The sequence below is a fragment of the Lagenorhynchus albirostris genome, chromosome 3 (assembly GCF_949774975.1).
Source record: "Lagenorhynchus albirostris chromosome 3, mLagAlb1.1, whole genome shotgun sequence".
Taxonomy (NCBI): domain Eukaryota; kingdom Metazoa; phylum Chordata; class Mammalia; order Artiodactyla; family Delphinidae; genus Lagenorhynchus; species Lagenorhynchus albirostris.
In genome coordinates this window covers 119,959,760-120,103,938 of record NC_083097.1, presented here as the reverse complement: position 1 = coordinate 120,103,938, position 144,179 = coordinate 119,959,760, and positions in this window count along the sequence as shown.

Sequence of the window (144,179 nt, the reverse complement as noted above, 5' to 3'; positions counted from 1 at the left end):
CGGGTGTGTCATGAAGCATATGCTAATATTCACGATGAGCGTATAATGAGGCTGATGGAAGTCAAATCATCTGCCGTCTTGGGCCTAGTAGGTTCTACTATTTTTTCAGTATCCTGTTTTTCTCAATGATGATGTCATTCTTTTAATGGTTGTGCCCTGCCTCCTTCCTTCCTGTCTCAAGAGAAGCCACTTTATCAGTGAATACACTTAAATATTTCTTCATAAAACATTTTTTTAATTATAGAATTTATCTGCTCTAGAAAATACATCTTCTCTAGTTATCTTTAATTTAGTGACACACCAAAAATAGGCAATTCTTCATGTTGTTTATTATTGAAACCTAATCTAGCAAATGGCATACATCAAGACATTTAGAAATATCTGTACTTTGATCTTAGCTGTAGGATAAAACTCCTGTCATGTATCATCTGTTCTAGAAGTTATTTCTTCCAATCTTCAGCAGTATATTCTACGTATATTCCAAAAGCGTTTTGCTACTGTGGTGTAATAAAAACATAATACTTGCTCTTTGGCCCTGGTTTCTGGCACAGAGCTCCTAAAACCCTTGGCGTTTCCTAAGTGGTAGAAGTCTTTTGTTATTCATAACAACCCCCTTTCTGACCATACCTGAATTTATGCTAATGAGGTGACTAAAGGCAGGACCCCTAAATAACTTCAAGTTAGGAGCTGGTCAGCAGAAAGACCAAGCTTGTGATTAAAGGACTGGAACATTCAACCCCACACCTTGACCTCTGGGAAGGAGTGGGGGCTAGAGATTGAGTTCAGTCACCAGTGGCTAATGATTTAATCAGTCTTGCCTATATAAAGAAACTTTGACAAAACTCTTGAATGAAAGGGTTGGTGAGCTTCTAGGTTGGTGAACACATCGACATGCCAGGAGAGGGCATGGAAGCTCTGCACTTGGGCCTCCTCTGTTCCATTTGGGTGATCCTGAGCTGCATCCTCCCTCCCCATATCTTGCCCTATGCATCTCTTCCATTTGGCTGTTTCTGAGCTGTATCCTTTGAAAGCTAAGAGGAGATAGTGTATTCAAAAGGACAGACTGTTACGCTGAATCCTGCCTAAAGAGCCACTAAGATGAGGACATTGCATTGGCAAAATGGAAGTTACTGGGAACCTTGACAAGAGCAGTTTCAGTGGAGTAACTGGGAAGAAGCCAGCTTGTGAATAAATAAGAGTGAGTTGAAGGTTAGAAAGCGGATTCCACATATGTAAACAACTCTTTTGACAAGTTTCATATAAAAGGCAACAGAGAAATGGGGCTGTGTCTAGAAGAATATGTGGGGTTAAGGGAAAGTTTGGTTTTGTGATTTGTTGATTTTATGATGAGAGATCTTGGAGCATGTTTGTTTGCTGAGAAAAGTGAAACAGTACAAAGGAAAGAGAGAAACAAATGGAAGGGAAGGGGATGAAATCTGGAGCACAGAGGAGGAGCTGGCTTTGAGAGGAAGAAGGTCTTGATTTCAATGTGGTTAGAGAGAAGTAGGAGAGAATTCAAGATTGTAAGTATAGATTGGTTTGGCCCTTTGTTTGTCGAAAGATGAGGAAGTTTTCCCTGGTGACTTCTAATTTCTTGATGCAGCATGAGGGGAGCTCATCATTAGTGGAGGAAAGAATGTGGGAAATACGAGGAAATAGGAGGAGGCATGAAATAGTCTTCTGAGAAAATAGGGAATCCAACCTACTGGAGAAACAGTAGGATTACTGGAGTGCATTGAGTACCTCATGGAGGTATAACAGGAATTAAAGTGAAAATAACTCTGTTTGTGAATTTATCTCATACCATTCATGTGCTCAGCTGTAATCTTAAAGAAGGCAGATGATGTTCATGTGGGCTGAGGTTTTTCCAGCAGAGGCTGGAGAAGGGAATGATGGACAGTCAAGCTAAGTGGATTTGTAAGGGAGTTATTATAATGATGGATGATGGAATCAAGACTAAGTAAGATGGTAAACGAAGCCAGAAGGGGCTTTGGGCAGGGGGTGGGGAAAGGAGCAACATGTTATGTCCTATACATTCTCTCAGATATGAAGGGACTGACATTAATCAGTTGACAAGCCAAAAGCTTGGATCACAAAATGGTAGGTTTGCCTGCTCAGTGTCGTGCACCTGGTTTGGATTTTTCTTTTCTCTACAGTGACTGGCTTGAACAGTTACTTCTCTTCTTACTTAATCCTATGAGTACTTGTTTAACTAAAAATTTGGCACTGGTTTTCCCCAGTCACCTCGACGTGAAGCCTTCATTTTCATTATATTAGTAATGCCTCCGAAGTAAGATTCCTTTCTTTGCTTTCTTACAAAAAGCATTTAACTCAAGATCATTTCAAGGTCAGTCATTTTCACCTTTTCCACTTAGTGTTTAATGTGCAGAACCAACAGACCAGCCATGTTGCTCTTACACAGCCTCAGTATCATTTAAGATATCTACCTCATTAGTCCATTTACAGTCTCTGTCAGCACATAAAGTGCTTGAGACATGACAATGAAAACACACCTGTGATTAGCATCTAAATTAAATCATCCAATGTCCTATGATTTGCTTCTTAGCATAAATCATGTCTAACCACTAGTATGCTTTCAAGGTCAGCAAGTTTAGACTCTGGTTGTTCTACAGAAGCAGTTGAAAATAAAAATACCTTGGTGATCAATTACTTCTTGAAACTTCTGCTTTTACAATGTCCAAGACTTGAACTTGGACCTCATTCCAAAAAACGGGAGGCCCAACATTTATGGAAATGTATAAATATCTTTTGAGTATGGTCCTGCACCATCACTTTAAGGTACAAGACCCACTCTTGCACAGTGCTTCCATGATCACAAAAGAGTCATCCTCAAATATCCACATTGACCATGGTCTTCATTCTGACCTGACCCAGCTTGTGCTTTGCTTCCTATATGTCCTCGCTTCTCACTTCTCTCTTTTACATAACATCTGGCGCTGTTGACCCGGCTTCATCTTTTTGCTTTTTCCTTCAGCCTCAATGAGACTCTCCCCTGACTATGTCATGTTTTGGACATGCTGTATAATAAGCATCCTCTCTGGCTTGGAGTGGCCTCTGGAAGCTCAGACATTGACATTGGTATTCAGAAACACCACACTCCCTGGGTTTGCCTCGACCGCAGTGTAGACAATATGCGCCTCATCAGTATTGTATTCAAGTGCTGAAAGTCTTACATGTCTGCCAAGAGTCAGTCTTCTATGCATAGGCCCGTCTGTCCTGAAGAAGCTCCAAGGATAGTGTTTGCCACACAGATGCCGTTTAATGCACATTTGAATGCATAATAATAATAGGTAATACATGGGCTGTTTACTATATGGCAATATTACCAAGCGTTGTGTGATTTATATAATTTAACCTTCAAAATAGCCGCATGAGGAAGGTACTGTTATACCTTCAATCATTCTGTTAATACAGTACAGGGGAAGATTTTAACTCAACTTCCTCCTTCACCCCCATTTCTGGTCAGTGAGGAGACTGAGTTTTTGGACAGTTCTAAGTCTCGTGACTATAATCATAGCATCCACTGCAGCGCTCCCATTCCTAGCCTTAAGCAGTGGAGCAAGCACTAGACCCTGAAGTCAGGCTAAGTGTCAGTGAACCTAAGACCTAACATGGATAACTAGTGTGCATTGAGCATTTTCTACAAGCCAGGCCTTGTGTATTATCCCATTAAATCTTCACTGCCTCCTCTAGGTATTGTGCTTCTTCCAGTTTTAACATGTCAAGAAGGCTCCAAGAGGTAAGTGATTCATCCAGAGTTACCCAGCTAGTAAAGTGGTGGAGCTAGAAACAAACCCAGTTCAGTCTGGCTCTGAAGCCAGTAGTATTCTTAGCCACTGTACTCTACTAAAGGAGTGAAACTTTATGTTGTAAAGTCATGTTTCAAGACTGCTTCATCTTGAACTTTTACAAAAACTCAGTTGACCAAATGTTTACCTAAGGTGCTGCCTTATGAAGTCTTACAGTTGGATCAAAGTTGAAGTATTGATTTAGAAATTGCCTCACCAGTTAATAGTTCCCTTTCCTCTCCCAAATATAGTCAATACTAAGAAAAAGGAGGAACAGAGTTTTTCACACACAAGGGAAACCTTCTCTGGAGTGGAAATGGGGCCATTGTTTGACCCTACTCATTGATTTGTGTGAACTTTTCTTCCACTCTTAATGTGAGTTATAGCTGGGAATTGAGATAACTGAAGCAAATTCTGAAACTTTGGGTTTTTTCCCAGCTATCATTCCTTTTGTTTTTATTGAAGTATAGTTATTTACAATGTTGTGTTAGTTTCAGGTGTATGGCAGAGTGATTCAGTTATTAAATATATATTCTTTTTCAGATTCTTTTCCCTTATAGGTTATTATAAAATATTGAGTATAGTTCCCTGTTCTATGCAGTAGGTCCTTGTTGGTTATCTATTTTATATATGGTAGTGTGTATATGTTAATCCTGAACTCCTAATTTATCCCTCCTCCTCTTGCCCCTTTGGTAACCATAAGTTTGTTTTCTAGGTCTGTGGGTCTATTTCTGTTTTGAAAATAAGTTCATTTGTATCATTTTTTTTAGATTCCATATATAAGTGATATCATATGATATTTATCTTTCTCTGTCTGGCTTACTTCACTTAGGATGATAATATCTAGGTCCATCCATGTTGCTACAAATGGCATTATTTCATTCTTTTTTATGGCTGAGTACTATTCCATTGTATATGTATACCACGTCTTCTTTATCCTTTCATCTGTTGATGGACATTTAGGTTGCTTCCATGTCTTGGCTATTTATTGTAAGTAGAGCTGCAATGAACATTGGGGCACATGTATCTTTTCAAATTATGGTTTTCTCCAGATATATGCCCAAGAGTGGACACTTTGTTAGTAAAAGAAAAACAAAGCTGTCAATTGAGGTCTTGAGTTAGGCATAAGGGTTTCCTCTGGAATGAGTGGGCTGCCTGACTCCTGTCTCAGTGGATCAGGCTCCTCTGCTGGGGTTTCATGGCCATCAGAACTTGTCTCCTGCCAATCTGTCCAATTCCAGTCCTCATACTTTTTGACGATCCAACAGGCCAGTCCCCACTTCTATACCTGCACTCATGTTGTTGCCTTTTTGTCTCTGTCCTGCTCACTCATTCAAATTTGCCTGCTACTTCGTCTAACACCAACCGTGATCTCACCTTCTGCACAAATTCTTACCTGTTTTGTGTACTAAGGGTACAGACTTTGGCGTTCAGAAGACCTGAGTTCAAATCTCAAAGCCTCTACTTACTGTATGCCATTGAGTAAATTGTTGAACTTCTCTAATATTGTGACTGATCAGACCTTCCTCAGGAGTTGTAAGAATTAGATTAAATCACACATGTAGAACACTTAGCTCAGGGTCTGGCATGTAGCAAGCGATTATTAAATGTTATTTACCTCTTATGATTTCCAGTAAGAGCCCTTTATTCTAAGCTGTACTCTCAAGGGAAAGGGAAAGACTCATAATATTTATTCGGGCTGATAAGGCGGGAATGGTCTTAGGAGGCAGTCTATGGTAACTTGTCTCCAAGAGGGCCGCCATCAATCCTTTTCTATATTCCTATATTTTTATGCCGCTGTACCATCTAAATGTAAAATCTATTCGTCTCCCAACCCTCTGAACTTAGCTAGCCCTTAGTGATTTATTTGACCCAAAAAATGTAGCAGAAGTGACATTTTCTTACAAGAAGAGGTTCTGTGAAGACTTGCAGCTTCCTCCAGGTCTCCTGAAACAATCCCTCTAGGAGAAGTTGACACCAGGTAATAAATTCATCTATTCCAAAATTAACTGTTGTGAGAGACCCAGGTCACAGGGAGAACCCCAGGAAAATAAGAAACAAAATGAAACATGTGAAGAGAGGCAGAGACATCAAGGAGCATGGTGACTCCACTCATGTGAGTAAAGACCCATCTTGGAAGTGGCTCCTCCATACCCAGCTACCCTAACTGATAATCTGTAAGACTTGAGACCTTGAAATTCCTGGGAGGAAACAAGGGAAAGTCTCCTTGACATTGGATTTGGCAATGATTTTTTGGATATGACACGAAAAGCACAGACAACAAAAGCAAAAGTAAACAAGTGGGACTACATCAAACTAAACATTTTCTGTGCAGCAAAAGAAACAACAGAATGACATAGCAACCTATGGAGAAAATATTTGCAGACCATATATCTGATAAGGGGTTAATATCCAAAACATATAAGGAACTCATACAGCTCAACACCAAAAAAAAAAAAAAAAAAATTTAAAAATGGGCAAAGGATCTGAATAGATTTTTTTTCCCAAAGAAGACATACAGTTGGCCAACAGATGTATGAAAAGGTGTTCAAAATCACTAATCATCAGGGAAATGCCAATCAAAACCACAATGAGGTATCGCCTCACACCATTAGGATGGCTGTCATCAAAAAGACAAGAGATAAAAAGTGTTGGTGAGGATGTGGAGAGAAGGGAACCCTTGTACACTCTTGTGGGAAAGTAAATTGGTGCGGCCACTATGGAAAACAGTATGAAGGTTCCTTAAAAATATAAGTACCAGGGCTTCCCCAGTGGCGCGGTGGTTGAGAGTCCGCCTGCCGATGCAGGGGACACGGGTTCGTGCCCCGGTCCGGGAAGATCCCTCATGCCACGGAGCAGCTGGGCCCGTGAGCTGTGGCCGCTGAGCCTGCGCGTCCGGAGCCTGTGCTCCGCAATGGGAGAGGCCACAACAGTGGGAGGCCCGCGTACCGCAAAAAAAAAAAAGAAAAAAAAATATATATATAAGTACCATATGATCCAGCAATACCACTTCTGGGTTTATATCCAAAAGAAATGAAATCAGTACTTCGAAGAGATATCTGCACTACCATATTCACTGCAGCATTATTCACAATAGCCAAGATATGGAGACAACCTAAATGTCTGTCAGTAAATAAATGGATAAAGAAAATTGTGTGTGTGCATATGTATACATACATGCACACACACACCCAAACTCACACATACACAATGGAATATTATGCAGTCATAATAGGGAAATGCTACCATTTGTGACGACTTGAATCAACTTGGAAGACATTATGCTTCCAGGTGACATAAGCCAGACACAGAAAGACAAATACCATTTGATATCACTTATACGTGGTATCTAAAATAGTCGAACTCACAGAAACAGTGCATAGATTTGTGGTTGCCAGCAGCTGGGGGAAATGGGGAGATGTTGGTCAAAGGATACAAAGTTATAAGTTGAATAAGTCCTGGGTATCTAATGTACAGTACAGTGATCATAGTTAATGATACTGTATTGTATGTTTGAAGTTGCTTAAGAGAATAAATTTTAAGTGACCTCATTACACAAGAAAAAATACTAACAATGTGAGATAACAGAGGTGTTAGCTTGATTGTGGTAATCATTTCACAATGTATACATATATCAAATCATCATGTTTTACTCTTTAAATATATACAATTTTTATTTGTCAATTATACCTCAATAAAGCTGGGGGGAAAATTAAAAATGTATTTAGAAAATAAAAACTTTTTTTAATTCTAAAAAAGAAAGAAACCACCCAAACAAATTCTTCCCAAATTCCTGATCCACAAAGCTATTAGCAAAATAAATTGGTTGTTTTAAGCCACTGTGTTTGGGGGGTAGTTTATTATGTAGTAACAGATGATAGAGCACGGTCTTAGCCTCTTGAGGTTGACATAATGGAGGATGGACAAGGCAAGTGTTGCAATGACATCTCCCTTGATAGCTGGTGTGGGAAACAAAACAGGATTAGGTACCCCCTTGAGACTGTCCCTTTTCTCCTGTTCCTAAAACTGGCCTGGGAGTTATCTCTGTTATAAAGAGATTTTAATATACTGTGTGGTAGAATGTAAAATAGTTAAGAACAAAGCTTTGGCGTCCTAAAAATGTAGGTTTACAATGTGACTTTGCCACTTATTAGCTATGTGACCTTAGACAAAGTGCCTAACATTTCAGAGCTTCTATTCCCGCATTTGTAAAATAGGATAATTCTTACCTCTCAGGGTTTTATACAACTTAAGTGAGAGAGCGAGCATAAAGCACCCAGCAGAGATCCAGGCACAGAGTAAATGTTCAATAGATACTAACCACGACTATTAATATGCATGTACTGTATTCACTTTGGTGATTCACCTTCTCTCCGTGGTTCCACAGCAAAAAATTTTGAACTTAATACCATATCTTTAGAAAATCTAATTTGTACCACAACATCCAGCCAATATTTACTTATATTGACAATATTAGTTCTCATGGACAATGATTTTCCCAATCTGAACAAGGGGAGCTGAGTCACTGGTAGATAATCCAATTGCTAATGGCTTGAAATCAGAATATTCACTTTATCGAGGTCAAGCTGTCATTTTAAGGGGAATATTGAAATAAGAAGTTTCCACTTGTTATTCACACTTCCTACCAGATTTGGACTGCCTTTATTTGCACTCACATAGTAGATTCCTGTGATTATTACATCACAGTGTTAGCCAGTGATCACAAGAATCAAAGGATACACAGTGCTACATGGGAGTTCTTCGACTCTTACTACTTGTTGTACCCTGCAAGCACTAGTCTGCAGCACTTTCCAATAGTTTGCTGCATTCCCCAAAGTCCACAGCCAGGGCCCAAGAGCCCCACAGGCCAGACGGTTCCCCAGTTCACTCACATTATAGGGCCATTATATGTTCATTTTGGCTTGTAGGTCCTACAAGGTTAAGAAGAAACCTCGTAGGGAGGAAGAAACCTGCTTTTCAAAGACTGAAACAGGGTTATTTCTTAGAACATGGAGAATATACGTCCCAGAGGTGGTATTTATTCATTCTACAAACATTTGCTAAGGCTCAACTAAGTGCCAGGCATGATGCTAGGTGCTGAGGACATAGCAGTGAAGAAGCTCGAGTGTGCACAAACAACCACAAATAATTTTTAAGTAAGACAGACACTTCAAAAGATCACTCAGATAACCTTTAAATAAGTGCTATGAAGGGGAGGTAGAAGGTGCTCTCCATTAACCAGGGAATTAAGACTGAGTGTCCAGGAATGCCTCTCTAGGAAAAGAACATCTAAGTGGTAGCTTAAAGATTGAGTAGGAATTAGCCAAGAGAGGGGAGTAAAGAGCATGTGCTAAGACCAGGCCTGCCCGTTGGCTGGCTCTAGGACAAGAGTGCAAATGGAGGGTCCAGGTCCAAAGTCCACCCTCTTCCTTTCTGCCTCCATTCTGTACTGTGAGGGGATTTATGCTTATATGTGGATGCCCATCCTAAACATGCAGGCTCTTAACCCATCACAAGGCAAACAGCCACCCAGAGTTATGCACTCTGTGATGTGGTGTGCCTTGAAGGTGGCAGACTCTGGGGAGAGGCCTCTAACATGCTCTAAAAGTTGGGTCCCCAGAGAGTGGCCTAGAAATGGATACACGACCTGGGCTCCAGGCAAGCACATCATCTTGCTCTGTGGACTCCTTATCCCATTGTGGAAATAAAGCCAGAAAAGAGCCAGAGTGGGTATTTATAAAGTACAGGCCTGGCAGGGCCCTCATTGTCAGGCCTTTGGACAATACAAGACCAAGCCCTAGGCAGGAACTCTTCTGCAGACTCTGTGACTTAGAAGTCTGGACATGCATCAGTGAGTTCTCCTGGAACCTGGTGCAAAACTGTGTCTGAGCCTACACATGTATGCATGTTTCTGGGAGGTGTTTCACAGTTTCCTTCAGCCTCATGAAGAAATCCCTAACACCCCAAGTGTTAACAATCACTAGAGCTGCTAGACGTTGTCCAGGTGACTCTGAGATCTCTTGGAACTCATAGCTTCTGTGATTCCCAGACAACCTCTACTCACAAAGCTGGCTCTCTCACCCGAGCCTGGCTGTAAAGAATCCAGGAGAAAGGGGCTGGATAAGGAAATATTTGAACATTAATTGAAATTCCTTTCAATTGTATGTCCTTCATACTCACATAAGACTTCTAAACATTTTGGAAAAGCCATACGGCCATCCGTTGGAGAACGTAACTAACCTTCTTCCAAAGCACTAAATTTCTCAGCAGCTAGGAAAGGCTATCACCAAAATTTTATTACTTCTCCCACAGTCTAGAAAGAATGCATTTTCTAGACTGAAAAAAAGAGTGTTGGCAGGGACACATGAAAATGTGGAATCTAATACCCAGGCATCTATTTCACTTAATTATTTTGCTGACAGAAAAAGTTTTAAAGTATCTCTTTTGAGTTTCTTTTGCTGGTGGTAAAGAGTGTTTACCCCATTCCTTCATTCTTTTACCTAGAGGGACCACTTGGAGTTGTTTTCCTCAGTTTTGTCTAAAAGTAAGAGTTAAACTTATTGCACAAAATTATGAGATTGTTCCAAAGAGCTCAAGTGGCTTTGGGGTTTTAGAATTGGATTATCCTACATAGATGATAATACAGTGCAGTCATATCTAAGGATAGTGGGAGAAGTGTTCTCTGACAGTAGCTTTTTCAGCCCAAAGAGAATTCGTTCTCATAACCATGTCTTTGCCCACCACCACTGTTTAGGAAGCAGGATCTCAGGACAGAGTTAATGTTTATTTAGTGTTTATTATGTGTCAACTCTCTATTAAGCCCTTTACACATGTTAACTCTCTATTTCACCGATGAGAAAAACAAAGTTCAAAGAAGTTCGGTAACCTAGATGGTAAGGGGTAGAGTGAGTATTTGAAGCCAGATCTAGTTGACTCCAAAGTCATTGCTCTCCACCTCCATGAGGATATAAGGAAGAAAGAGGCCCTCTTTTAAAAAGGCAGACTCATGCGAGGAACACTATGTGAGCGTAAATTCATACAGTGCTTGTAGTGTACATGAGCACTCAAGAGACAGGAAATGGGCTGATTAGTACCAGATGGGGCTCGTAAGACAAGTTTCATGTGCAGTCCTGCAGGGAGTGGACGGCAGAGTTTCTGCCTGAATGCACACCCTTGCTTCTTACTGCTCTGCTCTGTTCTGCACTGAGTCTCCTTTGGGAAACATTTGTCCAGAGCAGTTTTTCAGGTAAGGATGGGGTTGGTGTGGTTTTTTTTTTGCTCAGGCATAACAGGAAGCAATGGCTTATTGTGTTCTCATGAATACACTATGATCTCCAGATGGACCTGACAGACGATCATTCTCAAGAAAGATGAACTGGAAAATATCGGGTTGCAAGAATCCTATTACAATAACATTCAACAACCTTTGACTTCATCAGTCTCAAGAGAAAGGTGGCTTTGGGGTAGTAGCTCATGATTACAATAATAATGATGACTGACATTTGTTGACGATGTCAAGCCTTATGTGCATCCACTCAGAGAATCTGCAAAACAATCCCAGGAGGTGGCTCCTGGCATCCCCGTTTTAGAGATTAGGACACTGAAGCTAAGGAGGTTAGGTGGCTACCAGCCTAAGGTCGGTCAAACACTAGGAAGTGGCAAGGCTAAGATTGGAAACCAAAGCATGCTAATTTGTAGAGCCGCAGGCTTGAGCACAAGCTGCCTTATAATGCCTGGACCCTGACTATTGTGAAATTAATCATTTATCTTTCCTGATGAAATCACAAGGTGAGGTGATCACTTTGGAAAATGGAAGCATGGGACCACAAGGTGATGCTTATCACTAAGTTTCACCCATTTCCTTTTTAAAGTATTGCCCCCAATATACAGAGAAAATAAATAAGTCCCTAAAAATCTATGTTGTTATCTATGGAGGATGATGCTTGAGGGAATTATTGAATGGAATTGGGAAAATCACAGATATTAAAATGGGCCACTAGGTCTCTTGTTTTACATGTTCATAACGTTAAGGGCTATCATTGATGCTAAAGCCACAGTCTAACACCAGCATCCTATGGTCATCCCTCACAGAAGAAAAGAAAGAACCCCAGAAGTGAGGATCTCTCCACCCACCCTTCCCCCACCCTCTGTCATGTCTTTCCACTGGCATTCCTCCAGTATATTTGGAAGAGAAATCTATGGAAATCTATGAAAATTCTCAACCCAGAATCTTGGTATATTCAATATGTCAGTCCATCACTGAAGAAGTATTTCTGTACTGAGCACTTGGCAAGGCACTTTGGGCACACACAAAATAGTATTTACCTACTTTTCATGCTTTTCCCACTTAATACAATTCAATCCTCACTATAGTCTTTTGAGTTACTATTGTGTGACCACCCCCTTTTCCAGAGGAGGAAACTGAGCCTCAGAGAACCTAATTAATGAGTTTAGGGTGACAACCTAGTAAGCAGCAGACCTGAGAATAGAAACTTGGTCTGGGTACCTTCAGCTATCTGCATGCCTACCAACTGTACTTTGTGGCTTACTATGTACCCGTCACATACCTGAATGCATTTAGATATCACTACTCCCTAAGATGTGACTCAATGATAAGGAAAATGAGACTCAGAGAGGTCACCCAGAGACTGGACCCTAACCCCAGATGGGTCTGACCTCAAAGCTTTTCTCATTATGAATGTCTCTGTCTTGGACATTCGTGGGTATCTCTGAGCTGTGCCCTTTGCTATAGCCAACCAGTTTAGGTTTCTCCAGAAAATGTGGAGGGTCCTCAGTCTGCACAGTGGTTCTCACCTGAAGAGTGTTTGAACAGGAATGGTTCAAATTTAATTTGACTTTAAATCTGAAGATAAATGTGTTCATTCATTCCTACTGCAACTCTAACAGCTACCAAGCTGGGTAGTGGCTTCATCTCAGTTTTATACATGGCAAAAATATCAACCATGTTCAACACTTCAAGTAAACAACTAACCAAAGGCAAACATATTTACTTGAAATTTTGCAACACAGAATCAAAAAAGCATTTGGAAAACTCCAGGGTTGACAGTATAGCATCACTCTCAAGCTCTTTGAGGCAGAACTCACAACATTTTATTAGATGCTCCCAAACAGGAACCATGCCTGGCTTCCGTCATGTGCAAGATCTGACATAGTGTTTGTAACCAAACGCTATTTATTATCATCACTATTTTGTGTTTCGCTTGACATCAATGTAATTATGTTTATTCTGAAGGCCTCCAACATCATCTAGAGCTGACTCCAAAGAGACTTGACAAAAGTTGTTACAAAGATACTCTTCAGTATATCTCAGTGAAAACAAAATTTCTGAGACTAAATGAAAGGACCCAAACTTTCCCCCTTCTTTTTGACAATAGGAATTGAATAATGTGCTACAAGAGACATTGAATAAGGGCTACTGGAAAGGGTTGGACTGGATGCCCTCTAAAATTTCTTCCAACTCCTAGGGCCTCTGCTTTGTTTTCCATTTCACCTAAAATTTGTCTTCTGTTCATTGTGTCCCACAATGACAGTGCTTTGTTGAAATGCCCCATGAACTGATTCCATTTGAGATCTCAACTTTAAAAATTGGATTTAACGGGCTTCCCTGGTGGTGCAGTGGTTGAGAGTCCGCCTGCCGATGCAGGGGACACGGGTTCGTGCCCCAGTCCGGGAAGATCCCACATGCCGCGGAGCGACTGGGCCCGTGAGCCATGGCCGCTGAGCCTGTGCGTCCGGAGCCTGTGCTCCACAACGGGAGAGGCCACAACAGTGAGAGGCCCTCGTAACGCAAAAAAAAAAAAAAAAAAAAAAAAAAGAAAAAAAATTGGATTTAAAAGTGCGAGTTGCTTATAGCAAATACTGTAATTTTTATATAATTGGAGTTAATTGGAGAAATGATTGAGTTAGTGTGACATGGTATCAGCCTGACAGTGTACTCCAAATCCTAGAAAATACATTAGAAAACTGACCCAATTCTCTTGAGTCCAGCAAAAGCATGTAGATCTACCTAAGTAGATCCCAAATGTTTCTCATTAATATTTCCTAAATATCCATTCTTAAGTTAGGTGATATTTGCATCCTTTTTGTCTAGCAATTATAAGCTCCACTTCTACCATAAGTTAAGCATTGGAGACCAGTGAATGAGATTTTAAAAACAAAATAAAAAGAAATATTCATACTACCCATTTGAAATACTCAGGGCTCATGGGTGAAACATTTGCTTCTAAGGCATGACTATAATATGTGTACTATTGCACCTATTATACTATGTTGTAATAAGTGCTTAGAGAGCAAGTGTTCTGTTTCACTGGTCCCAGACAGGATTTGCTGTATTAACCGTTCCACATCGCACATTCACAGGCAATTAACCAGATTCTTACAATGTCCGCCTATTCTCCAGGAAGCAGGAAAGGACCAAGCACAGTACTAAGCAGGGAGTAAACATTCCACAAATACTCTCAGTTTGGTTGCTTAATTGGACTGGAATCTGTTTCCATTCTTTCTGGAAATGAGGGTGCCAACTAGCACAATGGGCCGGTGAATTACTAAATATTACTGATGCCGAAATTCACTTTATATCAATACAAACTTCCATGAGGGCTTACCTACCTGCTAGAGATGAGCTTAGGCAAAACACAATCTGCTTTAGTCAGTATTAAATTCTAAGTCCTTCGAGTACAGGTTTGGGTGTATTCTTGTTTCTCTGTGTGTGTGTCATCAGCACAGTGTCTAATTTTGTGACTTAGAGTCCAGCACACCCAGAAGGATTGTGAGGAACCAAGAATGAGGAAGGCGAGAAGAGCTTAGTCGGCTGAATTTGAGAATGTTTGACTCATTTCTAATTCTGAGTCTCTGTATGTACTGCCCATCTGTCCCCACTCTCTTGCCCTTCCTTTGCCAATCTGTACACATTAAAATTGCTAAGATCCACATGAAAACCTTTCACCGCAAGAAGATCTAACATCTACTTAGTGCTTCCTGTGTACCAGGCTTTACGTATATTATTCTGTTTGGTCTTCCAAACAACCCTCAGTGGATGTGTACCAGCATCTGTATTATTGATGGGGACATGTGACATAGAGGTGAAGGTGACAGAGGTGGGTGGTAGGGCAGCATTTGAACCCAGATGATTCCAAAGCCTGTACCCCTTGTTGTTGATTGTAAAGCTGCAGAACTTTTCAGGACCTGCCCTGTCCCACCCAACCACACCTTATACTGCATCCCTTTAGAACTACTTTTAAACTACAAACCACAGTTCTGCACACATGACTCTGAAAATACCTTCTATTTGTCTTGTGTTAGTAAATGTTGGCTTCCCAGATCAATGTTAAGGTCTTCTAGAACAGGAACTTGGCGTTCCGCCTTCTCCAGAATACAGTTTGTGTGGTGGGCTGTAGAACAGCTCAAGTTCAAACCTAGATCCACCGCTCACTAGTAGTGTGACCTTGGGCAACTTACTGTGCTGTGTTTCCTCACCTGCAAAATGGGTATCAAAAATATACCTACCTTAAAGTTAGGCTTTTCTCTAGGGTAATGTAAAGAAGATAAATGTCTACAAAACTGGTAGTATTATCCTATAGATCTTCATTAAATATTAGCACCATGCTGCCAAGATTGCTGTGCTCCCAAAAAACTTCCCAAAACACATAATGTCTTTTCAAATTATCTGAATTATGTGAAGTATAACATCCATGATAATGGCAAATTTTATTGGATATGCTGATCCTGAAGATGATGAGAGAAGCCAAATGTTTTGATTTGGTTCACAGGAATGATGTAGATCAGTCAGCTTCCTATGTTTATTGTGAGGTTAGAGGATCAGAGGAATAGTCCACAGGGAAGATTTTATCACTGTAAACAGAATTAGTTACATCTTAGAGGCGGCTATTCAGAAAAAAACTGTTTGTCTTAGTCTTTGCAGGAAATTGGTTTCTAAGACCATAGTTGCCCATGTGTAAGGAGTTGGCTTTGCTGGGAAACTGTTTATTTTCAACAGCCAATAGTTTCTTAATTGTTTTGCTGTTAATTAGCTAAGGATGCGGTTTAACTGAGATCAAAGTATTCAAGATGCAAAGCGTATTTAATAGAGGAAAATGTCTAATTAGCTTCCTCTAGTACATAACTCCATTGCTTCCTAGCCAACGGGGACAACACAAGACAGAAATCAGATGTGCTTACTTGTTGCCTAATTCAATCCGAAGGAGGGGCCTGAAGAGCCTCTTTGGGTTATCAAATGACAGTTACAGAAGCTGAGGAACGTATATGTGCAAGCAAGGATGCAGGTAGGGAAGAGTTTGTTTGATGCAGAATGAGAAAGGATTTTTCAATAAGGGGACCTCCTTAAGCTACCTGAAGTTGGACCGGAAAATAATTTTCCCCAGATGGTAAGAGAATCACGGAATATTCTTTTTTTTCTTCCAGTTTTGGTTGAGAGTTAAAGACAATGATAAAAATCATAATCATTAATTACATTAAGGAAGTATGGTTGGTAGGGATGCGTGTGTGTGAGAGAGAGGGAGAATTACTGAATCACTCTGCATATTATATTGAAGTGGGAGGAAATAAAACAGCAGTCACATACTGGAGCTGAAAAAACTCTGAAGGCTACTGTTTCTCCTTGGTCCCCTCAACAGGTCTTCCAGAATTAGCCCTTTCCTCTTTCGTATTTCCCACACACCTGGAGATCACAAGCTAATTGAAAATGAGCACAGATCTACCTTGTCAGAATCCAGACAGGGTTTCTTTTAAAAAATGGATAAAGGTGAGTTTTACTTCTAAAGCAAATGCATAACCCATGTGGAGTAAGGTCTTCACAGTGCCTTAGGTTTGGACACATGGAGTAAGTGGTTTGAATGCTTATTCGAATAATTTACTCTTGCAGGCAGGGTCATGTCTTCACTGCTCTCTGCTGTGTCTCCAGCTCCTAGCAAAATGCATGGCTTGCAGTACAAAGGCTACAGATCCTGTCAAATGGTTGAGTGTTTTATGGATGAATGAATAAAATAATTTGAAGTTCAAGTAAACTATTCAAATCTATTTTTTAATGATTAAAAATAGTAGTTAAGCCTACCATTTGCTGAACATGGGCCATGTTTTGTGTTCTGTGCTAAGAGCTTTACCTGTATCATCTCCCTGGTGAGCCTGTTAAGCTCTTGGCCTTATTCAACCTGGAACTCCTTGGTAGTAAGAGTATAAGCCCCATAGGACAGAGCGAACTGATGACAGGGGAAAATCGTAGTTACTAAGATTCATTTTTCAGTTCATTTGACAAAAGAATTGATTCACTGCTTGCCATATACCAGTCCTGGTACTAGGGATTCAGTAGTAAACCAGGACTCAGCTTCTGCGTATATGCCTGTCCTTGCACAGCTTCTAGTCTGTAGGGGAGATTCACAAACAAAATAACGTTCGTAAATTGTTCAGTAACAGTGAAACCACCACGGTAATCAAGATAGTGTAGTATTAGTAAAGGGACAGGCACATAGATCAATGGAACAGAAAGGAGAGTCCAGAAACAGGCCCACACAAATACAGCCAATTGATTTTTTAAAATAAACTTTTTATTTTGGAATAATTTTAGATTTATAGAAAAGTTGCTAAGATAATACAGAATTCCCATATACCCCTCTTCCAGTTTCCCTTAATGTTAACAGCTTACATTTCCATGGTACATTTTACAAAACTAAGAAATTGACATTGGTACAATACCATTAACTAAACTCTAGACTGTATTTGATTTCACAAACGTTTTTCTATTAAGATCCTTTTGGTGTCCCAGGATCTAATCCAGGATACAACATTCAAATGGCCAGTTTATTTTTGCCAAAAGTGCAAAAGCACTTAAATGGAAAGAGAATAGTCTTTTCAACAAATGGTGCTTAAACAATTTGCATTTACATATATAAAAGAATAAACCTTACACTGTATATGAATGAATGAATCATAGCTCCACTTACGTAGATCTACATGTGAAATGTGAAATGTAGACACACAACACTTTTAGAAGAGAACTTTTGAGAAAATCCTCATGAACTGGCATTAGGCCAAAAGATATTAGAAATAACACCAAAAACAGTATCTATAAAAGGAAACATTCGGAGTTCATCAAAATTAGAAATTTTTAGTTGCAAAAGAAACTGTCAAGAGAATGAAAAGACGACGCAGACTGGGAAAAATATTTCCAAATAATATATTCAGAAAGGACTTATGTCCAGAATATGTAAAGAAATTTCAAAATTTAACAGTAAGAAAACAATCTACCCAATTAAAGACTGAACAAAAGACTTGATCAGACACTTCAGCAAAGATAATATAGGGATGGCCAATAAGCACAAGAAAAGATGTTGAACATCATTAGCCGTTAGGGAAATGCAAATTAGTGCTGCTATGAAATACCACTGAGTGAGTACCCATCAGAATGGCTAAAGTTAAAGACGCTGACAATCCCAAGTGCTGACAAGGTTGTGGAACAACTAGAACTCTTATACATGCTGATGGTAACGCAAAATAGTACAGCCACTCTGAAACAACAGTGGTGGCATCTTATCACAAAGTTAAAAGTATACCTATAATATGACCCAGGAATCCCACTCCTGGTTATTTATAATAGAGCATGGATTGGCATATTGTGACGAGCATGAAGTCCAGTACTCTGCTTATTTCTGTAAATAAGGTTTTACTGGAATGCAGCCATCCTTATTCCTTTATGTATTGTCTATGGCTGCTTTTACGCTAGTTGCAACAGAGACTACATGGCCCACAAAGTTAAAGTATTTACTGTCTGGCCTTATACAGAAAAAGGAGACCATCCCCTGCTCTAGAGAAATGAAAACATATGTCCACCCAAAAACCTGTATACAGTGTTTTTACAGCAGCTCTATTCATAATCACCCAAAACTTGAAACAACCCAAATGCCCTTCAACAGATAGATGGCTAAACAAATTGTGTTATGACCATACAATGGGAATATTTGGAAGGAATTATATTTAAAAGAAGCAAGCTACTAACATAGGCAACAACTTGGAGACTCTCAAAGGCATTATGCTGACTGAAATAAACTAGTTTCAAAATGCTACTTAATGTCTGATTCATTTATATGACTTTTGAAAAGACAAACTTCTAGTAATGGAGAACAGCTCAGTGGTCACCATGGATTATGGATGGTGGAAGGATATGATTACAAAGGGAAAACTTGTAGAAGTTTATGGGGTGATAGAATTGTTCTACATCTTAATTGCAGTGTTGGCTTCATAAATCTATACACGTGTCAAAATTTGTAGAACTGTACCCCCCAAAATGTCAATTTCACTGTATATTAATTTTAAATAATTTAAAATAAAAAATTAAAGGTGAAGCTGCCTGTCCGAGGCCACACAACTAGCCAGAAGTAGACTTTAAACCCAAGGTACCCAGAAGGGCTAAGTCATTTGCTTGGTATCACATTCTGAACGTTTCATCATGGCTGTGTTGAAACTTAGATGACCCTGTTCCTTTGGGCTTGGGCTTGGGTACTTACTAAGCATTACACCTGTAGCCAAAGCCCCTTGCCTGTTCTCCACTGTTATGAGGTATCTGGCTCCTTCAACCCATTCCTTTATGTGGTTTTGGGCAGAGACGTGAGTATCCATATCTCTAGATGCCCAGCCAGCTGCCAGGCCATTATCAACATCATCATCCCACTCATCGGATCCTACATTTTTCAGTCCTTTATAGTTTTCAAACAACTTTCTTTTTTACTTGAACTTCACAATTACCAAGTGGAGAAACAGGTCAGGCAAGAATCATTTATCCACATTTTATAATCAAAAAAAAAAAAAAACCCCAGAGGCTTAGCCACATCCAAGAATTTCCCCAAAGTTACAAGGTAACGTGAGGCAGAGGCGTGTTTAGACTCCAAGAAATCTGACTCCCTGCGCACGCTGCTTTTCCACGACTTAGCCTTTTATACAGATCATTCCTGACCTTGCTGAAACCTCTTCTGAATCAGATTGTTGAACTGTGGGATTAAGGCATTCACAAAGCTATCGTGTGAACTCTAGCTTAGTATGAAACCTTGTTGATACATGGGTGTTTTTTGAGTCTATCGACCCATCGACCTGTTCTCTGAGATCTGCTGAGAGCTTTACCCATCAACTGAAGTCATTCTAGAGTTTTGACATCTGAAACTGAACCTCCCCTTACGTCTTGGATTCTTCCCTTCAGCAAACACAGACTACAGCAAATAAACTTTCTATGACCAGTCACTCTTGAAGAGGAAAAGCTGGGTCAACCAGATAAATGTCTCTGGCCTACTTGATGTGTCTTTTGATAAAAACCTTCTTTCAAATTCTGAATTAGACTTAGCATGTTAGATCATGGGATTACTAACCTTGACTTTTCATTGTCACTGGTGTCCCTTCCCAAATGTATCTTTGAAACAGGTTTTCCTAAAGCATTCAAATCTTGAATTAGAAAGCATGTATTTCTCATTAGGAGGTTGGGATTAACATATACACACTACTATATATAAAATAGATAACCAACAAGGATCTACTGTATAGCACAGGGAACTATAGTCAATATTCTGTAATAATCTCTAAGGGAAAAGAACCTGAAAAAGAAAATATATATATATATTCAGTTGTGTGTGTGTGTGTGTATATATATATATATATATATATAACTGAATCACTGTGCTGTATACCTGAAATTAACATGATATTGTAAATCAACTATAATTTTAGAAACTTAAAAAAAGAAAGCATGTATTCCTCACATATTGAATAGCAGACATTTAAATGAAAATGTAAAAGGGCTTCCCTGGTGGCACAGTGGTTGAACATCCGCCTGCCGATGCAGGGGACACGGGTTCGTGCCCCGGTCCGGGAAGATCCCACATGCCGCGGAGCGGCTGGGCCCGTGAGCCATGGCCGCTGAGCCTGCGCGTCCGGAGCCTGTGCTCCGCAACAGGAGAGACCACAACAGTGAGAGGCCCGCGTACCGCAAAAAAAAAGAAAAAAAGAAAGGGTAAAAATTATTTGGAGGCAAAAAAAAAAAAGAGTATTTGACCATCACCTAAGCCAAAATAAATGCTTTTTTACTCTAAATAGAAGATAAGACCCAGGAAGTAAAACCCTGGTGTCATTAGTGGGCTAACGAGGTGGATGAGATAAACAAGTCTAGGAGACTGTCATTAATTCCATTCCTCCCCCTCTCAACTTACCTTCTTTTCACTTCGCATATACTGTAGAGAAGCATGTACAGATCCGAGGGAAATGGTGCAGGGAGAGTAAATTGCGGTCTGCATTTGAGAAAGCAGTTTGCTCTGAAGAGAGGAGGGCACAGTCAAGTGGTGTGTGCTTAGTGAGCCAGACTAATTCTGTTATCTCGCTGCTGTCTGTGAAAGTGCTAAATGTCTGCAGCTTCCCGCCCCCCCCGCAGGTGATTCAGCACCTTTTACACTGAGGACCAGATCTGACTGAAATATCCCTCTTGTGTAACCGTATTATTCTTGCTGACTCAAAAGGAGACATGACGCTGTGTGTACGTATCAATGTGCTTCTGCATATTTCTTTACTGGGATGTTTATGTTTTTAACATGGGCATACTTTCCTACCCAGTCTTCTTTCTTTGGTGGCACATGCTATAGTGTCTAAAGACACACTGGCTCATTATTTCTGACTCTTATGACTTTTATTCATATTACTCACCCTTAAGGTCCTGTTTCTTCCAGTCATTGCTGTAGGTGGAACCAGAGAAGGAAAACACACGCAAAATGATTTCTGGTTTTAATTTTAATGGCAACTACAGTCTCTTTCCCCATTCAGTTATTTTTCTTGGATATAATTCCTGGATGCCTAGTTTCAGGGAGAAACAATCACCAAATAAACATAATATCAAGTTTGTATTAATGTACTGGGATGGCATTTAGTGTAACATCTTGTTACTGTGACTTACAGTGAAGAATAAGAGAAGGAATACAAATTCACTATCGTAAATTACAGGGAGGCAGAAATGTCATTTGTGTAAATATATAAAATTTGGTCTGTGCATGTATAAACACGCACACAAGGCATGCTATGGAGGAAATGAGATCCCTTCTATGTGTTCATTCACTCAGTCAACCAACGTAAGAGCACAGTCTGATTAAGATGGTTTCGAAAAAAAAAGAAAAAAAGAAAAAAAAAAGATGGTTTCGTGTTGTTGGACGTGGCGGGGGGAGCAGCTGCAAGTGGTGGAAGGTTAGCCAGTTCCACAAGATCTACGGGGCTGTTTCTCCTCACAACAAGCACCTTTTGGAGCATCTATGATGTACCAGACATTGAGAATACAGCAGCGGGAACAGCAGCGGGAAGGGGAGACCTCTTCTCAAGGATAGTCATTAAGCAAAGAAAGAACATAATTACAAGTGATTACTGCTGTGAAGGAAATTAATAGGGAAACATGATCAAGCATAATGAGAGTGTGGTGAGGAGAGAGGCTACTTCAGGTCGGCTGGTTATTGCAGGCCTCTCTAAGAGATGAAGGAAGAGGCAGAATCAGTCATAAGAAGAGAAAGAATATTCCACAAAGAGAGAACAGCAAGTACAAAGGCACAGGCTAGCCTTGTTGACGGCAGAGAAGAGGGGTCATGTTGGTTGGAAGGTGGACAGCTGAGAAGGAACAGGTATGTGATGAGATTGGAGTCACATAGGGACGTGTAGAACGTGGTGGAGGGTTGGTTTTTTCAAATGCAATGAGACGGGTTTTTTGTTTTGTTTAACATCTTTACTGGAGTATAATTGCTTTACAATGGTGTGTTAGTTTCTGCTGTATAACAAAGTAAATCAGCTATATGTATGCATATATCCCCATATCTCCTCCCTCTTGCCTCTCCCTCCCTCCCACCCTCCCTATCCCACCCCCCTAGGTGGTCACAAAGCACCAAGCTGATCTCCCTGTGCTATGCGGCTGCTTCCCACTAGCTATTTGTTTTGCGTTTGGTAGTGTATATATGTCCATGCTACTTTCAGGACTGATCTGTGATCTGATAGCAGCTCATTCCAGCTGCTAGGAGGAGGGAGAGTTGTGAAAGAGATAGGAGGAGAGAGAAAGCAGAGGGAGTCATGAGGAGAACACTGTAGTCATCCAAACAAAAGAAATAGTGAATGGTGTTACTTAGTAGCAGATGAGGTGGTGTCCAGTGAGCAGATACATGACATGTGAAACACAGAGTCTGCCTGTTTATTGGATGTGAAGCATGAGGGAAAGGGAAGAAATAAAGATGGCTCCTGGGTCTACTATGGTCATTTAGATTAATTTCAGCTGAGACAATGCTGAAGGACATTCTATTTTATGCTGAGCACCTTGACTTTTCCTTACAGAAGGAAAGTGGTCTGCAGGTGGGCTGTCATTCAGGACCTGAGGCCAGAGTCATCGTTTAGCAGTGTGTGTGATCTTAGGCTAGACACTGCCCCTCTCAGAGCCTCTGAACCACTTCCACTGAGTTCCAAGACCCTATAACTCTTGAAGATACTGACTTTTTCATTGGTGTAGACTGCACATCCTCATAGTAACCTGAGTAGAGATGGGAATATGGCATTAAGAGGAACTGAGGCAAATAGAACAGTTGGTGCAGTGCACCCCTCGTCACCACCCTGTAATCTTCAGGGAGTCTCCTTATTGGTGCTCTTTCTATAGTTTATCTTTGGACCTTTCTGTCAGCACAGCACTGAGAAAAGTCCAAAGGCAGGGAAGGGGCAGCCTGAAATACCACCACCAGAGGGCAGCATGGAGCTGTTCACACCCAGAACAGCCCCTGAGGTCATCAGCACCTCCCCTCCCCTCTGCCAGAGCGTGCAGACCAAACTCATCCTAGGAAAGAGTGGTGCTGGGGTGGAATCACTACTGCTAAAGCAAAACAGGAAAGGAAATGTTCCTTTCAACCAAGGTACCAAGAAGAGCATGAGAGTATCATTGCTGGAAAAAATGACAAACCCTAACTGCAACTGCATCTCACAGAGTCTAAACAACAGATAAAAAATCATTATTATCTTTAGCTACCATGCATGGAATGCTATATAGCCGGCACTAATAAATGGTTATATACACTATCTCATTTAAGTTTTATATAAACCCTGGGATCCACATCCTGGGTTTTGCCCCTGTTTTGCTGATACAGAAACTGATACGAAGACATGAAAATCAGTGGAAAAAGCAGTTTTGTGTAACTACAAAAGTCTGTTTAACTGTAAAACCTCCCCTCAAGGCTGCATGCATCTCCGTACTATGTCCTAGCACTGGGCTGGGTGCTCTAGGGATAGAAATGAAGTGTTATATAGGATTTGGTGGCCTCAAAGAGCATACACTTTCAGAGTAGAAAGAATGAATTAAGCAACTAAGGAATGATACAAATACATCTATAATACAGAGTTTGATAGCTTGCTAAAACTATGACTACACAACTCTCAAATGTTTTTCTCTCATACCACATGACTTCTATAAGCAGTCACCTTCAGATATAAAAGGATGAATGAGAGAGTGAGGTACACTCAGTAACCCTAACCCTAACCCTTCAATCATTCATTTATTCTCCAAATAGTCAGTAAGTATCTCTGATTATGATAGACACTAGATATCACACTGAAACATACCTGGTCCTTGCCTTTGAGGGGATTGTAATCTAGCTGGGGTGGTAAAAAAAAAAAAAAATAGACGATAGCAAATAAACCAACCAAAAAATGTGGACTTGCAGTTATATGTATGTACCATAAATAGGGTCCAGTGGCGAGCTATTATCCCTGGTGACCTCAGTGTTCTGTCCAACAATTTCTTGACCTTGATTCTTGTGACCTTCTTCACTCCAGCCACCTGGAGCAGGTCTTCTCTGCTGTGATCCTGTTTCCAAATCCTTCTGTGATGGTAGTGTCACGAGCACGTGTCTCTCTAGTCAGTCTTTGCTGTGCTCTCAGGCTGTATCCCCTTTCTGACGTCTCTTGACCAATCTGGACTCCATGGAAGGTCAGTTTAGCGATGGCCTTGTTCCTGCTCTAAAATCCTCCTGACCTTCCTCAGAATCTTTCTCTATCTGTGCCCATTTGTCTTTTGCTCTCTAGGCAGAACAGAGAGTCTCTTGCCCCTGTATGCATTCCATGATGAGGGTGAATGGTACTTGAGATGAATTTTGTTAATATCATTCATTCATTCATACCTGCCTGCGTGCTCTACTTTATTCCGCGGCTGTGTATTGACCACTTGCTATTTTTCCAGCATTGCAATTGGCACAGAGACACCGCAAAGCAGTCTCGGATCAGGAAGGAGCAGCTCAGGTGCACTGAAGCATTATGAGAGAGGCGGGGTGTCTTGCTATTAAGATGAAGGCGGCTGGGCTTCTACCCTGCAGGACCTCGAGGTCATGTTAACATTTTGAACTTAGAGAGAGAGCGAGACAAAGGAAAGATACTGGGAAGAAGTGTAACATGATTTGATTTGCAGTCTCCAAAAGGCCACACTGACTGCTGTGTGGGGAGCGGATTAGAGAGCGCCAGAGTGGGAATGGAAAGAACGGTTGAAAGCTGGTGCAGTAACCTGGGTGAGAGGTGACAGCTTCCTGTGGATAAAAGCTCTTCTAGATGAACACTAAGTTCTCTTCAACCTCTGCGGCCCTTGGACTGTGTGATTCTTCACAAGTGCCTCGAGGCTCTGGTCCCAGTCTCCCTCCCCTAATTTATGTCATGCAGAGAGTCTTGTCCCCCATCCTGTGCACTATGCTGTAGAAGAAATGAGCCACTCTGTTTTCTGAACATTCTGCCACATTCCCCCCTCCAGGCCTTTACTCAAGCTCTTCTCTCAGCCTGAATACCACCCACCCTGCACCTCGGGTCTGTTCTAGTGATCTGTTCTGATCACCGCACAGAGAATGATGATACTCTTCACAATTGGGGTTTATAACTCTGTTATATCACTAGTGTAATATGAATTGCATTTCCCTTACTTCACTCCTGCTCTCTCCTGAGTTGTGAATCTGTGCATGTTTTATTAGTGTTTTTATTTTCCTCTTCAAATCCATACTACCTTGCTCAGTGCAGTATGTTTATGGATATTAAATGTTTGTCATAGCAAATCAAAAAGAACACAATTCAGCCTAATCCAATCCAATTCAGTTCGATTCAATTCAGTTCAATCCAATGCTTGTGTATTAGATATTTCCTTTATAAGGTGTAGGCCCTTTAAGCTCAGACATTTGTATTGTGCTTCTTTGTATGTCCTACTTAACTCATACAGTAGGTAATTAATAAATATTTATTGACTGGTTCACTTAAATTTAAAGACACTCATTTCTGTCTATCTTATAGATACTGATAACTGTTTCTTGTGTCAAATATGACATGTGTAAGCTTGAAAGGTATAATTCCATACAGTTAAATGGTCAGGAAGTGTAATATGGACTGCTAAAGAATTCCAGCGCAGGTCTAATAAGATAAAATGAGTTTAGGCAGCTGTGTACGAAGGTGTAACATATTACAGTATTATTGGCAGGCTCAGGTTTAGGAGAAAAAACAGTCATTACTGAAGTGGGGAAGGGGATTGTGGTTATGGTGATATACGTAAGAGATATCATGAAGAACCTGCCCCTAAATATCTACTTTACCAAAGGGAACCCTCCTGTGATGCCAACAGCTGAAGGTGACTTTTATCTCATCCTAATTGCTCAAGGATACGCAATCTGTAACTCCAGGGACCCCATCCAATTCACTGGCATCACATTACTTTACAAGTAGGTCCAGGCTCACTTACCTGAGCTTACCTGAGAACAGGTGGCTCATCTTCAAGGCCACCCACTGCCTATTTCTTATGTAATGGAGGTGTTCCTGTGAAGGACACCATATTTTTTTATTCTGGTAAATACATAACATAAAATTTACCATTTCAACCATTTTTAAGTGTCCAGTTCAGTGGCATTCGCACGTTCACATTGTCATGCAACCACCACCACCAATCATCTCCAGAACTCTTTGATCATCGTAAACTGAAATTCTATACCCTATCATATTTATTTTTTAATTATAAAGTAATGTCTTCTAATAGTAGGAAATTCAATGATATCAATGTATAGAGTGAAAAGTGTAAGTTCTTTTACCATCCATTACAGGCCCATTTCTTGCTGTTAACAGTTTGTTGTGTACCCTTTGGATCTTTGTGTGTGTGTGTGTGTGTGTGTGTGTGTGCATTACATACACACACATGGTCATAGAAATATACTGTTTTATCAAAATTAAATCATAATATATGTGCTCTTTTGCTTTCTTCATTTAACCTAGTATTATGGACATTTTCCTATTCCTAATATATGGCTGTATGGTATTCCTTTTGCTGGCCACTTAGTATTCCATCATGTGGACATACCATAATTTATTTAACTCTTGTCCCAATTATGGGCACTTAACTTTATTTTTAAGTATTTTTCCTTTTAAAAACAGTGTCACAATAAAAACTCTGATATACTCAAGCAAACATTCCTTAGGACACATTTCTAAAGGTTGTATTCCTGAAAATAAAGGTTGGCACAGGAGAGAAAAAAAGGTGATGTATACTGACTGTCGCATCACTCTACACAAACGCTTTAACTGCTTGTTTCCCAGTAATATGTTAGGAAGAAGGGCTCTGTGCTTACCAACCGTTAGTAACCCCGGCATAGTGTGGATTTGCTTGAAGTCACTGCCCTTTTTGATAGGATTCTAGATGCTCTCAGAGGAGGAGTTAACAGAAAGGAAAGGAAGCTGCTAGTCCATAGAGCACAGTGGGTTGATCCAGTTTGTAAAAATGAGAGACACACAAGCTCATACGTGGACTTTTCTACAGAGCAAAGGCGATGGGCATGTTTCCTGCTTCCTTGATTTAACCCCTCTTCACAATCAGCTCATCACCCTCGTGCATCCACATGAAAATTCTAGGCTTCCAGCTAGACCGCACTAGTGTCAACATTCATAAGTGGGGGAAGACCTGTGCCATAGATACACATAATTTTCAATTTAATCAGTTCAGAGGTATCTAAACATGAAGAGAGACTATGGAAAGAATGGGCCACTTGAGAATTGAGCTTCAAACTTCTGAGTAGTATTTTCTGCTTATTATTAGCAAAACCCCAAAGCAGAGCTGACATCATCTGGGGTAAAGGAGACTTGTGTTAAGGGTTTTTTGGGTTTTGTTTTTGTTTTATACGGTGATAAACTGGGGCCATACTTGGAGCAATGCATGACTCTTCTGTATTTGCATAGCATAAACTTACATCCATTAGAAAAGCATGTTGTTCATTTAATTTTCCACTAAAATCAGTGGTTTTAATTAAGGAGAAAATGATGAAATCTAAAACTTGAAGAGGCCATTGGCTTTGCCAATAACAGACCATGCTAAGTCCTACCAAAAATTTTTTTTCTATAATTAGCTCACCTGTAATTCATTCGTTAGAAAGGCAGCTATGTATACAAGCAGAAAACCAGACTGCTGAGCTGGGGAGTTTCTAATAACTGGATACTGGGAATAACTATTGAATAGCAGAAAAACATGAAGCCAATATTTGTCCTGACATAGTATATTTCATGGCAGCTTTCCATAGCAACTGCATGAAAGGGGCCTTTTATTTTAGAGCCAAGCCTATCTAAAATGAGATGATTCTTTTAAGAGCAGTTTTTCCATAAGTCCAGGTTTTAAGAGCAAGAATATCCAATCCCACCCTCCTCATGACTAAGTGAAGGAAAGAGATTTGAGAAAATCTGTTCTGTGGTCATGACTCTGGGTATTTAAAAAATCAACACGGAGCTTTGGAAATAGACAAAATCTAAATTCTTAATGTACCCACACTGATACATAGGGTATTGCCATTGTGGCAGTACCTCTCTAAACTATATGTTAAGCTGGAAAATTTCAAACACGATGGGGACTCCTCTCAGGTTATCTACCAACAAGTTGCCGGCACATTGTAGTAGATTTTCACGTTGTCTCTGCTCAGCTTACAGGGACCCGCATAACTGTTCTTTTAAGCTTGAATGGTGAGTGCCTGGAAACTAATTTATATTGTGTGTCTCTCCTGGCCCTCTCTGCCACTGGCCAGCCAGCTTCTCTTTCCAAGGAAGTTTGGCATTTAGACTAAAAAATATGATTGAGTCTGGGCTGGTAAATGGGAGAAATCTGTTATGAATTGTGAAATTCCCATCTTCTATTACCACGTATATAGAGGAGAGAGACAGACAGACAGACAGAGAAGCAGATGAAGAGAGGCGAGCAGAGAAAAGAGATAGGAGAGAGGTCTTTATCGTTTCTGGTTCTGGTGATTTCCTGAAGCCCGGCTGAGTTCTTGACTTTGGGTCTTCATGATAATCCTCTCTATCCTTATAACAGATACCCCACTTTTACTTACGTTAAGCTGAATAGAATTCCGTTACTTGAAACAAAAGTTCTAACTAATGCTCATGTTAGAGTATATATTTAAGGAGAGATCAGCTAGGTATAGAGGACAGAAGAGGAAAGAAGAAAGAAAAAAATTTATTGAGATCCCTCCATGTGTCAGGCAATTTGCTAGATACCTTAAAAATTATCTTATTACTCTTCGAAGTAACTCTAAAAACATGGATGTTATTTTCCCTCATGTTTTCAGGTAAAGGATCTGCATTTCAGACCTTCATTCTTGAGTTACATGGCTAGTTGGTGGCAGATATGGGATGTGTATTCAGATTTGGGTGGCTTGGGCTGGGCTCTGGTCTAACTTTGATAAATAACAGTTATCTTGATATTTGTGCGATTTTGAGCAAGACACTTTACCCCATTTGTGTCTTTGTTTTCCTTTTTGAACGTGGGGAGCTTGGGTTAATATAATATTCTCTAAGGTCCTTTCCAAATCTTAGCATAGTATCATTTGAATGATTTATTTAGAACCATGCTTCTCGATCCTAGTGGTTGGTGGGGGTTGGAGGCAAGGGTGAGTGATATCCAAGCCTCCTTGAGTGCCCTTTTAAATTATACACATCTTTCATCCCTTTCCCCTCCCCAGAAGCTCTGCTGAGTGTGGGAAAGTTGTAGGTAACAGAGTTGGGATTTGAACCCAGATCTATCTTGTCATTTCATTATGCTGCTGCCCTCTCTTCTACTATACCTATTAGAACATAGAAGAAGCTCAATATTTTTTTCAACTGAATTGCATTAATATTGACCATAAATGACTAATGTGTTCTATTTTGAGTGCTTTGCACATTTTAGAATTAGCTTGCCAATTTCTAATAAAAGTCTCGCTAGTATTTTTATTGGAATCGCATTGAATCTATAGATCAGTTTGAGGATATTGCTATCTTAAAAATACTGAGTCTTCTAATCCATAAACATAATATACTTCTCCATTTTTTCAAAGGTCTTCCTGAATTTCTCTTAGCACTGTTTCATAGTTATCAGTGTAGAATTTTTGTATGTCACTTATTAATATATTTCTGAGTATTTGATGTTCCTAGATGCTATTGCAAATAATATTATGTTAAGTTCATTTTCCAATTGTGTGTTACTAGTATACAGAAATATGATTGATTTTTATGTATTAACTTTTTTTTCCTGTGACCTTATTATACTAGAAATTTGTTGATTAATGACATGAGAGACTTTGGACGTGAAAAATCCCACTTTGGGGTTCAATTGGCAAAGTATACTTGGTAGGCAGAATAACTCCACTCCCTCAAATATGTCCATGTCATCCTCAGAACCTGTGACTATGTTAGGTTACATGGCAAAGGATGATTAAGGTTGCAGATGGAATTAAGATTGCTAATCCACTGACTTTAACAGAAGGGGATTATTTTGAACTATTTGGGCAGGTCTAATGTAATCAGGAGTCCTTTAAGTGGACTAGGAGAGCTAGAGGGATACATAACCACAGAAGAAAGATTAGGGAGATGAAGTGTTGTTGGCTTTAAAGATGAAGGATGGGGCTACGAGCCAAGAAATGCACGAAACGTCTAGAAGCTGAAAAAGGTGAGGAAATGGAGTCTTCTCGAGGCTGTCCAGGAAGAAGAAATGTGGTCCTGCCAACACCTTGGTTTGGGCTCAGTAAGGCCCCTGTTGAACTTTGAACCTCCAGAACTGTAAGATGATAGTGTTGGCTCTAACCTTTAAGTTTGTGCTAATTTGTGATATCAGCCATAGAAAACTAATGCAGTATAGTTCAGAGTCACCCTCTGTTCACGGAACCCGCCCCATCCTGGCATCCTGCAAGTTGCCAGCTTTGGGTCAGGAGGAAACAGTAACAACATTCACGTTTTTGCCACCATCTGTGCTGCAAAGCTGAGTGAGCTTCAGGAAGGTTTGAAAGCAGATAACAGACATCAACAACATGGGAGCTAGATCAGGAGAAGAAAACTTGGTAGATGCCACGTGGTAATAGCACTAGCCAGAGGGATTTGTAGGAATAGACGAAGCACCACTTGAGAGGATTTCTTTTAGTGAGGGCAGATCCTATTTTGAGAAAGTAAGAGTCTGAAAGACATTGTAAGTTTTATGTATGTGACCCTCTATGTAGCCTCCTGTAGATGAGACCAAATGACTTGGGTTATACTAATGATAATAGTTAATTACACTAATGTTTGTTAAATGTTTTAAGTGTTCAGATGTAATTAGGGAAGATTGAAAGTTGCCCCTATAATGAGATCATCCTTGCATATTTGTATTCCAATATCTTGAGCAGGGAAAAAGGGGGTAGAATGTGAGGGGTTGGGCTGGGAATTACACTCAGCCCTCAGCCTGCCTGTAAGTCTGAGTGAGCTCCCACCGTGGGGGATTCCTTGGCAGGTGTGGTGATTATAGATTATTGTCATGGGTCTAAGTTGTGATTTCAGTATGCTTACCGCCATTTCCTTTTTGGTCCATGTCTATATTTTTAGTAAATAACAAGGCAAGGATAGATGAGGAAAATATAGTTATTTTTGTCTTCAGTGCATGTCAGTGAGAATGATACTGTCCATGAAGTTTCAGTTAACAATAAAACAGGAGCTACACAGACCAAATCAGAAGTAAAATGAATTTGCAATAATGTTACTCATAGTAACATGTAAAAATGTGTCAGTATCACGTGTCATATGACATTTGCCTCTAAAATGAGTGGTATCTGTACATATTCTTCAATATTATAATTGGTCATCTTATTTCTATTGCCTATGGAGCAAAAGTCTGAAATTAAAAAGTTTAAAATGAAAAAGAATACACGTATGTATGTGTATATATATGTATATACACATATTTATACACATACATATATACACACACACATATATACATATATATGTGTATATATATACATATACTTATATTTTTTCTTACAAAATGGCAATTTGGAAATAACAAATGGTCAGTTTTATAACTCACATCCTTATAAAATACTTTCATTAGTTATTCTACCAAAAGAATCCCATATGCTCTTTAACCTTTCACCATTAGAAAAAATATGGATGTGCTTATGGGAATGAGCGCATATGAGTTTCTGAGTTAAGGAAGCATAGTTGGAAACAGCTGATTTATAATGGCCTCAACAAATTCCATTTCCATTTTTTGCTTTTCAGTTTAGTTAAAATGTATTGACTGCTTCCACTATGCCAGGCACTGTGCTAGGTGCCAAGTATACAGAAATGATTAAAACACAGTTCCTTTCCTCAAGAAGTCCAGACTGTGAAGAAGGAGGCAAACAAGTGCCTCAAACCAAAATGCAAGACTGTGCGGGCGCCAAGGAGGGAGTGATTTATCTTGCCTGGAGAGAAATTAAACCTTCTTAGAAAGGGCGACATTTGAAAGGACCTTGAAGGAAAAGGAGAAGGTCAATAATTATACATTTTAAACAATGAAACAGCATAAAAACTCTAAAAGAAGGTTCAGTTTGTATCTTGTAAGCTGCCTGTATCACTGGAACTCAACATTCATCCAGGGTGGGGGTGGCTGTAGGACCAGACAGACGGTTGGAGGAACGTAGTTTCATCTGGCCCCATCAGCCCTGTCTTCCCAGGCCAAGCGTCCTCCATTTGTGGAAAGAGAGAAAGCACAAACACCTCTTGCAAAGTCTGTCCAACACTTCGTGTTTCCTTAAGAAAAAAAAAAAGATGGCAGGGCCTTTCTGCCACTTCCTGGCTCTGAGATGGCATCATACAAGTTACTTAAGCCTTAGTTTCTTTATCTGCAAACCCAGGCAACTAATCCCTCCCTCAAGTGTTTTTGTGAGGATGAAAGAGAGAAATGTAAGGAAAGCCTATGCACATTGTCTTACCCAGAGGAATGGTAGCACGGTGACAGCACTGACTGGTGGTGATGGTGATGGTGTAGAATGGTCTGGTCTCTGGGCTGCCTTGGGAAGACTCTGAACATCCCACGAGGTGGGTAAGAACACCGTGATCCAGCCGAGCCTGGCTCTGACCCAGGGCGACTTCCTACCCATCTGTACTTCCCTTGCCATTGTTCCTGTGGCTCAGATGTCTCAGGCAGCTGCTCCAACTGCTGCCACTGGTGCCCTGACAGCTGCGGTGAGCCAGGCAATGGTCTATTAAACCAAACCCCAACTGGAAACCATCAGCCCTAAATAATCCCAGCAACAGGGTCCCCTCCTCCACTTCACTCCTCTCCCCTGCCTCTTCCCATCCTTTGATTCACCCGCTCCATCACGATCGCCTTCCATCCTGACCCTTTGCTGCCCCTTTCCCTCTCTTTTCTCCCGCTTCCTCACTCCTTCACTTTTCTTGTCCTTATTCCTCCCTGCATGCTTGCTCCTCCTCCAGGTCTGGTTTGGCCAGCATGGTATACAGAAGGAGTGCTGGATGTGAGGTCAGGAGGCTCAGAGACTGGTCATGGTTCTGAGATGGTGGGCAGTCGGCTTCACCCTCTTGGGATGTGGTTTCCTCATGTGCAGAAAATAAGGGGTTGGACCAGAATGATCTCCAAGTGTTCTTTCCACTGTAAGCTCCCATTCTGTTACCTTTTGTTCTGTTTGCCTCTGTGCCTGCTTTTCCTGTTTCAGCTGGCTCATCTCTCCACCTGCCTCTCTCATCTGCATCCCCACCACTTTGGTCCAAGCCACCATCACAAGACCCACAGAAGTAGCCTCCTGCTAGTAGAGTGTCCCTGCTTCTGTTCTTATCCCTGCTCAAGATGTTACCCAGGCAGAAGCCAAAACGACCTTTAAAAATGTGGATGCAATTGTTCACTCCTCTACTTAAATTCCTCCAGACTCCTTCACCGTCATTGTCTATCTCATTACCCTGTGTATTCTCTTCAGAGCAATCAGTACTGCCTGAAATGATCTTTATTTACTCATCAATTGCTCTTTGTGTTGGTACTTGTTTATTGTTTTTCTTCCCTACTGGAACAGAGGCTCCGTGAGGGAGGGAACTTGTCAGTTTTATTCGCTCTGTATCCTCATTGCATGTAGTATTCTTTCAAGAAATGCTGAATAAAGAACCTCCCTCTGCCATGAGACCCATCTCCCCTCTTCTTGAGATTATCTTCTAACTACACAATTTTTTACTTAGAAATATCTCTGCTGGCTAGAAATTCTACCTATCCTTCTCCATCAGCTCTGGGATAATTACCCTCATTCATTTTTCTCATCCACCCAGGTCCATGTTCTCATGGGATATGGTAGCAAACAACGGTGACTTTGAAACTAATTCTTCTCTCATTGTCATTTCAGTCAGTGTCGTTGGGTGATTTAGGATAAAAATTACAGAATAACCCTTAGGTTCTAATCTAAGTAACTCTTTTATATAATGCCAAAGAAGAAACTTATTTAAGAATATTAACACCTTCAAGATTCTGTGCTTGGTTCGTGGGGAGATGTTAGGAATGGCCAGGTTCTTAAAAAGAAAAAAACACTTTGAAATTGGTAATGTTAATATGTCCATTTTACAGATAACAAAAATTGGGAATTGGAGAGGTTGTGTAGCTAGATCAAGGTCACAGAGCCAGTGAGACATGAAGCCAGGGTTTGAACCAAGGGAGTGTGATGCCAGAACCAAGCTCCTAGTCACCGTGTTATTTCTTTTTGCTCTTTAGAGTATCACCCCACTTTATTTTCATCGTAGCACTCATAAATATCAGATGTTGTCTGATTTGTTGATATTTCCTGACAGTTTTGTGGGTGATTCCTTCCATTGTAACATCAGTTTCATGGGTGTCCTGTCCGGCTTATTACACATTGCTCAGTGCTTACAATAGTGCCTGGTACCTAATGGACCCTCAACAAATATTTGCTAAATGAATGAATTATTTGCATGTTAGAAGATGAGATATAATAGAAGGCCTGATAATTCTGTATATAAAACTCAATCTCTGTCGACAAACTTTCTCAAAATATTTCCAGTGGTGGCATATCTTCATCCTTTGAGAGTACATTTGATATTTGCAATTAGCCAAAATGTTAAAGAACTTTTTTTGAAGAAGAAGAACATATGGTCATAAATGATTATGGCTGTTTTCTTGCCCTAAGGTTAGACCTGTTTGCAAGGACCTAACTTTCTATGCAGTTGGAGCCTTTGGCACTGTGGTGAAGCCTTTGCACTCCATCACAGAGAAGAGTTTTTAAGAGCATAAAATAAAATTCATGGGATTACAAAGGAACCAATAATATTGAATGCAGTTATCAAAATATAAAAACTTGTGGTATATTATTTTCTACTTTATTGACACATTAAATAACAAGATCTAAAAAATTGGGCTAATATCTAATTTCTATTGGCAGCAAAGTCATAGGAATTACTAACGCTTTCATAATGAAAAGAAATATTAAATTTCATAAACAGGTTAATAAAAATAAAGATATATGGGCTTCCCTGTTGGCGCAGTGGTTGAGAGTCCGCCTGCTGATGCAGGGGATGTGGGTTCGTGCCCCGGTCTGGGAGGATCCCACGTGCCGCGGAGTGGCTGGGCCTGTGAGCCATGGCCGCTGAGCCTGTGTGTCCGGAGCCTGTGCTCCGCAACGGGAGAGGCCACAACAGTGAGAGGCCCGCGTACTGCAAAAAAAAAAAAAAGAAAGATATAATTTTCCCCCATGCAGGTATATAGGTCCCCTGAATTTTATCCGTAGACCCCATGGACCCCCAAATATAAAAATCCTGTTTTAGAGGAATTCAAAATAGACTCAACAATAGCAGCTACATTTAAATGAGTGTATTACCTCAGAAGGAGACAACTAAAGGGGTTATTCTTCATTGGTGCATAAGTTCTGACGTACATGGTTATTTTCTAAATTTAGCTCCACATTTTTCATCCCATAGCAACTTTGTAACTATTGATAAAGAGCATATTTATCATAATTTTAATATATGTACTCAGTATTTACCTACACACCTATAAAGTGAAAATCTGAAAACATAATCCTTGGCTCTTATGCACTTATAATTTTTATTGATTGATTACAAATATTAATTTGAAATAGTTAATGTACCCATGTGATTCAAAATTTCAAATGATATAAAAAGGCAGAAAATCTCCTTCTACCTCTGTCCACCAGTCACTGGTTCTCCTCCCAGATGACAACCACTGTTATCCAATCCTTATACATTCTTTCACTGATATTTGATACATACAAGCAAATATGTTTACATATTCTTTTGCCTCTTACCATAAATTGTAGCATGTTATTCACAGTATTTTCCATGTTATTACTGTTTTCAATTAAAAATATGTCTAGAAGATAATTCTATATTGGTACATTAAGAACTTCTTTGTTTCTTTTTGTGGTTGCACAGTCCATCTATTGGAAGGATTCACCATAATCACTTAACAAGTTGCTTATGGATGGACATTTAGGTTGTTTCTAAATGATTTACTATTATGCACAAAAAGAGGAGCAGCAAAAACGTATCATTTAATATGGGCATTTTGTCATGGACACCTCCATATGTGGGACTCAGAATCATGAAACCCAAATATAAGTAGGCAGTAAAAGATTTACATCACATAGAGGCAAATATACTGAGAATCACAATATTAGGGACAATTCTCTAACAGGACTGAGGGGAACAATAGGACACCACCGTCAGCTATTTTCTAGCAGTCTCAGACAAGTTCACTGTTTTTCAGGACTAAAGGAGTGGTTACTGTGGGTAGAGAGGATGACCCAGGTTTGAGAGCCTGATTTGGAGAAAGTGTGGAAATAGTAGCCAAGCAAATTTGTTCTGTTTTTGTTTACTGTGGCTTTCAGAAACAGAGGCTCGCTTGCGTTAATAATACTCTTTGGGGGACTGCCCTGGTGGCACAGTGGTTAAGAATCCGCCTGCCAATGCAGGGGACACAGGTTCGAGCCCTGGTCTAGGAAGATTCCACATGCCGCAGAGCAACTAAGCCCGTGCGCCACAACTACTGAGCCTGCGCTCTAGAGCCCGCGAGCCACAACTACTGAGGCCCATGTGCCACAACTACTGAAGCCCACACGCCTAATAAATAAATAATACTCTTGGTTCATGGCATGGCGCCGCCGTGGATCCGTGGGAGGCTCCTCTCTTGTACTGATTTATTCTCATTCACTTCCATTTTCCATTTCCACACCCCTCTCCCCAGTCAGTCTAGTTGAATGCATTTAAAGTGTGTAATTTTCTTTAGCTACAAAATGAATATAATGATATTTTGTGTATGTGCTTTCGATTTACATAAATGATGCTGCGTTATAACTCATTCCATTTCTTCTTTCTCAGTCACTGCGATTTACGGTCCCTCTGTGTCGCTACACGTACATCTAGTCCTTTGCCTCTCAAGGCCATGTGGTCTCATCCATCACACTGTACCCACCTGCTTTCTCAACGACGGCCAGCCAGGTTGCCTCCAGCACCTAGCCACCACAGATTATAGTTCACATCCTCCTACATAGCTCCCTAAGGGTCTGTGTGAGAATGTATTTGGTATACACACTTGGAACAGGATTGCTGGGTCATAAAATGTAGTGCCAAAATGACACCCCCAAAACAGTTCCCCCGTCAGCAACAGCAGAACACGTAAGGGTTTCTCAGCTCCACATCCCCGTCAGCTGCTGACATTATCCTGCTGTCTAATCTTTTCCAGTCAAGTGATATATTATTATTATGTCAATTTGCATTTATTTGTTTACAGATGATTTTGAGCATCTTCTCAATGTTTGTGAGTCCTTTTAGTGTACTTTTCTACAGATTGCCTGTTCATATTCATTGTTCATTCTTATAGTGGGGTTTCTTTCTTTTTTTTTTTTTTTTGCGGTACGCGGGCCTCTCACTGTTGTGGCCTCTCCCGTTGTGGAGCACAGGCTCCGGACGCGCAGGCTCAGCGGCCATAGCTCACGGGCCCAGCCGCTCCGTGGCATGTGGGATTTTCCCGATCTAGGGCACGAACCCGTGTCCCCTGCATCAGCAGGCGGACTCTCAACTACTGCGCCACCAGAGAAGCCCCAGTGGGGTTTCTTTTGCTTTATGGTATGTAAGAGTTTCTTATACCATGTAAATAAAAATCCCATGTCAGTTTTAAATGTGACTGGCATATTTTCCAATATTGTCATCTCCCTATTAACTTTGCCTTTCATTGAACAGAAATTCTTACTTTTGAAGTAATCATATTCACCAATAATTTGGCTTTATGCTTTTAATGTTTTGTTCAATAAATTATTTTCCCAACCTAGGAAACAAAGGTATTCTTCTACATCTTATTCTCTTACATTTATCATTTTATCTTTTACATTTAAATACATCTGGAGTCCACCTCTAAATATGGTGTTAGAAAGTGATCCAGTTTTATTTTGCTCCAGAGACAGAGAGAGCTTTGACCCAATGTGCCTGAAAGAAACAGAAGATGCAGGGTGGGAGAGATGGAAAAGAGGGAGGGAATAAGATATCTGGGACCCATACAGAAAGGACAGAGAAGCAGAATTCAAAGATTCTGTCCGACCTGCCCTAGGAGGCACCCTGCTCTCTGTGGTGTGTAATCAAATACTGAAAAAGCCAGCATTAAATACTCTTCTCTTACAAATAAAGCCACTTTCAGGAGGAATTCCCCAGCTGCATTGACGTTCCGGTACATGGCTTTAAATATTATATACCCTGTACACAACAGAAGGACTTTCCCAAGTGAGAGGGAGAGTTGGGTGGGTGGGGGGAGAGGAAGCTACAAGAGGGAGAAAAGCCAGCACATTCAGAAGCAGAGAGTTGAGAACTGATTGTGCCCATGATGGCCCGGATGTTAGAAAAGTCAATCATTTCTTGCTCTCAGAGATGAAAATTCACCTGCTTACGAAAGGTAACTAGTTCCTGTCCAGTGTCTGAGTCTTGAGCATTCTTTTATTTCCAGTGTACTGTTGGCTGCCTGTGGTTAATTCAAGTGCCTATCAAACAAAGAAAAACCTGTGGAAATAATCTAACCAAATTATAGGCAAATGGTTAATATCTTCAGGCTTATGATCTACGTATATTGTAAGAAACTCAATGTATTATTCTAAGTTTTCTTCTTTGTAACCCAGTGGTCAGCCTTTCATTCCTCTGCAGTTTTACCCCTACTGAGGCTTTCCATCCTACCTGCTGGGAGGCTGTGAAATTGTCCTAAGACCACAGTTCAAGAAGTATAAGAAAAAAGAAAAAATTGGGGGAAGGAAAAGAGGGCAGGAAAAAAATGTCCATTTTCAAATCTATAAAAGTGGCTCTAAAAGCTGGCATTTTCTTGTCCAGAAAAAAAAAAAAAGAAAAAAAATTGATTACCCTGTGGGAGGAAAGAGCAGAAAGGAAGTAAAGGTCACAGGGAGTATTTTTTGCTTGTTTCTTGTTCTTTCTGTTTTTGCCCAGAATATTTTTTTTCACTCAAGAGAAAATTCAGATCACTGTCTTTAGTCTGTCTCCTGGGCCCTCTCTTACTACCTCCCCAGAGGAAAGACTATTTGAATAGAAGACATCCTCAAGCTTCTTCACAAAAGTCACAATTATATGAAATATACCCAACTTGGAAAAACATCAACAAGATGTAACAAAGCATCATGATTTGTGAATAAAAGTCACATGTGGAGACACATGTCTGGTCAAAAACATTGCTTCTGTACCATAGTGTGAAAAGTTTCTAGAATTCTGGGGTTAGACAGCCTGGGTTCAAATCTTGTCTCTGACCCTTATAAAATATGAGGCCTCCTGTCATTTACTTTGTTTCTCTGAGCCTTGTTTTTTTCACCCATAAAACTGAGGTAGTAATAGTACCTACTTTATAGTATCATTAAAAGATTACATGCTACATACCTATTAAAAACCTAAAATTAAAAATACTGACAATGCCAAGGGCTGATGAGGATGTGAAGCAATAAGACTCTCATATGTGGCTGGTGGGAGTGCAAAATGTTGCAGACATTCTGGGAAATAGTTTGGTAGTTTCTTATATATAAAGTTACCATATGACCCAACAGTCTCATCTTTGGATATATTTACCCAAGTGAAATTAATACTTATTTTCACATAAAAAAATGCATGCAAATGTTTAGAGAAGTTTTATCTATAATCACCAAGAACTAGAAATAACCCAAAAGAGTGGGTGAATGAATAAATAAGCTGTGGTATATCCATACAATGGAATACTACTCAGCAATAGAAGGGAATGAACTATCGATACATGCAGCCATTTGGAGGAATCTCAAGAGAATTATGTTGGGTGAAAGAAACCAGTCTCAAAGGTTATATATTGTATGATTCCATTTATTTGACATTCTTGAAAAGACAAAACTCTAGTGTCCTAGAACAGACCTGTGGTTACAGCGGATCTGCTCGGGGTTAGGGGTAGGGGAAAAGTGTGACTACAGGAGATAGTGGAGAGGTTTATGGGGTGATGGAGCTGTTCTGTATCATGCTTGTGGCATTTCATAAGTTTATGCCTGCAGTAAAATTTATAGAACTGTATACCAAAAAGTCAATTTTACTGTATGATTTAAAAAATAAAACTTTGCACAAGAGTATATGAAATAATGCATATTTAGTATAGTTCCTGGCACATAGTAGATTTTAGCTATTAGTTGTTTCAAAGACTGTAATATAGAGTACATCTCCATGTGTCTCATTTAATAGAGGCAACTGATACAGTTCACAGGGTTTGCCCAGGCCAAAGATGAGAGAAAAGAAAATGTGATAAATTGTGTAAATAGTGCAGGGGATTCTGTCTGATCACCTCTCTCAATTAGCATATGCTTGGAGAGCAGGAGAGATGGGAAGAATGAATATGATCTTCTCTCACTGGGCGCCAGTTCCCACATGTGCCTCTCCTAGCATGGGCATCTCTCGACCCTGTATGTGCTACCAGTGTTTAAAGATAAAGATATTTCCTAACCTACAACCCCCAAACACAAGCCAACTGCTTCATCTGGAAGTAAACCAAAGAAGCAGGAATGGCTTTGGGCAGTGGAGGAAAACTGACTGTTTGGGGCTTACAGGTATCCAGTTTGTTATCTTCCTAAGGGACTGTCAAGGGTAATTCGGCCTATATGTACCTTTTACTATACACACTGAAAATGATTTAAGATCAGCTTTGTCTTTCAGAAATCAGAAAACCAACTGATGTTTAATCCAGGCTGTCATATACACCTATTGGATTGGCTGTTTGCTTATCGCCCTTATGCCATGTTCCTTGAGAATGTGTCAGCCATTATAGTTTTCAGTAGTGGACAGCAGAGATAGTTAGATCCAACAACAAATGTCCACATCTCCCATTGTTTCAATTTAATGGAGGCCAGACAGTCTAATGTGTTACCCTTCCCCAAATAAATGAGTCCTGACCTAAAAGAACTTCTCTTTGGGAGTGGCATTTAGAATCTGGAACACACTCTTTCCATTATTCTCTATGAGTCTACAAAGTCTTCATCTCTTAAAGATGGATTTTTATTTCCAGAAAAGCAAATGTCATTTTGAGCTAAATCTTGTGTTTAAGTTAGAAAATCCTGTTGGAAATACCAGTTTTGGTTTAGGGGAACAAAAGGATGTGGCTACAAAGCGATGAGCTGGTTTTGGGAGGGCTCCCAAACTGGTGAAAGCCCATTGTATAGACTGGAAAAATGTTAACAAACTGGGAAATTGTCTTTTAAATATCCTCAGCCCAGCGTGTTACTCTTTCAAGTTGACTTGCTTAAACGAGGCAATATTAATTTGAAAGTATACATTCCAAATCACTTTTAAGTCTCATGTTTCTCGAGTCCTTGTTTTGTTAAGAGGAGCACAGTCTTCATGTAAGTGCCAGAGGTATTTGATTGAAAAAGCCAAACTGAGTATTGCATAAGCTTGAATAGGAAAACAACAATTGCTAATATTTTATTGCACTGTAACCATGTGCAAGGCACGCTCGTAAGCATTTGACACGTGTTGTCTTATTTAATCCTCACATTAACTTTGTACGAAAGCTACTACTGCTGTACCCATTTTATAGTAGAGGACTGGGAGCCAGAGGCTAAGTAACTTGCCAGAGGTCTGACAGGTGGTAAAGTGCAGCTCAAAGGCCCCTGATGAGGGCAGCCTGACACCTGAGTGGCTGTTGCCCAACCCCTGTGCTAAGCTGTCTTCCCGGGAGTGCATGGAAAAGGATCAGGATAAAAGCCCAACAATCTAAGACAGGAAATGAGAAGCAAGAGGGACAACAGAATATGAGAGGGGCTTCAAAGTCATGACTTAGGGAGAAGAGGTGCAAAGTAGCTAACAACCCCTTGCTCTGACTCTCTTCAACACTGGAAAGTTGTCAAGAGTCATCCATCATTTACAACTTTACCAAAATATTTAAGTTAGTAATCCACTCAACCAGTATCACTGATCCCTGATAATGTGCTAAGCTCCAAATGAGCTGGGCACGCAGAGCTGAACTTAACAAGTCCCTGATTTCAAGGAGTTTTTGGTCTATTATGTGGTCTATAATTTACTTTAAAAACACTTCATCATGGACAGTGTATTGTAGATGCATATGCGTCCATCCACATCCTAATCAGAAATGCACACTGCAGGGTGGTCAGCCAGCATTTAACCATTAGGGCCACACCCCAGAAGCTGGGGTGCTACAAGAGTTTCAGCCTTCTTTATCTTTGATCAACAATAGCTTTTGCTTATTAGCATAATGGATGCTAGAAAGGCATTCATTCGTGAAATTAGGGTGTTCAGGATGTCAGTTGGCTAAAATAGTCTAGAAACATAACACCATCCATGCATGGCAGAATCTGAGCATCTTCTGACCTCAGTGGTCTTTGCATTTTGATTGAATGACGTAAGCTGTGTACAGAAACTTATGGAAGCTCTAGATAATGTTATCTTCCACCAGAAAGTCAAACCTTTCTTCTGCTGGGTGGATAGATTGGGGCTGAAGGAAGTACCTCAAACCTGTGACTGGGCTGGGTCTCTCTTGGGTTTGCTTCTTTGACCAGTATGGGACCCTCCTTTCAAGTGAGAGCCTGCCGTGTTGACCAGGACTCCATTCCCCTGTAAATCCTTGACTTCTCAGTACTAACAAAATACAGAAAATTCTGCTCTGCTTTTCAGAGGCTTTTGATTTTTAGTCTCCCGCATTTTGAAGCTTTAGAATTCTACACATTTCTTGAGAGGAAACCAGCTGTGTATTTGAGGCCCCTCAACTCTCCAGTTTTGTCCTTCCAGTCTCACATGAAAGTCAACATTTCTGGTTTCCTGTCCCCTCGCAGTGGTCCTCTGCTGGACCGGTCTGGATTCTCAGCTCTGGCCACACCTGGAATTGGCAAATGCTCCCGGACAGGTCAGCTCACCACTGCCTCCGGGGCCCTGTTAACCAGGGTTCCTCCCCTAGCAGGTCAAAGTCTTCTCAAAACCATGAACTTAAGGAAAATTCTACTCTCCTTTTCAGAGATTTTTCAATTTGTTTTCTAAGCCTCATGCTGCACAGCTTCAGAATTCAGGAAATGTTAGTGAATTCCCTGGTGGTCCAGTGGTTAGGACTCTGCACTTACACTGCTGCGGGTGTGGGTTCGATCCCTGGTGGGGAACTAGGATCACGCAAGCCACTGCCAACAAGAACAACAAAGAATTAAGCAAATGTCTTGCGCTGAACAATAGCTGTGTGTGGAGACCATTCAGATCACCAGTTTTGGTTACCCCAGGGCTGCACAACTGCCACAGTTTGCTGTTTTCTCCCTCCCAGCAGGGGCCTTTGCTGGAGCCCAATTAGGCTGTTTAGCCTCTTGGTCACACCCAGACCTGGCAAATGCCCCCTGGGAGAAAGCTGCTGAAGTTCTTTAGATCCCCCTTCAGGGAGGTTCCCACCTGGAATTTTAGCCCATCTCATCTTCATTGTTTTTGCAGCTCTCTGATGCCTTGAAACAGATTTTATTTTTAATTTTATCTAGCTTTGTTAAGTTACACTCAGATGGGAGTTTTAAGCTGCCATAAACCACTCCATTCTAAGTGGAGGCCCTATCCGTACCTTTTGAAATGACAGCAAATGCTGGGTCCATCAGGTTGCTGATTTGGAGGACTCCACGTGCACAACGCCAGCCAAGAGTCAACTGTATCCTGCTCCATACATGAACTATATCATCAGTGTATGTCCAGCGAGACTTTCATGTAAATTGTGATGCTAAAAGGACAGAATTGGGATTAAAGTGATGGGTTCTAGACTGTCTGGTGTCTGCTTTCTAATACATTGTATATGTGTGGAAGGTTCTAGTTGAAGACTTTTAAAAATTTAAACCTAGTAGCACAGTTGTAGAGGAGGAGATCTTTAACTGTAAACTAGCTCTGCATTTTTTAAGGGTACCAGTTCTATAAAGAACCTAATAATTGTGAGTGACCAAATTGATGTGGGTCCGTTCTTAACATGGCTTATATTGTTGCTGAATCCAAGCTCAGTCTGTTCGCCTCATGACCAGCCAATAATTGGGAGACGAGGGGCTGAGGCAAGGAATAGTGACTATTCAGAAAGCAGGGCATCCGAGAAGATGACGGACTAGTGTCCTAAAGTACCATCTTACTGGGGTCTGGATGCCAGTTTCTTTTATAGAACAGAGAGGGGGAGGAGGTGAGGATGTAAAGTAAAAAGGCCGTAGGTCTTGCAAAATTTCTCCTGGTTTTGGCCAGCCTCTGAGAGGGTATGTGTTAATTTCTTCTTTTCTGCCGCCATTCACAGGTGGGCAGGGTCAGGGTGTTTCCCTGTGAGCTGAACAAAGGCACTTTAACATTCAGGCACAGGGGCAGGGTTCCCTGAGGCAGGCGTTATGTATGCCTGTAGCTTATAGACAGAACAAAAGCAATGGAAAAGCAAAGGTCAAAGTAGAAGAAACAGATCCAGCGTGGAGTCAGATTTTGTTCTTCCCTGTTAAAATATATAGACCAATTTATAGTTTTTCAACTTATATCACTTCTTGGGAGTAAATGCTATAAATCCACAAAGTGGTATATAAAGCATTATTTCCTATTTCTTTTTCTTCTGAAAATAACTTTCTGTCCACTGAGCAATTTAATTGACCTGGTTCTAGAGGTCCACAACTGTAAATACATTTGTTTTTCACCTCTGGGCCCCTTGGTTTTTGAAAACATCAATCCTGGGTCTTCTCAGTCTTGCTCTTTCTTTACTGAGTGCTTACTTTCTCACTTATATATTTACCCAAATCCCTAATTCTAGATCTTATCCAGAAACTTTTCTTGTCTAGCTCTGTATTCCTTTATTCATTCATTCAACAAAGACTTACTAAATACTGCTATATTACATCCACAGCTGCAAACTTTATGTAACAGTGAAGCCGAATCCGGCCTCTGTACCCTAACACTGAATTAAATCTTAGAGACAGAGTTTTGGGTGAAGTAGAAAAGAATAGCTTTATGGCTTTGCTAGGCAAAGGGGGCCACAGTGGGCTATTGCCCTCAAAACTGTGTGTCCCCTGGGGGGGGGCGTGGCCCATAAGGAGTCTTATAGCCTGGGGGGTGGATGTGTTGCTGATTAAGGGTCAGGGTGCTCAGTGCCTGCATTCCTTCCATCCAGAGATCATCTGGTGTCAGGTGAGGATAGGCAACTGTGATCTCTGGAATGAAGAGTGCTTCATGGGGTCTTCCACTGGCTGGGGGTTTTAATTCTGCAGAAGAGCAAAAGTTCCCTTGAGGCAGAACCAGGACTCTGCCCTCAAGGCTATACTATTGTTTCTTTGCTGCTCCTCCCTTGTCTCTGCATCTCCTTCCTTCCCTGATTAGCAATTGTTTGAACCTGCTCTTTGGAACTCAGACAAGGGGACACAGAAAGGCTTTTATGCCCAGAAGCCCACAGGGTCCTGCTTGGTATCAATAACCAAATCATGGTTTTGTAGCAGAGGAAAACAATGATATATGATTCCTGAAGATAACTGGTATTTGGTTGTACAATCACCCTCTTCTGTTAAACAGAGAGTCTGATGCAATGTGTACCTTTGTTCATTTTGTCGCCAAACCTTAGCATACTGTCTTGCACATAGTAGGCATTTAATAAACCTGTTACATTAATAAATTAGTCAGTGAATAATGCATTAAATTCATCCAGGGAATAAGTAAAAGGGCACACACAATTTATAATATCTTGCATGATCTACTCCTGAACCTTATCTAAAATAAAAACCTATGTTACAGCGTCAGAGATCTGTTTGGTATTTCAGGACAAAGAAAGCAAGGAGACGTCAGAAAAAAAAAAAAAAGAAACTTTCCCCCAAAAAATCAGTCTTTGCTTTTGAAAGAAAAGAATAATGAGGATCCAAGGCTCATCAAAACAGAGAGGCTTGCAAGCCACTCTTGAAAAGAAAAACAAGTACAGGTGAAGGTTTACATTCAAACCAAGAATGAGAAAGACCTGACAAGACAAGAACGTGGAGGTGTTGAAAAGCCCATTTAGGTTAAACAAGACAGGAAGTTGAATTGGCTTTCTAAATAGAAACTACAAGAAAAAGTTATATTGAGGAGTCCTGAAGCAAAATAGAAGGAAGCTCATTTTACTGACTTCTCCTTCAGACTCTAGTGAGACCCTTGGTGAACTACGTCACACCATCTGTACATCCTGAGTGTTCTAAACACTGTGCTGGAAGGAGTAGTTGAGAAACAGAGTATGTGAATGCACTTCGATATTTATGAAGATTTTTTTGGAGGCCATCAGTATGCTGAAGAAATGATTTCTTTTGCCTGTGGGCTTTTTTCTCTCTCACTTTTTTCCCCTTTTAAATGGGGATAAAAGGAGGAAAGAAATGTTTTCTAGAAACCATTTCTCTAATCAAAGCATTTGTTTCTTACCTCATCTTCATCAGAGAACTTTTGCCCACGTTGATATAATAAATGATCAGGCATGGTGGGAACACATTTAACATAACCGTGATGTGTGCAACACACCTGATGCAGGAAAGTTAATGATGTCGGTGAGTTGCAGATGGTTCCAAATTCATTTGTAGGTAGATGCAGAGGATGAAGGCCAATGCCAAGCACAAAGCAAACATTTGGTAAATACAGTCAAATGAATGGAACAGTCAGTAAACCACAAGTATGTGGAAAAACTGTGTGTATCCAGGGAAAACATTATAGAAAGGGTCCAAGCTCTCTGCTAGGTCATAGATTTATTGCATCATCAAGAAACGAAACAGTAAAATGAATCCAGATTTGTACTGAACATCTAAAAAATTGCTTGCAGATAAAGGTGTCTCCGATTGCAAGAAAAGGACCCAGAACATTTAAGTCATATATATAGACCCTGAATAAAAAACAGAAACACTGCTCCATGCAGTTCATATCGTGAAAAACAAATGAGGTTTGATCTAAGTGTGGACTCTGGCTTCATCTCTACTAACTTTTTAACTAGGATGTTATTTCACTCTTTTGAGCCTGTTTCCCCATCTGTGGAATGACATCATCATACTTACTTGGAAGTATGAGTATTAAGTTAGTGTGTGTGTATATATATATATATATATATATATATATATATATATATACACTAAGCTGAGTTCATGAAGGTAAAGGTCTTGTGGGTCCTTCTCATTTGATAGGAATTTTCTATTTAGTTTCTTTCCTCTTGAAATATGTTCACTAATGATCCTTTTTTACAAAATACTGTGCTTAAACTATTTTCCAGGAGAATTGGGAATTTATTAGGTTGATCACAGAAGCACGCAATAAGAGTATAGCAAGTACATTGATACCAAGGAAAGGTTTCTTCTTATCTGACTACTGTTCTTGTTTTCCTTGGACATTCCATCTCTGCATCCCCATCACATTCACCCTAGATCTGGATATGACAGTCCTCTGGAACATAGATGGAAGGGGCCCAACAGAGGTCTGATCTGGTTGGGTTAGGCCCCGTCTTCCCCCTGGTTGCTGTGTCATCGGCCTAGAGATTTCTTTCTGGCTGACTGTGTATGGTCTCTATAAATGTACTTTTACTGTTCTATTCAAGAATACTGCAATTCTCATGCTCTTGGTGAATCCAGACAACCAAGTGTATCATCTCTTTATTCTCTTGGGGCAAAGAGCCTTAGATGGTCTAAAATAAGGCTAAGAGATCATAAGGCCAAACAGAACAGTCATTGTTCCCTTTTAGCTAGAGCAGTAGTTCCCAAAGTTCAGTCATTTTAATTTAATGAATTTGATTTTTGCTGTATCAGCAAACCAACTCATGTTATCCTCATATGTTTTTATCATAGTTGGCTAATATTTACTTACTATTCTTTTAAATCACCTCTCCTTTTTAGTCAAAGTTATTTAAAAGAAAACTTCATATTATTATTTTAATTATATAAAATCACCGTAAAAAGTAATTTTAAAAATTAAACTGTAACTAGACAGTTGTCTGACTAAGGTTCTGAGCTTGTGACCTCGTTAAGGATGAAAATTATGAAGTGTAAAAGATGTGTTAAAGATTTAACAACTCCAAACTGAGACTTTCTGCTTGATGAGATCAGCACTGGAAAAGAATTTTAAAAGGAATCACTTCCTCACTCTATGGTTCAAGGAGATTTAATGCCTTATCTAAGGACTGTCAGTAACTAGGAAAAGTATGTTCCAGTTGGGTGCTAAAAGCAACCCTTTTTCTCTAGTTATAGGGAGCTACCAACTCCCTGGGGCCCAAGGAAAGTACATGTGTCATGGCCAACATACAGAGTGAGAAGACACACTTTTTGGTGAATAAACTGGCAAATAGAAGACATTTAACAAATGTTAGTTCCTTGGAAGCCTTTCCCACCTTCCCTTGCATTCGTGTAAGTTCCATTTCATGTCTCACCTTAATAAAAACAATAACAGGTCCTTCCTGAGGGCTGTGTATATACCAAGCAGTTCCAGGTTTCATTTCAAAGCACTTTTATAATTTTTTTACTTGAGGAAACTTTTATAATACATATAAAATATCTATTAATTGAGAAAAATGTTATAATTGAGAATCAGAGAGGTAAAGCAGCTTGTCCCAAATCACCCAGGGCATGAATATCTTACAGTTTGGGTATTCTAGATACAATTAGAAATAAGGACATTAGTCAGCTAATTAAGTCAAATAGACAAAACAAATCATAATTAGTCCAATTATCTGAATTTTGGCTTGACGGTATGAAAGTCTGGCTCAGAAATGATACTGTTCGTTTTTCCAGGAACAGTTTTGTTTTGATTTTGGCTTGGGTTATCTGGCTTATTGCCTTGGCTTCTCAGCAGTGACTACCATAGTATTGTTCACAGAAGCATTTCATAAATATAGGTTGAGGGAGGAAGGAAGGGATAAAGGGAGAGAGAGAGGGAAAAGGAGGGTGGGTCTTTGTAAGCAAACCCACTTGAAATACCCACCAGAGTTGAGGTCCAAGCCAAATGGCTGCAGATCAGTCTCACCATTTTCCATCTCTTTCACCACTTTAGAAAGCTCATTCAATTTTTTTTATCCTCTAGCCCCCAAATGGAGCTCACGGTACTGGCCATATTCTCCTTACAGGGCTGTATGACGATCCAATGAGACATGTTCCCAGAGGTACTTATACACGTAAACACATTGCTTCACGTGGGGTTTTGCTCTTTCCTGTAGACCTAACAGAAGCTCTTCCCTCCTAGGAAGCTGCAACTCTGCAGGACTCTTCGGAACTATGGTCATACCTGGCAAGGCTTTAGGGATCGAACTGAATAAGAAACTCAATCCTATGTAAATTCTCCATGCCTTGTATTTGCAACTGTAAAAATCCAGAAACACCATTTCCAGCTTCATGTTGTATTAATAGTATTCTTTCAGCCCCCAAACAATTCAGTCACTCTGAATAGATTTAAGATACAATCACTCAAATTCAGACGTGGCCTCCCTGAAACTAAACAAAACAAGATACACTTCCAAAAACCAAAACCATGTTTGAACTCAAGTATCTGATTTGACAGTTTGGAGGGTAATAATTAGGTAGATGAATGTCTTGATTGTCTACTTCATCTTATATATGTGTTTGAGTACCCACACTATAGTTATAAGTATAAACCATGGAGATTTTTCTCCTATATCTGATTTTTTTTTAATCCTGAATTTCTGTAATACTTGCAAACAAGAATGTTTGACCCTTAGCACTTTTCCATTTAGTTTTAAAACCTCAGGAGTAGCTTAATAAATATTAAGTCTATGTTGTTCTCATATGTTTATGGGCAAGTTATCACAATAGGACTTCTAGTTTCTAGTTATGAATAATTTCTTGAAAATGCCCTTTGAACCTTCACTCCGAGCTTATGGAATTAATGACAGTTTGTTTTTAGTCTGCAAACTAAAGCACTGAACCAACAAAAGTCATGGGTTTGCTGAATTTAGGTTTTCTCAACTCGGATTTTCGATGTCAGGTAACATCCACCAATTTGCCAAGGGCCTTAGTACTGCTGTCTGCAGGTTAGTTATATGCTTCCTAAGCCCTGAAGCCCCTGGGGGAATGGGTAAGCTGTGACAAAGCGAGAAAGAGGCATGGACATATATACACTACCAAATGTAAAATAGATAGCTAGTGGGAAGCAGCCGCATAGCACAGGGAGATCAGCTCGGTGCTTTGTGACCACCTAGAGGGGTGGGATAGGGAGGGTGGGAGGGAGGGAGACACAAGAGGGAAGAGATATGGGGATATATGTATATGTAGAGCTGATTCACTTTGTTATAAAGCAGAAACTAACACACCATTGTAAAGCAATTATACTACAATAAAGATGTAAAAAAAAAAAAGAAACAGCGTCTCTCAAAGTATCCCCACCAGGAGGACCGATAACTAAGAGTGAACTCCGTAAACCTCCAGGACTTGGGGACATAGACTAGAGCAACTCAGGGTGAATATACATTTAAAGACTATATTTTATCATATGAATCTATGGGAATTTTGCACATATAGCTGGAGTTGAATACAGAGCTACCATATACACTTGAATCCATCCATTTGTCTCCGTCTCCAGGGCTGCCACTCTAGTCCAAGCCCTCCTCTAGAGGGCAGCAGTGGTCTCCCAATGGGTCTCCTCACACCACCCTGCCCTCCTGCATTCCAAGGTCCACTCAGCAGCCAAAGTGATCTCTGAACTCTCAAATCTAATTATGTCGCTTCCCTAGTTTAAGAAAAAATTATTCTCAAAACTCGTAGAAGTAAGGCCAAAGACCTCAGCATCAGCCCTCCCTGCCTCTGGGGTTTCATCACAGAGCGCTCTCCTCTCCTTTCCGTGCGTCAGCCTCCAACTCCTGTGCAACTGTTACTCCTGCTGTCTGGAATGCTTCCCCCTCTTCTTCTCCAACACAGAAAGTGGTAGGGTAGTGGTTAAGAATACTGGTTCTGGGAAATAATAGGTAGGGTTGTATTGAGGAGTCAATGAGTTACTACATGAAAAATCTTAGAACAAAGCCGGCACATACTAAACACTCCACAAGTGATGGATATTATTTACTGGCCGTTATTCATCCCCAGCTCTCAGCTCACAGAGCACTTCCCCAGGGAGGCCTTCTCCAGTTCCCTCAGAGGATGTCAGAACCACCTGTTATTCATAACTTCCTGCCCTTCCATATTTATAGGACTTGTCTCCATTTGTAGTTATATATATACATGATTATTTGATTAATTTAGGTCTCTTCTCTTCTGCTAGACTATAAGCTTAATGAGGACAGGAACCATGTCTATTTTGTTGATTACCTATTCCAAATAAGTAACTCAGTGCCTAGAGAATATGGGTGGTCACTATATATTTAGCAAGGGATGTTGAAGGAATGAAAGGATGTATGGATGGATAAATGTATGTAGTAAAGTATGAAACTGATTAAGATAAAGTGCCAAAAAGATGATTAGGGATCTAAATACAAAACAGATCATTTCTCTGTGGAAATAGAGATGAATGTTGGGTGGTAACATTACCAATTATTTAAAAGAAGGAGAGTTATCTGAGATTTGTTTAACAAATATTTATTTCCTGCAGAAGGTAGCACCCGGGCTGAACCGCATAGGGTGGGTAGGGTTGCAGGAAGAGGATGGTTCTAGCGAGGCCTCACGTGGTAACGCTAAAGAGCATAGACCTGGTTTGAATTCCAGCCCCACCACTCCCTACTAGCTGACAGGGAGCATGCTACTTTATGTCCCTCTATTCCATTTTTGTTCTGTAAAATAGGGTAACAATCGTGTATCCTCACAAGGATATTTTGAGGCTTATGTGAACTGTGAATGTGAAATGTTCTGCTCAGTGCCTGAAGCATAGTGACAGGAAGCTGCCATGCTGGACTCGATCTGAAAATAGCCAAGGGAGGAGCACAGTGTGTGCTCTGTGCTGCCGGGGGCAAGAGGGATTGAAAGTGAATCACGGCCCTGCAGAAAATCTGCTTCTGCTTCTGCGAGACTGGACATAGAGCGGCCATATATTACAGGGACATGTAGCTCCATCTACCTGGTACCTAATTCTGTTCTCTCCTTTCACCCCCTGTTATGAACTCCAGGTCCTTAGGGTCTCAGCTGATATTTTCACTGTTGACAAAACTGACTTCCTAATTACTTAAATCACTTGAATTACTATAAGTTGATTTCTTTCAAATATGTATACTTCTAGAGACACCACTAATTGTCTCTTAATAAAACAAAATCCTAAAACAATCTCATTGTTCTTTCTTCCCCTAGGCCCTGCCAAAAAGAATGGGGAACATGTACTTTTGAAATCACCTCATGTCTCCTTGATTTCCTCATTCACCAGACAAAATTTAATAATGAGCCCAGCACCATTCACAGGGAAGGGAGAAAATTTCCCATACCAGTCCTCAGGAAAAGAGACAGGAGACTGATCGCAGGGTGAAAATTTAATAGCTGCCTGACGTTGTAAGGAAAAGACGGGCTGAAGCATTTGAGCAGTTGTGAGCTTAGGAAATGGGTGATTGTGTTATCCCTGCTGAAAAGGGACCTCAAGCCAGGTTTTTACTCTTGTGTTCAACATGTGTGGGCTGCAAAGACCACACAGATGACAGATGACACAGAAGGGTCTGCTTCTCCATGAAGGCAATAAATTTTTTGCTTGGTGATAATGTAGGTTGAATGATTATGGCTGGTGGACAGAATTAGTTTTAAGCTTGATGGCTGTGGGCAGCGAGACTTCCTTAATATAGAGAGACATTAAATTATACTTGAAATTCTCCCATGAGACTATCCTTACTTGTGAGCATACAGTTTCCTCCATAAAATTCAGATGATTTCAGATCCTTAGTGATTCTATGCCTGAGAGACTAACATTATTCACGAAACTACTTTTCTCTGGCTAAGAACAGATAATTCCAGTAACTGTGTAGCTTAACTCATTTATGTCATTTAATTTTCCAATAATCCTTTTACTGATGTCACCTCAGTAAGAAGTAGTGGAGACAGGATTCAAACCCAAGTCGTTTGGATGCCTAAACTTCTCCTGCCACAGCATTGTCTTCCCAATTCAGGGCATTTCAAAGAGCACAAAGGCCTTTGATGTCCAGAAGTTTCTACCATTTTCCAAAAGTCCATTTAAAAAATTAAAAAGGCAGACCTATGAATGTAATTTATGCCTGGTATTTCCACAGTAAATTTTAGTTTAAAGAGTTACCCATTCATTATACTATTTAATCCTCAGAATAACCTGGAAGGTAAATATTATTTTTTCTTATTTTACAGACAGAATACTGAGGCTGGGAGGGGTCAGGGAACCCACCTTGGGTCCCACAGCCAGTAAGTGGTAATCAGGCCCGGATTCAAACCCAGTTTCTGTGTCTCCACAGCCCTCTCTGCCTTGGCCTTATCATTAGTTCTCAGACCTCGAAGGAAAGCTGCTTTATTTTCTCTGCCTTTCCTGTCTTGCCACACAGTCTTTGTGTTCCTTTACGCTTCCTGATGAAAGATCCAAGTGCAAGTAGGCAAGTGCTCGATGCTGCAAGCCTGTGATTCTGGACAATCTGATGCAATCATCTTTCTGACTGTATCCTCAAGGAGTAAATCACAGGAGAGAGAGCTGCTGGGGTTTTTTGTTTTGTTTTAAACAGTAATAGATATTCAAGTTGCTATCAGTGTTTGAGATTTCTAATCAGCCAGAACTGTCTACTCTGTAATATATGCTGACCTTCTAGGCTGATAAACCTGCATAATTATTGACTTCTGCAGAAGTTGGTATTGGCATATTATTTTGGGGACATAGTTCTGACAACCTCGGGAACAGCAAGGATGATAAATCATTACAGGGCAGGCTGGCTGTGAGAATGTTACTTTCAATTGTACCAAGCAAATGGCAGATGGGTTTATATCAAGGCTAGAAGTAAATTTAGGTCTTATCCACATGTTCAATCCCAGTCGAACCAGAAGGGCAATTTTTGTTTCCATCAGTTAGGGGAACCAGTCTCTAAGGGGTTTGTTTGCCATGTCTGTGAAGGCATTTGTGCCAGCTAAAGCTGATGTATATCATTTAATACCATTTAATACCATTTAAATGAAAGCGTAGGGTCCTGGTTTGATTTAGTGAGACCCGTCATCATACTGGAAAGTTAAAAATCGATCAGCGGTTTCTTTTTGTATGTCATGGCAAACCAGATAGCTCCCCCAGTTTTTTTAGAATTATTTAACCTATAAATGATTGACCATTACTTAGCATGGTGTCTGATATTAGTTCCTTTATTTAAGAATAACTATTGAGTTTTACCTACTATATGGTAAGTACTGTGCTAGCACTCGGTATACAGCTAAGTATAGTAGAGGTGATCCCCCTGCCCTCATAGGGCTTACATTCTAGAGAGAAAGACAGAGAAGTAAATTAGCAAAATAGAACATGTCCTTAAATGCTCAGGGAAGGCCTCTATGAAGAGGCACTATTTGATCCCGCACTGAAGGATGAAGAGAAGCTGGCTATGTGATGACACGGGGAAGAGCCTGCCAGGCAGAGGATGGAGCAAGTGCCCCAAAGCAGGAGGTGCTGCCTTGTTTGAGGAGCAGAAAGGAGGTTGAAATAGCTGCCAGGCGGTTAGCAAGTGTATAAGGATGGCATGGGGGACGGGTGAGAAAGAATGGGAGGGGTGAGTTCAGGAAGGTAGACAGGCACCAAATCATGTGGAGCCTTGCATGTTTCAACTCAGTCAGGTATGTGTATCTTTATCCACTTCTTCTACTTCCCCTGAACACTAAGGAGGCACTACTGGCTCCTTCATGTTTCCTTGGGTCTTCTCAGAAATAAGTGGTGTTCTGTAGAGTAAAGCACAGGTAGTTCTAGTGTAGAAGGACTTCAGGACACCAGGAGTAAACTCCATCTTGAATTTTGGAAGGAACCTCAACTCTCATAGATGGTTTTCTCATGAAGAAAATGACTCCAAAAGTTTTGTTTGTTTTGTTTTCATATCAAATTTGACAGAGAAAGGACCCTTCCTTTTGAGTAATGTAACAGATTAGCAAAGAAATAAAACAGTTACAGACACATATTGTTTGACTTGGTGCTACAGTGATGGTAGCCCTTCCAACATGAGAAAAAATTACAAATACGATATATTGGATTTGGCAATATTGAGTTTTATGAAATCTCTATAGTTGAATAAAATGGTAAAAATCCAGAAAACCCTGGGGCAGAGGTGAGCATTCATGGTGAGCCCCTTAACTCTTCTCCTGGACAATTCCTACTCATCCTTCAGATCTTAGCTCAGTCAGCGTTGCTTCTCAGAGAATGGAGAAGGTTACCATGTTGCCAGTGGACAGTGAATATCAGACAACAAAGGACACTGATCTCTGAGAGAAGGAAACACATGAAGTGAGTCCTGCAATTCTGCCAGCTTACTGTCTAGAGTTTCCAAGCAGCAGTACCGGAAGAGGAACCCAGATAAAGCCCAGGGGTCTCCCTGAATCAAGATGTTGTTGAGAGTCCGGGGAGAACAAGGTGGCTAGAATTCAGAAGAGGAGAGAGCTGCACTGAAGGAGTTCCCCGGAGATATGCAGAGGTTCCCCCTTAAGAAGTACTCAGCACAGGACTGGCCGGCACATGTGTGTGAGGAATCTACCTGAGCATGAAAAAAGAATCATCCAAAAGGATTTGAGGAATAGTATTTGGGACTCACACAGGGCCAAGTATAGTGCCTGTTCCTTTCAGCTAGATTGGAAAACCTCCTGATTCATCATTCATTGGGTAGAGCATTCAGAAGATCTTGCCTTAGAAACGGTGAACCTCTAGACTGATCACTGCTCTCCTGTCATCTAACAAATCCTGAAAGCAAAAACCCAATAGGATCAAACTGTTTCCACATTTGTGATTCAGAAAAAAACTCAGCAATATTTACAGGAATACAAAAATATTCAGCACCCAAGTTAAAATTCATAATGTCTTGCAATGAATAAAAAAAATTACTAGACAAGCAAAGAAGCAGGAAAATACTACGTGTGATGATGAGAAAAAACAATCAGTTACAACCAACCCTGAATTAGCAAACAAGGATTTTAAAACAGTTACTATAACTATATTCCATATTTTCAAAAAAAGTAAGTGGAGTCAAAGAAGATATAAAAAAGACTATACCCTAATTTTTTGAAAATTGAGCTTTTAGAAATGAAAAACACAATGTTTTAGATGAAAAATACCTCATAATGGCAGATTAGACTTTGAATAAAAAAAGATTCATGAACTTAAAGACACAGCATAGAAACAATACAAAATGAAGCAAAGAGAATTTTCTTTTAATGAAAAGAGCATCTGTGAGCTGTGGAACAACTGCAAGCAGCCTAATATTTGTGTGTTTGGAGTCCATAAAGGAAACAGGGGAGGACAGACAAAAAATATTTAAAGAAATAATGGCCAAAAATTTTCCAAATTTGGTAAAACTAAAAATTCACAGATCTAAAAAACTCAAAGGAAAATATAATAATTTGACATCATAGTCAAATTGCTAAAAACCAGTAATTAAAAAAGAAGATTCTAAGCAGCCAAGAAAAAAAAAAGACATGATACATGGAGAAGAGCCAAAATAGAAATGTCAACAGCTTTCTTGTTGTATACCTTGCAAGCAGGAAGACAATGGAGAACCATCTTTAAAGTACTGAAAATATTGTTAACCTAGAAACCTATACAAGGGGAAATAATTTTCAAACATAAAGGCAAAAATTGAAAGAATTTATCACCAGCAGACCTGCCCTTCCAGAAATAATATTGGAAGTCCTTCAGGAAGAAAAGAAATACTAGGTGAACTGTGTGCAAAGGAATGAAGAGCATTGGAACTGGAATGATGACCTAAACAAATTGAGAAAGATATGCTGCTCATGGGTTGGAAGACAATATTTTTAAAGAAGTCAGTTCTTCTCAAATAGATCTATGGATTCAATGCATCCAAAAAATATCCCAGCAGGCCTTTTTATTGAAATTGACAGGCTGATTCTAAAATGTATATGGAAAGGAAAAGAACCTCTAGAATAACCAACATAAGACTACAGTAATCAAGACAGTGTGGTAGTGGTATAAAGATAGACATACAGATCACTGGAATAGAACAGGGTCCAGAAATAGACCCACATATATATGGACAACGAATTTTCGACACAGGTGTAAGGGTGCTTCAGTAGAGAAAGTGTAATCTTTTCAACAATAGTACTGGGTCAATTGGACATCATATGCAAGAAGGAAAGGAAGGAAGGGAGGGAGGGTGAACAGGAGGAAGGAAGGAAAGGAGGGAAACACTTAAATTCATACCTTACACCATAAACAAAAATTAACTCAAAATGGATCATAGACCTAAATATAAAACCTAAAGTTATAAAACTTCTAGGAAAACACATGGAAGAAAATCTTTGTGATTTGACTTAGGCAAAGATTTCTTAGATAAGACACAAAAATTACAATGCATAAAAAAAAAAGCAGTTGATAAACTGGACATTGTCAAAGTTAAAACTTTCTCTCTTAAAAAATACTATAATGGGCTTCCCTGGTGGCTCAGTGGTTGAGAGTCCGCCTGCCGATGCAGGGCACACGGGTTCGTGCCCCGGTCCGGGAAGATCCCACATGCTGCGGAGCGGCTGGGCCCGTGAGCCATGGCCGCTGAGCCTGCGCGTCCGGAGCCTGTGCTCCGCAACGGGAGAGGCCACAACAGTGAGAGGCCCGTGTACCGCAAAAAAAGGAAAAAAAAAAATACTATAAGGTAATGAGAAGAGAAGTCACAGACTGGGAGAAAATATTTGCAAGTTGTTTATCGAATAAAGTACTCACATCCAGGATAAAGAACTCTGAAAACTCAATAATAAGACAAACAAGCAAATTTTTTAAATTAGCAAAATATTTGAACAGATGTCTCACCAAAGAAGATAACAGATGGCAACTAAAGCATATTAAAATATGTTCAACATCACTAGTCATTAAAGAAATGCAATTTAAAATACAGTATGATATGACTACATACTACCAGAATGGCTAAAATTTAAAAGACTGGCTATAAGAAGTCTTAATTGGGGGTATGAGAAAACCAGCACTCTCATACTCTCTGGTATGAATGTAAAATGGTACAACCACTTTGAAAAATGTTTTGACAGTAACCTTAAACATATACCTGCCATGTGATTAGCGATACCACACCAGGATATTTACTGAAGAGAAAGAAAGCATATGTCTATACAAAAACTTGAACGTCAGTGTTCATAGTAGCTTTATTTGTAATAGCCCAAAACTGGAAACAGGTCAACTGTCCATCAAAGGTGAAGAGATAAACAAACTGTGATATATTCATATAATGGAATACTATGCAGCTATAAAAAGGAATGTACTATTGACACAACAATGTGGCTGAATCACAAAATAAATATTAAGTGAAAGCAGTCAGAAACAAACAAACAAGCGTGCACACTGTATTATTCCATTTATGTAAACCTCTCAAAAGTGCAAACTAATCTCTAGTGACAGAAAGAAGGTCAGTGCTTACCTGGGGGTCAGGTATGGACAAGAAGATTCGAAGGGAAGGGATCACAGCTGGTCACAAGGAAACTTTTGGGGTGAGGGAAATATTATCTTGACTGTGGTAATGGTCTCATGAGTGTACATGCTTGTCAAATCTTTTCAAATTATACCCTTTAAGTATACAATTTGTTTTATGTCAATTATTTCTCAATAAAGCTGTCAAAAATATTCTGTTGCCTGAGGGCTGTTCTTCCTTTAATATAAGGCAGATTAGCTTGGGTTAGAGTGGTGTTAAAGGCACACCAGCAGATGATACTTTCACCTTGAAGCACAAAGAATGATTAAAAACGAGAATTCAAAAGGGAATCACTTTTGCCTCATGTGATTCATTCAATGTTATTAAATTCTCTTTCCATGGATCACTTTAAACCATCTCATATATCAGCAGGTGGTAAACATCCACCCTATGCTTTGGGAAACACTGGACCAGGAAAAACATTGTAGGAGTATAGAAACTATTATCAGGTGACTTTATTTAATAAACTTTGAACTGAAACTGGAAATCTAGACTTGCTCTTAATCTTTATGCAACAATGACTCTAGACCAACCCTGCTTATGTGAGGAACCAGGATACCCTTCCAGGTTCCCATTAAGCCACTGAGTGATTATGACTTAGAGTTTCTTCATACCCCCAAATTCTGCAGATATTAACAGCCCATTGGTCTTCCCCAAACAAGGTGGATGAAATGCCTGTCTTCAATGTAAGATCTACAGTAAAAAGTAAAATGTGAAAATAAGTTTCCAAGAGCAATGGAGAATGAGTAAGAGAGTCAAGAGAAGGGGATTACTGTGAGCAGTGCTCTAACAAAACTATACTGGCCAAATCTTCTCCCAGTCTGTGGCTTCCTTCAAATATATATGTTGTGCATGGATTCAAAATGAAATCATGATGTCAGCCAGTGGGATTTATTCCAGCTATAAGAAGAAGTGGTCTCCCCAAGCATAGAAAGCTAGCCCTCTTCAAAAGATGACTTGAAAGCAAGAGTTGTAACACTCTTGGGATACCACAGGTCAGCATAAATGAGGAAATTAGCCAAGGTTGAGAAGCTGCAAAATGAGGCAAGTACTACAGAAGATTTATTTGAGCTATGCTTGCCTGATAAAGAGAGAAAATTTCATATGTCATTGTATTGGTTTTCTGTTACTGCTGTAACAATTTACCACAAACTTAGTCTCTTAAAACAACAGAAATTTATTATCTCACAATTTTTAAGGTTAGAAATCTAACATGGGTCTCAGTAGGCTAAAATCTGGATGTCAGTAGGGCTGTATTCCCTTCTGGAGGCTCTAGGGTAGGGCCTTCATTCCAGAAGTTGTCTTTTCTGGCTTCTAGAGATGGCCCGCGTTCCTTGGCCCACAGCCCTCTTCTCTTCAAAGCCAGCAAGGGTAACTTGAGTCCTCGTGTTGTATCACTCTGACCTTCTCTTCTGTTGTCACATCTCCCTTTGCCTCTCTCTTCTGCCTCCCTCTTCCACTTTTAAGGATCATTTTCAATTTATTTTATTGAAGTATAGTTGATTTATAATGTTGTGTTAGGTTCTGCTGTACAACAAAGTGATTCAGTTATACATATATATATACACATTCTTTTTCATATTCATTTCCATTATGGTTTATCACAGGATATTGAATATAGTTCACTGTGCTATATAGTTGTTGTTTAGCCACACTATATATAATAGTTTGCATCCGCTATTCCCAATTCCCAATCCATCCCTTCCCCACCCTCCTTAAGGGTCTTTGTGATTACATCGGGCCCACCCGGCTAATCCAGAAAAATGTCCCCATTTCAAGATCCTTAATCACAAACACAAAGTTCCTTTCGCTGTGTAAGGTAATATATTCCCATGTTCCTGGGATTAAGAGGTGAATATTTGGGAGGGGGTGCACTTTATTCTACCATAGGCATTGAGTCACTGATGTGTGTGGAAACCATTGTCTGTATGGGGACAGGAGCGATTCTAACTCTAGAGAAGGATTCTTGGCGCAGGAACAGAAAGCAGGTCCCTTTGTGGTGTCCTACAAAAAAGGGCAGGAATATCAGACAAGTGGGAGAGCTGATAGGGAGAGCTCAGGTTTGAATTATGCAGGAAAATCACGAAAGAAACAAGGGGTGGAACTTAGCAATGAGAAAGGAAAGGAAGAGAAGGCTGCCTTGGTGAGCGTGCTTTTTCAAGATCTTTTATCTCCATGATTTCTAGATGAGGACAGCAAGGTTGCGAGGCTGCCTTACAGCTGATTTAAGGATGGATTCTGGCCAAGTTTGCTCACAGGTCTGTGCTGAAAATCCACCCCTCCCCAGTATCACCACTTTCCCTAATTCATCAGTGAAATATGCACCTTATTCCTTACTCAACATTTAGGCTTTGGGTCTGTGAAAAATGCATGTCCCCTCTGGATGTGGTAGAGCTCTGAGCTGTCATCATTGTTAGAGGAAGGAGGTCTTTCACTCTCCTCTAACTCCCTGTTGAATTTCCACCAGCCCCCGGCTCCAGGGTGGAGGGGTTCCAAATCTCTCCAGATTCCAGAACTTGGGCCACATTTATTAGCTAGTGGGGTCAATATGATTTCAAAAGTTATACACAGATGAACAGCTTTCCTTCTTCTATGCAGAATGTATAAGCTGAGGCGGACACCCTTTAAGGTCTCACTTCCTCAAATGAGCCTAAACACATCTTCACATCAAGTTCCCATGTCAGGACTCCAATAGGAATGGAGTATGATCCAAAGGTCTGAGTCACATGTTCCGTCTCAGCTTAACCAGGAAACCATTTGTAGTTTCTCACCTGTAACTCTGTGCTTTCCTACCCTCCTCTTTGAAACTCTTCTAGGAAACCAACTCTGAATACACACACACACACACACACACACACACACACACACACACACACACACACACACACACACACACACACACACACACACACACACACAGGTGAATCCTGCAATACTAAGTATCAGTGAGACCCTGGACAAGGGACAAGTTCTTAAGCTTTCGATGGTTTAGTTTTCTCACCTATAACATTGAGATACTGTGATGTTTATCTCATGTGATTGTCATGAGAATTAAATTAGTTCATATATGAAAGGTGCTTAGAACAGTCCAAGACACATAGCAAACACTCAATAAACATTTTTTTTAATATATTAGAGACTCTTCCTTTCTGCTGCCTTAATTCTCTTCTCTGTCACTCTGCTGACACATTTTCTGTGTCATTATCTTAGTCATTACCTGCTTAGACATCTCTCCTTCATGAAGCTGCAGTTTCCTGAGGACAGGAACTGTGTCATGTCTGTCCTTTTATCCCTAGCATTGAGTACAGTGCCTGACACACAGGCACATAATGAATATGAATGAATAAATACGTCACAAAGTGAGAAATATAAGATCTGAACATACTAAGTATAACCTTTAATGCTATAGGAAAAAAAAACCCAAAACGAATGCGAGGAAATATACCCCCGATTGTTAAGAGTGCATATCCCTGTAGGGTTGAAATGATAGATAATGTGTTTTCTTCTTTCAACTTCTCTGTTTTTCTTATAATGAGGGCGTAGGTAGGGACAGAGTGGACACACAGCAGTGCGTACAAAGGACTGAGCCCTGCTCTAACCAGAGAGGTTCAGGGATTATGTTAGTGAAGATGTCCTAACAGCTAACAGATGAACTTGGAAATTTTGGCATCTTAATAGAATAGAAATGTATTTCTTACACACACGTTGAAGGGGATGTGTATGTGTGTGTGTGTACATGTGTGTACTCCATTCAGGGACCCAGCCCCGTGGAGGTTCTGCCATCAACATATGGTTGCCGGGTTACCCTAGTATCTACATCTGGCCGGGAGACTGAGGAGGGGAGAGCAGATGGAGGTTCATATCGGAGGCTACACATTGTGCACTTCGGTTCTGCCTACATTCCCCTTGTCCAAATTCAGTAACAGTGCCCCACCCAGCAATGGAGGCTGGTAAATGTAGTCTAGTTGTGTCCCAGCAGAACGGAAATGGGTCTGGTGAACAGGCAGTGGGTGAGTTAGCTTGCCTCCCCTGCATTCCCTCCAACCCAGCCTGTTGACTCAACTTCCTGACTACTTCCTAACTGGTCTCCCCATCCTCTGTCTCTCCCTTTCAATTTATCTTCTACACTGCTGCCCAAGTGACTTCTCTAAAATAAATATTTGACTTGTCATTTGCCTTACTTAGCTCCCTGTCATCTACTGAATAAAATTCAAATCTCTGTAAGATAAATCTTGCAGTCCATAAACTCAAGTATACAAGTAATATTTCTGTCTATGATTGAATTTAACTTCAGTGTTGAGCTCCCATCCTGCCAAGTAGTAGAAGCTTAACCTTCATTCAGAGTATCCACCCCCCCCCTTATCTGCGGTAGAGCCTCTAAGAGTTTAGGGGTATCACAATGCCAAAGCCTTAAGTAGGCATAAGATTCTCAGCGGTTGTCTCGGAGGGGTTTTTTGAAAGAAGCCAAGAGCATCTCCTATCCTTAGAATACTCCAGGAAACCATCTTGAGTATCTCATTAAAATAGTCTTTGAAAGGAAACAAAACAAGTCCAGCAGTACTGAAAACCAAACAAGCAAACAAAGTAACATAGGAAAATTAGAAGTCACTGTCATGGGAGGGGTGGGGAACCATTTAAAAAGTTCATGGCAGAAGGGGAAATCTCTTGTGCACCTATCTTAATAAAAGAATAGAAAAGCAACTGGAGATAAGGAATCTAGTATAGTAGCCGGCTAGCCAGTTTGCAGTGTGAATGAATGGTGGCATGTGTTTTAATGCTTTTAACTGGTATTTTAATTTATCTCTAAGCACCATATTTACATAGTATATATCTCCATTCAAACCTAAAATAAAACTTTCACTTTAATTTTTACTGGCCTGCAAAATAATTTCAATAAACATTATAGAGATATATCTGCTTTACTGACTTATAGTCAAATGTATGAAGGAAGGGGATGTGTCCAGATAGAGAAATGACAAAACATTATATCTGGAAGGAACCTTTATCCTATATACGGACAATCTGGGGTCTGTAGAAGCAATGGGTACCCAAGATCATGCAGCTAATAAGTGACAAGCTGGGGCCCGGATCCAGACACCACACCTGCTTTCAGCTGGAACAATGTGGATAGTTGAGGAAACTGGAGTGTTTCGATGAGAGTTGCAGAAGGTAGAAGCCTTCAGAGCTGATGGGAAAGTGGATGTCAAGGCATAAAGCAACAGTCAGCAGCTGAAGGTTTCCTTGTCCTTCACCTTCTTCTAGGCAGAATCAGGACTCACTTCTAGGGCTCTAAATCTCCCCAGAGCTAACGTTGCTTCTTGCTCACACTCATGGACCTAGGGTCACCATGCACATTCCCCCTCCTCTGGTAAGCACCTCTGGCGGCCTTTGCAGAATGACCCCTCCCCAGTGCGTGCAGTCTTGGGGGTGGTCCTTTCTTGTGTCTGACGTTCCTTGGTTGAGGAGAGTCCAAGTGACCCATAGGCCAAACAGAGCCCCTCTCATGGCAATGTGAATCTCAGTCAGAATGACACAAAGGTGAAGAAACAGTTGGCGCCAGTCATCCAGTGACACACCCTGAAGAGACTGTCCATCCATGCCTGCTGCCAAGGTACCCAGTGCATCCCTAGTTCCCGTCTTTCTGAGAACTGGCTATTTAGCTTTTCCTTCAATCTCAGATCCTTCCAATAAACTCCTTTCTTTGCCTACATTTGTTAGAATTGCCTTTGGTTACTTGCAAATAACCTGAATTGATAAAACATACAGTGGGCAGTCTTACTGATCAACCTCCACCTAACTGACTTTTTATTAACCACATGGATTAACTAGCGTCTCAGCATCCTGATCACTGATATCCAATACGCCGTACTCTAGGATATCCACATACTGCATTTGAGTTCTATACTTAACAAGCATCATCCTGTTCATGGCAATTATGCATATTGTTACAGTTTGGTAACATAATTAAATATACATTAACTAATGAAGTGAAAAGGCAAAAATGGTGTTTATTCTTGTGAAAAATGGGTTGAATTCTTTGGAGCCTTGATAAAATTAAGCAACTTAAAAATGCCGTTATAAATTAGGTGTGTGTGAGAAGACAATCAGAAAATGGTACCAAATTTTAAAATTCTAGGAGCTTTTAAGTTGCATTGCTTCTCAGCGATTTTAAGTTCTTGTTCCAATGTAAGCAAATCAAAACTGGAGATCACAGAGAGTTCCTAGTGGGTGATACAATCAGCAGACCGAAAATCAAAGAAAAGGCTTTGGCCCTATGAAAAATGGGGAAATCAATGAACGTTTTTGTGTGCTAAGTTAAAATACTTAAGGGATACAGTCGTCCCTTGGTGTCCTCGGGGGATTGGTTCCAGGCGCCCTCACAGATACAAAATCTGCAGATGCCCAAGTCCCTCCCATCAAATGACGTAGTACAGTCGGCCCTCTGGTATCCATGGGTTCCGCATCTGCAACCTCCTCCCCCACAGATACAGAGGGTCTCCTGTATGCCATTAATTATGATTTTTTGGTTTAACTACATTTTTTCAATTTAATTAAGTGATCAAATTGAATAGGAGGTCTTTGTGTACAGAAACCAAGAGGGAACCACATACTGTAATTAATCAAGTGTTAGTACTCGGTGGTACCGGCCTGTCTTGAATTTAGGGATCCTTCCCACAAGTCTTTGCCTCTCAAAAGATAAGAGTGGCAAAATATATGAGGGGTCATCTAGTTCACATCTTCTCTTTACTGCTGTGAAAATTGGGGCCCAGAGACGGGAAGTGACTGCTGAATCATCCAGTGGTTGATGGCAAGGTTGAGACTATGACCCAGGTCTCCTTAATGTATGAGCTCATCCTGCATCACAGAAATTTGGTGCAAGGGATTTTATCCATTTATTTATTCCCTTGTAGCTAGAGCTCTAATACAAAAAGGAATTATTTTAAGAAGACAATGTGAAATAAATTATCAAGTCGTTTTAGAAATAGTAACCACTCAAAAAGATATGAAGCTCATTATTCAGAAGTGAAGGGAATGGGAATGAATTACTCTGGGAACACTGAATAAATTGCAGTTAACTTACCTGCAAGCTTTTTAACTATCTGATGATGATGGGCCATGCTATCCCTGGTCTGCTTTCTTCTGTGTCACAGAAGTTCCTGCATCCCCATCTCACTTACCTGATGCAATTCTGTAGCAAGAAAGCTACATTTTACAGTCAGTGACCAGACCAGCAAGGTCTTTTCCTTAATTATCCCAGAAATAAAGATGTCCTTTTCACTACACTAGATGTGAGCATGAAGGTTAGTGGTCGGTGAGGTCAAAAAAGTAGGATTGGCTCATCTACTTTTCACCGACTCAACTGACTGCATTTGGGGCAGAATTGACAAGATTGAATGACGGTATGGTGTTGGGTAGTCAAGGACAAAGAAAGTTTATTTCACACCTATTCTAGACACCACGTTGGCCTCCAGTGGGGTCAATACTCTTTTCCAATCTTCCCTCCTCCTCCGCCTCCTGTGAAGATAGTTGCCAGATTTTACTTCTCTTCCTTCACAAAGGAAACACAATGCTGCTCAAAACCCAAGATTTGAGGACAGCCTGCCAGAGTGAAGACAGGAAGGAGGCTGCCTCTTTGCTTGGTTTGACTTCCCCGGACTCTCCAGCAATCTAGACCAGACAGGAGTGACAAAGTCAAATACTACAGAGCTGGTCAGTTAATATATGTAGTGAGGTGGACAGGCTGGGCTGGGAGACTCCGTATAAACTGGCAAGTCCATAATTCCTCAGAGGGGCAGCCATGGTATGGCTCCAGCCTCCTGGAGGCATGTGGGCACCCCAGGCAGCTACATCTGCTAACTTAATTCTTTCATTGGAGTAGAGTTGATTTACAATGTTGTATTAGGTTCAGGTGTACAGCACAGTGATCTTATATATATACACACATAGAGAGAGAAAGAATATATATATTCTTTTTCAGATTCTTTTCCATTATAGGTTATTACAAGATATTCAGTATAGTTCCCTGTGCGATACAGTAGAACCTTGCTTATATATATTTTATGTATAGTAGTGTGTACCTGTTAATGCCAAACTCCTAATTTATCCCTCCCCCTCCCCCTTTCCCCTTTGATGACCATAGGTTTGTTTTCTATGTCTGTGCGTCTATTTCTGTTTTGTAAGCAAGTTCATTTGTATCATTTTTTAGATTACACATTTAAGTGATATCATATATTTGTCTGTCTGGCTTACCTCACTTACATACTTCATAATCTCTAGGTCCATCCATGTTGCTGCAAATGGCACCATTTCATTCTTTTCAATGGCTGAATAGTATTCCATTCTCTGTCTCTCTCTCTGTCTCTGTCTCTCTGTCTCTCTGCCTCTGTCTCTGTCTCTGTCTCTGTCTCTCTCTCTATATATATATATATGTATATATACCACAACTTCTTTATCCATTCATCTGCTGATGGACATTTAGAGGGACATTTAGATTTCCATGTCTTAGCTATTATAAATAGCGCTACTATGAACACTGGGGTGCATGTATGTTTTCCAATTAGAGCTTTCATCTTTTCCACATATATGCCCAGGAGTGGGATTGCAGGATCATATGGTAACTCTATTTTTAGTTTTTTAAGGAACCTCCATATTGTTTTCCATAGTGGCTGCACCAACTTACACTCCTACCAACAGTTAGGAGGGTTCCCTTTTCTCCATATCCTCTCCAGCATTTATTATTTGTAGACTTTTGATGATGGCCATTCTGGGCTGGATCTGCTAACTTTCTAAGAGACCTAGAAGTCTAATTGTTTCATGTAAAAATCTCTTTATATTAAAATTACTTGAAATTTTAAACACCGTTGAAGCTAAATAAAACATATCTTTGAGCCAGCTACAGTCCATGGGCTTCCAGTGGGCAAATCCTTGCTTCCCTAGGTCTCTCTTACTGGTAGGTGTGCTTCAGACCTGCCAGCTCCACATGGAAATGGTAAACTTGAGGAAATAAGGCCTTGAATTTTGGAGAAAAAGGTGAAGCTTCAGCCTGCTGAGTTTTAGACCACTTGAACCAATCTAGGATCAGTGAAAAGAATCCTTCCTTTGACCCAGCCTAGCTGGATTGATCAAGTTCAACGTTAGGATCTGGGCCAAAATGTCAGTATGGTAAAAAGTACCTATTTTCTAGACTAATTTTCTTGTTCTCTATTGATGAATTTCCCCCATGGTCCTCTGGGATACTGGTATGGCAAGAATCCCAGGCCCTGGATGTCTTTCTTTCCTTTAATTATTTGCAGGTAATCCTGTTACACACCCCAAAGCCTCCTTTGTATGTGCGTGGATGAAGGGAGTAGGCAGAAGATGAGGCTCAACATATCCTGATAAGCCATGAATCAAACGAACTATACTGTCCATTTCATTGACTCTATATAGACGTATCAAAAATTTTGGAAGGCCCCTCTGTAGCTCACTATTACGGCTGCAGTAATCCTATGTAAGAAAAAAATATTCTATGTGTTTTCCACCTCTAGTGTTTCAGGTATCAAGCATTCCTGTAAATAAGTAGAATCCAATAGGACTAATTGTTCATTATAGAAAGATCAAAATACTTTACATAGCCTTTGGTTCCAAAGACTTCTTCGGGTAATTAAAGAATGCCATATTTTGGCATTTGGTCTATCTTATTACCTCAGTACTTGGTTAATAATTTTTTAACTGAAAATCATCTCAATGAGTGAAACTACAGTATGTTAGCTGAACCCACCAAATAGTCTGATACTCATCATTAGCAGTGTGAGAAGTCACAGGCTCTATTGTGTTAACCATTGAATACTTACGTGCAACTCTGTATACTAATATGAGTAAGAGACTAATTGATCCACTTCTTTGGAAAGTACTCAACAAACCATCAGGAAAAGATCTTTGGGCAAGATCAGCTACATTGATAAAGTAAATTCAGTCGTGCTTCCTTTGTTTTCTGGACCTGTTTCCCTTGTGGTGGAAAGGGAGGGTTAGGCAGGTTCTTCTCTAAAAATACTTTTCTCGCCCCTCCCAACACTGTGAAGTGGGCTGGACTCTGGACTCCAGTGTCTGGGTTTGAGTCCTTGCTCTACCCTTCACTCGCTGAGTGCCATTGGATAAGTCCTTCTTTAGGCATCAATTTTCTCATCTGTTAAATGGGAATAATAATATGACCAATCTCACTGTGTGTGTAAGGATTAAATGTGAGTGTAAGGATAACACCTGTGCTTGGAAACGTGTTTGTTATGTAATAAGCACCCCAAAAATGTTAACTAATAATATCCCAACACTAAAGTAAGCACAGGTCCAAACGAAGAGGCCACTGGCCCATTGAGAAGGAGCCCTGCCTTCTCTTCCTAGCTCACAGTTAGCCATCTCTGACCCTGAGTAAGTCAGTCTTTCAAGGCCCCTGATTCTGCATCTGTAAGTAATGAGTAGGTTGAACTGGTGGTGTTGATTCTCAACAACTACTAACTAACTTATAACTTGCCAGAGGTGAGGTTTGAGAGCTCCTGGCAATGCTAAAGAGTGTATTTCTATTTAGATTAACTAACCACACCTCTAGGACGTGGATTAAAATGAATAGATCCATCACATTGTCTAGGATGGAGAATTTAACAGTCAAAAATTACAGACAATATAATACTTTTTGTATTTCAATAGAGGGAAACATTTCCCTAGGCAGGAAAAATGTGGGAGAAACACTTGGGCCATTCGCTCCCTCCCCCTCCACCTCCCCCTCTCCTACCTTCCCCTCCTCCTGCCTGAGCAGTTGAGTGAGTGGGGGCCTGGGGCTCAGCGTTCTTTCTATAGGGAGCAGCTACGCCTCCACACACATGTGCTGAGGGGACTGTCCGATAAGAGGCCGGCGGCTGTCCGCCTCCACCCTGGCCGGGTGGCAGGGCTTCTTTCATTCAGAGAGAAAAGTGTTAGTGGTTGCAGATCCATGCTCTGTTCCAGCTCAACTTTCAGTAAAAGCTGGCATTTTAACCTCGAACTATCTCATTTCCAGTGATATGTTTCTCAATGAGATCTGAACCCAGAGAAGGAAGTGAGCTGTTAGTTATGTGGGCCCCAAAGTTCCAATAAATATCTTGGGATCTATTTGAATTACTTAGAAGAAAAATGTTCAAGCTCAATATGCCTTATTTATACGACGATGCAATTCCCTAGCCAGGCCAGACCACAAGGATCCAAAATTTTCAAGGACCTATATACAGACTTTCCTGGTTAAAAGGTGCAAGTCTTAGGACTCCAGCTGCCTGGCCACTGTCTTCTGAGCCAAACCTCCCTGGTTGAGAACTTTTTCCTTGGAATGTGACTGCCTCTCCAGTTCCACCCTGCCTCTAAAAGGTTCTCTGTTCCAGCTCTGAAATCCTGAGGAACTATCCATCTTGCTCTTATTTAAACATTCTAGCCCAGAAATAACTTGCAGAATGAAAGGGAGTCTTATGTCAGCTCTGCTTAGGCAGTAGCACATGGCGACAAGCATTTTCTCTGCTCTCTTTTCCATACTCCCTATACAGCACTAATCAGGAAAAAGTTCTCCCCTTCTTGACTTCACATGCCAGAGTTTGTTTGAATATCCCAAAGTATTCCAGCAGCTGAAGCAATGGCACACATCATTGCCAGAGTGACTGTATTTTGTATCCTTTCACTTTTTCTGCTGGTCCTTGCAAGTGAGTCGTGATGGATTTAAATTTTCTTATAAGGAATCTATTAAGCTGTCCAGATAATAAAAGTAAAACCAGCATTTGTTTCCCTATGAGACAAATTAATGTCTAGCCTCCCATTGCGTATAATAGCCATACTTAATAACCAGTGGGATGCATTTAACCAGGGATGATGCACTGGGCTGTGGAATTTAGGTTCCATCTGACTCAGGTATCTGAGAGTAATGAACATATATATCTTTGAACTACAGTTGATGGGCTCTGCCAGGCATCCATTGATTCTACAAATGGTTTCTTTTCCAGATTGTAAAAAACCTGATAAGCCATTTCCTCTAATTACCACAGCTCTTCAGGCAGAGCTAGGATGGCTCCCGTATTGATCCACTCCACTCTCAGCCCTCACTCCAGCCCTAGACAAGACAGAGTTTCCTTTAAAACATTTCAAAACACTCCAAATCATTCTTGTGAAATCCAGAGAAGTGCAATTCTTTCCCCTGGATTTTTTTATTTTTCATAACCCTCGGTCTCTTGCTTTAGCTGTGCAAAAGGAGGATTGTTAGACGTGGAAAGTCAGAGAAATGTGTGCCTACCTCCCATGTCATTGAGTTTTAAAACAGGGAGATCACAATCTACTTTGAGAATTGCACACTCCTGAGAATTCCAGCTAAAGTGGCAGGTGAGACAAATAGGAATAATGTGTGAGTACAGAAATAATCTCGAGTTGTTTTATGTTTAGAGAGTATTCTAACATTTATCCTAAAGTATGAAAAATAATAAATCACCACAGATGGATTGCAATTTTAAAATAGTTTTTCCTGCTGCAGCTGGATTGACACTGTCTTTTAAGGTCTGTGCCACTGAGCAGAATGCTACCAGAAAAGCCATGTCTAGACTGAATCAACGTCTAACCAAACAGCTTCCAAGGTACAGAGAGGAGAGGAAAGCCCCAGCTCATCTTCCAGGTGCTCTGGTACCCAAAGCCCCTCAAGGGATTCAGTGACAGGATACAAGTACCTGGAGGGTAAACTCTGAAATACTTTTCATGAAAAAAACAACATTTACAGAGGTTAATACAACAAATACTGATGCACCCACCACTCAAAATGAGCGATGTTTTGCCATAGTTAGTTCAAGATCTTTTTTTTTTGCGGTACGTGGGCCTCTCACCGTTGTGGCCTCTCCTGTTGCGGAGCACAGGCTCCGGACGCACAGGCTCAGCCGCTCCGCGGCACGTGGGATCTTCCCGGACCGGGGCACGAATCCGTGTCTCCTGCATCGGCAGGCGGACTCTCAACCACTGCGCCACCAGGGAAGCCCCAAGATCTTTTTTATTTAAAGAAATAAACACACACACGTTACAGAGAAAGCTGACACCTACTCTGCAGGTGTCAAATATTTACCTGGTTCCAATCTCAGAAGCAACTCTCATCCTAAATATGGAAATTGTCTAACCCAGCCTTTTCAACTTTTACTGTGTGTCTGTCTACATATATCCAAAAATGCTATATAGCATTACCGTGCTCACCATTTTTCATTTAAATAAACAGCATCAAAATGTAACTTGCTTTTTCTCATTCGGCAGTGTTTTTAAGATCTGTCCGTGCTGACATATGAAGACATTCCTCATTTATTCTAGCTGTTGCACAACATTCCATCTTTATCAATATATCACAATTTATTAATCCCCATCCTCTTACAGATGGACATTTGAGTCAATTCCAATTTTTTGTTATTAAAAACATTGCTGCAAAGAACATTCTTTGGCATGTCTCCCTGTTGCACATGTGTAAAAGTTTCACTAGGATATAAACCCAGAAGTGGAATGGAGGGTAATAGGCCATGGGCATTTTCAACTATACTTAATATCGCCGAGTCACTTTCCAAAGTAATTATACCAGTTGGCACCCCTACCACTGATTATGAGTTTCCTTTTCCCCACTTACACTTGATGTTAGCAAACTTCTTAAATTCTGCCAATTTTATGGTTATGAAATATCATCTGGTTATTTTAACTCCCTGAATAGTAGTAAGATTGGGCATCTCTTCATATGCTTATTGACCATTTGGATTTCTTTTTCTGTGAAATTTCTACTTGTATCTTCTGCCCATTAATCTGTATGGTTGTTTGTCTTTATCTTTTGATTTGTAGGAGTTTCTTACCTAGGCTGCTTACCAATCCTTCTTCTTAAAACATATGTTACATCTAGAAGCTCCGCCATGCCTTGACAATTAATTTGTGCAATAGTTACCATAAGAAGTTTCTTGGTCTGGGCATAAGGTGCTCAGGAGAACCAATAAATGATGGGGCAAAGGGTAGAACCTAGAGGTTTGATGAAAAGGCTTTGGAAGACAGTTGTGTCATCTCAGGGGTACACAGTTATGACCTAACTAGAAGAGGTTTCTCAGGAAATGATTAGAATTTTAGCATCATCACCACTCCAAACATTTCTAATGCTCTTAGAATTGCTCAAGCTTTGTAACCAGATACTGATATTCTATTTTTAACATTTACATTGGTAACTTCTCCCTTAAAGGCAGAGAGGCTACCCACTGACCTGCCACAGTGACCACTGTAAATGGTATTCCACCTGAAGTTTGCTGCTGCATAATGAGAATGCCAGATTTTCCTAAGCAATGTCATCATTACAGTTGTTAGACTGAGTATCAGAAGTATCATTTTACAAAAGCTGTATTTCTAGGAATTTTCTATGGTCTTTTTTAATTGGTAGGAGGGGTCTTTCTACTTAAAATTGTAGGAAGGCAATTCAACAACAATTAAATTTAACAAATACTTATTAAATAAATAGACAGGACCCCCCCCCATACCCCTGAATAGAGGAGGGGAGGGTATTGAAGGCGAACGTAGAAAGCAGAAGAATAAGGAACTCGCCATTAGCAACTGCTCCACCACCGCGGATGGAAAAGCTTTCCAAGCAGCTGTTTGGGGGAAGTTAAGGATAATTAAGACTCCATTAAAGGAAAAACCCAGAGTGGCTGGCATCTCCTGGATTGACAGAGCTCTTCCAAGACACTGAGCAGCAGTAAAGAGACCAGAAACAGACACCTCAAGTATAGGGAGTGAAAGCTGGGCAAACTGGTAAGATAGAAAGGTGACTGCTGGTTCCACTTCCTCACCAAAAACAGGGAAGAAATGGTTCAGAGATAAAGTGGTTCCTTTGGATCTACCCACAGCCCTAAATCTTTCCGCGTTCCCAAGGAGCTAGGGGAATCGCTGAACTAATCATGGAAACTTATACCAGTTGGGCCTCCAACTTAAACATTGAAGAGAATATACTTACTTACATGGTTTAGGTGAGGATCCTAAATGATGAGGATCCACACAGAACCTGCCCACCTGTTTTGGACTTAATACTAGGCCTAAATCAATCTCTTCATGTTCGGGAATGGATAAACAATACAGAATCTATAAAAAACATTCTGGGGCTTCCCTGGTGGCGCAGTGGTTGGGAGTCCGCCTGCCGATGCAGGGGACGTGGGTTCGTGCCCCGGTCGGGGAAGATCCCACATGCTGCAGAGCGGCTGGGCCCGTGAGCCATGGCCGCTGAGCCTGCGCATCTGGAGCCTGTGCTCCGCAACGGGAGAGGCCACAGCAGTGAGAGGCCCGCGTACCGCAAACAAACAAACAAAAAAAACATTCTGGAAATTCAACATAGATAAGTTGAAATCAAGAAATAGAAAAAGAACACCCATCTGAAAAAAATACTACATCAAAGCAAAAATAAAATTCACATAACACCTGTTTTGTGCTCCACAATAAAATACAATGAAACATCGTCTGTGAGGCAAAGAAGAAAGATTAGATGAAAGTCTCAAACTAAGAAAGAAAGGGAACTATGCAGATAGTGAAAAAATATTAAGAAACTATTACCGTAACTAAAATTTTTAACTAAATTATAATCAATAAAGAATAGAATTACTACTGTAGAAAACGGAATTAGTCATGTAAAGGAAAAGATTGAATCACTCTCCCAGATTTAAAAGACGAGTGAAAAGGGGAGAGAAGCACATGAAAATTGAAATAAAAGTTAGACACAATAGAAAAATACTTTCCTGAGCTGAAGATCTGAATTTGCAGGTCAAAGGAATTTATCACGTAGCAAGCAAAATTATTAAAGTGAGTTTGGCACTTACACATGTCCTGGTTAAATCATTGAATTTCAAAAGTAAAGACTGTTTCCTACAAAGAGAGAGGGTTGGGTTCTACGGAGGGAGAAGGATTACTTGTAAAGGAAAAAAATCAGCTTGCCCTCAGAGGCCTTCTATACAATATTAAAAGTCAAATAATAAGAAAAAATATATTTAAAATAATATATGTAAGACAGTATAATAAATTAAAATAATAATAAAACAAATCCACAAGCTTCTGAAGACAAAAGTCCTAAGGAGCAAAAGACATGAATCAAAACAAAGAACCCAAGAATGAGTAAGTTATTATTATTTTTTTTTAATATTTATTTATTTATTTATGGCTGTGTTGGGTCTTCGTTTCTGTGCGAGGGCTTTCTCTAGTTGTGGCAAGTGGGGGCCACTCTTCATCGCGGTGCGCAGGCCTCTCACTATTGCAGCCTCTCTTGCTGCAGAGCACAGGCTCCAGACGCAGCGCAGGCTCAGTAATTGTGGCTCACGGGGCTAGTTGCTCCGCAGCATGTGGGATCTTCCCAGACCAGGGCTTGAACCCATGTCCCCTGCATTGGCAGGCAGATTCTCAACCACTGCGCCACCAGGGAAGCCCTGAGTAAGATTTTAAAAATGATTAATAAGGAAGATTAATACTGTTTCAATACAGAACTGTTCATGTAATTGTCTTAAACATTATTACAAAACAGCATGAGAATTTAATAATTCTTAAAGAGGAAAATGTGTAATACTAGAAAAATAATAATTTACAATAATAAATTTTTGTGTCAAAAGTCCAGAATATGCAAAGAATTAAAGAGGGACATTGAGGTAGTTAGAGAAATAAGTAGATTTCTGAATTTTATGAGGGAATACAATACATAAGGTTTCATTCATAATGTTGATAACCATACTTTTTTAAAATTTAAGAATAACAATACCAATTGCAGCAACATGGATGAACCTAGAGATTATCATACTAAGTGAAGTAAGTCAGAGAAAGACAAATATCATATGATATTGCTTACACATGGAATGCAAAATATGACACAAATGAACCTATCTATGAAACAGAAACAGACTCAGACATAGAGAACAGACTTGTGGTTGCCAAGGGGGAGGGGGGTGAAGGAGGGATAAATTAGGAGTTTGGGATAACATATATATACTACTATATATGAAATAGATAACTGACAAGGACCTACTGTATAGCACAGGGAATTATACTCAATATTTTTAAATAACCTATACAAGAAAAGAATCTGAAAAAATATATGTGTGTATATATATATATATACACACATATATATATAACTGAATCACTGTGCCATACACCTGAAACTAACACAACATTGTAAATCAACTGTACTTCAATTAAAAAAAAAGAAAGAATAGGGCTTCCCTGGTGGCGCAGTGCTTGAGAGTCCGCCTGCTGATGTAGGGGACACGGGTTCATGCCCCGGTCTGGGAGGATCCCACATGCCACGGAGCGGCTGGGTCCGTGAGCCATGGCTGCTGGGGCTGTGCGTCCGGAGCCTGTGCTCCACAACGGGAGAGGCCACAACAGTGAGAGGCCCGCGTACCGCAAAAAAAAAAAAAAAAAAGAATAACAACCAGGAAAATTTAAATCAAGATACATGCCATTCAAGTTATCAAAAGGAAAAATGATAAAATACATCATACTTTCTCTCCATCCTTATCATGGGCCAGTCCCAAAGCCTACTGTAACCGAGAGCGTTAAGCCACACTTTACAGTAGTAGTTCGTGGTTAACAACATCTTCATGAGAAGATTTACAACAAATTAATAGCCACGCTAGATACATGCGATAGGAAGTCACTAGCAAGCTATGGTTTGGATTAAGAAAAACACTTTGGTCTTGACAAGCAAACACAGTATAAGTAGCAAACTATTCTAAGTGCTCTTTTCTGAAATGAGATGAATTTAATGCTTACAAATTTCCTTGGCTTGCACTAACGTTTCAATGAGTTTTTATTCCTTCTGTAGTTAACCTGTTGAACTCCTGGCTTTGAATTTTATTTTTCCAGAATTTCTTTACTAATAAAACTACCCCATAAGTCTCATGGGCTTAAATTTCATTTAGATATTCAGAATCATTAATTCCAGAAGGGATAATAAATGAGCACTCAAGTTGAATGAACTTTAACCTCCTAGATTAATGAAGACTCACTCTCCATACCCTTGGTTCCATCTCCGTTAATATATATTCAGTGTATTGATATTTTGCTATATATGGAGACGCTGAATGCACCGTTTTATTTTGTTTTTTAAATCAGTGAGTGAAATTTACAGTGTCTTCCAAATATATGTATCTTTGGTATAAGGGGAAAGCAATTTGATAAATAGAGAAAAAATAAATAAAACCCAAAGGAGTGAGTAGACGGAAAGTTAACTTTTGTATCACTGCTGAATTTATAACCTATGTTGGCAGTTCCATATAAGACACTACGAAGATGGAGTTTAAGGAGAGAGAGCTAAACTTGAGAAATATCTAAACAGTATATACTTCTTGTATTGGGGGGGCATGATGACCTCAAACCTACACCTCCTCACCAAAAACCAACAATCTCCTTTTGCCACATAACAACACCATCTTTCTCTTCCCATATAGAACACAAAATATTTTTTTTACATTTAGAGAAATAAGAAACTTACAAGATAAACTCATGTTTTAAAGTCTATTTTTGGTTAATTTGCTCCAGTCATAAGAAATAAAAGAAGGCACACTTGATGATAGTGTAGCTGAAAATGGTAATAAATTTATTTACAATTATATAGAAGGAATGGATTTTAATTTTTGAATAAATTTTTAATGGTTTGCTCTTTCAACAATGATCATATCTTTGACTTAAGACCTCATTGATTATAATGGTTGTTATTGCCTGCCTAAATATGCCAGGCACTTGTGACCGTTGCTGCCCTTTTCTTTCTTACAGCTTATAGTTTTAGGTAATAGCTACCATTAGTAAACATTATTGAAGTTAATGACTATCTTTTACATTATAACTATAACTCTGCTAATAATTAATATATTTGTTAATCATTATTTCTTGGATTTTTAACCCAGTTTGTTAAGGATCTTGACTGTCAAATTAGGGCCATGTTACTTTATTCTTTACGTGGTGATGAGTGTGAAGAGGAGGCAATAATGAGTTGGAGTCAAGCCCAGTTCCTGACACATAGTAGAAGATAAACACAAGTTGAATGACTAGGATTAGTGTCTATTGTGTATCTACTAGGTGCCAAGCAGTGCTCGGTACTTCACATCATTGTCACATTCAATCCCCCCAGTCCTTGTGTGTATTACGATTCCCATTTTTCCAATAAGGAAGTAAAAGTTTGGATAAATTAACCTACATGTTGGTTGCATTGCTAAAATTTGAATCCCAATTCATTCAACTCTAAGCCACAGCTCTTTCTACCATGTTCCTCATACCTAAACATATGTATCACTGAAAATTACTCACATGCTATGTAATACATAGGTTTGAAAAAGTTCTAGCAGCCTCAGTTCAATCATGAGCAATAATGCAACTATTTACAGTTCACTCATTTCTTTAAAGTAAAATTATTTCTAGTGAAAAATGATGCAAGTTTATATTACAGTGGAGCTAACACCAATAGCACTTTAAGAAAACGTTTAACAGAATCATAGAAGCTGAGGGTCTGAAGGGACTTCAGATTTCATATAGTCTAATCATAGTTGGAGATTTATGTCTGTTGCTCTATTAGGATGTTAATACATCAAGTTGTAAATTCTCTAGGATTACTCTTTGTAAATTCTCTAGGATTACTCAACTCACTCATGGGTAGAGTGAGTTGCCAGGGAATCAGTGGTAAGTGCTGAAGACAAATTGAGTGAGAAATGGAGAAGTAAATTCAAGTACTTCAATTTCCATCTCCAAACCTGAAGACCAATAGTAATAAATATTCAACTGATGCTGGGCTGGAAGAAACTTGAGGTCCCTTTATACCATGAACTTCTGTGATGAGACCAAAGGCCTTTTCAGAATGATGGTGGTGATGATGTTGATGAAGAATTTTTAAAAACCAACATATAACCTCATGAAGCTGAGAGGGTGGAGGAAGTGATATTTAAAGACTCACATTGGTTCTGTGTATTCAGCTGGGAGGGCAGTGACTTGGAAGCATATAGGGTGGATTTGTATGCAGTTGGATTTGGGTGAACATGGTAGGCTGAATAGTGGCCTCCCAAATAGGTCCATGTCCTCTTCCCAGAACCTGGGAATGTTACCTCATATGGCAAAAGGGACTTTGCATGTGTGAGTAAGTTTAGGATTTTGAGATAGGGAGTTATGCTGGATTAGCCTGGTGGGTGCAATGTAAACACAACATCCTTGTCAGAGAGACCCTAGAGGAGTCAGAGTCGGAGGAGAAGACGATGTGAGGAAGGAAGAGAGATTGGATCGATGTGCTGAAGATGAAGGAAGAGGGTACAAACGAAGGAAATTAGGTGGCTGCCAGAAGTTGAAAATGTCAAGGAAACAGATTCTCTTCTCAGAACCTCCAGAATGAGCCAGGCCTGAAGACACTTTGACTTGAGCCCAAAGAAACAGATTTTGAACTTCTAACCTCCGGAACTATGAGAATAAAGTGGCATTGTTTTTAGCCACTAGGTTTGTGGTACTTTGTTATAGCAGCAATAGAAATAGGATATAGCGAGTCACTAGGCAGAACTGAAATCCCCACCTGAGCACTTTTTCTTCAGAAGAACACTTCAAAGAAAAATGAGTTTTAAAAGACAAGTCATACCGTTAACATGAAACACTTGTATCTGCAGGATTCATGTTATGAATAAGTCACAGAAATGTCTTTCCTGACACTTTCCAGTAACATGGTTGGCTCCAGGGTGTCTATGGCCTGTTTGTCCACTTGTGTGGACAGTTGGGCTGCTCTTTACACTTGACCTCTCCCCTGACATCTGGACTCACATTTGATTGCCCGCTCAGCATCTCCACTTGGATGTCCTACCATAACCCCGTGTCAACAAACCAATCCAGTCTCATCATCTTCCTAGCAAAGTATACAGTCATGCCCTGTGGTTATTTCTGATCCTATGGTGTCATACCTCTGTTCCCCGGTGCGCCTTATTTCCCTTTTGATTAATAACATACCATTGCCCAGACCCAAAATGGTGTTTCACCTTTGGCAACTCCTTCTGAGTTCCTATCTCATGTACTTAATTACCAAGCACTGTAATATCTGTCCCCGACTTTCTACTCCCACCGTTCTGTTCAAGTTAAGATCGCTGCAACCTGATTGCAAAGAGAACGGTCTTCTAATGATTTTGGATTTCACTCTCCAACACTTGACTCCATCTTCCCAGATAAATATTCCTAAAGAAATGCTCTTTCTAATCATGTCATTCCACTGATTTCCTTTGTCCACCATTGCAAGTTAAAAAGCTCATCAAGGTCTCCTCCCTCTTCCCATTTTGTTTTCCCTGTCTTCTCTTCTTCTTCTATCCTTCCTCTACCTTCTAATTTAGGATACCTGCAGTTCTCCAACAAACCCTGTTTCTCTATCTGTGTGTCCTTACTCTGTATTTGTTCCCTGCCTAGAAAATTCTCCTTTCTGGAGCCCCATGCCTGTAGGCTGAAATATTGCCCATGTAAGATAAGGTTAGAAGGTATGGTAATTGTAAAATAAGTCCACAAATTCTTTAATAGGTCTCTCTACAAGAGGGGGAGTCTAATTTCCTTCCTCTTGAATGTGGGTTAGACCAAGAGACTTGCTTCTAAAGAATAAAATATGGCAGAAGTGACACAGTGTGACTTTTTATATGTCATAAAAAGCACTGCAGCTTCTCCCCACCCCCCTGCTTCCTGTGAGAAAGCTAACTACTGTATAGTGAGGACACTCTATGAAGCAATTCTGTGTGAAGACAAGGAACTGATGCTTGCTACCCTGTGGGTACTCCATCTTGGAAATGGATCCTCCAGCTCCAGCAGGCCCTTACATGACCGCAGCCCCAGCTGACACCTTGACTGCAAATTTATGAAAGACCCTGAGCCAGAAGCATCCAGCTAAGCCATTCCCGAAGTCGTAACCCACAAGAACTGTGAGAAGATAAGTATTTGTTGTTTAAAGCCACTAAGGTTTAGGGTAATATTTTATGCAGCCCTAGATAATTAATACAATAATCAATCATTCTTTTTTTTTTTAATTTCAACAAGAATTTCTTGAATGCCTTCAATGTGTTGGATTTGGACCTAGGGACTGGGGATGCAGGGGTGAACTTACAAATCTGGTCTCTCCTCTTATGCTACTTATAGTCTGTCGGGGAAACACATTAAACAAGTAATTACCCTAATATTTATCTAATTACCATTATGATAAGGTCGATAAGGTAAAAGACAACTGGGCTATAATAGCATTAACAGATCTGCTCTAGCAGAATGGAGAAGGCTTCTAAGCACTAAGGAATTAAGAGTCCCAACTGATAGTCCAGGGCTTTGAAGAGGCCTTTGGGCAGCAGTAGAGTCCAAGGTTAGGAAGGTGGGCTTTAGATCCAGCTGCCTTGATTTGAATTGTCTCTGGTTCTTACTAATTGCATGACCTCCGGCAACTTTCTTACCTCTCTGACTCTCTGTCCTCACCCAAAGGAAGTCATCATAATAATACCCCCTCACAGAGTTTTTGAATGGAATAAATGAGCTAATACGTATGAAATAGCTATAGTAGTGCCTGGCATGTTGTATATGCTCAACAGAAATTAACTACTGATTTCTATTTTGAGTGTCTCTGTCTGGTCCATTATTGTTTTCTAAATCAATGGAATCAGCCCATAACTTAAGCCCTAGCTTTATCTCTCTATGAAGGAGAATTAGCCCTGAGCTGTAAGCGACCACCTTCTCAGAACCTAACTTTAAGTTCACATACCAAATTGACACCTGGGATTGAGGCTTTTAGGGTGGTAGAAACAGAAGGGAACCTGTGAAGTCCTCAGAGAAGTTCTGGTAGCACACGGGCTCGGGTACAAACCTACACAAACACCACAAATTATTTACTTCCAGACATACTATTTGTTCAATTTCTAGTCTTATACAACTTAAACTTCCAATATGGCAGGAGTCTCTCTTTAATATCCAACTAAAGGCTTTTTACTGTCATCACTGAATTTTCCTCTAAATACTTTTTTAAATGCTTGTCATACAGCCAAACGAAATAGGGCGCAGAAGGAAAAGGAATTGGTCACAAACACTTTGGCCTATACAAATGAACTAAGACTTTACAAGGATATATCCAGGTGAGGTGAAATCTCAGAAGAGCCTAGATGTAAGCCATGAGTCAGCACCGCACACATAATATAATGGTGAACTGTGCATTTCCTACCACATGAACCCAAAGTGCCTGCGGAATATTCCGAACTGATAGTGGGTGTATGTGGCTGAGGCACAAAACTGAGACACACACACACACACACACACACACACACACAGCGATAGATGATGGTGAAAATATCGGTCATCAAATCCTGATGTTGTGCAGATCAAGTGTTTGATTTCAGTTGAGCTTAAAGCTCCTTTTCTACGTCTCCCATCATCTCTCAACCATGCTTACCCTACAATTTAGACAAGTATTTATCAGAAAAGCATTGACTGAAGGAAAATAGAAGTCCAGCTAATACTCTGTGCTGCTAATTTGCTGATTTTTTTTCCCCCACTAATATTGTTTGCTGGTTTCTCTTCCCATTACCTCTTTTATTGCCGGATTTTGTGTTGAACAGTAAATCCTGCCTAATACAAGATCTGAAATAATTGTTCTTGATGAGACAGGGGAACACCAGTGCTTTTCTGTTCAAAACAATTCCCAGATGAACATTCATGACTTATACCACTACAGTGTTTACAACAGGCTTTTCTAGGCATTTTTGGCACCACAGAGAGTTGACGATAGTGATGCTGAGACTGTTAGAGGCACCAAAGTGTTCACTGAAATGAACCACACCACGAAACCTGGCATGCAGAATGAACATATTTTGTTAGCTTACTCACTTTAGAGAGAGCTGACATGCTCTTTAAGAAATTAGATATTTCCTTTGATCAGCCTTGTAAGGGTGAGGCAGAACTAAAGGTTGTCAATGAAAGGATGCAACTTGCTGAGATCATTCTGCATAGTTTTACATGCATGGTACACTCAAAGAAGCAGTGAGAATAGTTCCAAAATTATGGATGTGTTTCAATAAATCCCAGTAAAGTGTACAGACAGTATCTAGGGTCATGTCAGAATTTATACAAGCAAAACTTTGTATAAAACCCCATTCCCTGAGCTTAGTGCAACATTTAGTGTGGGGTTTTAAGATGCATGGTCATGTGGAGTTTGGTGGTGTGGCAAAAAGTACATCACATTCAAGTAAGATGTTACTTTGCTTCTCTGATTCACTATATTTGTTTTAGGTAAGACTTTTTCCCCAAGTAATAGAGAGTCTAGTTGGCTTAAATAAGAGTGGAGGATTTATATTAAAGGCATGGATGGGGTTGACTTGAAACTCAGGTCAAGACGCAGCCAGTTCTTGAAAGAACCAGAACTAGGAAGACAGGTAGCATTCTCTTTCCTATCTCAGAGGTGGTGGTGGTGCCTTCCAATAGTAGTAGCTGAATCCAACATGCAGATGTTTGAACTTAGATAGAACCAGCTTCAGTGTGCCCCATCAGTACATCAGCCCCAGCCCAAGCCAGCCAGTACCTCCTCTTCAGAGTCTAATACCAGCCCCATGGGGCTTCCTCTCCTCTGAGCTCAGAGAGGACTGAGGGCTCTGAAACTAGGTCTGGGTTTCAGCTCTAGGGCCCCTCCTTCAAGATCCTCAGTTTTAATAATTCCATCCTCTTCCTTTTGTTCCTCCAGGCTTGGGAGTGATAGCTGCTTCCTGCAGTTGTTACCTTCAAGTTTATCTTTTTGGTTACAAAGCTGACAACCTTATACCTGGTTAACAATTCTTTGTATTAAATTATTTTTGTTCAAATAACTGGTGGGTTTTCTGTCTCCTCATTGGACCCTAACTGATATAGGTGTCTGTTATTGAACTACATGGTTTCTGCAGTCCTACCAGCTTTAAAATTTCCTAATACACAAACGCACTTTGGTAAATCACAAATATTACACAAATATAACGCCAGTAGTTGACCATTAATGACAAATGCCTACACACTAAGCACCATGATAAGAGGCTTCCTTTCATCATCTCCCTTTGTCCTCCCAGTAATCCTATCGGGCATGTGATGAGATTATCCTGGTTTTATAGAGGAGGTAACTGAGCTCAGGGAAATTTCATAACCTGTGTAAGGCAGAAGGCTAGTAAGAGACAGAGCCCAAGATGCAAGTCTGGTTCTTCCCTTTGCTTCTTTCAGTCAGCTATCATAGCAGTTATGCGTGATGTCGTGTAGATATTCATATCTATGGTATTTCCCCTCGGACTGTAAGTACAGAGTGGAGGGTTCTATTTAGCTTTATATGTCTAATGTGGTCACTGGTGTAGATCGATACACAATAAATGTTTGTCGAATTGAAACTTGAAGAAAACGATTCAGATGAAAAGACAGGATAACTCATGAAGAGAAGCTAAGTCCTAGAGTTGTTTGGGGCAACCAAATGAAATGGCTTTCATAGCAGATGTGGGACTTGGCATCTAAACAGTATGATTGCGTGCCCAAAAAAGGAGAATTCAGTGCAAGATATTCTATATGCAGAATCCAAGTGAGTGCTCAGATACTGGTGTCACCCCAAGAAACATAGACCTAAATTCAGAGAGAAAAGTCATTCTTCTGTGGCCATAAAACTACAAGGGATCTCTGGTTTGAACTAAAAACCAGAGTATTTAATTGGTATTTAACTGGTATTAAATTGAGGACACACAACTTGCCTAATTCAAATGTAATTTTTGTCCTAAGATGTCCTCCTGCTTTAAAACAGGTGGTCCACTTTTACGTGGCCATACAGGGAACCCCAGTGGCTCTGTCTTTATGGGGAAATAAACCCTAATTTCTGGAAAGTGATAGCATAGAGTTATCCCAACTGTAGTGACATTGGCAGAAACCCTTCTAATTAAGAAGTACCCAGAGACTTAACGCAGTTATGATGCAGCATTTCCTACTGAGAAAAATATAACCCTCTTTCTATAATTTGGAAGACTTTACTTTAAGCATGCTGGTGTGTTGGTATGGTAGTCGGAAATTTAAATATTTCAAATTCAAAACACCCAAATGATCTTTAGAATCAATTAACTAGTCCTGCTTTTCGGCAAAAATGTGCTATAATTTCAGGCACACCATAATGCTTATTATTGACAAACAGAAAGAAAAATAACTACTTAAGAAATTTTAGAGCCTTCCATATTGAAGCACTTGGGAGATTATTTTGCCTTTCCTAATGTACCCATTTGTTTGTTATTAACAAATGCTCAGGCACTCAGCTGCTCACATATTTTTTGCAGCTGTTTCCTAAGAGACCTTGAGAATGTTTCAAGGTTCAACTTAGTGTCAAGCTGTTGGAAGTTTCCAAATCCAATTTCTAGGCATAAAAGGTCACAGTCTCTCAAGCCTGGTGTCATGGATTTTTTGGTGATGTTTCAATGCAAGAAATTCACTTTTTGTTTTGTTTTATGCTACAAGTATATTATACTTTATTATCCATTAAACAGTGAGTCTCTAAGAAGGACTAAATGGCCGTGAAAATATGAATTCTTCAATTTGCATTACAACGAAAACTTTTCCCTATGGAAATATGATTCAATATACTTAAAAAAATTAAGACTGCAGTAAAATATCCAATATCTGGTCCTATCCAAGTAAACTAAAAATCTTAACTAATCTTTCTCAACAATCTGGGCCTTAGTTTACCCATGGATATAGAGCAGGAAACATAAAATAATAAAACAAATTACTGTTTTGAAGTCTGTCTCTCCAAGTGCCAAGTGGTAAAGTAATGGTCTTCTTCTGAAGATTGAAAATCTGCACATGAGAATTTATAAACATCTGAGATCCCACCAGCTGGCAAAATTGACTTTAGCCTACACAGCACTTTTTTTTCTTAATAATTTAACAATTTAGTTTAATATTGTGATATTAGAGTAGGAAATCTCAAGTACTTTATCTAATATTTAGAGCCTGTTAGCTATTAAAAAACACCCCTTTGAGTTTCAGTTGGTTCCAAACAACATCTGTGATCCATATTCCTAAAGTACACAGAAACATAAAATCCACACATTATTTGGTTTCACAACTGAATATTTTGATATTAGGCTATATTAATGAGCCCAATTATTAAAATCATCTTAAATTATTTTCCCAGGGAAAAACAATGCAGTGTGTTAGCCATATCTTCCTTTCTCTGCCAACTATCCTGAACACTAGTGTGCGCTATAAATTAGTACAGTCCATGATTGCAGCATGGAGTTGTCTGCAAACTTCCTTAAAATAGGTACTTTATAGTAACTATCAATATGCACATTGACAAAAAACACACATTTTGAGGGAATTCTGTTGCCAGTTTCAGTCATTAAAGGTGGAAGCTATGAAATTGCTGAAGGCAAATGAGGTACTTAAAAAAATGTTTTTTCCCTCTTTTGTTCTTGCCCATTGCAATTAACAACAAGGGGATATTTTAAGATATCAAAAAGTTGATCCCTAGAGCCATCCAAATTATTACAATAACTTTGATGTAAAGTATAATAAAGTACATTAGAATATTGTGTGTGAGTGTGTATATTTACAAATAAGAATACCAGTATTAACAAGAGCTGGAAAAATTGACTTCTTGGGATCCTTCCAACTAATATTCTATCATGATTCAGTACCTTGCCATTATTGACCAAATTTCCAGTTTGTCCTGAAATTGTCAACTAGAACCGTTACACAATTAGGTAAGCAAATCATTTCCCAATACGATGCTGGCTCACTAAACCACTGGTTATGAAAAAAAGTCCCAAATTGCCAATTTCATAATTTGATGATCGAGTTTCCCTTTAACAAAGGAACAATTTGGCTCTTCCTTGAGAACAAGCTGCTGCCTGAATGTTTCCGTTCCCCGCCCCCAAGCTCCCCACTACTCACCACACACATTTATACACACACGTCATGGACACTTCCTCCTCACTAGGGGCTAGCCTCTTCTTGGATGATGTTAAGACAAATTTTAACCTGCTGCTGCTTAAAAGAAATGGTTTGGGTTTGGTTCTTATCAGTGCCTGGCTTAAAATATAATTAATACAGAACAATATAAAAGGAGAGGGAGTTTCAGTAACACCGCCAAAAAAAAAAAAGTTAATGCACCTAATTCTCTCAATTAAGCACACAGACCTCACATATGTAGATTATGCTTGTTCATCTTATCCCTGTCTTCAAGTTTATTGCTCACAGTAACCCACTCAAAAGTTTAATGTGTGCCTGAAATGGTAGAAGAAAGGAAACTTAACATTTGTTGGGTACCCACTATGAGCTAGGCATTAAGGATGCTTTCACATACATTCTCAATTAATGAGCCCTCCAATAATCCTTTGAGATTGGAATTATTATAACATCTCCATTTTACTTATAAGGAAACTGAGACTCAGAGAAACTAAATGCCTACTTGATATTGATCATAAGTGGCCTGGATCCGAGTTTCTTTTTTTTTTTTAAAGAAAAACAAAATCTGATTCCTGGGCCAGTAGTCTTCTGGGAAGATACAAAATGGTACCTAAATGGGTAAAGTAGGCAGTGGGTGTTTTGTAGTATCTAGCAGTTGTGCAATTGATAATTATTTGGGTAATTATTTCTTTAGTTATTTGCTTTCCCCTTTCCTTACAAGTTCGGTGAGGAAGATGTTGGTTGTTCTGTCCATCACTGTATTTCCAGTGTTTAGCACGTAGTAGATGTTCAGGAAGTATTTGTTGACTATCTAATGTGCTCTGTCTCTCCTGTTAGCTTTCTCAGAGACATCTTCTAAGGAGGTTTACCCAAGGACAAAATAATCATTGATATGCCCACCAACACACTTCTCCATCAGTTTAATCCTGCGCATAACCAATGGTCATTATCCTTTGAAAGCAGACTACAGCCAGCTTTTAGCTAATTGCTTTCAAATCCATTAGAAGTGTTTTCCGAGTAGAATAATAATATATTTAATGATTATTGAGCCTGTACTATATGCCAAGTTCTGTACGTGCTTTACGTGCACCATCTTACTTAATTCCTACAGTAGATATTGTCATTCTCCCTATTTTAAAGATAAAGAAAATGTGGTTACTTTTCCTAGAAGGAAGAATAATGAAGAGTGAGGAGGCAAAAAAGCAACAGAAAGGCAAACAGCTGCTCTGGGGATGGAGAGCCCAGGAACACAGAGACTCACATTTCTCAGACTTGTAACCACAGCACCCTGACCTCCTGCCCCATCTCCCACAGCTGCCTCAGGGAGCCCACACTCATAGGGACAACCCACTCATGATCCTTCACTCTGGCCTGCTCCCCATTTCGGCTGCCTGGAGCATGATACCTCAACTCTTCCTTCTCCGAAGTGGTTCCTCTTCCCACAGAGCAACATTCAGGAGCACCGAAAGCCATAGAACCTTCCAGACACTGCCAAGAATGGCCACATTCCCTCTGGTCCCCGCTGCTCCACAGCCCTGTCCTAGGTCGCACCCAGATGTGAGGACTCAGACCTATGCTGTGAGGCCTTAGACAAAAAGGCACCGGGGTTCCTTCCCTTCACCACTGGATTTGCCAGTATCCAAGCACCTGCACGTAAAACTTGTTCTCTCCAACTCTCTCTCTCTCCCCATGAACTAGATGTCCGGGAGGCATGTACACTGACGCACTGAGTTTCCTGGTTAGGCTTCAACATCCGGCTCCACAATCCACAAAGAAAGATCACTCTTCTTTACGAAAGGGAAGGCAGCGTGTTTTGTTTATTTATTTTGCTGCATAATAAACGCCCCCAATTTAGCGGCTTACAAGAACCACCACCTTATTGCTCGTGATTCCATGGGCTTCCTTGGCTTTATGGTTTTTGTGTCTTTCTTGCTTTGATTCTCTCACGCGCTGTAGTCAGCTTAGAGCTGGGCTAGAACATCCAGGATGGCGTCACTCCCTCCCTCCCTTCTTCCCTTCTCCCTTCATTCCTGGAGGTTCTATGGAACCTCCAGGTCTCAGCAGAAATGCTACTTCCTTCAAGCAGATAGCCCTGACTTCAGGAATGTGTCTCTTCCCTTATAGCTGAACTTCTCCTTCACAATCCTCATCACACTTCGTGCTGTCCTGTCCCATTTGCTGTCTATCTCCCCCATAGGTTATGAGCTTGATGAGGGCAGGACTATGCGCATTTTATTCATCAGTGCTATCTTAGTATTGAGAGTATAGCACCCGCCTAGAGTAAGTGTCCAGTAAATATTTCACTGAATGACTGAATGAATGACCACTAGGAAGCCATTTCTTAATTTTCAGAAGTCATCATTTCTCCTGAATCCCAAGCCTATTCTATTTTTTCTAGGATCTATAAAGTAGGTCTACACATATGAAATGAAAAAGAAAGATGTATTACCTTAATTGTGCCAACAATACAAAGCACTCCATTCTCAATTACTTATAAATTGAAATTGAATTGTGAATATTATAAGATTATCTGGATAATTCCTCCAGTTTCTGTTCATTTGATTATATGTATAAACAGAAAAACAAAAATTCTTACACTTGATAAAGGTTTGTTTTTTGTTTTTTAACATTTATTTCTCCTTGTTAGCAGACAGCGTTTTAGGGGACTAATAAAATCCATGGTCAAATCTATGTATTTATAAGCTGGGGGAAATGTTTCTCAATTCTTAAAAAATAAGGTTTCCTAGCTCATTGGCTTTTGACAGTTTCCGGCTTTGCCTCCAGAAATACACAGGAAGTGTTTAATTTGACGTCTATTGATACAAATGCTACAATCTGCCTTGGGAAAACCAGCTGATAGGGAAACTTGACTTGTAAAACAATTTTGCTTGGATGATCTCAGCTAATCTACTGATATTTTTTCCAAGAGTTTTATTCAGAAAAAAAAGTAATATAAAAGGTAAAGTCAAGCAGATCAAGAGTTACTCAAAACACATTAGAACCCAGGTTTGTCGAGTTTCTTTGCTTGAGCTATTTCGATAAGCAGGCACCATCTTTAATATTTGTTTATATCAGTACTGGCTTGTTTTCTGTCCTATTGCCTCTTAAAATTAAACTGTGATTATTATTTGGACATTTTTACTGACTTATTTATTCCAACAGGGATTTTCTTTAAACTCTGCCTAGGAAATACAGTTACTAATGCAGCTACAGTGAACCACAGCCTCAACTTCACAAAAGTAGCCATTTCTTTTAACCAATTTTTAATTCATGAAATACAAAGCTGAGAACCAGAGATACATAAATGAAGTCCCAAGACTCTTTCCTAGCTGATCACCTGCTTTTGTATGTGTCTTAATTTCACTATCTTCACTATTATCCTTTTTTCATTGTCTTTTCTTTCCTTCTCTATGCGTTATTTCCTCTTCTTCCCAGGATGGCTACCACTGTTTCTTCTATCCTTTGAGAAGAGGGTAGTCTGTGATTTTAGATTTGGTTCTATATAATACATATTTTATACTTCTGCTTTGAATATATGTATTAGACATGGCATGAAATATATTATTGCATATTTGATTTGTACTTACAGGAATTTAGGGGCTTCGTTTCAGTCTCTGCTGTATCCCCAGTTTGTAAAATAGCCCCCAGTACATTACTGGCATGCAAGGCATATTTTTTGCAAGAAGAAAAGAACAGAACACAAGCGAGGGTTCAAATGTGAAAACTCTCTTCTTTAACAACTTTGCAAACATGTTGCCAAACAGTTTTGCTCTCAAGGAAATGAGGGAAAACATTCCGTCATCAAGTATTTGTCATTTGTTAACTGAACAGACTGATTTCACAGGTTCTGTTGGCCCAGTGAAATATGCAGTGTTGAACATTCAGCACCTTATATAAGCTCTGGGAAGTCTAGGTAAAGGGAATGGAAAGAGGATGATTTTCAGTTGAGGATTCACTTTGAAAGGAGGAGTTTTATAAGGCCCTAAAATTGGTCCTTGAGTATCCATTTACATTTGCTCCAATCCAGTTTAATTTCTAATGCAACTAGCCAAAAACATTAACAAGGGCAGGAAGAGATTTCTGGTTTCCAGAAGTGAGCCCTTGGGCCACAGCCAAACCTATCACCTCGGATGAAAATAAAATGATTTACCACAGGAGAAGAGTTTCTGTCTCCTTTCATCCAGGGTTAGGAATAGGGGGCCATGTGGGACAAGTTTGTTCAGGATGCTAATAACTGCCGTCAGATTCTAAGTCACAGGATGCAAAGTGATGGTCCAAGGACCGAATCTGGCCCACATGTGTATTTGATTTGATCTATGCTGTTTTTTTCATTGAATTATCTGCCAATATGGAAAGGCAGGAGAATTCACATAAAACTCTGGTTTTCTTTTTTTTCCCCTTGAGAAAAAAGATTAAAAACAAAAGCTATGGCAACACTGGGCCTACAATCCCAAATGTGGCAACAATTAGCTGGTGTTGAAGTACAAATTCCCATTACTGCCTATTTCCCTACCATCGTCCCAGCCTTGCCTATTTTCACACTGAGACCGAAAATAGTTTCAGTTTGCCATTCCTCATCTTGCATTGTTTTCTTTCTTAGAGTCTGCCTATCTCACCTATTTATTTTATCTGTCTGGGCCCTATGTACAACTACCGTCCTAAACTATCCCACAAATGTTGTTAGATTTCCATCCTTCTCGCTGAGAGTGAGTGCGCAAGTGTTCTGATTTGTCGCTCTACTTTTGTGGTTCCAAATCAACTGGCTGATTGTAGTAGTTTCTCCAAAACCTCTGTATACATGTGGTCACTGGAGAGGTGGGAGTGGGCTCAGCCAGAGGACTAGCTGAGTGAAAGAATCAGTCATTTCTGTGACTGTAGATATAGACAGGGTTTCCTAGCTGACTGCCTCATAGTAACCCACTAGAATCTATTTAACTTGGGTGGACTTGATATGCCTTTGGCAAAAGAGGAAAAGAAGTAGGGTTATCAACAGAAGAGGAAGACTAATCTGAATGTATACAATGCCTATCGTTTTTTTCCAGCACACATTATTTATTTACATATACATATATATGAATATGAGCATACACAAAAGCATTTATGCTGTCCCTCAGGGCTATGTAAGGCAGTTTTAAAGTTAATTTTAGCTATGTAATTTTTCCCTTGATTTTCTTAATTTTTTTTTTATTGACTTAGATTACTTTTGTTATAAAATATAATCCTAAATATATACCTAAATATTATAAACATAAAATTAGACATTAATGGTAAACGTATATAGCTTCCAATACGTTTAAACCCAAAATATATCGACAAATAAATGCAACCCAAATAACACAAACAACACAAGTCAGATGTCTAACACCAATTTAACATGATTGATGTTGCTTTGCTGAAATAAACACTAACAATATAAAGACACTTACTACATGATACAGGTTCTTGTGATGAAATCATACTGTACAAGTTCATAGTATCTTATCTGAAATCTCTGGGGCAAGATATAATGTATAATTTTGAAATTTCATACTTTAGAAAGAGGCAGTACACAATAATCAAATGCACAACTATTTTATCATGTAATATATGACTATTCATAGTAAATGGGATAATTAAAAACTATAAATAGCCTAATATCAGTGCAGGTCAGTTTTTATCACTCAGTGAGTTTGTCACAAACTTGCTAATAAAATGGCTGGGCCATTTAAGAAGTCCTACAACCTTGGGAGAATTATTTAATTTCAATGATCTCACCCACGAAATAATTTAATTAGATTAGAGTAACTAAGCCATGACCTGCATCCAGAAAGAAAACCTGAATATTTATTCATGGCCAGCAAAAGTTGCAGAATAAATACTGTACTTATCAGGTGTCTTCCTTCACTACAGTGAGCCAAACTCTAGGTTAAAACAAGGACCCAGAGATAACTGAAGCCAATGGCTGGACTCCAGTAGCTCCTGTCCAGTAGAGGACATGTAAATGAACACATGACAGTTCACCGCGGTAAGAGTAACAATACCTGCATGCAGAAAAGGTAGACTAATTTTGTAAGCAGGGAGAGATTAGGGAACACTTTCTTGGCTAGTAATGTAGGTATCTAAGTGGGTTTTGAAGCATGAGTAGGAATTCATAAGACAGTGGGCTATTATTAAAATAGCTCTAACATTTTGGAGATAAACAATACTGTAGAGGGCACTGGAGGGAAAATCGATTCTCCTCTGTTGTTTACCAGCTTAATCATTTATAGTCTCCTCTGTGACACTGTCCAACTCAGTCTCAGTGCTTTCCTACACCAATCATGAAGTCTGAGGGTGCATGGCTTTGTAGACTCTCTCTTCTCTTGATAGGGAAGAGCGTGCAGTTCTCAGGCCCTGCTTTGGTCCTATTTGTGTTCTAATACTGAAAATGCCAAGTGAACAAGATTCTTATCTATTTATTAAGACATTCGCAGTGTTCTCTGAGAATGTGGTTTCTCCTCTCTCTCCCTTCCTTCCCCTCACACCCCTCAACCAGTTCCTGTTGGTGGGAACTTGAAAATCCTAAACCGAATTCTTCCAGGCTCTTCTAACTCAAACTTTTCATTGATTGCCCTCCCTCTAAAGGGATGAGTTAATGAGCGTAGTTCCTTCAGTGGCATGGGAAGCACTGCTTGCACCTGGTTGGCACACTTGTAGGGCACCCCTTATCACGGTCCAGATCCATGATGGCATCGAGACCCATGTGGGTGCCACAGAAGAACTGATCACTAGCGTTCACTTAAATAGCCTTCAAATAGTTGTTCCACATTTACTTATCAGAGAGGTGGAAAACTGCTCAGAGACTGGGCAGGGAAAAAGACCTTGGTGGCAGCACTCAACCTCTCCACTGACTTTCTGAGCTATTTAACTCCAGCCCCCAAACTTGCCCTCTCCCTACTGAAAAAGTGAGGCCCTGCAGAGAAATGGGACCGACTTTTTAGAAGGCCATTTGGTGATTATATCATGTGACTGCCCATGTCCCTTTAGAGTCCTACCCGCTCCATCCTCAACTGGCTCATTAGAATATTCATCCAAATATATACAGTGGGCTCCTGACTCTCAGAGAGGAATCCGGGAAAGTATGACTGTCTTCCTATTGTTACACTGCAGTGCCATTTGGGTGACCCCATTAGCTGGTACCACACTGACATTCAGTCTGTAAGGATCAACGCTAATCTCTCCTAGAATCTTATGAAGAGGGCTTCCAAAGAAATAAAGAACACCATATTAACATTTCTATTCTGAATCAAAGTAGGCTGCTTTCCAAAGTCCAGCAAATTCCTTCTGAAAAGGGAATCATATAGCTGACTTGCTGAGTGATTAACCTCTTTCAGGTTGCATACTTTGCTTGGTGCTAGTGTCAGAAAGATGAGGACATCAGCATCCCTGACTCACATTCTAGATTCATCACTGACTGGACATTGTGGTTTGACTGAATTCCTATGTTAAAAATGACAGTAGTGGTACTTACCTGGCTGTCCAGTGGTTAAGACTTCGCCTTCCAATGCAGGGGGTGAGGGTTCGATCCCTGGTCAGGGAGCTAAGATCCCACATGCCTTGGGGCCAAGGAACAAAAACATAAAACAGAAGGAATAATGTAACAAATTCAATAAAGACTTTAAAAATGGTCCACATCAAAAAATCTTAAAAAAAAAAAATGACAGTAGTATAACCATTCTTTTCCAGGGTTACTTTAGGAAGTTCAGGAGTGTGATGGGTCAAGTGTCAACTCTGCTCATGCAGCACGGTTTAGGGATTCAAGCGATCAGGAAAGGCATAGGAGGCATGTTCCTTGTGATGCTTTCATGTTATAGCTCACAGAGGGTCTGGAGAGCTGGTGTGGCATCTAGAGCTTAAAGTACGTCTGTTTTTTAGCAACTCGATCGGTACTCACCTCACTGCTCTCTTTACTGTTTGTAGTATGGTTCCCCTCACCACATTCACACCTGTCTGTGCAAAAGGCTTCACGATGCAGAGTGTGGATTAAAATGTGTGCAAACTTCACTCCAGTCCTCAGAGCTTGTCCATTTGTCTTTGATCTCGAAGCCAATCAAGGAGAAAACCCATGTCTGTTTCTAATTCTACCTGGATGTAAGCTGTAGACAGACATATCATTATAGAACAAAGCTCAAGAAAAAAAGGAAGATAAATTTTCTTTCAAGTACTTAGTCTCAAAATTTTCCAGTTTAAGGATGTTTTAGATCAAGGGTGGTGTAAATGAAGGAGGCAAAGGCAGGGTAAAGTAATGAAAAAGCCTGAAGACTTTATTATTTATACAATTGGAGAAAATACAAATACAATTTGACTCTTCGGTGCAGCATTGTTCCATATTTACCCTGAAACAATGTTAATGGGGAGACAGAGTTGTTTCTCGGGGCTCTGTAGAAGTTTGCAGTGGGTCTGATGTGGGGAGAGGTGGTGGAAGAAAAACGGAAGGAGAGGGTTTAGGAGATATAGCCGGCAAGGACAGGTAACAGCCAGCCTTATGGACTTCAGCCTGGAGTTCAGTTTCGTCCTGAAGGTAGTGGGAAAATATTGAAGGGTTTTCATTAGAAGAGTGACATTTTTTAAAATACAGTTTTTTCATATATACATACAATGATTATCTTGCTTTTCAATATAACATTATCTCACAAGTGTTTTTCAAGTTTACATTTACAAGTGTAATTTTTTTTTTTTTTTTTTTTTTTTGTGGTACGTGGGCCTCTCACTGCTGTGGCCTCTCCCGTTGCGGAGCACAGGCTCCGGACGCGCAGGCTCAGCGGCCACGGCTCACGGGCCCAGCCGCTCCGCGGCATGTGGGCTCTTCCCGGACCGGGGCACGAACCTGTGTTCCCTGCATCGGCAGGTGGACTCTCAACCACTGCGCCACCAGGGAAGCCCTACAAGTGTAATTTTAATGCTAGTCCACTAAGAAAACTTTCCTTAATTCATCAACAGCTGGAAATTCATATTATTTTATCATGTATTTTTAATTATCCATTTACCTCTCTGAATATCCATCCAGACTATGAAGTCAAGGACTGAATTTTCTTTCCACTTAACCTTTGTCATCTGGTGTAGAGCTTGATATAAATAGAAACTAAACCAGGAGTCTTCCTGCCAATATCTTCCAGAGATTTGGAGGATTCTCTTCCAAATATTTCAACCTTGGGAGGCAGCCTTTCCTCTTTACTTTAGTGAGCTCCTGTGATATCCTCAGCCCCATATATGTTCAAGCAACCAGTTAACCAGTTCAGAGCAACTCCAAGAATCGTTCTGACTTGCAGTATGCATTGGCCCAAGTACTTGATATACAGAAATGAGAAGTCACTGTCTCTCCTGCTGCCACACCACACCACACCAACTGGGCGCAGATGTAAATCTTGTATATGTGATTAAATTACAGGCTAACCATCTGGTCACTCAATTCAGGCTTACCTCTCTGAATAAGTCAATCCAGCTTCACGAGGGAAAGACCCACCTTCCGTTTTCCTGTGCCACCTGGGGCTGAAGCAGGGAGTTTAATTGTGTGAAGCTGAGATCAAGTTCCGTCGTCCTAAAACACAGGAAGTTGCCGTGGCTTCTTCTAGCCTCGCCTTCCTTTTTCTCTGTTTAATTCATAGCCCTTCCTCAATCTGGGCCACCCCCAATATGAAATGGGATAACCCTGTCTGTAAGGATCAACCCTAATCTCTCCCAGAATTCCACAAGGAGGCCTTCCAAAGAAATAAAGATCTCCACATTTCTGTTTCAGTTCTGAATTAAAGCAGACTCAATCCCAGGTATATTCTTTCTGAAAAGGGAAAAGCTACACCAGGAGGATTACAATTTACAGGGAGATGACTATTCAAAAAAAAAAAAAAACTTTTGGAGGGACAAATGACGCCCATAAATTAATTTTTGCCCTGGCTAAGGAAAGGTGAAGTTAATAGGGGAGAGAGAATCTCAGAAAGGAAAATTAAAGCCAACATGCTTCTGGCTTCTTGAGGATGCCCCCTGAGTTGACTAATTACCTACGAGGAGATTATGAAGTGATTTGTGAACTTCTCTTGCTTTATGGGGGGAAAAATGGAAGAACTACCATGTAACTCTATTGGGTGGGCTAGAAATTGACTTGAGAAAAAATCACCGAGATACTGGGAATGAAAAAGAAACAGAGGGCAAAAACCCTCAGCAGTAATAAGCAGGGGGACAACTACCTTAGACAGTGGTCTCTCAGCTGGCTAATGGAATCATGATGTGGGTCCAGGACAAGTCTGGGGATTTCTTTCCTCTTCTGCCTTTTCCTTGCTTTCTCCCTTCCTCCCTCTCTCCCTCTTTCTCTCATCCAATGGGTAAACATCTTGTTCTGTGATGGGTACTTCCCAGGCACTAGGAACATAGAATAAGACAGCCCAGTAACAAATGACATAGAATAGGAGGGAGAGGGCTTCCCTGGTGGCGCAGTGGTTGAGAGTCCGCCTGCCGATGCAGGGGACACGGGTTCGTGCCCCGGTCTGGGAAGATTCCACATGCCGCGGAGCGGCTGGGCCCGTGAGCCATGGCCGCTGAGCCTGCGCATCCGGAGCCTGTGCTCCGCAACGGGAGAAGCCGCAACAGTGAGAGGCCCGCGTACCGCAAAAAAAAAAAAAAAAAAAGGGAGAAAACTTTTTCACCAAATTTCTCTCAGGAAAGAAACGGTATTAGTTTGTAAAAGCCATTCTTGATGAATGGGTGGAATAGAAAGGGATACCCTGACAAGCCTAGATACGGCTGAGGACTACATATGAATGAGGCAAAGGGAAAAGTGCTTTTGATGCACCAGAGAGGAGGAGGGGAGGTGGAAGGGAGAGACTAATATGGTGAAAAGTCAGGCTTCACAATGTGAACCTTCACCAGAGTCCCAAAGTATTCAATGTAGATTTCTCGTGAAAAATCAGTAAAGGGGCTGAGTTCTATGTATGGGATGTCACAGAGCACAACAGAAACAGTATGCAAGGGGCCAGCAGAGACCAGAGCGGAACCAGAGAGAAAGGTGAGAGTGACACCATAAGGACTCATAGGAGAAGTTCTGTCCCATCACAGGCCACGTAACTGGAGTCCAGGCTGATTTTGACCAGATTTGCAAGATTCAGAGGGCTTATGGGCTTATGGGTTTCACATTCAGTTAGTCACAGAAGTACATTTGAAAGTCTATACACCCATCATCTGAGAATACAGGAAAAATATGTACTGCAAAGCCCAACTCACTGGATGGTGAATCAGTAACATCATACACTTTATATCATATATAATTGTATGGCCCCAAGTGTCCATATATGCATAGATAGGCTTCAAAGAAATCCATGAACTCCCTGAAATTACATGCAAAATGTAATTATACATACATGAAATAGATATATGAAATATAAATACATATGAAAATAGCTCACAGTAAAAATAACTACCATCTATTGAGTATTTAATATGTATTTACTAAAAGCTTCATACACAATTATTTCATGTTTACAACCCTGTAACAATAAAAAACAAACCTGAAAATCGAAGACCGTGAGTCACCCTCTCCAGGTCACACCACTAATGCACGGCAAACAAGGACTTGGACTCATGGCACAGTTATTAGCCTACAGCCTTAACTGCCTCCACAGATGTGCCCTCTGAACTTTGCTGAATCCCAGGTCAGACTTTGTGATCATTTCACATGTTGTTTTTGCGCAGAGAAAAAGATTAGAGCATTGGACTTAGGTGCCTTGTGGGGCTCAGATTCTACTTATATTTTCTTTTTTTTTTTTTGTCCTTGAAATATCAGATTTGCCTTTTTATTCCATCAAAATATTTTTTTACATCTTTATTGCAGTATAATTGCTTTACAATGGTGTGTTAGTTTCTGCTACATAACAAAGTGAATCAGTTATACATATGTTCCCATATCTCTTCGCTCTTGCGTCTCCCTCCCTCTCTATCCCACCCCTCCAGGCGGTCACAAAGCACCGAGCTGATCTCCTTGTGCTATGTGGCTGCTTCCCACTAGCTACCTGCCTTACATTTGATAGTGTATATATGTCCATGCCTCTCTCTCGCTTTGTCACAGCTTACCCTTCCCCCTCCCCATATCCTCAAGTTCATTCTCTAGTAGGTCTGTGTCTTTATTCCTGTCTTACCCCTAGGTTCTTCATGACATTTTTTCCCTTAAATTCCATATATATGTGTTAGCATACGGTATTTGTCTTTCTCTTTCTGACTTACTTCACTCAGTATGACAGTCTCTAGGTCTATCCACCTCATTACAAATAGCTCAATTTCGTTTCTTTTTATGGCTGAGTAATATTCCATTGTATACATGTGCCACATTTTCTTTATCCATTCATCCGATGTTGGACACTTAGGTTGTTTCCATCTCCGGGCTATTGTAAATAGAGCTGCAATGAACATTTTGGTACATGACTCTTTTTGAATTATGGTTTTCTCAGGGTATATGCCCAGTAGTGGGATTGCTGGGTCATACGGTAGTTCTATTTGTAGTTTTTTAAGGAACCTCCATACTGTTCTCCACAGTGGCTGTATCAATTTACATTCCCACCAACAGTGCAAGAGGATTCCCTTTTCTCCACACCCTCTCCAGCATTTACTGTTTCTAGATTTTTTGATGATGGCCATTCTGATTGGTGTGAGATGATATGTCATTGTAGTTTTGATTTGCATTTCTCTACTGATTAATGATGTTGAGCATTCTTTCATGTGTTTGTTGGCAGTCTGTATATCTTCTTTGGAGAAATGTCTGTTTAGGTCTTCTGCCCATTTTTGGATTGGGTTGTTTGTTTTTTGTTATTGAGCTGCATGAGCTGCTTATAAATTTTGGAGATTTATCCTTTGTCAGTTGCTTCAATTGCAAATATTTTCTCCCATTCTGAGGGTTGTCTTTTGGTCTTGTTTATGGTTTCCTTTGCTATGCAAAAGCTTTGAAGTTTCATTAGGTCCCATGTGTTTATTTTTGTTTTTATTTCCATTTCTCTAGGAGAGGGGTCAAAAAGGATCTTGCTGTGATTTATGTCATAGAGTGTTCTGCCTGTGTTTTCCTCTAAGAGTTTGATAGTGTCTGGCCTTACATTTAGGTCTTTAATCCATTTTGGGCTTATTTTTGTGTATGGTGTTAGAGGGTGATCTAATCTCATACTTTTATATGTACCTGTCCAGTTTTCCCAGCACTACTTATTGAAGAGGCTGTCCTTTCTCCACTGTACATTCCTGTCTCCTTTATCAAAGATAAGGTGACCATATGTTCATGGGTTTATCTCTGGGCTTTCTATCCTGTTCCATTGATCTATATTTCTGTTTTTGTGCCAGTACCATACTGTCTTGATTACTGTAACTTTGTAGTATAGTCTGAAGTCAGGGAGTCTGATTCCTCCAGCTCCGTTTTTCGTTCTCAAGATTGCTTTGGGTATTCGGGGTCTTTTGTGTTTCCATACAAATTGTGAAAATTTTTGTTCTAGTTCTGTGAAAAATGCCAGTGGTAGTTTGATAGGGTTTGCATTGAATCTGTAGATTGCTTTGGGTAGTAGAGTCATTTTCACAATGTTGATTCTTCCAATCCAAGAACATGGTATATCTCTCTATCTATTTGTATCATCTTTAATTTCTTTCATCAGTGTCTTATAATTTTCTGCATACAGGTATTTTGTCTCCTTAGGTAGGTTTATTCCGAGATAGTTTATTCTTTTTGTTGCAATGGTAAATGGGAGTGTTTTCTTGATTTCACTTTCAGATTTTTCATCATTAGCGTATAGGAATGCCAGAGATTTCTGTGCATTAATTTTGTATCCTGCTACTTTACCAAATTCATTGATTAGCTCTAGTAGTTTTGTGGTAGCATTAGGATTCTCTATGTATAGTATCATGTCATCTGCAAACAGTGACAGCTTTACTTCTTCTTTTCCAATTTGGATTCCTTTTATTTCCTTTTCTTCTCTGATTGCTGTGGCTAAAACTTCCAAAACTATGTTGAATAATAGTGGTGAGAGTGGGCAACCTTGTCTTTTTCCTGATCTTAGTGGAAATGCTTTCAGTTTTTCACCATTGAGGACGATGTTGGCTGTGGGTTTGTTATATATGGCCTTTATTATGGTGAGGAAAATTCCCTCTATGCCTACTTTCTGCAGGGTTTTTTATCATAAATGGGTGTTGTATTTTTTCGAAAGCTTTTTCTGCATTTATTGAGATGATCATATGGTTTTTCTCCTTCAGTTTGTTAATATGGTGTATCTCGTTGATTGATTTGCGTATATTGAAGAATCCTTGCATTCCTGGAATAAACCCCACTTGATCATGGTGTATGATCCATTTAATGTGCTGTTGGATTCTGTTTGCTAGTATTTTGTTGAGGATTTTTGCATCTATGTTCATCAGTGATATTGGCCTGTAGTTTTCTTTCTTTGTGACATCCTTGTCTGGTTTTGGTATCAGGGTGATGGTGGCCTCATAGAATGAGTTTGGGAGTGTTCCTGCCTGTGCTATATTTTGGAAGAGTTTGAGAAGGATAGGTGTTAGCTCTTCTCTAAATGTTTGATAGAATTCCCCTGTGTAGCCATCTGGTCCTGGGCTTTTGTTTGTTGGAAGATTTTTAATCACAGTTTCAACTTTAGTGCTTGTGATTGGTCTGTTCATATTTTCAGTTCCTTCCTGATTCAGTCTTGGCAGGTTGTGCATTTCTAAGAATTTGTCCATTTCTTCCAGGTTGTCCATTTTATTGGCATAGAGTTGCTTGTAGTAATCTCTCATGATCTTTTGTATTTCTGCAGTGTCAGTTGTTACTTTTCCTTTTTCATTTCTAATTCTATTGATTTGAGTCTTCTCCCTTTTTTTCTTGATGAATCTGGCTAATGGTTTATCAATTTTGTTTATCTTCTCAAAGACCCAGCTTTTAGTTTTATTAATGTTTGCTATCGTTTCCTTCATTTCTTTTTCATTTATTTCTGATCTGATTTTTATGATTTCTTTCCTTCTGCTAACTTAGGGGGTTTTTTGTTCTTCTTTCTCTAATTGCTTTAGGTGCAAGGTTAGGTTGTTTATTCGAGATGTTTCCTGTTTCGTAAAGCAGGATTGTATTGCTATAAACTTCCCTCTTAGAACTGATTTTGCAGCATCCCATAGATTTTGGGTTGTCATGTCTCCATTGTCATTTGTTTCTAGGTATTTTTTGATTTCCTCTTTGATTTCTTCAGTGATCACTTCGTTATTAAGTAGTGTATTGTTTAGCCTCCATGTGTTTGTATTTTTTACAGATCTTTTCCTGTAATTGATATCTAGTGTCATAGCATTGTGGTTGGAAAAGATACTTGATACAATTTCAATTTTCTTAAATTTACCAAGGCTTGATTTGTGACCCAAGATATGATCTATCCTGGAGAATGTTCCATGGGCACTTGAGAAAAATGTGTATTCTGTTGTTTTTGGATGGAATGTCCTATAAATATCAATTAAGTCCATCTTGTTTAATGTATCATTTAAAGCTTGTGTCTCCTTATTTATTTTCATTTTGGATGATCTGTCCATTGGTGAAAGTGGGGTGTTAAAAGTCCCCTACTATGAATGTGTTACTGTCGATTTCCCCTTTTATGGCTGTTAGTATTTGCCTTATGTGTTGAGGTGCTCCTATGTTGGGTGCATAAATATTTACAGTTGTTATATCTTCTTCTTGGATCGATCCCTTGATCATTATGTAGTGTCCTTCTTTGTCTCTTCTAATAGTCTTTATTTTAAAGTCTATTTTTTCCGATATGAGAATTGCTACTCCAGCTTTCTTTTGCTTTCTATTTGCATGAAATATCTTTTTCCATCCCCTCACTTTCAGTCTGTATGTGTCTCTAGGTCTGAAGTGGGTCTCTTTTAGACAGCAAATACATGGGTCTTGTTTTTGTATCCATTCAGCTAATCTGTGTCTTTTAGTGGGAGTATTTAATCCATTTACATTTAAGGTAATTATCAATATGTATGTTCCTGTTCCCATTTTCTTAATTGTTTTGGGTTCGTTATTGTAGGTCTTTTCCTTCTCCTGTGTTTCGTGCCTAGAGAAGTTCCTTTAGCAGTTGTTGTATAGCTGGTTTGGTGGTGCTGAACTCTCTCAGCTTTTGCTTGTCTGTAAAGGTTTTAATTTCTCCATCAAATCTGAATCAGATTCTTGCTGGGTAGAGTAATCTTGGTTGCAGGTTTTTCTCCTTCATCACTTTAAATATGTCCTGCCAGTCCCTTCTGGCTTGCAGAGTTTCTGCTGAAAGATCAGCTGTTAACCTTATGGGGATTCCCTTGTGTGTTATTTGTTTTTCCCTTGCTGCTTTTAATATGTTTTCTTTGTATTTAATTTTTGACAGTTTGATTAATATGTGTCTTGGTGTATTTCTCCTTGGATTTATCCTGTATGGGACTCTCTGTGCTTCCTGGACTTGATTAACTATTTCCTTTCCCATATTACGGAAGTTTTCAACTATAATCTCTTCAAATATCTTCTCAGTTCCTTTATTTTTCTCTTCTTCTTCTGGAACCTCTATAATTCGAATGTTGGTGCGTTTGATGTTGTCCCAGAGGTCTGTGAGACTGTCCTCAGTTCTTTTCATTCTTTTCTCTTTATTCTGCTCTGCAGTAGTTATTTCCACTATTTTATCTTCCAGGTCAGTTATCTGTTCTTCTGCCTCAGTTATTCTGCTATTGATCCCATCTAGAGTATTTTTAATTTCATTTATTGTGTTGTTCATCATTGTTTGTTTCATCTTTAGTTCTTCTAGGTCCTTGTTAAATGTTTCTTGCATTTTCTCTATTCTATTTCCAAGATTTTGGCTTATCTTTACTATCATTATTCTGAATTCTTTTTCAGGTAGATTTCCTATTTCCTCTTCATTTCTTAGGTCTGGTGGGTTTTTATCTTGCTCCTTCATCTGCTGTGTGTTTTTCTGTCTTCTCATTTTGCTTATCTTACTGTTTTGGGGGTCTCCTTTTTGCAGGCTGCCAGTTCGTAGTTCCCGTTGTGTTTGGTGTCTGTCCCCAGTGGCTAAGGTTGGTTCAGTGGGTTGTGTAGGCTTCCTGGTGGAAGGGACTAGTGCCTGTGTTCTGGTGATGACGCTGGATCTTGTCTTTCTGGTGGGCAGGTCCATGTCTGGTGGTGTGTTTTGGGGTGTCTGTGGACTTACTATGATTTTAGGCAGCCTCTCTGCTAATGGGTCGGGTTGTGTTCCTGTCTTGCTAGTTGTTTGGCATAGGGTGTCAGGCACTGTATCTTGCTGGGCGTTGAGTGAAGCTGGGTGCTGGTGTTGAGATGGAGATCTCTGGGAGATTTTCGCCGTTTGATATTATGTGGAGCTGGGAGGTCTCTTGTGGACCAGTGTCCTGAAATTGGCTCTCCCTCCTCAGAGGCACAGCACTGACTCCTGGCTGCAGCACCAAGAGCCTTTCATCCACACGGCTCAGAATAAAAGGGAGAAAAAGTAGAAAGAAAGAATTAGTAGAAGTAGAAAGAGAGAATGAAAGAAAGAAAGGAGGGAGGGAGGAAGGAAGGAGGGAAGGAAGGAGAAAAAGAAAGGAGATAAAGTAAAATAAAGTAAGATAAAATATAATAAAGTTATTAAAATAAAAAATAATTATTAAGAGTAAAAAAAGAAAAAAAAATTAGAAAAAAAAAAACGGACAGATAGAACCCTAGGACAAATGGTGGAAGCAAAGCTATACAGACAGAATCTCACACAGAAGCATACACATACACACTCACAAAAAGAGGAAAAGGGGAAAAAATCATAAAATCTTGCTCTCAAAGTCCACCTCCTCAATTTGGGATGATTCGTTGGCTATTCATGTATTCCACAGATGCAGGGTACATCAAGTTGATTGTGGAGCTTTAATCCGCTGCTTCTGAGGCTGCTGCGAGAGATTTCCCTTTCTCTTCTTTGTTCTCACAGCCCCCAGGGGCTCAGCTTTGGATTTGGCCCTGCCTCTGCGTGTAGGTTGCCGCAGGGCGTCTGTTCTTCGCTCAGACAGGACGGGGTTAAAGGAGCCGCTGATTCGGAGTCTCTGGCTCACTCAGGCCGGGGTGGAGGGAGGTGCTCGGAGTGCGGGGCGGGCCTGCGGCGGCAGAGGCCTGCGTGACGTTGCATCAGCTTGAGGCGCGCCGTGCGTTCTCCCGGAGGAGTTGACCCTGGATTCCGGGACCCTGACAGTGACGGACTGCACAGGCTCCCCGGAAGGGGGGTGTGGATAGTGACCTGTGCTCACACACAGACTTCTTGGTGGCGGTGGCAGCAGCCTTAGCGTCTCATGCCCGTCCCTGGGGTCCGCGCTTTTAGCCGCGGCTTGCACCCATCTCTGGAGCTCCTTTAAGCAGCGCTTTTAATCCCCTCTCCTGGCGCACCAGGAAACAAAGCGGTAAGAAAAAGTCTCTTGCCTCTTCGGCAGGTCCAGACTTTTCCCCGGACTCCCTCCCGGCTAGCCGTGGCGCACTAACCCCCAATCCTCTCCCTGCGCTCCGACCGAAGCCCGAGCCTCAGCTCCCAGCCCCGCCCGCCCCGGCGGGTGAGCAGACAAGCCTCTCGGGCTGGTGAGTGCCGGTCAGCCCTGATCCTCTGTGCGGGAATCTCTCCGCTTTGCCCTCCGCACCCCTGTGGCTGAGCTCTCCACCGCAGCTCTGAAGCTTCCCCCTCCGCCACCCGCAGTCTCCGCCCGTGAAGGGGCTTCCTAGTGTGTGGAAACATTTCCTCCTTCACAGCTCCCTCCCACTGGTGCAGGTCCCGTCCCTTTTCTTTTGTCTCTGTTTATTCTTTTTTCTTTGGCCCTACCCAGCTACGTGGCGAATTTCTTTCCTTTTGGGAGGTCTGAGGTCTTCCGCCAGCATTCAGTAGGTGTTTTGTAGGAGTTGTTCCACGTGTAGATGTATTTCTGGTGTATCTGTGGGAAGGAAGGTGATCTCCGCGTCTTACTCTTCCGCCATCTTCCCGGAAGTCCTACTTATATTTTCCGAGGGTCTAAACATTCCAAGCACTTGGGGAAAAAAATCCCATTCCATCCTTTCAACCCATTCCATTGAGGGCAGTAGGTAGAAATATCTCTGTTGACAATTGGAAATGCTGACTTCAGAGTGGTCAAGTCACAGTGCTTTGGTCAGTGGCACAGGGGGTCTGGCATCCAGGTCTTGTACTCCACCAGTCATTGCCCAAGCAGGAGCCAGGCTGATAGACGCTTGAGTTGGAGGGGAGTCATCCAGAGGTCCAGCTGAACTGCCGTTATGAGATCCATCAAATCAAACTGCAGTTTGAATCCTACAAAAGAAGGGACCTCAGAGATGTGGCTTTATTGCTGGGGTCAGAGATCTGTACAGTGTGCACAAAGCACCAGGAGGGAACAGACAGAGTCGCTGGAGACGTTTGACTCTGAGCTTGCCAACTTAGGTGTCCCAAGAGAATCGCCATCGCCCCCTTTAGAAACTTCACAGGGTCATCCTGCTTGCTTGACCCTGCCTGGTATTCCCTCACCTTGCTGGAGGGATAGCTTAGCAAGCCATACATGCAATTCCTGGGGAAGAACAAAAGGTCCTGCAGACGAAATGTACCCTCCTTACAAAGACGTCTGTGCTCTTGGTTAGGGTGAAGGCCTTGGGGGTGAGTGAACCCCAGAAGTCCCAGGAAGAGAACCACATGGCCATCAACAGAAGGGGAAGGCCTATCCAGACCCCAGTTGGCATTCCATCACCAAACTGAGGAAGGAGGTTCAGGGACTGGATGATTTCCTTAGTACCAGGTGGGACAGAAGTGGTTAGGATGGCATTTCACTGACCATTGCTTAGTTAGAATAGAAACACAGTTGAGCATTTTTCAAGCAAGAAATAAAAGAGCAGAATTCTTAGGAAAGACCCACCACAAAGGGACCATTGTTCTTTCTGCTTGAGGGGAGAGGATGACATATTACAACTTCACACCCCCCAGAAGTAACACCTGAAGTCCCTAAGGACTGTTAACAGTGACTTTATTGGCCACTTGTCATGTACTTATTGGCTGAGCAACAGGGGAAGAAAAAGGAAAGCTTTTCTGAATTATCCTAGGTGAGTAGCTAGGACTGCTCAAGACACACAGCATCAGACTTCTAGAAAAAGACCCCACAGCTGACTCTAGTGCCGTAGTTCTCAAAGTCCACCATCAGCAGCAGCAGCTGGGAGCTTGATAGAAATGCAGATTCTCAGGTCCCACCCCAGACATACTGAATCAGAAATTCGGGGGGTGGGGCCCAACAATCTGTTTTAACAGGTCCTCCAGGGGATTCTAATGTATGCTAAAGTGTGAGACGCTCAGCATAATAGAAAAGACTGACTCAGGGTCCAAAAGACATGGGATAGGGTCCACTTTGGACACTAACTCATGGTAAAACTTTGGGCGAGGTTCTTAAACTCTCTGAGTCATGACTTTATTCTACTCTGTGAGGATAAGAGTCGTAGTAACAAGGTGGTGTAAAGGATAATAAATAGGAATAGTTAACACTTGGTCCCTGCCCACTCAGTGAACGGTAGCTTCTATGGGGTCATTCAGAAGACCACAGTTAGATCACTTCGCACTAACCAAGGTTCAGGCAGCTGTTCCTGTTAAGCCAGCACCATATCTAAGCATCATTCCTTACTCTTAAAACGCTTTATTTCTCAGAGAATGGACCACCTGCTTCAGAATTACCTGGTGTGTCAGTGTAAAAACACAGACATCAGTGCTCATTTCAGTCCTACTGAATCAGCATCTTGAGAAGTGTGGTCTGGGTATCTACAAGCTTTAAAATTGTTCCCAGAAGATGCTTCAGCAGACTGAGGTGCAAGAATCATCAATTCAAATGAAGAGATAAGACTCAGCTTGGCTGTGGTTTAAGCATCGCAGTCACTCTCCTACAGACTGAGGCTGAAGGAAGCAGACACATGGTCTCAACACTATGCAAGGAAGTAGAACCAAGAAGTGAACCTGGTCCCTTGTTCACCACCCTTACTTGTGGTGGCCGATGAGCTACTGTCTGGATTTCTCTCAGCTGGCCAAGCTGGAACTGAGTCATTTTTAGTGATTTCTGAGGGAAAATGCCCCTGGAGGTGGCAGAAGAGAACTGAGTTCTTGCAAGCCTGTGATTGCAAAAGATGCATTAAGTGGAAAATTCTGGAGTTTGGTTTTCCAGGAAGATGTGGTACCTCTTTAAGGAGGTTGTAATCTGTTAGCCTGGGCACAGCTCGAAAACTGGGTACTATTTCTTTATCTCCTCCTCCAACCAAGATTGCCAGTTAATTAGCTATTCTCCAGAAACCTCTGGTTTCAGAGGGAGGAATGGCCACCTGGGCATGTTCAGGATGTGCTCCTTGTGGGGAACATAAGGAAGAGGGGCTGGGAGAGAGGGGCTTGGAATTCAAGTGACCCAGCCAAGCCACCAGTTTGCAATTCTGTAAGTCCCCTTACTGACGAATGTATATGTCAAGCAAAACTCAAAGCATAATATCCCAAAATGACAATAATGGCTAACGTTTGTTAGGCCTCCCTATAAACTAGTAGCTTTACATTTATTATCTCATTGAAACCTCACTACAGTCATAAGCAGTGACTACCAACAGTGTGGTCCATTCGAGGATGACAGAACTGAGGCACAGAGAGCTTAAGTAACTTTTCCAGACCCACAGTTAGTCAAGTGCAGAGCTGAGTTTTGAACCCAGGCAGTATGACTCATTGTTGTGTCAGAGCCCTAAACCCTTGCTACTCAAAGAGCAGCTCCTGGACCAGCATCCCCCAAGAGCTTAAGAGAAATACAGATTCTCAGATCACACCCCAGATCTACTTAAGCAGACTCTGCATTTTAACAGAGATTTGTGGCTACAGTAAAGTTTGAGGACTGTTGTAAAGCAAATGGGTTTTCTGCAAGTGTACTCAAGTACCATCAACATCAAAAACACCTGTGGGTGCTGGTGAACTATGCAGATTGCAGGCCCACTAGAAATCTCTGAAGCTAAGGTCAAAGAGGCTACAGGTGCAACAGTTCCCCAGGTGATTGCTATATATGCTTAATTTTGAGAATCACTGCCTTTGGTTCTTCTGCCTCTGTCCCTGCCTTGCCAGTTAAGAGAACAAGAAGGTCAAATTGGAACAGGTGAATGCTCTCTGTGCAATGATGACAAAAAGAACCGGGAGAGTAGCTCAGGCAGCCAAAGTAGGAAGAGCCAAGGAGAAACTTTATCTCCCCTGACTTTCATGTTTTCCAACCCAGACTGTGCCATGGACATTTTAAGTCCAATTTCTTTTTTGTTTTGTTTTTAAAGAATGCCTTTGTGAAAACCTATACCTTTTCTGTCTCTGACTCCAAGGCCAGTGCTGAGGTTATTTCTTTACACTGCAGTGATTTACATAATATTTTCCTCCTCCACAAACCTATAAATGGAAAGTGGAGTCTCAACCTGTTTCAAAACACTCTAGAGGAAGGTACCAAGTTGAGGAGGGGACCAAGATGAGGAAGGGACCAAGTTGAGGAAGGTACCAAGTTGAGGAAGGGACCATGTTTGATCAGGCCTATATGGCACATCTGATAGGTGGATTGATGACTGATATTTGTGTCCTTAAGGACGACTCAGCAGGATCAGTAAACAGTGCTGGTCAAGTTCTTGTCTAAGTTCTATTGTTGACACCACAGAAACCCCAGAAGTGGGGGGGGGGGCACAGCAAAGCATAAGGAAGTGACCTTGAGCCTTGAGTTGTCATTCTGAGCAAGTGGCACAGGCTACCACGGTGCCTCCTGGGAAGTTGCTTAATTTATTCAAGCCATGGTTTTCCCGTTTGTTCAGGTGTTTCCATTTCAGCCATCTCGTGCGACCAGGCAAGTCATGTAAACGGGCGGTCAGAAGCAAGTCAGCAGGAAGTGCGCTGCGGTGGACAAGCTTCTCCTGAGGGCTTGCCGGTGCGGGTCTCCCCATGCACTGTACCAGCCAGACAGAACGCAGCTACAGCTGAATTTGACTCCAGATAAACTATCTCTCGGGGGCCTTACAGCGCATAGTCACAACGTTTAGAGTTTGTTGACCATTGGGGATCAACATGTCCACTGCCTGCTGGGAACTAGCCAGAATCAGGAGGAGATGGAAGAGACCCGATAGAAGTTGATGATCTCAGCAGTCCTGTTACTTCAACTGAGGATGACTGGCAAATTGCTGAGCTTCCCAAGGACAAGCTGAGGACACCAGGCCAACGAGGAACCGAGATTTTTCCTGAAGGTAATGCGGCTGAAAAAAGATTCTAAGGAAGATGCATTATTATTCTGGTAAAACTTCCAAGAAATTTTTGATGCTAGGATATGGGAAAGGGTGGTCACTTGTTATTTTTTTGATGCGAGAAAAGAAGGTGAAGATTTTAAATAAATGTATCCCTAGTTTTATTTTCCAGCAAAAAAGGAAGAAAAGAATGTTCATATTTGTATAATGTTCATATTTGTATAATTTCATATTTGTATAATTTATTTTACTTACTGTTTAATGTTCATATTTGTATAATTTATTTACTTGATTTTTACTCTCATAAATGTGTATTTAAAAGGTATTAAATCATTAGTTTCCCTTGTTTTAAAATTTTATATTGTGAACTCTTACAGATTACTGTTAATACTAGCATTTTATTCAAATTTTTATTTTATACAAAATATTTTAAAAGATTTTAAATGTTGATATGACAAACACTAACATGAAAGTACAACGGTTTGGGTGACATCTCTGGCTCTTTAAGGGCAAAAATCTACTCTGTATTTCCAGGTATATAGAGGGACTTCAATTAGGTGTTTATCAGTTTAATACTTTAGTTCTCAAAGTGTGGCCCCAGGCCGACATCAGTATCACCTGGGAACTTGTTGGAAATGCAAATTCCCAGACTCCACCCCAGATCTCCTAAATCAGAAACTCAGACTGGGTTTTAGTAAACAATCCAGGTGATTCTGATGACTCCCTTAAAGCTTGACTGTCTCTGATTTAAAATTTACTGTTAATTGGAGCCACTAGCTAGGGAATGGGTCTGAGCAGTACTTCAATCCTGACGTTCTTACATTATATTCCTCATACTTATAGGTATTAAACTAGAGCACTTACAAGTATCACGAGCCCCATGACCAACAACTAGGAATATGGTGATCTAGATGTCACAATCAAGGTGAAGGTACAATCGACGAAAACTGTCACTGAATAAAATCCAGGTACATTCTGCAGGTAAGTGGAGGACGATTCTGGTTTTTTATTTATTCATTCTTTGTTTTGGTGCCTGTTGATGGTATGTTTCATTCTGTAGTAACAGGTTAAATGGTTTAGAAACAGCCTGTTTAAGCAGTGACTTGATGCAATACGACTTACCTATGATAGTTATCAAGGGAAAAAACAGCACACTCCTAAATAAAAGGGATCTGCCACTTAATTTTTTATCTTGGAGCATAGAAGGGGGAATGATTTCATGAGTTTCTTTGGTGTGCAGGAGCAATCCATCTCCACAGAATCCTGGTTTGCTAATGCCTATTATTTGGGGATAATTAACATTTTTTGCTTATTAACCTAGAGTTCTCTTATGATCTTAAAAATGTTGCCCATTAGTCATCACTGTTGTCATATTGTGCCTGAATGAATCAAGCACATCTCCAGAGCTTCTGTATCAGTGTTCCTTTCTCGCAAGGTAGCAATTCTTAAAATTGGAACACAGTGTGGGCCACTGCCTAGCAGCGATTGATTTGTGAGCTTATAAAGTGTTGCTAGGCTTTCTGGGTGACACGCAATAAGTCCTTCATGGGAAACTCAAAACAGAATATTTTTTCCCATTTATTCCAAAGTTCCTTGTACCAAGATACTGAATTTATGCTCTGTTTGCTCATGGTAGTGTTTACATGTTCTCTCTTTGGTCTCAGAAAACCACATGAAATCAAATTTTCTTCTGTACATTTACACATGCAAGTAGCTTATATAATCATAAGTGTGTGTGTATAAACTGATTATTTAGAAGGTTAAAAAAACTGAACAATTTTAAGTGAATTGCTGTAAATTGTCCTTGATTTTTGAAATTCGCAACCAAATGTTAGAAATTCATCAGCATTCATGGAGTCTAGTGAGTCTCCTTTTGGATTTTAGCAGATTAAGTCTTACCTCTAAAGTTACAGTCTTTGAATTTTATTCTAGGCCCAATTCTTTCCTTATTGTTCATAAGATGCTTACTTCCCATCCGGTGGCTAATGTTGACTAAAACTCGACCGTGTATGAGGTACTGTACGGAGCACAGATCTTTGGCAGTGACAGGATTGAGCATGCCTTGCCTTCCTGGCTCTAACCATCTGGTGGGATAATACAAACACTAATTAGCCACTAACGTCTATTTCCCCTTCTTCCCGGCTGGACATTTAGCAGCTTCCACTGCTGCTGCATGTGACACGTGGCTGAGTTCTAGCAATGAGTGGTACCGAGAATGAGCAAAAATGAGGTGTGTCAATCCAGGCCTGGCCCAAAAACCCTGCCATGTACCTAACTCTGCACATAATTTCATGTGCACTTTAAACTTCCTAACTGGTATACTAGGGAAGAAAGTCATTGAAAGAGTTATTGAAAGTGTTTTCAGTGACAGGAAGGTAAACTATTGGACGTGACCTTGTATGTGGGGAGCCTTGAGTCTCAGGAAAGTCCCCAGAGAAAGATAAGAAAAAAAAAAATTTACACTTGGTTTGGTCATTTCTTGTTAAGAGTTACTAGTTTTACCTAAATAAGAGGAGACCCCAAAAGAAATTCAGCTGGGTATAGTGGAGACAAAACTATCAGATTAAAGGGAAGTGTGAGATTTTATAGATTCTAAGTGGTGTACTTTATTTGTGTTAACACAGAAGGAATAAGCTAGGGCATGAAAGTCCAACAAGTGGCTTCTGCAATCTTAGATCTACATAAGAATAACAGTAATTGCTTGTTGTACAAGTGTGTGGCTCTTTTTCCTATAGTCTTTGAAATCTTTGGCTATTGGTTAAAACAGGTGCTCCAGTAAGGAGGATCTTAAAGAATTGCTTTGTCTCTGAATAGAAGTTGGTCATTTTGGACTTTCTTTGAACAGTGGCGTACAAAGATGGGGTGGGAGCACTCTGCCAAACGTAACATAGGATAAGGGGGTTCCTTGTCTGTAGAGGATTTTAAAACAATAATAAAACCAACTAAAAATTGGCCTACTTTTCACTATGGCTATGCAACGGTAATTCTAAGCAATGCCAGTAACAAAATACTTTTGCTACCAGAGCAAACTTCTCACACAACCCACTACGTTTATCCCCCAACCCAGTTTGATAAACTGCTAGGCACCTTAAGTATCTTTTTGTTTTTGAATTTTATTTTATCTATTTTTTTATACAGCAGGTTATTAATTATCTATTTTATACATATTAGTGTATATATGTCAATCCCAATCTAGCAGTTCATCCCACCACCACCCCATCACTCCCGCTTTCCCCCCTTGGTGTCCATACAATTGTTCTCTACATCTGTGTCTCTGTTTCTGCCCTGCAAACCGGATCATCTCTACCATTTTTCTAGATTCAACATATATGCGTTAATATATGATATTTGTTTTTCTATTTCCGACTTACTTCACTCTGTATGACAGTCTCTAGGTCCATTCACGTCTCTACAAATAACCCAATTTCGTTCCTTTCCATGGCTGAGTAATATTCCATTGTATATATGTACCACTTCTTCTTTATACGTTTGTCTGTCAATGGGCATTTAGGTTGCTTCCATGACCTGGCTATTGTAAATAGTGCTGCAGTGAACACTGGGGTGCATGTGTCTTTTTGAATTATGGGTTTTTCAGGGTATAGGCCCAGTAGTGGGATTGCTCGGTCATATGGTAATTTTATTTTTAGTTTTTTAAAACCCTCCATAGTGTTCTCCATAGTGGCTGTATCAATTTATATTCCCACCAACAGTGCAAGAGTGTTCCCTTTTCTCCAACCCTCTTCAGCGTTTGTTGTTTGTAGATTTTCTGATGATGCCCATTTTAACCAGTGTGAGGTGATAACTCATTGTAGTTTTGTGTTTTTTAAATTAATTAATTTATTTATTTTGGGGTCTTCGTTGCTGCATGCGGGCTTTCTCTAGTTGCAGCAAGCAGGGGCTACTCTTTGTTGTGGAGCACAGGCTCTAGGCACGTGGGCTGCAGTAGTTGTGGCACATGGGCTCAGTAGTTGTGGCTCGCGGGCTCTAGAGTGCAGGCTCAGTAGTTGTGGCACATGGGCTTAGTTGCTCTGCAGCATGTGGGATTTTCCCGGACCAGGGCTCGAACCTGTGTCCCCTGCATTGGCAGTCGGATTCTTAACCACTGTGCCACCAGGGAAGTCCCTTATTGTAGTTTTGATTTGCATTTCTCTAATAATTAATGATGTTGAGCATCTTTTCATGTGACTCTTGGCTATCTGTATGTCTTCTCTGGAGAAATGTCTATTTAGGTCTTCTCCCCATTTTTTGATTGGGTTGCTTTTTTTTTTAATATTGAGCTGCATGAGCTGTTTGTATATTTTGGAGATTAATCCTTTGTCTGTTGATTTGTTTGGAAATATTTTCTCCCATTCTGAGGGTTGTCTTTTCGTCTTGTTTATGGTTTCCTTTGCCATGCAAAAGTTTTTCAGTTTCATTAGGTCGCATTTGTTTATTTTTGTTTTTATTTCCATTACTCTAGGAGGTGGGTCAAAAAAGATCTTGCTGTGATTTATGTCAAAGAGTGTTCTTCCTATGTTTTCCTCTAAGAGTTTTTTAGTGTCCAGTCTTACATTTAAGTCTTTAATCCATTTTGAGTTTATTTTTGTATATGGTCTTAGGGAGTGTTCTAATTTCATTCTTTTACATGTAGCTGTCCAGTTTTCCCAGCACCACTTATTGAAGAGACTGTCTTTGCTCCACTGTATATCCTTGCCTCCTTTGTCATAGATTAATTGACCATAGGTGCATGGGTTTATCTCTGGGCTTTCTATCTTGTTCCATTGATCTATATTTCTGTTTTTGTGCCAGTACCATACTGTCTTGATTACTGCAGCTTTGTAGTATAGTCTGAAGTCAGGGAGCCTGATTTCTCCAGCTCCGTTTTTTTCCCTCAAGATTGCTTTGGCTGTTCAGGGTCTTTTGTGTCTCCATACAAATTTTAAGATGTTTTGTTCTAGTTCTGTAAAGAATGCCATTGGTAATTTGATAGGGATTGCATTGAATCTGTAGATTGCTTTGGGTAGTATAGTCATTTTCACAATATTGATTCTTCCATTCCAAGAACATGATATATCTCTCCCTCTGTGTCATCTTTGATTTCTTTCATCAGCATCTTATAGTTTTCTGAGTACAGGTCTTTTACCTCCTTAGGTAGGTTTATTCCCAGGTATTTTATTCTTTTTGTTGCAATGGTGAATTGGATTGTTTCCTTGATTTCTCTCTCTGATCTTTCATTGTTAGTGTATTGGAATGCAAGAGATTTCTGTGCATTGATTTTGTGTCCTGCAACTTTACCAGATTCACTGATTAGCGCTAGTAGTTTTCTGGTGTCATCTTTAGGATTCTCTATGTGCAGTGTCATGTCATCTACAAACAGTGACAGTTTTACTTCTTCTTTTCCAGCTTGTATTCCTTTTATTTCTTTTTCTTCTCTGATTGCCGTGACTAGGACTTCCAAAACTATGTTCAGTAATAGTGGCAAGAGTGGACATCCTTGTCTTGTTCCTGATCTTACAGGAAATGCTTTCAGTTTTTCTCCATTGAGAATGATGTTTGCTGTGGGTTTGTCGTATATGGCCTTTATTATGTTGAGGTAGGTTCCCTCTATACCCACTTTCTGGAGAGTTTTTATCATAAATGGTGTTGAATTTTGTCGAAAGCTTTTTCTGCATCTATTGAGATGATCATATGGTTTTTATTCTTCAATTTGTTAATATGCTGTATCACACTGACTGATTTGCATATTTTGAAGAATTTTTGCATTCCTGGGATAAATCCCACTTGATCATGGTGTATGATCCTTTTAATGTGTTGTTGGATTCTGTTTGCTAGTATTTTGTTGAGGACTTTTGCATCTATATTCATCAGTGATATTGGTCTGTAATTTTCTTTGTTTGTAGTATCTTTGTCTGGTTTTGTTATCAGGGTGATGGTGGCCTCGTAGAATGAGTTTGGAAGTGTTCCTTCCTCTGCAGTTTTTTGGAAGAGTTTGGGAAGGATAGGTGTTATCGCTTCTCTAAATGTTTGATAGAATTCACCTGTGAAGCCATCTGGTCCTGGACAGCCCTCTGCCTTTTCATGTTGTCTGTCTTTCTGTGAATGTGGCTTTTGTTCCACAGGCTGCAGGATTGTAGTTCTTGCTTCTGCTGTCTGCCCTCTGGTGGATAAGGCTATCTAAGGGGCTTGTGCAAGCTTCCTGATGGGAGGGACTGGTGGTGGGTTGAGTTTGGTGTTGCTCTGGTGGGCAGAGCTCAGTAAAACTTTAATCTGCTTGTCTGCTGATGGGTGGGGCTGAGTTCCCTCCCTGTTGCTTGTTTGGCCTGAGGTGACCCAGCACTGGAGCCTACCAGCTTTTTGGTGGGGCTGATGGCGGACTCTGGGAGGGCTCACACCGAGGAATACTTCCCAAAACTTTTGCTGTCAGTGTCCTTGTCCCCTCAGTAAGCCACAGGCACCCCCCACCTCTGCAGGAGACCCTCCAACACTAGCAGGTAGGTCTGGTTCAGTCTCCTATGGGGTCACTGATCCTTCCCCTGGGTCCTGATGTGCACACTATTTTGTGTGTGCCCTGCAAGAGTGGGGTCTCCGTGTCCCCCAGTCCTGTCGAAATCCTGCAATCAAATTCCACTAGCCTTCAAAGTCTGATTCTCTAGGAATTCCTCCTCCTGTTGCTGGACCCACAGGTTGGGAAGCCTGACGTGGGGCTCAGAACCTTCACTCCAGTGGGTGGACTTCTGTGGTATAATTGTTCTCCAGTTTGTGAGTCACCCACCCAGCAGTTATGGGATTTGATTTTATTGTGATTGCGCCCATCCTACCATCTCACTGTGGCTTTTCCTTTGTCTTTGGATGTGGGATATCTATTTTGGTGAGTTCCTGTCGATGATTGTTCAGCAGTTAGTTGTGATTCTGGTGCTCTTGCAAGAGGGAATGAACACACATCCTTCTACTCTGCCATCTTGAACCAATCTCCCCTGGTTTTCAGCATCTTCCTTAAGTATCTTTTAAGGATAGTTTTCAAGGCTTTTAGTATACCAGGAGATGTGTCCTACTAGGAAATACAATCACAGCATTTTTGACTGAAACATAGGCTATTATTTTTGGACTGAAAAGTGGAGCCAATGATTCCAGGAAAGCTTTATGCAACAGTTTGTTCTTAAGATTTGTAAAAGGACCTGAGCAATACAATATAATTAAGAAGAAAACCATTCCATGCATTGGATAAAGAAGATGGCAAACCCCCAAACTAAGTAAGTGAACCAAGAATGGGAGATGACCTTAGGTAGACTGTAGTAAAGGACAGGGTAGCAGGCATGTTGGGGTAGCAGGCGTGAAACTCGGATGACGAGTGTCAGACTTTTCTGTTGTGTTTGGAAGGAAGTTATCAGGTCCCTATGAGTATTCATACCACATGGTCAAAGCAACAATAATAGAAATACCACCACTCAGCTATGAATAAGTAGTGCTGTGGTTTTGGGTAGGGAGAAAATCGGAGGTACCCCATCATGATTCATATGGAACACGTGATCAGTATTAAGGTTGTGGGGTTTGTAGGCAATGATTGCAAAGCCCTGCTACTTTCAACAGGAGTTGTTTCATACAGGTGGAATGTGGAGAACCAGTCATGACTTTGTTGACCTGCCAACAGTAGGTCTGAGCCCAGGAATGCTTTCAGAGGTGGTTGTAGGGCTCCAAATGCTGGATTCCAAGTCTCAATCAGTTTGACCTCTGCCTTTTACCAGAGCTCCACAAGCTCCTGGTTTTGACCATCTCTTTTCCCATCCCTGGACCTCATTCAAATGAAGTGACATTTAAGACTGACACCTCTCTTCTGTGCCAACCCAGATCAAAGCATTAACCCAGAAGCATGTGGGCATTTGAGGGGGGAGTATGACTGCTTGGTTAAGACACACATGAAAAGGATTAGGAATAAGATGGGATTGAGAAAAATGAGTGTTGAGTACCACTTTAAATAATGGGAACTACTTCAATAGCTAATGAACCCTCATTTGCCATGGCATGAACCATAGTCATCAGATCTCAGCAAGAACAGAAATGATTCTACTTCTCACCCCTGAATACTGTTCATGAGTCCTCCGTGAGCTCATGTGCATGCTGTCATGAATAAGCCACTCCATCATTATGTTGGCTGATTTCAGAATGGGAGATGTCGATAATGAAAGTGAGCTTGCTTCTGGTGTGGTCCTTGCCCTGCTGCAGATACATGTTGCAGTTCTTTAGAGTCAACGTAGGATGGAAGGAATAGTCATCTAATCCATTGTTACTTTCCTCCACTTGAGGCACAGCATTAGAACTTCCTTGGCAGGGAGCTGAGGAAAACTTGCCCAACAAAAGCTCTGTGCAAATTCCCATCCCTCTGTGCCAACTAAACAGACCAATGTCTTTTTCTTTTCCTAAGTGTGGCTCCAAAAGCTAAGGCAGAGAGGAGAAACCACCCAGGAGGGACACTTGAGGGAGTGATGAGGGACCGCATTTGTTATTAAGGGAAAGCCCTTAATAAATGGGCCCTACATCTGAGCCAGAATTGCAGTTCTATCAAGATCTCCACTGGTGGGTCCAAGGCTCCCAGAATTTAAGGACAAAGCTTTGCACACTAAGAAATGACAAAGCTCGCACCACTCCAACTCTCTAGGCAGACAAACTTGCAAGTGGAATTTTAAACAAGTTTTGGCAAGTTTCCAAGACCCTTAAGTTTTAAAAAATCCATTAAGTAAAATCCTTTCCGAAGATCAGCGTTTCTTTTAGCATTGCTGAAATTTTTTATTTAATGTGCCTCTTAGAGGCATAAACAATCTATGCAACGATTAATTTGGAGGCCTTCCTCTCTGGCAGTGGTGCAAATTGAAAACGAATCATTCAAAAGATGTTCTGACTAATCAGGTGAATAGCGTTCCTCATAGTCCAGCCAGAGGCTTTGTTTTGCTGTGAGTTTTAATTTAAGGGAAAAAAATGCAAGGAGTAAGAAAGAACAGAAAATGTCAGTACTGCTTTTTCCATTGACGCTTTGGTCAGCTTTGCCAGTAATGATATTTTTATTGGATTTAAATATCTGGGGGCCCTTTTCATTTATTGTAGCCCTATTTCCTTTTGTTTTCTTTTGCGTTATTCTATATATACCTATTACATTTTGGAGGATAGAAGTTTGTGTAAGTCTTCAGTGCTTGGAATGTATTTATATAAGTGCTTTTCTCAATTTCTGAAGCTGTACCGTTGCATTGCAGAGCTGGCAAATTTTTTAAGTTGCTGGTTATCATTCAGGTTTTCTGCCTCCCAGTGAATCAAGTTATGGTCAAGGCTTCTACACTTTCAGTCGATCTAAGACCTAACCTTCCATCCCAACTCGGAGTTTCTCTTTCTGGGTGGTGACTAATAGCCAATAGACAGAAGAAAGGGGGCCTCAACAACATTTTATAGGAGGCTAAGTATATGAAATACTCTCCACAAGCCGGAGTATAGGCGTGTATAAAGCATTTGAAACTTTAGACTGCTTTCTTGAACATCAATCAGGTCACAGTACCACCTAGTCTTTGGTTTTAAGGAAATGCCTGGTGGAGTCATAACTAGTATTTTTTTCCCAACAAAAAAATAGGGTTAGAGGGAAGGTCCAGGAACTGCTGCAATTTATAGACCAATGGCCCACTGAAAGCTCAGACCAACAATTAGGAAACATGGAAATTGATTTCTAAGACATTATTGAACCATGAGGCCTTAAAATTATCACTTATAAAATCACTCTTTATTTTCTAAGTTCAAATCCTGGGATCTGTGGACGTGTTAAAGAGATGTTTTGGTGGTGGGTCTCCATTCCTTCTCACAGGCATTAGGAGAACTTATTTCTCATTTCAAGGTTGCCAGCTCCGAGCTCTTTGACCTAGCATGAGGTCAAGTCTTTAGTCTTTCTGGCTTCTATGACTCACCATTACAGGTTGAGAAGCCTTCATGGATCTCCTAGTGCAACTTTCTATCCATGAAAGGCAAGTCCTTACAAAATGTAGGTACCATCCGCTAGATGTTCCTGCTGCCTTAGGGTGGTAATTTGGTCACTTCAGCTCATTAATGGTGAGAAAGAGATTAGCTCAAATGATTGTCAGTGATGGAAGTAAGCTGCATGGAGTGCCAGGGATCAGGGAGAGGAGAATTTCTCAGTCTTACCGTCACTCACAGTGAAATAGAGCTCTGGAATATGTAGCCAACGGCCTAGATAGAGGCACTACCTTCTGTGACCCACTCTCTCTTTGTTCAAATAGCATTTGTGTTCCTAAAAGCTAGAGTCTACTGGCATAGGCACCATTCAACACTGGGCACTCCTGTTGGGCAGAGTTAATACCAGATAATTGTAGGGGCAGCTACCTTCCCTAAGCACCTAGTGTGACCATATAAGTTATCATTCAAACCAGGACACTTTAGAGAGGGAAAGGCGGAGGTATTAATATCCAGGAGGGACTTCTCTGGCAGTCCAGTGCAGGGCGTACAGGTTCAATCCCTTGTCAGGGAAATAAGATCCCACATGCTGTGCGGTGCAGCCAAAAAAAAAAAAAAGTTTAGAAAAGAAACAAGAGCAAATAATATCCAGGAACAATAGCCCAGGACTTCCCTGGGAAAACTGAAATGTCTTGCCCTCCTACTTATGACCTACATATGGGTACCATGTGCCATACATCACTCCCTGTACCAATCAGCTGCAGTCAGTAGCAGGTTGATTTCACTAAAATCTTATTAGTCATGTAAACTTAAGGAGGAAGAAACCTGTTTGGGAAATTCAGTGTAAAGGGGGAAAACTGGATGCTGGCCCTAAATCTCCCTTGTCCAACCAATTATCAGGCCTTGCTGATTCTATCTTCTGAAGATTTCTCTCATCCATCCTCATTTCTCTATCCCCATTACTCTCACTTGGGTTGCAGCCACCATCATCCTTCCCCTAGATTATGGCAGCCTCCTAAACGTTCTCCCCACTCCAGCCTTGCCCTCCTCCAATCAATTCTCTAGGTATCAGACAGAACAATTTTCCTAAAACCAAAATCAGGCATCATTCTAAGCACAGGGAATCCAGAAGCAGATTAGCAAGTCAAGGTCATGCTTCCAAGGTACTTACCTTCTAACATTCAAGACAGATGATGAACGAGTAAACTGGTGAATATTGATTTCAGACTTTGATAAGAGCCACGGAGGTGTGCAACAGAATGAGATGATTGGGAGTAAGGGAAGCAGGGAGGAAGCTACTTAAATTAAGGTGGTCAGGGAAATCTCTCTAGGAAGATAATGTTGGGTTAGATTTGAAGGATGAGACGAGACAGCTGTGTTGAGTGCCAGGGAAATGGCTTTCCAAGCAACAGGAAGAGGGACATTAAACACCTGAAAGCAGGATGCACTCAGATGTTCTCAAGAAGCAGAACAGGAGACCGGTGCAACCGGCATACAGTGACCAAGGGACAGAGTAATTTGTAAACAAGTCAAGAGGGTAGACAAGGGCCAGGTCACCTAATCCCTTGTCAGCCGAGGTAAGAAGTTTGCATTGCTCTTAGAATAAAAGTCCAAAGCTGTTAAATGTTAAGCAGAGGAGCTGATGAAACGAATTATCTTTTTTTATTTAAGCCTACTCATTTCTATGTGAAGAATAGATTGTAGGTAAAAGGGGTACAGATTAGAAGCCTGTATCCCCGTTCAGATGAACGAGGATGGTGGCTGTGGGAAAGGAATGAAGCTTTTTGATATTTTACCATATTGGTGGCATTTGTGGCTACTTAGAAAAACTTTTACAATGAAACATGTATCTTTCAAATGTGTCCCAGTCTCCTTTTATTATTCTCTTGAATGCATAATTCTTGCCATACTTTTATTTCATTTAGTGTTTGTTACAGCTTTATCCTTTGAAAAGCAGGTTTTTGATTTGTGGTTTTTGTTCATGTAGCTTTGTATACATTTTTATACTAGCAAACTATGAGGTATTTAATTTTAGAGAATGAAAATTGAAATTCTAGAAATTCCTACAGACATCTGGAAAATGGCTAGAAAATCTATCCCAATGTGTCTAAAACTTGGCTCCTGACTGATTTTTTAATTAGGAAAATCATGAGTATTTAAACCCACTGCTTTCCAATGCTTAAGTCTACCTCCAATTACAGTTGTAGTGGCTTTCTGATTGCCAACACAATAAAGAATTTGTTAAATTTGGGGGTAAATACTCTAGTGTTCCGAAGTGAAGGGACTATAGTCTTCAGTATCTGCAGTATCACTTCAGGTTCAGTGAGTTATACTCAGTGCCTGGTGGATGGATGTAGATAGGGTTAGAGATGCAGAAAATGGGGATAGATGCAGATATCCATCAGTTCATGGGTATCATCAAATAAACAGATCCATGCCATGGAGAGCAGTCTCTTGCTTTTAAAGGCTGTGAAACAATGTAGAGTCCTGCTACCTTCCATTCTTTAAAAAGTTAAGATCTATGTTCTTTGTATATTTGTTCTCTCTAAGGAGCAAAGGCAGTTAATACTTGGCTGATCGAATCCTAGTTTGATCTTGTTCAAGAATTGGGCATTAGCTTGTTTGCAGAGCAACAGAAATGCTTTCCTTAGTGTCTTGATATATGTCCTTCTGTGCATGGAAGACACATGCAGTACAGATGCGTCTGGACCATTTTCAGCATGCTCCCTATGGGAAGTCTGCAGGAGGAAATACCTTCTTGATTAAATTCTCGGAGGCTGACATTTTTTGTTGTTCAGCCTGCTGAATGATTTCACATGTATTTTTTGCAGAGTCAGAATTCTTTAGCGATGTACAGAATAGTTATTTTCTTGGCAGCATGAAGTTCTTTTGGCCACTAGGGTGGGGAAGTCATTTTAATTGTGTGAATAACAGGCAATTTCAGTTAGGCAGAAAGATATGTTACCTCTTGGTCATTTAAAATACATTTTTAGGTCAAATAATTATGACATGAGGGAAAGATTACACCACCATTTAATGAATTTCAGACTTTTACAAGCATTCTACCCACCCCACACCACCACCCCAGCCTCCCACTTTTCTTCCTGAGGAACAGCTCTAAAATAGACTTTCAAAGGTTTCAACTCTCTTACCCAGTAGGCCCCCGAGATTCTGCCTTTTTGTGGGCACATGGCATTGACCTTATCTGCAGATCATCTCCGTGGATTATGTTTTCACTAGACATGCCCCTAGGGAAAAATATTGTCCAAAAAAAGGTCCTGTTCTGGACCCACCCAGAATGACATAATATTAAGTATTTTCCATCTTCAACAGTGATAGAACTCACAGCCAGTTTGAATTTAGTTAAGTCCAATGTTTTCTTTCTCTTTTTGGTTCATAATTTCCCAGGGGCCTGCTACCTTCATGCTTAGCTGGAAATGCAGCATTCTCCAGCAGAGAATGCTGTCTGGTATATTTAAAGAAATTAGGGCCTGGGACTTCCCTGGTGGTGCAGTGGTTCAGAATCTGCCTGCCAATGCAGGGGACACGGGTTCGAGCCCTGGTCCAGGAAGATCCCACATGCCGCAGAGCAGCTAAGCCCGTGCGCCGCAGCTACTGAGCCTGCGCTCTAGAGCCCGCGAGCCAGAATTACTGAGCCCGTGTGCCACAACTACTGTAGCCTACGTGCCTAGAGCCCGTGCTCCGCAACAAGAGAAGCCACCGCAATGAGAAGCCCGCGCACCGCAACGAAGAGTAGCCGCCGCTCACCGCAACTAGAGAAAGCCGCGTGCAGCAACGAAGACCCAACGCAGCCAAAAATAAATAAACTAATTTAAAAAAAGAAAAAAAGCAATTAGGGCCCTGAATGAGAAGTTCAGTTATAGACAAAGATAAGAGATCAAATTTTAATTAGCTATGGAAATATTATTTTGTTAAAGATAGAGTAATTATAAATTATTATAAAGTTATTTTATAAATCGAAAACAAGAAAAACAAAACCTTTCCTTTTATGGGCTCTATCTATATTTTTGCCTTTACCTCATCATTTCACTTAATTCTCTCAAACACTGAGTTGAACGCTCTTATTCCTGTGTAAGGTATTTGCAATTGTGCTACAAATAGGTGACCAGCTAGGGCTGAGGGGTTTCTTGGGATGTGGGACTGGCAGCTAAAAGTGGGCAAGTCCCAGGCAAACTGGGACAAATTGGTCACCCTAGAAAGTACCCGTCTATTTAGTAGCCTAAAACAGAACGATCATTTCTCACAGTTCTGTGGGCTGAATGGGTGGTGGTTCTGCTGTTTTCCCCGGAACTCTCCATATGGCTGCTTGGCTCAGGCTGGATGGGATAAGATGTCTGGGGCCTCAGCAGAGATGGCTGGCCCTCTTCCTCCATGGGATCTTTCATCACAGCGTGGCGGCCTCAGGGTTCCACAGGTTAAGTGGGGAAGCTGCAGGGCCTCTTGAAACCATGCTCAGAAGTTAAATATTGCCACTTCGACCACATAGAGTGATGAAGACACAGCGCCAGCCCAATTCAAGGCATGGGAAAATAGACTTCAACTTTCAAAAAATCTTATTGAAAGATTCATTATTGATGAATTGGAAGATTGGGATTGACATATATACACTAATATGTATAAAATGAATAACTAATAAGAATTTGCTGTATAAAAAAATAAATTTCCAAAATTCAAAAAAAAGGTAGAATATATACCTTATGTATAAGGAGTGAAAAAAGAATATCACTAGAGATCTACATCATTAGAAGGATTAAGAGAATATAATAAACAACTTTGCTAAAAAATTTGATTACTTTCTTGAAATGGGCAAATTCCTTGAAGACAAAAACTCCAAAGCTCACTCAAGAAGATTACTTGAATTAGCTCTATGTGTGTTAAATAAATTTAATTAATTAAAAAAAATCTTATTGAAAGATAGTTGACATACAATATTATGTTAGTTTCAGGTGTACTACATAGAGATTTGACATGCATACATTATGAAATGATCACACGAGAAATATAGTAACCATCTGTCCACATACAAAGTTATGACAATATTATTGACCATTATTGTGCTATACATTCCATCCCCAGGCTTATTTATTTTATAACTGGAGGTTTATACCTCTTAATCCTCTTCAGCTATTTCACCCACCCTCCCCTCTGGCAGCCATCCATTTATTCTCTATATCTATGAGTCTGTTTTCATTTTGTTTAGTTTTTTAGATTCTGCATATAAGTGAGATCACATATGGTATTTGTCTTTGTCTGACTTATTTAGTATAATGCCCTCTAGATTCATCCATGTTATTGCAAATGGTAAGATTTCTTTTTTATGGCTGAGTAATATTCCATTGCATTCTACACTTTTGATGGGAGGAGTTGCAGAGAATATGGTCATTTTTAGTCCATCACAATCCCCATCATATACATGAGATTCAGTAAATTTAAGTAACTTCTCCAAGACTACATAGCTCTTAAGTGGCAATTCTAGCATTTGAACCCAGGTCTGTGTGTTTGAAAAACCCATGAGTTTTTCTGAGTTTGAGTCGCCATGCCCTGGTGGGGTATAACTACAACATTCGATAATCCAGAGAGCAAATGGGTATTTTCCTGCAGTGCTGGGGTGGAGTGGTGGAGAATGGAGAAGAGACATAGAAGCAGTGATCTGTGATGTCTGGATTACTGGCATCACAGAAGTTTGTCCAGTCTGTTTGGAGAATATATTTGCCTGATACTTGCCTGATTCTGTAAATATGTTCGGGCTCCTGCTGTTCTCCTGCCCCCTACTTAAGTACAAGCTTATTTCTAAAAGTAAATTCTTCAGTGGGACTCAGATAGTCTATATTCTTGGCCTTGATGTTTCTCTTTCCCTCATGCATTGTATCATTCTTTTTCTACATAAGCCTTCGGATCATCTTTTACAGTTTGAGAGTTTGAAAGACAGTTGTCCCAAGTAGGTTGTTTTCAAAGCGTGGGGGTCCCTGAGTCCCTTTCAGGGAGTCCATGAGGTCAAAACTATTTTTATAATGCCAAGATATTATTTGCTTTTCTCTACTTTCATTCCGTCTTGGGTGTAAAGTGGAGTTTTCCAGAAGTTACGTGATGTGTGATACTGCAACAGATTTTAGTGGAAGCAGATATGAGAATTCGACTCCTTCCTACTAAGACATTAAAGAGACTTGAAAAAAAAAAAACAATAATGAAGTCTTCTCTTTTGTTCCTTTTTTAAAAAAAAGTTACTTTTCATTAAAAATGTATTTTTTTAAAAAAATGTATTTTTATGTTAGCATATAAAGAGTTTGCTGTAATTTTTAAATTAATACACAAATATTTTTAAAGTTTCTCATTTCGTTTCTCATAGTAATAAAATAAATTTTAATTTACTTTTAATTAAAAATTAATAATAGTCACAGAAGCTCTTTGGTGTCCTCAATGTAAGATAGAGTTCTGAAAGCAAAAAGTTTTCATTATTTTATTAGCTGCCATTTGCAAAGCTTGGGCAATTTGCTCTCTTTGAATCCTCCCAGCAAACCTATCAGGAAGGTATCCCATTAATCTCCTCCCAGAGGCATAAACTAGGGCTCAAAATCATTAGCCACACAGCTTGCATGCTGTGCAGCTAGAATTTGAAGCTAGTTCTGTCTGACCCCAAAATCAGACTTGAAGGAATCAGTAACCTTGCATGATTATACCTGTTGCTTTTCTGGATAGAGAGGTTGAAGCAGAGGTCAAGAAGACTGGATTAATTATTTGAGACGGCTCAGGCAGCTAAAAGCCAAGACCTGCTGTCTGTTCTACTCCTCATAGGGACTTGTCCTTTCAAATGGCAATTCCTTTTGTGAGAAAGGAATGCCTTCAAATTCAAATGATACTATGAACCTGGTGGAGGTCTGTTCCTCTTATAACAGGCATTTCTAATAGCACAGTATGCAGACTCTGCTGAGCACTCAACAAGGAAGAAACGTTTGTCCAGTTGTCACATTCTAAACTGCCAAAATACATGTGCGTTGCCTTCAGGTTTTCAATTATGTTACAGATCAGCTTGTGCATTTTATTTGTTCGAGTCTCTTTTGTAAAACAATTACAATGGTAAAAACAAAGAAACTATTGAGTACTTAACTCTGTGTCGGTCACGAGAGGATACCAAGGTCTCTCTGAATCCTCAGAAGAATACTCCCAGGCTGGCAGTGGGGTGTCCCAGCTGCTTTACAGATACGGAGATGGGCTTGCGGAGGGGAAGCTACTTGCCTGAGGTCACCCAGCTAGTAAGTAGGCGGTGAGTCAAGTATCAAACCCAGGTCCGGGTGGTTCCCAGACTAAGATTCTTAACCAGCATTCATTGCAAGATCCTAAAAGGCAATGTCAATCTGTCTATGGAAAGGAGTTCCCCAAAGTAAACTTGAAGTAGCCCAGGTAAATTAGGGAAGTGTCACAATTTTATGGTCAGAGATTTTAAGGAAAAACCAAGTGATGCAACCTCTTCATGTAATGAGAAAACAGATACAATTCTTTAATTTTGTCCTTAGCTTAACCCTTCACTAACATCCAGCAGCTCGGAGTGTACAGAGAAAGGCAGTAAATTCCTCATCTGTATCCCAGCGTGCCAACTGTTTTGGTTTTAATTGTGTCAGGTGTGTCTTACTTCTGCCTGGAGGTCCTTCCTTAGGTTTGAAAATATCATGATCACATCAACAGTGTGAGAGGTGGTGGGAGAGCTGAGGTTCCACATGTGTCAACAACAGATGTGCACGTCTCCTGGAGCACTGGAAAAAAGAGTAATAGGAGTTCCCTTAGGGCTGTGCTCCACGTGCCCCAGGAGGGGATAAGGACAAAAGCCTCTCGTAATTTATATTGACTGCTGAGCTAACCAGGTGCTTTCAGCAAGCGTTCCAGTTGGAAATTTGGGTTTTTAACAACCTTCCCAACAACCTCTGATTCCCCTTAAAAGTTCAGGTTCCTGCTACTGTCGTAAAAAGCTGAGAATTTTGGCCTAGAAAAGGATCATCTCTAGGCCAGCCTCTTACATAATTTGAATAGCATTTGTAAATTCTTTGAGCAATAATACAGAGGAATTAATATATTGTGAAGACCTATCTGACCAGACATCTTCTTGTTGCTTAGAAACCTAACATTAGAGACACACAACAGACAACTTTTGTCATTCTAAATCCATGCACTTAATTATCTCCACCTTAAATTAGCTCCAGAAACACAACAAGCACCTGTATACAAGTCTAGATAATGCAGGAAGATGACCAGAAGGTAGAAAGTTGTGCATGTAAACTCCTTTCTGTGGCCTTCTACCCTCTCTCTGATCTCCTGGCCCAGGAAGGCAATTAATCCATCTGAGCATTCTATTTCCAGTATTGCTCTCTGGCCATAAAACAACAATGCCTGCGCATGTCTCTTTGGCACTCTGTTCATTTGAGCAACTTTATTGAATCCCATAATTCTTGGTAACTTATGAGACTCAAAACTGCAATCAAAGGCAGGAGAGTGCACTCCTCTTAAATCTTCCACTAGATTATAAGGTCAGAGCTGGGTTCTTGTCTCTCTGTCCCCTTAATAATGCCTTCCCCCCAAGGGCCTTGCAAATGGTGAACAAGTAAATAATATTACAAATAATGACAGTAACAGCTCGGGGGCTCTGTGTCTCAGATAGTACCCCAAGAGCTTTATCCAACTCCCCTAAGAAGTAAATACTAGTCCTATCCCTATGTTTTTCCCCTTTTACAGACTGAGGAGTACAGGGCAAGGCCCAGTCTCCCAGCCAACAGGCATTGGAGCCCACGCATTCAACTGTTGGCACTCTACTGCTTCCAAATGCTTGTTGACTGAATGAGTGTCTTTGTAATTCATATTTTCTTTTCCTCTCTCCTTCATCCTCTCCCCTGGCTATCTCTGTCTCCTCCATGAGTCTCAGCTGTTTGTCTTCCTTTTTCCCTCTGAATTCACTGGCTGGCTTGGAAGAGCACAGGGATATCATCTTTTTGTTTGCCACTTGAAGTCTTCAGTTACTTTCAGACTTGTCAGTTGTTGTGGAATCATTATTTCATGCCCAGCAATTCATCTGGGTTCTAAGATATGCCTGTCATTTCTGTACCAGCACCATATCCAAGCGCATTGAACCGGGGGACACCTCGGTCCTCTGTTCTTTTTTGTTAGTTTTGCTCCTCTGTGCCTGAAGTCAAGGCAAAGTGGCTTTGTTTGTTCACCTTCCTGTACCCCTTCCCAGGTGCAATGAGCCTGGAGGAAACCAGGCTTTTTTTAAGTTTAGCTTTGTTTTTGCTTTGGAGCCATGGGTAACATTTTTCAAATTCTGTTTGCTAAATTCAAGACTAGTTAAATTCTTAAGCACTGACCAGGTAAACATTTTTTTGGTCCAAAGGATGGCTTTGGGTAGGGGCTTGGGGACAGTCAGGCCAGGGTGGTGCGGAAGCAGAGGCCTGGAATACTGGAAAGCATGTAATGCGGTGGACACAAAAAACTGTAAACTGCGTTATATTTCAAGGAGGGTGTGGGGCTGAGCTAGCTACTCTCCAAAAACAAAACTTCCATTTGGATCCATGTACCCTGTTTGGTTGCCCCATAGTGCACCCATTTGCAGATACCATGAGCATAATTCAAGGGGATCTCTCACCCTGGAAACCTCATTTGGGAAGAGTATAGAAAAATGCCTACTGACAGTGACAGTCACGTGACTTGACCAATAATGTAATCTACCAAACCTCAGTTATCTCATCTCTAGAAAGGAAGTAGTGGTAGCTCTATTTCGTAAATTTGTTGTGGGGATTAAATTAGAAAAGACATGCAAAGCACTTGGCATGTTATCTGGTCCACAGTACACAACGAAAAATGGGAGCTCTTTCTAACATGAGCCTGCCCTGCCATTTGACATTCCCAGCATTAGAGGACCAATTCAATGGGTTTAGGTATTTAAAAATGCTCCTCCCAAGGGTATTTATAGAGTACTCCTTTAACACGTTACTGCATATTAATTTATCAGCATTAGCCAATACTCCAGGAGCAGAAAATATTAATAATGACGATCATTGTTTGAGCACACACTGCCTCCTAGGCAAGAAGCTCAACACGCTCTCAACAACCTTATGCTCTTAAAAAGGTCGGACAATTTACCCAAGGTCATTGGACTTGAAGTGGTGGAAATGAAGTGTTAAGCCAGGGCTGTCTGACACCAGGGCCCATGCATGCCCTTGTTACTATGCTCTGTGACCCCCAATGTGCTTTAATGAGATAGAAGAGGTCCAGAGAATGCCAAGAAAGGCTGGGCCTCTTCAGAGTGCCAAGGTAAAGGGCATGGAGTCACTTGGCAGAAACAAAATATAAGGGTTCCAGCAATAGAATGGCAGTGAGAAGCACAAAAGAGTCAGTCGGGGAAACTGTTTACAAATTGTACTTCTTCAAACACCCTTGCCTTGGCTTCCAAGCTCTGCCTGTTCTCTCTTTCCCACCTCTCCGAGCCTCTGGCCTGGTCCTACAGCTCACCATATTCCTGTGGGTCTTTGCATATGCTGTTCTTTTTCAAACAGGGACCATGTCTTCCTTGTATACCATTGATCCCCAACACCAAGCCTCATTCCTTGCAAATAGTAGTTGACCTATAGATTTAAATGGGCAAATGATTAATGAACAAATGAGTAGGACTTTTTAGAGCTTTATCTGGTGCTGGATCTAACCAGCTTGTGCGTCCAAGCTCCACAACTTGCAATTGCTCTTTTTCTTGTGTCTTATAACCTCATTTAAACACCCACATTCATATGTTTGTGCCATTTAAGCATCTGTTCCTGCCTAGTCAACCAGACAAAGGGAAGATGCCCAAGCAGGCTCTGTTGTCATCCCCCTCCCACCAGTGCAACTTGAAGAGGCAGTAAGAAATGGGCCACCTTGTCATGAGGCCTTCTGCTCCTCAGCCCCCTGCTGCCCCCATTCCCCTGGGTGGTATTTGCCACCTAATGAGATATGTAACGGGTCTTCAGGGATCAGTGGGATTAGATGCTGTGGAATTTGGTGCAGAAAGTACTCTGTAAACAGCAAGTCCAGCCACTTGTGCGTTCCGTGCCCTACTTACAGAAAGTGACTCTCTCCATCAGCCCAAGGGCATATTAGATGGCATAAGATAAACCATTTAGATGTTTTACTCTAACATATAATTTAATCCAGGGCAATAAAAAGGCAACAGTAAGGGCATGCTCTCTCTGCCCTGATGGCTTCTGCTATTTTAAAACATAAAATTAATATGTGTCGGGTCAGAAATGTTTCATTCTGATTTTTGACTCAAACTTACATTTTCAGAACTATGCTGTATCATACAAGAATATATTTTTGTTTGGAGAAATTATAAAATTCGACTGATTATCGTTTTTAATCAAAGGGCTTTGAACGGTGGAAAGGCAGATCACGTACATCCATATTAACACCAATGAACGTGGTATAGACCAATCTGTTTTCCCATAAACATAGCTTACAGTTGGCTGCCCAAAGTAGTGATACTGGTTCATTCTTTTTTTTCCCCAGAGCTATGGGTCATTTAATATCTAGAATTAGTTAAGAGTATTAGTTATCTATTGTTGTTTAGCAATACTACCACAAACTTTGCAGCTTGAAACAATACATATTTACTATCTCATGGTTTCTGTGAATACGGGATAAGATAGAAACAAGAGGAAAGGCCAGTGCAAGGAAGCTTTGTCAAGTCGGCACCTGCTATAGACTTTGAGTACTCAAATCCATTAGACCTCTCGAGGACATTTATGAAATGCATTTCCTAAGGAGAAAGGGGAGAAGTATGTATCCATATCCTCCATTGCCCAGTGTTCAACAGTGGTTCCACAGGCATTAAGTCCCCTACAGTTTGGGTCTGTGCATTTGTGAGTGCAGAGTGGGTTCCCGTGGACACCCCATGCCACAGCATTAGAAAAGACCTAGGGCTTAAGTGGATCATCTGCAAGGCTGCAGTCAAGGTGTGGACCAGGGCTGGGGTTTCATCAGAGGTTCAACTGGGGAAGGATCCATTTCCAAGCTCACATGGTTGGTGACGGAATCCAGTTGCTTACAGACTGTCAGAATGAGGGCCTCAGTTTTCTGCTGACTGTCAGCTGGAGGCTTTCCTCAGTTCCTTGCCAAGTGGCCCTCTCCACAGGCAGCTCACAACATAGAGCAACTTGCTTCTTCAAAGCCAGCAAGGGAGAGAGCTCCTTGCAAGACAGACATTATAATCATAAGTATTGTAACCACTTATATACTGAAATCTTTGCCGTATTTTATTGGTTAGAAGTAAGTCAGAGTTTCTGTGTACACTCAGTTGGAAGGGATTACAGCGTGACATGAACACTAGGAAACAAGAGTCCTGGGGCCCACCTTAGAGTCTGTCTGCCATGGTGGCGAAGGGGGTGCAAAGTATGATGTCATCAAATCAGTACACATTTAGTTGTTTTATGAAAAACGTTAGTGACCCACCTAAGCCAACATAAATTCAGTTTTATGCAAGCCTTTACAACTCCAACAAAGCACTCAAGTTTAAAAAAACACACAAAAAAACCTACTATACTATTGTATTATCAAATACCCAAATCCGCTCCTTAACAAAATTTGTGGGTTTTTTTTTTTTTTATCTGAAAATATTCTTTCCCAATGACATTACTTCTAGCATTTAGGCTCCCTAAGGATAAATTAAGTCACTTTTAATTAAGCTCCTCTTCTCCATATAAAATTATTCTGTGGCATTTTCCTTAACACTTCAGTGTTTGGCTATTTAGCATAACTTTAATTAGAGCATTAACAAAATTACACAAATATACTAGTTCGGTCAAATCACTGAAACTTAAAAAAATAACCAAAAACAAAATTTCCTGTCCCTGGTCTTTCCCTTTAATTAGAACGAGGTAAGCCACTGTGTAACATACTTAGTTTTAATAATGTTGTTTCCGGGAGCATGTTTTGTTTTTCCTTTGTTATGCTTAACGTGGCACATCTTACAGATGTTGAGAATAGTTCGGAATGTCTTGAAGGGACAATGAAAGGCTGTGGTTTAACAACAAAGCGCTCACAACACTGAGGGCTGTCGGTCACAGTTGGCTTGTTGAAGTGTAAGATCCTTGTTTAGTCTTCAGAAGGAATGTGTTCCTGGTGGGGCAGAGCCACATATGTTTGTATGCACTCCGGTGTCCTTTATGGTTAGTTTCCCCAAAGGCTTATTGTACTTATTACATCATTTGTTTTTATTTGTAAGAGTATTTTGGAAGGTTCAGAGAAGTTGTAGAGTCATTACCATTTCTAGCTTTCAGTGGTTATGACTGCCTGTGGAAATTGTGTTAAAGGCAAACAAAAGAAAATAAAAGTCCCTCTTCTGTACCTTTCCTCTTTATCTGCATTTCCAACCACTCAGAGATGGGGACCCAGCTCTGTGGGATTATACAGAGCCGAGCTCCTTCTGCTTTATGACATTTGTCTCCCGAGAAGGGCTACCTGGATTTTTGGATGTAGGTGAACCATCTGCATGAAAAATTAAAACTGGCATATTTATTTGGAAAAGCAGAGTGAAGTTAATGACCCTACAAAATTCCTGACAACTGAATTTATTTTTCCCATCCTTCAAATGAGGTAACAAGGCAACTCTGTATCCAGTCCTGGGGAAGTTGATGCCTCTGACTAAAAGTCCATGATATGGGTAACCTGCCAGGGCACTGGAAAAGCAATCCATCTTAGGAAAATGAAATTAGTTTTAACTTTACTATTAAGGACTATAAATTACCCTCCTGGGCCCAGCCATTTAAGCACCCATTATTTTTCAACATGCTGATGTTTCCTTTTCCAATATCAAGTAGAACTCAAAAGAGAGGAGTCTTACTATTCAAAACATAGTTTTCATAAGATCCAAAAACCATTAATGGTATCTCCTCGATATACATATGTGTAGTTTTATATGTGTAGCATGGTAAAGCTGTTATTGTTTGTGCTTCTATTCATGTTTCGTGTGGTGTTGTCATTTATTGTTGATTAACCATCTGTTTAGTACAATGTGTTAGAGCAGGCACTGTGAGAAAAGAGAGGAAACCCTTTTTCCTCAGAAAGGTTCCAGTCTGACCAAACTCATGACCTTGACCTTCTTAACTGCTCCAGTGAGTTCCATTGCCTTGGGAATGAGATTGACCTCCTAGCCAGAGCTCAGATTCTAGATGATCTGGCTACCACCAGCCTCTACATAAGATGCCTTCAACAGTTCAACCAGACAGGTGTTACTATTCCCACCAGGTGGATGCAGAAACTGAGGCTCAAAGAGAATAAGTAAGCTTGCAAACTTTTCCCAGGTAGCAGAGGGAGATTCAAGGCCAGAGCTAGTCTCCCCTAAATCCCTGATCTTCTTTCATTCTCCTAATCTGTGATTATGTAATAATACAACCAATCAATTTAGTGAGATGAGGAGCAAATACATATTTTACGAAACTGGGATTGTACAGTAGCCTCTGCGGGAAAATACTGGATTCAAAATGAAAACGCTAAGTCCCGCTCCTGGCTATGCCGATAATTAGCTGTGTGATCTTGGATAAATCACTTTACCTCATTTTCTTCTTTTATAAAAAGTGATGAAAGTTGACTAATAATTTCTAGGCAATATTTCCTAAATCTGGTCCAAATAGGGAAGGCTGCACCTTATAGGTCCACACTTGGAGATTCTTTGCCGTGTATATTAGCATGTTAAAGGCACCATGGGTTCATGCATGAAGAAACCTGTTAACAGCACTTTTTTAAACTTATCTGACCCCAGAGCACTTAGTCATATCTTACAGAGCTTTGTTCCCTAGAAAATAATTTGGAAAATGGTTTTCCAATTTCTCTTTAGACTCTAAAGTTTGATAGTTGACATTTTCGCTTGTGAAATGTTCCCTATCTACAACCCATGTGTTCTCTTTTAATTGTGACTTTCCATCCCCTCCTTGGGACTGAACACAGTGGGCAACAAATAAATGCTATTGACGGATTCATTCAGCTCTTAATGTATTCTAAAGAGTGCTTATTTTATGTTTGGCAAAATTTAGTCTAACTCAGAACACTTCTGGGATGAGAAGTACTGTGTTCTGAGAACTGGGTGAAAACCACCAACTCTCCCTAGAGCCATCTAGAGAGACGCCAGGTGACATTTCAGTACCATTAGGCTATGGAAGTTTCACTCAAATGCAAAAACAAAAGACAAATTCTCTCATTAGCAGACTTGTGATCTAGCTGTTCCACCTGAATTTAGTCTGTAGAAAGTCGAAGTATTTGGTGTTGGGTGTCACTGAACAGTCACTCTGATGTGACATTTTTTTTCATCCTCTCTCCAGTAGCTTACAAAATGTGTTGGCTTAGCTAGATTCTCCCAGGGAGAGAACGCTCCTTTTCACCATTCAAGAATGCCACTTGGTGTCTACTTCAACAGTAAATTACCAAACACCGCCCTCCTGGTTTGAAAGAGCTTATTCACAATGAAAGTTCCAAAGAGTTTCCCAGGAATTAACTTGACGATGTGACATTTCTTATTTGTGTGCGCCCAAGAAAACAAAGTAACCTTAATAGTCGATATAATAAATACACAGAAACAGACTTTTCAAAGGGACAGTTGTTTTTAATAAATTGTCTTAAAATGGCATTGTTTTTCATCTTTGGAAAGCATGTGTGTGCAAGCGATTTAATATGGTAATAAAATGTTTTACAGTCTACCAAAAAGCATAAAGATGCATAACACCTTAAGAGCTATATAACTCCACCTGTACCTATTAATAAAAACCTCTTTTATCTTTACGTTTAAAAACCAAACAAGGGCTTCCCTGGTGGCGCAGTGGTTGAGAGTCCACCTGCCGATGCAGGGGACACGGGTTCGTGCCCCGGTCCGGGAAGATCCCACATGCCGCGGAGCGGCTGGGCCCGTGAGCCATGGCCGCTGAGCCTGCACATCCAGAGCCTGTGCTCTGCAACGGGAGAGGCCACAGCAGTGAGAGGCCCGTGTACTGCAAAAAAAAAAAAAAAAAAAGATCCTATGTAGAATGAGATGAGAAAATAATTTTAATATTATAGGCTCATAAGTAAGAACACTGAGAAAAATGTTTTGGTTTCTTGCATCTTTTACAAGTGCAAATTGTCAAAAAAGGGCCTCTCCTAAGCATGTTATATAGTGTTGCATGTAACGCAGTTGTATAGATCTGAAAGCTGCAGCATAGAATAGTGATTAAGAGTAGAGAATCAACTTTGAAGTAGAACCAGAGTGTGGATCATAGTTCTGCCACTTACTAGCTACAAGCTCATTTTTAAAAATCTTTGTGCCTCATTTTCCTCATATGTCAGTGGAAGTATACCTTCTTCACAGGTTGTTTTAAAGATGAAATGCGAGGGCTTCCCTGGTGGCGCAGCGGTTGAGAGTCCGCCTGCCGATGCAGGGGACACGGGTTCATGCCCCGGTCCGGGAGGATCCCACATGCCGCGGAGCAGCTGGGCCCATGAGCCATGGCCGCTGAGCCTGTGTGTCCGGAGCCTGTGCTCTGCAATGGGAGAGGCCACAGCAGTGAGAGGCCTCAAAAAAAAAAAAAAAAAATGAAATGCGATAAAGTCTATAAAACAATTACCCAGTGACTGCCACATAAGCAAGTAATAAATAGTTATCATATTATGGAGACCTATCAGTTCATTTGACAGGAGGGCCAGAGGTAAGGTTACTTCATCCAAGGAGCATCATTTCCCTGTGATCCTCTTGGCTGCAACCCACTCTAGTTGGCTTCATCCATAGCAGTTCTGGGCCTCTCATTCATGCACAGTGATTCCCTCTGAAAGCTCTTGTCCAGAATCCCCTAGAAAACTTCCTTGTGTATCAGTGGCCCAAGTTGGTTGTTCGCCAAGTTGAGGCACATGGACCATGGTATTGAATCACAGTCAGTACTGTGAATTCTAGATAATTCAAACCAGCACATATTCAGTTTAACCTAATGCCCATGTCAGACATTGTGTTAGTCTTTGAAGATAAAATGATTTAAACCAGGGGTTCAGAAAACTTTATTCAGGAGTCAAAAAGTAAAATTTAGGCTTTGCAGGCCAAGAAATAAAATCCTGGATATTATGTAGGGACTTACATACCCACATAAAATGTACCCATTTAAAATGTGAAACCATTCTTAGCTTGCAGGCCATATGGAAACAGATGGCCCATGGACCGTAGTCTGCCTATCCCCAATGTACCCAGCTCTGGTCTCTGTCCTCATGGAGCATGTAGTTTATTCCAAGTGACATGACCTATTGCTGCTTTTTCCAACCTTCCCTCCCAATCCCCTTTGTCATTTGAATGAAGCTGAGCCTATTAGTAAAATTATTTGTGCAGAGTTACCTACCCATCTACCCAAATCTCAGAATCATTGGTCAGCGGGTATGCCACAAAGAGTAGCTGTTGATGATGATGATTTTCAAGTGTTTAGGTGAAGGCCATGGCATGAAAACATAGGAGCACCAGGTCAGAGATTCTTAACAGCTCAGTACGGAAAGAGAAAACATTCACCAGGAAATTGTCCCTTCAAAGACTTACCTTTAAAAGATCATCCTGTGGGGTGCATGATGCATATATAACCAAGTCATCCTACCTACACATAAGTGAGCTCCTGCACATACAAAGCAAACATTGCTTAGCCACAGATGTTTCCCAAGAGGCCATGCCACTTAAAGCCTATTCCACATCTTGGACCACAACGTAAACTTCTCTCAAACTCTGAATTTCAGTTGAAAATAAAGCTACTCCTCAACAGGTAGAAGGACCAGAAAAAAGATGTGCACACTGAGTCACACAGGAAGTGGGAGTTTGCTCCCAGCACAGGGCTCAGCCACCCGCTTTCCAGTAATGCTGTGATGTCCCCTCAGAGAAGGAGATGAAGCCATGTACTGCCTAACTGTGCCCCACCCCATATTGTCTGCTTTTGCAGCTTGACTTCACCACCTTCAACTTTTTGGTGCCAGATAGCCTTTTCTGTGTTAAGACTGTCATTTGGGGATTGAAACCTGCAAAAGACTCGTTTGCTACTGTGTGTAAAGTCAAAGGGAGGGTGATGGCTGGGCAGGGCTGGTGCTGCAAATCAGATTTAGCAAGTTGTTTCCCTTTTTTGAAGTAACTCATGATCATTAAACCAAATTGTTTTTCTTCTGATATTTTCTGTCCCAAGAACAGTATTCAAAACGCATGAGCTGCTCTTGTTAATTCCCAGCTGACTGATTAAAATCTATCCCAGGGATCTTCACGCTTAAAGACAGGATGAAAGAAGAAGCCAGGATCTTGAATTCATTATCTGCTTGGTCTTGTAGTTGTCTCTTTTTCTGATAGTCAAAAACCTTTCAGATGCATGAGTTCATAGTTGGCATGTAATTATCTAAGTGGACCAAACAGTATTTATTTGTTTGTGTATATTAGGCTGTACAAGCTCCTAACAAGGGCTACAGAAAGCAAAATAAATAGTTATGTCTTTCTTTACTTAGCTTTCAAGGACTGGAGAAATTTTAAAAAGCCAAAGTGATCTCAGCATCCAAAACCCCCAGTGTCTTCCACAGCATATCCACAGCTACTCCATCGGGAAAGCTCTCTTTTCTGATGTTCTATAGCCCTTAACAATGTGGGTTAAAAAATAGACTGTTTTGTCATTTTTCTAATTGAGTCTTGAGTCAATGAGTCTTGGCATCCCCCTAGAAGGTACATTTTTCTCAGGGTAGAGAATTCAGGTTTATGTAACTCTTGTGTTTGCTAGTATTATGGCTAACTAAATCGTGGTCATTTTTATTTGGGTAATATCAAGCAGGTAAGGTCATGTTTAAGGGCTTTGAGTCAAAGCTCTGAGTCTCAAAGATAATAGCTTTTATCTTGGGCTCAGTTTTCTCATGTATACAATGGGGATAATAATCACACTTACCCCTGTTCTAAGGAATGTGAATGCACATACTATACTTGACATGCTTGACAGAAGCAAAGCACAAAGCTAACTGCTCAGTTCATGGCTGCTGCTGGTTTTTTTTTTTTTTTAAAGCACATTCTCTGCATTCAAAGACCTTATTCCTTTTTTAAAAATTATTTATTTATTTATTTTTGGCTGCGTTGGGTCTTTGTTTCTGTGCGAGGGTTTTCTCTAGTTGTGGCAAGCGGGGGCCACTCTTCATCACGGTGCGCGGGCCTCTCACTATTGCGGCCTCTCCTGTTGCGGAGAACAGGCTCCAGACGCGCAGGCTCAGTAATTGTGGCTCACGGGCCTAGTTGCTCCGTGGCATATGGGATCTTCCCGGACCAGGGCTCAAACCCGTGTCCCCTGCATCGGCAGGCAGATTCTCAACCACTGTGCCACCAGGGGAGCCCCTGCTGCTGGTTTTATTGCTGCTGTTCCTCCCTCACCCGCAAACAAAATACCCTCAAAAATTGAGTAACAGTCTGAGTTTAAGACAACTTGGAATAAACAACACAATAAAACCTGATACCAATCCTAGGAACAAGCCTACAGCCAGCCAACGTTTTCTCATTTTCAGAAAACACGATAGGGAATAATAACCCAGTTTGGCCTCAAGAATAAAAATTAAGGCTAATTGTTCATTTTTCGAAGGAAGTCAGAATATGATCCTTGAAAACAGTTTGCTTTCTGGGTAAAAAGTCTTACACAGAGACTTACTTTCCAGGGACAGGGTCTAGATCGAGCCAACCCTGTGCAAGTCCCTGGATTGCCTTTTCTCTGAATCATCCCCTCCCCTGGAGGGCTGCTGTGAGTATACTCTGATTGATGAGGATAGAAATAGGGACACAAAAGCAAGCCATTGCCAGGCCTCAGGTCCAGGCTTTTAACTGATAACAGAGTATTTGCTAGTGCTTCTCTTGTACTCTCCCCTTGAGCCAAAGTGGTTTTGGACATTCTTCTGCTGTATTCTGCAGGGTTTGGCCGGGCAAGAAGTATAAGCTATGGTAGCTCAACTGTGTGCGTCTTGCCAGTTTCCTTGTGCAAGATGTAAACACTTGTCTTGAGGACATTAGGATTCGGCTGGTTGCAAGAGGCAGAAAACAGAACATAAAGCCAGCTTAAACAAAAAGGTCAACTTATAGGTGCATATAAATGAAAAGTCCAGGGTTTGGGAGGTTTCAGGGATTTAACTAACGTCCCTAGGCCTTGTTTTTCTTCTCTCTCCTAGGCCTTGCATGGGATCTGGGGCATTCTCGGCTGTGCCGTGGTGCTTTCTGCAAGATGTAGGCCTGAATTGAGTTGGTGCCCCTTCCTAAACCAAGGCTGGCAGAAGGGAATTTTCTGGTGGGCTTATGCCTGGGCCAGGCATGTATCCCTAGGGAACTGCTTGCAGTACAGTTAACTCTACTGCAGTACTTGAACTGTGAGTAGAGGAAGAGTTATCCCCTAACAGGAAAAGATAGTGATACTGTTTCTAAAAGAACACTTAATACCCAAACACTATTGTAAGGAGACTAGTGAAGAGGAGGGACATATGTCGCCACCTTGGTAATGTCACTGCCGCTAAGAAAAACTGGCTGCCTGCCAGCCACTGAGGGTCTGGAGAGCACAGAAGCATCTGTAGGTTTCTCCTGTCATCCTACTTACCGGTCATTTGCTTCCTTCACATTCATTTCCTAGAACTTCTGCCAGTGCACAGAGCTGTCCACATACTAAAATTAGAGTCCTGTGCCCAAGCAGAGCTTTGGGGGATGGAAGGGAGGACATTAGGGGTCAGTGTAGCATAGTATATACTCACCTCGATGCTTTTGAAGGTGTTTTCTGTAACTTGAGAAGAAAACTTCTAGGAAAGTTTGGCCATTTAAGAAGAAGGTAGGCAAGAGTCAGGACTTGTCACAGCCTGTACTATCCTGTGAAAATGCAGAGGCAGCAACTCTCAAATTTTCCATAATTGAATGTTCTGTTCAAACTGCACAAACAAGATGCCACTGAGCCGTGATCCAGAAAACAGGTGCAGAGTTGTTTTCACAGCCATGAAGGCAGATGGCTTTGACCCCTGCACTGCAACCAACAGCACACGTTTCTGAGTGTCATCTTCTCTGCAAAATGCGTCTGGCACCGTGGGTGGTTGCCTTTGTTGTTTCAGTAGCCACAGCAGCTGAAGTAGTGCGGTTGACATTTATTGAGTTTACATGGGCCAGTCATCACGCTAAGAACTTTACATGTTTCACATCTTTAAGTCTTACAACAATTATTCGCGTTAGATAATACCTCCATTTTGCAAAGCAGAAACCTGAGGGGTCGGGAGGGTAATAACTGGCCCAAGGTCACAGAACATTAAGTGGTGGCCACTTTTGTGCTTAACCAGCAGGCTTCTGGCAAAGCTGCCCTTCTGCTGACACATAACAATAGCTGACAGTTAACCAAACTCTGAAACATTCACCACATGCCAGCCGTTAATGCTAATAACTTTCGAGCCGACATCTCTTTAGTATTCACAGTGACCATGTGATGCACACCCTAGTAGTACCTCCACTTTACGAATGTGGAAACCGAGGCTTGCGAACTCTCAGTAACTCACTCAAAGTCACACGGTGTGAGTCCAGAATCTGGTGCTCAAGTTCATGCTCTTACGTATGAGCCAGTCCTGCCTGTGCCCTTTACACTTCATCCCGCTGAGCTGGTGTTAACTTGTTTAGATGCCAGCTTTCGCCCACCACACTGGGAGATCCTTAAGAGCAGGGATACTGCCTTAACCACCACCTGGCTCATAACAGGCGCTTAATAAATGTCTTACCCATTTGTTTTCTCAGTGCCAGATACAGTGCTTAACACATAATAGGTGTTCTTGTTATAAAATAAGTATAAATGAGTGAAAGAAAGAGGGTGTGAGTGATGGCTACTGAGGCCAAAAAGAATAATCTTTCTCCATAGAATAGTAATAAGATAATTAGTCTCTTGAGAGGTTGAACCTATAGCCTGTACTTTGCAAAACTCAGTTTAATCCAAGTGAGTTAGTCTCACAACGGAAATGACTTGGCCTTGGCCAGTCCTCCGCAAATATCACAGAACTTCAGTCACTTCCCTGTTGCTGTAATTTCCCCTATTAAAAACAAAATCAAACAAAACCAAGACTCAGATATTATAGAAATTCATCTAATAAAGCACAGCTCAGGGCAGTTCTTTCTGGTCTTGTCTTTGCTGGGTTTCAGCTCTCCTGACCTTTAACATTTTTCTCTACAATAACTTTTCAGCTGTCACCGAAAATGCCATTAACACAGCAACTAATTCAGCCTCCTGAGAATCAGACTTTAAGCTCCCCGAGGGCCAAGTACTAGGCACTCTAAATACATGGGGAATAGACATGAGACTGAAGAAGCAAATGTAGCTTTTCTCAGGAGGGGAGTTTTTCCAAAAAAAAAAAAATAATAAACCCCGATGTAGACAATTAAAGGAGGCTGTGGTTTCCAGCCAGCTGGAGAGGTGAAGAATGCAAATAAGGAGAGATGTGTTTGAGAAGAACCTGTTTGGGAACCAGAGGGAAGCCCAATATGGTATTAAGCCCCTACTTGCAAAACTCAATTGAAACAAGTCCACATTCAAACAGTTGTGGTTTCTTTGAGCTCAGAAGACAGCTGTCCAGAAAGATGACTCACCAGAGAGGCTAAATGTATATGTTGCCTTGAGAGCAAGTTTTCCACATGTGAGAATGAATTACTCAACCTGTTGTGGACACAATAGATGATATTTACATTAAATGGAAGAACTGAGCAATCAACCATATTCCACCACTGCTCACCCACCTCCCAATGGGAGGATTTGCTCAGTTTCTGTTTCTCTGCTGATCTCTACCTTTCCCATTCATTCTCTGAATAGACAGGGACCCGGGATTGTTTTATGAAGATCCCACCCTGTGGCAGGTACCCTTGGCTGCCCAGCTCTCAGCCTTTCCTGCCTACCTTCCTTACTGGTGGAAGCCTGACCTTGTTTTGGCATTCATTCTCCATGTATGTGTGTAGGCTCCCAGGTGATGAGTGTTAGGTAGCTTAAACCAATCATGGTAAGCCCAATCTCCTTACCGGACACTGGTGTGCACACAGCCTGATCTAGCCAATGAGATATAAGTAGACGATATGAGCAGTGGGTCAGGGAGGATTTTTCTTCCCTAATAAAAGGCATGTGAAAGGAAATACCCAACCTATTTTGTTGCTAGGTAGCTCACATCTTGTCTGCAGTAACTCCTATAGTTAAACCGTCTTTGGCTCATGGTAGCCATCTTGCTACCAGGAGGAGTGACCTTTCTCACACCTTGAAGGCGGCAGAAAGATGGCGAGCACCTGGATCCTTGAGGACAGTGTCTTCCCACGGAAATCGTCAAACTTGCCTACAGACTTCTTGCAGTGTGAGATAGCTTCTTGCTGTGATGAAACAGACTGTGGCTAGCTAGTTTACTTGTGAAAGTGATACAAGTGAGCCTGATCCCTGTTTCAAGGCAAATTTTTATTTTCTGAAATATTCCTGCTTTAGCAGTTTTATCTAGCGTCTTTTGAGAAAATGAAGCTAACACGGTAGTCAGTTTTGCATAAACCAACTGCAACATCCAATAAAACCATTAAGAATGCAGACTTGAAAGTACAACTTGGTATACTTTCTCTGTCAAAGGCCAAGTAGCTCATTAAAATTTTTCATCTTTATGGGCCAATCTAGTCTCTGTTGCAACTACGCAACTCTGCCATTTCAGTGCAAAAGCAACCATAGACATTACATAAATGACTGGACATGGCTATGCTTCAATAAAACTTTATTTTCAAAACACGCAGAGGGCCAGACTTAGCTTACAGGGTGTAGTTTGCCAGCCCTGGTTTAGAGTTCCCAAAAGATGCATTGCGCCACCATGAAAAACCTTCTGATGGCTTCGTTTTATGACTGGGGATTGCCTACCTTTCTGACTTTGGTACCGCTCTTCACCTTGATGC